At 47.3% G+C, this 121,896-nt stretch overlaps 5 protein-coding genes and 2 pseudogenes across 51 annotated transcripts; 2 read left to right on the forward strand and 5 right to left on the reverse strand.

The window, feature by feature from the left end:
- Positions 1-22,991: 22,991 nt before the first annotated feature.
- Positions 22,992-38,028, reverse strand: USP11 (ubiquitin specific peptidase 11; the record flags this gene model as incomplete). Of its 15 annotated transcripts, none has more annotated exons than XM_081126225.1 (21): positions 22,992-23,522; positions 23,597-23,685; positions 23,862-23,977; positions 24,062-24,211; positions 25,356-25,468; positions 25,691-25,761; positions 25,851-26,093; positions 26,276-26,328; positions 26,993-27,199; positions 27,852-27,946; positions 28,059-28,142; positions 28,283-28,507; positions 28,887-29,045; positions 29,147-29,320; positions 29,698-29,797; positions 29,923-29,984; positions 30,106-30,251; positions 30,640-30,757; positions 31,057-31,187; positions 31,359-31,468; positions 37,892-38,028. In XM_081126225.1, the coding sequence occupies 21 exons, from the start codon at positions 38,026-38,028 to the stop codon at positions 23,379-23,381; spliced, it is 2,727 nt and encodes a 908-aa protein (XP_080982351.1). In that variant the 3' UTR covers positions 22,992-23,378. The 15 variants fall into 15 exon arrangements, with proteins under 15 accessions (XP_080982351.1, XP_080982350.1, XP_080982349.1 ...); XM_081126224.1 differs by having other exon boundaries at positions 25,851-26,096; XM_081126223.1 differs by having other exon boundaries at positions 26,264-26,328.
- A 69-nt stretch (positions 38,029-38,097) lies between these two features.
- CDK16 (cyclin dependent kinase 16) lies at positions 38,098-52,521 on the reverse strand. Of its 14 annotated transcripts, none has more exons than XM_081126235.1 (17): positions 51,824-52,069; positions 51,661-51,729; positions 47,212-47,419; positions 46,497-46,648; positions 46,269-46,394; positions 46,086-46,142; positions 45,874-45,988; positions 45,115-45,209; positions 44,954-45,016; positions 44,581-44,704; positions 44,324-44,444; positions 44,113-44,210; positions 43,924-44,029; positions 43,792-43,834; positions 43,569-43,659; positions 42,425-42,502; positions 38,098-38,969 (listed from the first exon to the last, which is right to left on the reverse strand). In XM_081126235.1, exons 3-17 carry the CDS (start codon positions 47,411-47,413, stop codon positions 38,932-38,934), a joined length of 1,509 nt encoding a protein of 502 aa, XP_080982361.1. In that variant the 5' UTR covers positions 47,414-47,419; positions 51,661-51,729; positions 51,824-52,069; the 3' UTR covers positions 38,098-38,931. The 14 variants fall into 14 exon arrangements, with proteins under 14 accessions (XP_080982361.1, XP_080982360.1, XP_080982371.1 ...); XM_081126233.1 differs by lacking the exon at positions 38,098-38,969 and adding an exon at positions 42,103-42,339; XM_081126234.1 differs by lacking the exons at positions 51,661-51,729; positions 51,824-52,069 and adding an exon at positions 52,102-52,508.
- A 2,847-nt stretch (positions 52,522-55,368) lies between these two features.
- Positions 55,369-75,421, reverse strand: UBA1 (ubiquitin like modifier activating enzyme 1). 3 transcript variants are annotated; one of them, XM_081126102.1, is made up of 27 exons: positions 75,206-75,421; positions 74,415-74,522; positions 67,674-67,790; positions 67,479-67,537; positions 67,208-67,376; positions 66,984-67,118; positions 65,959-66,065; positions 65,623-65,713; positions 65,378-65,510; positions 64,781-64,878; positions 64,541-64,687; positions 64,236-64,412; positions 64,011-64,115; positions 63,841-63,921; positions 63,336-63,491; positions 61,744-61,909; positions 61,415-61,611; positions 60,642-60,706; positions 60,208-60,403; positions 59,422-59,496; positions 59,117-59,306; positions 57,598-57,686; positions 57,235-57,327; positions 56,916-57,107; positions 56,022-56,123; positions 55,821-55,921; positions 55,369-55,679 (listed from the first exon to the last, which is right to left on the reverse strand). In XM_081126102.1, exons 3-27 carry the CDS (start codon positions 67,788-67,790, stop codon positions 55,544-55,546), a joined length of 3,177 nt encoding a protein of 1,058 aa, XP_080982228.1. In that variant the 5' UTR covers positions 74,415-74,522; positions 75,206-75,421; the 3' UTR covers positions 55,369-55,543. The 3 variants fall into 3 exon arrangements, with proteins under 3 accessions (XP_080982228.1, XP_080982229.1, XP_080982227.1); XM_081126103.1 differs by lacking the exons at positions 74,415-74,522; positions 75,206-75,421 and adding exons at positions 67,938-68,064; positions 72,093-72,300; XM_081126101.1 differs by lacking the exons at positions 74,415-74,522; positions 75,206-75,421 and adding an exon at positions 72,093-72,309.
- A 2,283-nt stretch (positions 75,422-77,704) lies between these two features.
- Positions 77,705-106,131, reverse strand: RBM10 (RNA binding motif protein 10). 16 transcript variants are annotated; one of them, XM_081126248.1, is made up of 24 exons: positions 105,811-106,131; positions 103,823-103,964; positions 92,881-93,064; positions 91,147-91,377; positions 88,932-89,001; positions 87,037-87,110; positions 85,562-85,648; positions 83,430-83,490; positions 83,084-83,260; positions 82,543-82,700; positions 82,272-82,369; positions 82,099-82,186; positions 81,315-81,501; positions 81,073-81,215; positions 80,863-80,980; positions 80,685-80,776; positions 80,426-80,590; positions 79,372-79,521; positions 79,211-79,276; positions 78,941-79,129; positions 78,776-78,850; positions 78,341-78,447; positions 78,136-78,265; positions 77,705-78,037 (listed from the first exon to the last, which is right to left on the reverse strand). In XM_081126248.1, the coding sequence occupies exons 2-24, from the start codon at positions 103,837-103,839 to the stop codon at positions 77,912-77,914; spliced, it is 2,793 nt and encodes a 930-aa protein (XP_080982374.1). In that variant the 5' UTR covers positions 103,840-103,964; positions 105,811-106,131; the 3' UTR covers positions 77,705-77,911. The 16 variants fall into 16 exon arrangements, with proteins under 16 accessions (XP_080982374.1, XP_080982383.1, XP_080982381.1 ...); XM_081126257.1 differs by having other exon boundaries at positions 81,315-81,429; positions 105,780-106,101; XM_081126255.1 differs by having other exon boundaries at positions 105,780-106,100.
- A 177-nt stretch (positions 106,132-106,308) lies between these two features.
- On the forward strand, positions 106,309-108,938 carry NDUFB11 (NADH:ubiquinone oxidoreductase subunit B11). Its single transcript, XM_081126041.1, has 3 exons — positions 106,309-106,869; positions 108,390-108,520; positions 108,711-108,938. The coding sequence occupies exons 1-3, from the start codon at positions 106,663-106,665 to the stop codon at positions 108,835-108,837; spliced, it is 465 nt and encodes a 154-aa protein (XP_080982167.1). The 5' UTR covers positions 106,309-106,662; the 3' UTR covers positions 108,838-108,938.
- A 210-nt stretch (positions 108,939-109,148) lies between these two features.
- LOC308551025 (reactive oxygen species modulator 1 pseudogene) lies at positions 109,149-109,370 on the forward strand (annotated as a pseudogene). The gene has a single exon. The product of its transcript is annotated as a reactive oxygen species modulator 1 pseudogene (transcript).
- A 10,459-nt stretch (positions 109,371-119,829) lies between these two features.
- On the reverse strand, positions 119,830-120,339 carry LOC308551026 (ATP synthase F(0) complex subunit C2, mitochondrial pseudogene; annotated as a pseudogene). The gene is made up of 2 exons: positions 120,049-120,339; positions 119,830-119,965 (listed from the first exon to the last, which is right to left on the reverse strand). The product of its transcript is annotated as an ATP synthase F(0) complex subunit C2, mitochondrial pseudogene (transcript).
- Positions 120,340-121,896: the final 1,557 nt, after the last annotated feature.

The raw sequence follows: 121,896 nt of genomic DNA on the forward strand, positions 1-121,896 counted from the left end.
GAGAGGAAGGGAGAGAGAGAGAAACACTAATTTGTTGTTCCACTTATTTGTGCATTCATTGGTTGCTTCTTGTATGTGCCCTGCCCAGGGATTGAATCCACAACCAACTGAGCTACCCAGTCAGGACCAATTTCCTCATTTTAATATTGTACTATTGTGCAAAAACTGCATAAAGGAGCCCAGCTAGCATGGCTCAGCTGTTGAGCATCGACCTAGGATCCAGGAAATCGAGGTTCGATTCCAGGTCAGGGCACATGCCCAGGCTCCAACCCCGGTAGGGGGTGTACAGGAGGCAGCTGATCAATGACTCTCTCATCATTGATGTCTCTATCGCTCCCTCCCTCTCCCTTCTTCTCTCTGAAATCAATAAAGACATATTTTAAAAATAAAATAAAAATAAAACAGGCAGTATGGGCTCTAGATGTGGCAATTCTCCACATTTGGAAATAATGTTTAGTCATGAAGTTGAAGGGAAGGGGAAGAGGCCTAGACTGGCCATAAGGGCCCCTGACCACACAAGGAGGCCTTTTCACTCTACCCTTGCCCCTTCCATGCCTAGCTGCAGGAGTCGGGTGACTGGACTTGGCAAGTGGCTGAAAAGAGATGGGAGGTAGGAGACCCTAATCTGGTGTTTCTCTTTCCGCCCAGTTAGGTAGGCTCTGGTCTGGGCAGTTATGGAGCCTGATAGCAATGATCATTGGTAGGAGGTGATAACTTCTGAATTGGTCATGGAGTGGTGCACACCTCTTGTCTAGAAGGGCACAAGGTAGGTATACAAAGGAGAGATTATTGGGCCGCTCAAGATTAGTCTAGACGCCCGCACTGTGTGGGGCAGATGTTGGGGAGATTAGAAAACATGGGTGCTTTGGAGAGTGGGAATACCATCACATGATCTCAAAAGGAGATTGACAACCTGGGCTGGTGGGAAAGAAACACCTTAGACCTGGGAGCTTGACACAGTGGTGTGGGTGGGGGATCTTTAAGCTCTCTTGCCTCTTGCCTGCAGGACACCTAACCTATCCTGTCATCTCAGAATGCTGTGGTAACCTTGTCTTGGACCCCAAATCAACAAATGCTGCTGCTGAAGCAGAATCCAGTTACCCCTGAGTGGCAGTGACGGGAGGTGTGTCGGATAGGGTAGCTTAATCATTCTCTTTTTTTAAATGTTTTTCAACTCTTTCTCCATGTTTTTACTTTTATTTTTATTGATTTTAGAGAGGGAGAGAGAGAGAGGAAGAGAGAGAGAGATAGATGGATAGATAGATAGATAGATAGATAGATAGATAGATAGATAGATAGATAGATAGATAGATAGATGATAGATGATGATAGATAGATAGATAGATAGATAGATAGATAGATAGATAGATAGATAGATAGATAGATAGAGATAGATAGATAGATAAGATAGATAGATATAGAGATAGATAGATTAGATAGATAGATAGATAGATAGAGATAGATAGATGATAGATATAGATAGATAGATAGATAGATAGATAGATAGATAGATAGATAGATAGATGATAGATAGATAGATGATAGATAGATTAGATAGATAGATAGATAGATAGATAGATAGATAGATAGATATAGATAGATAGATAGATAGATGATAGATAGATAGATAGATAGATAGATAGATAGATAGATAGATAGATAGATAGATAGATAGATGATAGACAGAGAAATATTGATGTGAGAGAGACACATCAATCAGTCGCCTCCCATAGGCACCCTGACCAAACCCACAACCTAGGCATGTGCCCTGACTAGGAATCGAACCTGTAACCTTCTTGTTCTCAGGCTGATGCTCCAACCAAGTGAACCAGACCGGCTAGTGCTAATCATTCTCTTCAGAAACCCTTCAGCTTGCTTTGCAGGAACTGTTTAACTTTGCTCAAAGAGTTTGTCTGTCACAAGGGATGCAAAATTGGTTTATTCCTGTTGTAATAAATGATCCCACTCCTGCTGCAGTTTATGCCTTAAGGGAGACCACTTCTAACAGGGACATCAGGCCTGTACTTGCTTGTCACACACAAACCAGTCTAAACTCTCTAGTGTGACTAGAGATGGATGATCCCAGGCCCTGTCTCCTTGCTGGCCACCCAAGGCAGGGTATATGCAATCGCCAACACCTCTTGTTGCATCTAGATTAATGACTTATTTAGCTGGCTTGGCTCCAGACCAGGAGCCCATCTGTTGTCTGTTCTCCAGCTGGTTCTGATCATTCTACTGGGGAAGTCATAGCCTCGGTCACTCCCATGTGATGTCACTCAAGACAAAAACAGGCATACCTCATTTTATTACACTTTGTTCACTTTATTGTGCTTCACAGATGTATGTATGTGGGGGTTTTGTTTGTTTGTTTGTTCGTTTTACAAATTTAAGGCAAGATCCTCCACCAGCAAAAAGATTATAACTCACTTTTTTGTGATATTCACTTTATTGTGGTGGCCTGGAGCTGACCCCACAGTATCTCTGAGGTATGCCTATAGAAAGCACTACATCCAAGCCTCTATCAGTACAATTACTTGGGGCATCTGATGGGGTGGCCATGCTTCTAGAAATAATTCTTAGCTAGACACATAAAAGGTCAAATAGAGAAGTTGTAGGGTATCAGCTCTGCCATGGCACCATGGTGACCTTGTACATCTCCAGGTAGGCCACACAGACAAAGGCTTGACTGAAGTCTGACATGAGTCTTGGCTGAAGGTCCTGAGATTTTCCCTGGGACATGGCAAGACAAACTGTCTGGTGAGGAGTCACCATGAGGCAGTTTCCCACCTGCCTCCCTGCCTCTGGTGTGGCTGGGACTTCCCACCTTGACCACACTTAAGGTACAGCTGCAGGCTCCTGTGTAAGTCTGCAAAACTGTTTGGCTGTGGTTGAGAGCTGGTTCTTCAATGACAGAGCAACTCACTGCCTCTGATGCCTGTCATCTGGCCCCTCTGGTTCAGTGTCATCCTGCGAGACTAAGGACATGAGAGCTGACACCAGTTGGTCTTACTTTTGCTGTTTCAGTATGCTTTTGGCTTCATTGTATCTTTTCTGGCTGAATCCATGGACTTGTGACAAACTAGCTTAGCTGCTGCCACCACACTGCTGCTTTGAAACTGCTTGCCTGAGTGACATATATATGCAGAAATGTGAGGGAACATACGCTTCTTGCACTTTTGGCATTTTGATGAAACATCTTCCCAGTGTCACCTCATCTTACAATTGCCCCTGTTAGCTCACGTTGCCCTGATGCATTGCCACTGTGAGGAGCAAAGAACTCTGCAGCACATTAGTCATTGTGTGCCCATGGGAGCTCGCATGTGGAGTGTTACTTAAGAGATTTTACACTCCTATGTTCATAGCAGCATTATTTACAATAGCTAAGATCTGCAAACAGCCCAAGTGTCCATCAGTAGATGAGTGGATAAAAAAAACTGTGGTACATTTACACAATGGAATACAATGCAGCTGTAAAAAAGAAGGAGCTCTTACCCTTTGAGACAGCATGGATGGACCTGGAGACTTAGGTTTGGACAAAAACTTAATGTTCCTGAGGGCTCACTCCTCCCCTGTATGAGAAAGTAACCTTTAGATGAACTCAGGCAACAAACTCTCTACTCCCACTCAGAAAAACCTTGCTGGAGCCAAAAGTTCCCTCCCTATACCCTATAAAGAGACTTCCTCCCCAACCACTCAGGGCTGATGCCATTTGGAGCTCAGCCCATCTGTACTCAGATGCCCTAATAAACTTGCCATTACTTTCTCATCTGGCCTCGTGTGTTCCTCCTCAGCAAGCCTAACAGAGACTATTTATTATGCTAGCCAGTCAGAGAAAGACAAGTATCACATGATCTCACTTATATGTGGAATCTAATGAACAAAATAGACCCAGAGATATTGAAGCATGGAACTGACTAATGTATTTCAGAAGGAAGGGGGTGGGGTGAGAAGAGATTAGCCAAAGAATTTATATGGACACAGACAATAGTGCAGTGAAGGCCTGGGGAGGGAGTGGGAGCGGGGTGGAGGGGGGCAATGGGGGAAAAGAGGGGGACATCTGCAATACTTTCAACAATAAAGATAAATTTTTTAAAAAGAGAGAGATTCTAAAAGGGAAGACAGGAAACCATAACTGTAATTTTCCCAGAGAAGAATCCCAATAAAAAGAAATGAGTTGAACTGTGCAATCTGTTTTGTTAATTAAAAAATATTTTACTGATTTTTAGAGAGAGAAGGGAGAGAGGGAGAGGGAAAGAAACATTAATTGAGCCTGCAACCCAGGCATGTGCCCAGACTGGGAATCGAACTGGCAACCTTTCAGTGCATGGGATGACACTCAACCAACTGAGCCACACCGTCCAGGGCCATCCTAAAACACAGATCACAGACCTTTTACAGTGAAAGGGGTATCTGGAGATTAGTTAGGTCAACAACAGCCTAAATCAAATGGGTACATATTATCGTATCTGTCTTATAAATCACAAAATGGAAACACAGAACTGGAAGGTGGCTTGTCCAAAATCTTAGGGGTGGATGTAGGACTGACAATGTCTTTTTCTTCCACCTAAAGTTGGGCTCCTTACTCAAGCTGTAGGAGCTGGAGCAAACACTGGACAACTACAACACAGAACATGTTCTTCCTCTTTAGTTTGCAATTCCTTTCCCCTTTCAACAGTTAAAGCATAGTGTTACATTAAACAAAATCTGAAAGCAGGAAAATAGATGAAAATGTTCATGCTTATGGAAAATGCATGCCCTACAAATGAGACCAGATAGAGTACTCTGACAATGTCACCAACACTAATCCATAGCACAGGTAGTTGTAGTGCAAGGACTGGTGTGCAAGCCACAGTCTTCTCACAGTGCACATGCATGAAGGGCACCCTTTGCCTGCACACCGGTGCTCCAGCCATTGGAATGATTTCTTCTTTATGCCTGGTTGCCCTCTGGCTCCCAATGTCTGTTCTGAGGCTGTCACCTCAAACCCACCTGTTGCATATTCAGATGTATATTTGGGCTTGTGGAGGGGAATTAGAAAGAGAACCAAAATCTTATTTTATTTACAGTTTTTGATCATACACATTAATCAAACTTTTAATTGCACCATAGTTACATAGCAACTCATAGTTATGTAACAGTTTCAATATTTCAGTAAGAAGCAAAATACTAGAAAGATCTGGCTTCTTTACCTGGCGTTCCTACTTCTTTTCTTTTTTTTTCTTTATTGTATGTATTGGGGTGACATTGGTTAATAAAGTTATATATCTTTCAGGCGTACAGTTCTATAATACATCATCTGTATATGGTATTGTGTGTTAACCACCCCAAGTCATGTTTCCTTCCATCACCACTTATCTCCCCTTTACCCCTCCTCTATTTCCCCCACCCCCTCCTATTTCTTTTCTGAGTTCCAGTGTGACTATTTGAAAAACCCCTACAATCATTGTGAATTGCTTTGATTAAATTAAAGCAGTAGTAACATGATAACTTCTAACATATTCATTTACTTTTTTTTTAACTTTTTTTATTGTTGAAAGTATTACAGATGTCTCTTATTTTCCCCATTGACCCCTTCCACCCTGCACCCCACCCCAGGCCTTCACCCCACTGTCTGTGTCCATGGGTTATGCATATATGCATGTAAGTTCTTTGATTAATCTCTTCCCACCCACACTCCCCACTTCCCTCTGAGATTCCTCAGTCTGTTCCATGCTTCTATGTCTCTGGACCTATTTTGCTTATCAGTTTATTTTGTTCATTAGATTCCACATATGAGTGAGGTCGTTTGATACTTGTCTTTCTTCGACTGTCCTATTTCTCTTAGCATAATACTCTCCAGGTCCCTCCATGCTGTCCCAAAGGGTAAGAGATCCTTCTTTTTCACAGCTGCATAGTATTCCATGGTGTAAATGTCCCACAGCTTTTAATCCACTCATCTACTGATGGGCACTTGGGCTGTTTCCAGATCTTAGCTATTGTAAACTGTGCTGCTATGAACATAGGGGTGCATATATTCTTTCTGGTTTGTGTTTTGGTGTTCTTAGGATATATTCCTAGAAGTGGGATCACGAGGTCAAATGACAGTTCCATTTTTTTGGACAGTTCCATTTTTAACTTTTTGAGGAACCTCCATACTGTTTTCCATAGTGGTTACACCAGTCTGCATTCCCACCAGCAGTGTATTAAGGTTCCCTTTTCTCCACAGCCTCACCAGCACTTGTCATTTCTTGATTTATTGATAATAGCCATTCTGACAGGTGAAGTGATACCTCGTTGTGGTTTTAATTTGCATCTCTCTGATGATTAGTGACGTTGAGCATTTTTTCATATGTCTCTTGGCCATCTTATGTCCTCTTTGGAGAAGTGTCTATTTAGGTCCTTTGCTCATTTTTTAATTGGATTGTTTGTCTTCCTTTTGTTAAGTTGTATGAGTTCCTTATATATTTTGGATAGTAACCCCTTATCAGATGTATCATTGGCAAATATGTTCTCCCATACAGTGGGCTCCTTTTTCATTTTGTTGATGGTTTCTTTTGCTGTGCAGAAGATTTTGTTTTGATGTAGTCCCATTTATTTTCTCCTTTGTTTTTCTTGCCCTCCAAGATGTATTGGCAAACATATTGCTACGAGAGATGCCTGAGATTTTGCTGCCTATGTTTTCTTCCAGGATTTTTATGGTTTCATGTCTTACATTTAAGCCTTTTACGCATTTTGAGTTTATTCTTGTGTATGGAGTAAGTTGATGGTCTAGTTTCATTGTTTTGCATGTACCTGTCTAATTTTCCCAACACCATTTATTTTAAAATTAACATTATTTAACAAGTTATGTTATTAAAAGAGAATGTTTATGTGATCACAAACCTTTTTTCCTAAGTTATTGCTTTTTTCCTGTTTACATAACGGGGTTAGTACAAGGAAAACAAAAGTTAGTGAATTTTAGCTAACTCCTACTTTTTGGTGGAGGCTCTGTGTCTGAGATCTACTCTCCTGTCATTCCAAGGCCATTTCACAATCTTTGTTGGCTGCATTAGGACTTTTGGGGTGATAAAAAGAAAGTTTTTGTTTTTTTAATCACTATGGCCTTTAAAAGAGTAACAAGTTATTGCACTGAACTTCCCAAAAAGTAGCTGAGAATAGCAATATCACAGAATAAAAACTAAAAAGTATTTTCAAGGACTAAAGAAAGGAATGTGTTCTACATGCTACACATTATCTGTTAAAATAGTCAATTGCGGTGAAATATCTTTGGGAGAAAAGGTAAAAACTTTTACAGTTGAATAAGAAAATGTTACTTTTCTGGGTCTAAGTACAATAACAAAGACAAGGAAAAATATGTCAGAACAAGCAGAAAAATCGGTTATATGTCTTGAGAATCAAAATCTCCTTTGATTCTCACTAAGAGAATTACTGTGAGTAAGAAGCTGAGTTGGACAGAAGCGTGAAAAACAGAAAGGGAATGAGCACAGCAGGAAGCATATTCGAGTAGCCACAAGAGTGGCTTTGACCATGGGCATGGTGTCAGAATTTTAGGAGTGACAGAAAAAGCAGGCAGACAGGTGGCAGAGAGATTTGCTAGAACCCTGAGGCCATAAGGAAGAGTCTTGTATATGTTATGATTGCTTTTGAACACTTTAGTGGCCATAGTTCCCTGTCTGTGAGGAAAAGCTCTGCCAACCTTTGAAACTGAAGAAGACTGCTTTTCCTGCTTGGAGAAGAATGGGAGGCTAAAAACAGAAAAGCCTAGGATTTCTTTTTTTTTTTTTTTTTTTAATATATCTTTATTGATTTCGGAGAGAGGAAAGGAGACGGAAAGAGAGAGATAGAAACATCAATGATGAGAGAGTCACTGATCAAGCCTGCAACCGGGCATGTGCCCTGACCGGGAATCGAACCCTGATCTCCTGGATCTTAGGTCAACGCTCAACTGCTGAGCCACACCCGGCCGGGCAAGCCTAGGATTTCTTAATGAGAAGAAATCTGTGCTGGGGCATTCAAACCCATAGCAACATTTTTTCAAAATATTTTTGGAGACCAGCTAATCAGCATTTTCTCCACAATTGTTTAGATGTTATAAGAAAAGAACCTCTAAGAAACATCGCTTTCTGTGACAATGGTTCACGCCACTCTACTGTCAACTCAACCCCTGGTCCTCAGCAATGCACAAACAAAATAACATCATGCTTCCTGGGACCAACATGGATCACAGAAGGACTCCTGCCTTCTGTGGACCTTTCCTTTTTAAAAATTTATTTTTCAATTATAGTTGACATACAATATTATATTAGTTTCAGGTGTACAACATGGTGATTAGACATTTATATACCTTATGAAGTGATTCTGCCCCCCCTCCCAATAAGTCTAGTACTTACCTGGTACCATACATAGTTATTACAACATTATTAACTATATTCTCTGTGCTGTACTTTACATCCCCTTGACTATTTGGTAATTACCAATTTGTATTTATTAATTCTTTCACCTTTTTCACCTAGTCCCCCAACCCCCTCCTATCTGGTGACCACCAATTTCTTCTCTGTATCTATGAGTTTCAGTTTTGTTTGTTCATTTATGTTTTTTTAGATTCCACATATAAATGAAATCATATGGTACTTGTCTTGTGGATCCTCTTTGTTGATTCTTGTATGTGCCCTGACCAGGGATCGAACACCACAACTTCGGCATATCGGGACAACGTTCTAACCAACTGAGCTACCCGGCAAGGGTGTGGATCCCTTTTGTAATATGCATTTTCACAGCTCATGAAGGATAGGACAGTGAAGCTGGCAAATTCATCAGGAAATATTGGTACATTTCTAATATCACAATAAAAACTGTCAGAAGGCCAGGGAGAGAAGTGGTTTATCAATTGCATGTGCCTTGAAGATGTCATGGCCTGAATATATGACTGGATGTCTTAGAAATGACCTTATAAGCCTCAGGTTTGCCATGTTACAGTTTGTTCAGCCATCTGGTTTAACAAGGCTATTGAAGATGGTCTGTAGCAGTTCTCAAATTCTCATGATGGGACTTTAGCAAGTAAGGATCTCAAAGAGTTGTTCCTAACATGCATAAGACAACCGAACATCTCTGCCCAAAAGATCCCCCCATGCCCTAGCTGGTTTGCTCAGTGGTTAGAGCGTCAGCCTGTGTACTGAAGGGTCTAGGGTTTGATTCCAGCCAAAGGCACATACCTCAGTTGCAGGCTCAATCCCTGGCCCCAGTCGGGGAGAGTTCGGGAGGCAACCAATTAATGTGTCTCTCTCACATTGATGTTTCTTTTTCTCTCTCCCCCACCCTTGCACTCTCTCTGAAAAGCAATGGAAAAAATATCTTCTGGTGAGGATTAAAAAAAGTTTTTAAAAAAAAAGATCTCCCCGGACTCACTTAAAAGCAAAGTGCTGTCAAGTCTACATAGCACTTGAACAGAAGCCTCAGCCTGAAGACAGTGGTTAAAGGACAAGGTCAACGCAGAAAGGCATTTTATACATCACTGGGAAAGGTGTTTGGGAGTGGATGGGAGGAGTAGATACTAGCATCATCTTTTTCTGAAGTAGTCACCTGTTTGTGATGGATGCTAACTAAACTTAATGTGCTAATCATTTCACAATATATACATATATCAAATCATCAAAAGGTTAAAATGAGTCATCTCTCTCCCAGTATCTCCTCCACCCACCTCCTTCCTTCACGTACCTCCTCCACAGCTCTTATGATTCCCGAGCAGAAACAATAGCCAACAATTACTGCTGTCACAGTAACTGATGTTCACAAATGCACGATTGTGAACATAAAATAATTTCTATTTTAAAATATGAATTACCAAAATGAGTAAAATATGCATACACATAGTTAATGAAGGTTGCCATAGAGATGGTCAGCCACTTTGTTCCCAGTTTTATTGTTTATCATTGTTTGGGAATTCATCCACCATAATTATGTTCTTCCTAGAATATTAACACACACACACTAAACTCAGTAAAGCAATACATTCCTACAAAATTTAAGTTATGCTGTGCTCTTGGAACCGTGCAAAATCAGAGCAGCAAGAGCTCTGTGCTCAGAGCATCATCCAACATAGTACGTTTGCAGATGTAGAGAAGAACGAGGTCAAAGCCCGAGGTGGGAGTTAGGAGTGGGCTTCTGAATAGAACCCTACTGCGCTCATTTCCCCTAGAGTAAGATGGCATGGAGAGCTCCCTGAAAAATGCTAACTTCTGGTGAGGGATGTACCCCTTGACACTGGCAAATGATATCTATCATACACAAAGCATTATTTTGAGGACATTACCAAGTTCTGGAATGTGATATTCCTTTATCTCTAGTTTTACCATCTAATTACACTTTAAAAGTGCAAATATCACTTTTTGATGCTATATTTTTGGGGAAATTAATAAGTGACTGCTGCAGTTTTTAAAATTGTACTTCCAAAATAGACACATAACTCCTGATTTCTTGGGAATACTATTACTCAAAGGGGCTGGCTAATAAAATTCCAACTTAACAAAAAAAGTAGGTTTTCCACAAATTCTCCTTTTGGAAACTATTGGAGGAAACATGGAGGAGGGGATAAGGAAGGGTGTTAAAAGGATACCATGGGAAAAATAAGAAATATCAAAGCATTCCAATAAGAAATTAAAGATATCTATTCTTCCTCCAAAAAGATCTAGGTACGTGAGGTGATGGATGCTAACTAAACTTAACGTGCTAATCATTTCACAATATATGCATATATCAAATCATCACGCTGTACACCTAAAACCAATACAATGTAATATGGCAATTATATCACAATAAAACTGGAAAACATAAAAATAATAAAAAAATAAAGATCTCAGGAGAATGCACACCAGCTGCAGGTTCAGTACTCACTTTCCCTATATGGTCAAATCTCTTTGCTAAGAGATTTAGGGCTTCAAATGTAGTCAACAATACATGCACTTAATACATTCCCCCTTTTTTTTAAATCCTCACCCTAGGGTATTTTTTCCATTGCTTTTCACAGAGAGTAGAAGAGAGATAGAGAAAAACATTGATGTGAAAGACATCAACTGGTTGCCTCCGGCAGGGATCGAGCCTGCAACCGAGGTACGTGCCCTTGACCGGAATAGAACCCAGGACCCTTCAGTTCATGGGCTTACGCTTTAACCACTGAGCCAAACCAGCTAGGGTGCACTTAATACATTTCCTTGCCATCTACTTAATTTTGTAAATCCAATAAAAGTAGCCTACTTGATATGTCTAACTCTGCTGGGCAGTTCTCTGGCCTATCTCCAATAAAATTATTTCTGTTGGAGTTTTCTGCTGAGTTTTAACATCAGAAAAGATGTAAGCTTTGAACTATGATTTTTATAAACTCTTTTCACTCTTTAAAACCACAAAAAACTCTTCTTTAATTTGTTTTCTTAGAAATAAAATTTCACCTTCATTTAAAAATTACACAACAGCACAATCTGAAGCTTCCTGTATTTCTGTGTCCTGTAAAAATGGAGTCAGCCTTGTGACATTCCATTGTGGGAGTTGTCAGGACATGCCAAAGATAGGGATGGAGACATGGAACTACTTTGTAGACGTCAAAGCAGGTGATGTTTAGTCTCTGCGTGGGCAACAAAATAACCACCTCTTTTCCACTCTGGTTTAAAACAAAGAGCTGCCACAAGCAGTTGAAATTTGGGGGAGGGGGAAATTCCTAGAGAAAGCCAGCTTTGTTAAACTGTTTACTTTCTCCTTTTTTTTTTTTAAACTACTTATTTTCAAACATCATGCCAGAACGACTAAGAAAGTAGCGTTCCAGATGAACCTAACATCCTTCCTGTGCTCATCCTATGATGGAAAACCCTTCACAAACTAACAGCATTAATCTCACTGTGGCAGGGTGCAAAGGGGTAAGGCTAAGGAATGAGATGACCTACAATAATTAACTGATCTCTAGAGTTGATCATACCAACATGATGCACTCCTTCAAATTATAGGAATATATTGCCTTTTTATTTTTTAAAGAAAAGCTTACGCATGATCAAATTCATTTGGAGGACTGAAAAGTACCTTTTCTTTATTATTATTTTTTAAATTTATCTTTATTGTTGAAAGTATTACAAATATCCCCCCTTTCCCCCCCATTGATCCTTCCACCCCATATCCGCCCCCCTCCCCAGGCCTTCACCACCCTATTGTCTGTGTCCATGGATTATGCATATATGCATATAAGTTCTTTGATTAATTTCTCCCCATCCAATCCCCACTCCAGCTTCCCACTGAGATTCATCAGTCTGTTCCATGCTTCTATGTCCCTGGGTCTATTTTGTTCCTCAGTCTATTTTGTTTATTAGATTCCACATATGAGTGAGATTATGTAAAACTGAATCAGGAAGAATCAGAAAACCTGAATAGGCTAATAACAACTGATGAAATCAAAGCAGTAACAAACAAAACTTCCAGCAAACAAAAGCCCTGGTCCAGACAGCTTCACAGGGGAGCTTTCTAAATCTTTAAATTGTAGGGTTAGATAGTTCACTAAAAATTTTTCTTGCTTTTTGAGGTAGGCCTGTAGTGCTATGAACTTCCCTCTCAGGACTGCTTTCGCTGTGTTCCATAGATTTTGGGTTGTTTTGTGTTCATTTTCTTTTGTTTCCAGGAAGTTTTTTATTTCTTTCTTGATCTTACTGGTAACCCATTCATTGTTTAATAACATGTTATTTAGCCTCCATGTGTTTGAATGTTTTGAGTGTTTTTACTGTAGGTGATTTCTAATTTCATGTCCTTGTGATCTGAGATGCTTGATATGATTTCAATCTTCTTGAACTTGTAGAGACTTGTTTTGTGTCCTAACATGTGGTCTGTCTTTGAGAATGACCCATGTGCACTTGAGAGGAATGTATATTCTGCAGCTTTGGGGTGAAAGGTTCTGTAAATATCAATTAAATCTATCTGATGTAATGTGCCATTTAGTCACTGTTTCTGTGTTGACTTTTTGTCTGGAAGATCTATCCAGTGAAGTCAGTGAGGTGTTAAAGTCCACGACTATTACTGTATTGCTGTAGATCTCTCCCTTAAAGTCCTTCAGGTTATTATTGATAGGTCCTTATTTATTGCCATTTTAATTCTTTATGCCTATGTTTTTCTCTCTATTTCTTATTATTACAGCAGTCTCTTTAACATTTCCTGCAATGCTGGTTTGGTGGTGATAAACTCCTTTAGCCTTTTTTCTTTTCTTTTCTTTTCTTTTCTTTTCTTTTCTTTTCTTTTCTTTTCTTTTCTTTTCTTTCTTTTCTTTTCTTTTCTTTTTTTTTTTTTTGTCTGGGTAGCTCTTTATTTCACCAGCTTCTTTTTTTTTTTTTTTTTTAAATATATCTTTATTGATTTCAGAGAGAGGAAAAGAGAGGGAGAGAGAGAGATAGAATCATCAATGAGGAGAGAGTCATTGATTGAGCCCACAACCCAGGTATGTGCCCTGACCGGGAATCGAACCCTGATTGCCTGGATGCTAGGTCGACGCTCAACCGCTGAGCCACGCCCAGCCGGACTCACCAGCTATTTTGAATGATAGTCTTGATGGTTAGAGTAGTCTTGGTTTTAGATTCTTGTTTTGCATTACCTTGAATACTTCATGCCATTCCCTTCTGGCCTGTAGAGTTTCTGATAAGTCAGCTGACAGCCTTATGGGACCTCTTTTGTAGGTAACAGGTTGCTTTTCTCTAGCTGCCTTTAAGATTCTCTGTCTTGAATTTTTGGCATTTTAATTATGATGTGTCTGGGCATGGGCCTCTTTGGATTCTTCTTGCTTGGGACGCTGTGCCTCCTGAACTTGTGTGACTTTTTCCTTCACCAGGTTAAGGAAGTTTTCTGCCATTATTTCTTCAAATAGGTTCTCTAACTCTTGCTTACTTTCGACTTCCTCTGGCACTCCAATGACGTGAATATTGTTATACTTCATGTCCCACAGCTCCCGTAGACTGTCCTCCTGTTTTTTAATGTTTTTTTTTCTTTTTGGATATCTGATTGAGTGATTTTTTCTACCCTGTTTTCTAATTTGCTGATCTGATCCTCAGCTTCCTCTAATCTGTTGTTTATTCCTTCTAATGTATTCTTTATTTCTGCTATGTCATTCTTAACTTCCTTCATAATTTCCATATCTTTTTTCATGCTGTTGAGCATCTTTATGATCAGTATTCTGAACTCTATATCTGATATATTGCTTATCTCCATTTCATTTAGCTCTTTTTCTGGAGACTTCTCTTGTTCTTTCATTTGGGGCTTGTTTTTTGGTGTCTCCATTTTGACTGACTACTTGGGTTTGTTTCTAAGTATTAGGTAGGCCTGCTAGGACTCTCAGTCTTTTTGGACAGTCTCTAGTGCAGGCCAATGTCAGACACTGTTTGTGAGTGGCCTTGAGCACCCTGTTTGGAGCTATCAACAACCCATGGCTTGGGGTCCCCTCTGTTGGGGCTGGATGCCTTTGGACAGGACCAAGATGCACACCAAAGTCTGCTTTTCAAAGTCTGTCCAGAAACAGATCAGGCAAAGACTCAAAGCACTCTGAGATCTGCCTCTGCCTACAGGCTGATTAATCTGATTCTCTTAATGAGCCTCAGGCTGTAGAAACTCTGTGGGGTAGGGCGAGAGGTTTTCCAGCAGGGTGGAGCAATTGCTTCCCCCTCAGGCAAAAATTGCTTGGAAGGTAAATGTCTGTCTCTGCAGTGTGGGGGAATGCCTCGGCACAGAAATCCAGAGGGGTGCTCTCTGAGCTCTATCTCCAGAGCCCACAACTCTAGATTCTTCTCACACAGCTCCAGTTCACTCTGCCCTCCCTCTGCTGGAGCCCAAGGTGAGTGGCTGCATATGAAACTTTGTGTGTTGGTTCTTCAAGAGGGTGCCTGCATTTCCAGCCTTCTCTCCCTGGCAGACAAAACCTGTTTTTCATAGCCAGATGTTTTGTGCACACCTTGTTCAGTTCTGGTGCTCTTAGCTGGGGAGCCCAGCCTGGGGTTTAGGCCCCAAAGTCCTCAGCTGAGATATCCCTCTGAACCTTCAGCTGCTGCCTGTGGGAGTCCAGTCAGCCCTCTCATACCTCTGCACTTCCTACCAGTATCTGTGCAGTCTCCACTTTTCCTCTTTGGTTATGAGGGTGCTCATCTTCAGTTGCAGTTGTTTATTCAGAATGCTGTTTCTATATTTTAGTTTTAATTCCAGTTTGGTCCCGGGAGAGTGTCAGTGTAGCTTCCACTCAGTCCAGCACAATCTTTAATACCCATAAGCTGAAAAGTACCTTTTCTTTAAACAAATACAATTTATTTTTGGCATATGTTAGAAGAAGTAGAGTAGTAGAAAGAGAGGAGCTTAAGACAGAAGACTTGGCTGCAAGATACTACTTATTTGCTACATGAACTTGGGCAAGGGCAAAATGCCTTACCTCCTTGAGCAGCAGTTCCATCATCTGCAACATGGTATCAATAACATCACAGCCCACAGCAGAAAGGCTTTTGTAATTTCTGAAGTCCCATGCACATTATTGTTTTTTTTATGACATTTGAGCACTAAACAGTTTTTAATACTTATTATTAAAATGTTTGTTTCCAGGAAAAATTTGAACACAGATTTTATTTAATTTTAAAACACAGATTTTACCTTCATCGAAACTCAGGCCTATTCATACAGCACAAAAAGAAAGGGTTGGCTGAAACCTGGAGATGGGGACAGAAACTTAGAAAGAAGCAGTAGCGTTACCAAATGGACACAAAACCTGCTGTTTTAGTACAGTCGCCTTTTGAAGAGGAAAGGTCCTTTCCACCCCTGCCCCATTTTCAGCCAGGCACAGAAAAGCCTACTGAGGAAGGGAGGGGGGGAAGGAAAGGGAGAGAAAGGAGCCCCTTAGTGAGTGTAACTGTTAAAGCAAACCCAAATCAAGATTTTGTTAGTTTCTAGAAAAGAAAGAAGCCACATTCTAGAGCTGCTCAGAGATTAGGACATGGATCTTCCTTGGCAAAGGGAAAAAGAAAAAGAAGATAGTCCCTTGGGACGCTGGTTTCAGATATTGTTCATTCTTTGGTTGGTGGCAGGGGTTGAGGGTGGAGCTCAAACAAAAGAAGTTAATTTTCTCACAGTTCTGGAAGCTGGAAGTCCAAGGTCAAGGTGTGGGCAGGTTGTTTCTTCTAAAGCCTGCTCCTTGGCTTACAGACAGCTGTTTCCTCTGCCCTCACATGGTCCATCTTCTTTGAGCATGTGCCTTCATGCCTCTCACTCTTCTTATAATGACCCAGTCATATTGAATTCATGCCTAATGACCTCATTTCAACTTAATAATCTCTTTAAAGATCCAATCTCCAAATACAGTTATTCTGAGGTACTGAGAGTTGGAACTTCAACATACAAATTTTGATGGGGACACAATTCAGCCCATAAGGGTGGGCTAGGACCCTGGGAGATTCAAAGAGATCACTTCTATTCACTTTTGGTGTAACAGGTAGGTTAGGCAATTAGGGTGAGTGTGGAGAGAGAAGCCAAGTTGTTGATTTTTTTGCCCTGGCCAGTGTGGCTAAGTGGTTGGAGCGTTGTCTCGTGGGTTTGATTCCCAGTCGGGGCACATACCCAGGTTGCAGGTTTGATACCCGGTCAGGTTGCATATGTGAGGCAACTGATGGATATTTCTCTTATGTTGATGTTTCTCTCCCTCCCTCTCCCTTTCTCTTTCTCTAGAATCAATGAAGAAGAAGAAAAAAAAAAAAAAACCCACAAAAAAACAACACACATATCCTTGGGTGAAGATTAAAAAAAATGAGCACCCTGGCCCAGAACTACCTTTTGGTCTCAGGTTAGGGTTAGCTCTCTCTCCTATTTCCTTACTATGCTGAAGGCAGAGATGGTCAAAGCCCCCAAAGCCTCAGTCTTAGTCTGTGTAAGCAAGTAGCAGCATTTTAGTTGATTTCCTGCAGGTATTTTGCTCGATACATAATTCACAGGTAGTCACAGAAGTTCCACCAAGTCAGTACACACCCTTTGATAATTGCCATCTGCCACAAGCAAGTTACTAGCCTTTCTGAACTCAAGCTCCAGCTCCATACCACTTCACAGCTGTGCCCAGGGCTGTCTCTGCCTCAGACAAAGCAAGGAAAAAATGTTTTCTTGACCTCTCTTTACCCTTTGCCTCCCTTTCCTATTGCCCAGACTTGCTCACATTGTTCATTCTTAACAAAATGAAAAAGCTATATTCACAATTAAGTTTTCTTCTACAGTGCTTTTACCATTTCAAAGAGTAGCTAACACAGGCAGGGACCAGCTCAATGGGGTGACATGTGGACAGTGACCAGCTATGCATTGCATTCTATGGAAACTAACTGTAAATCTCATTCATGTGCTACTCATTTTTTCCACTTTTCTGTTCCCCCTCCTCCTTGCTTTTTTCTAACTTCCATATTTCTTTTTAACTTCCAGATTGCTCTCTCTCCTATCTCCTTACTACACTGAATGTATAATTTTTTAAAGGTACTATAAGAACAAGTTTTTAAAAACATGTAGATACCCATGTTTATATCCATTTTTGACCAGTTGTTAAGGAAAGTTTTTTCAAGATGAGGACTATGATAGCACAAAAAAACTGTAAGCATATCACAAATGTATTACTGTTTTTGGATTAAAAGAATTTAAAGAATCCAACAGTGTTAAAAGTAATAAATCTACGTATATGAGGCCCTTACAATCCGTACATCTCTTTTAGTACTTAAGATTACAAATATATCAAGGCAAAAAGTTGGAAAAATTAATGAGCTAAGCCTCTATCTTAAGAAGTGAGAAAAATAACAGCTAAGTAAATTTTACAAAATTGAGGAAAAGCACTTCTGACTCCAGCCAAGATGGAGCAACAGGGACAAGACTTACCTTGCTGTCTGAAACAAAATAGAACGAGACCAAAGAAACAAAAGAATAGTTTTCAAAACAATGGACATCAGAGCCCTGGCCGGGCAGCTCAGTTGGTTAGAGCATTGTCCAGATACACCAAGGTTGTGGGTTCGATCTCTGGTCAGGGCACATACAAGAATCAACCAATGAATGTATAAATAAGTGGAACAACAAATATCTCTCTCTCTCAAAATCAATCAATAAAATAAAATTAAAAAATGAAAAAACAATGGACACCAGGAAATGAGGGACAGTGATCCCCAAGAGACAGGAAACAAATAAAGTGAGCCCTATGAATTCCCCAGCTTACTGCCTAAAAGGATTGTCCAGGTGACAGTTCAGGGAGAGGAACCCCGGCAGAGTCTGCCAGACCCCTCGACTGGAGGAGACAGAGCTGAGAGTCCATGGAGACTAGGACAGCTAGTGTCCATAGGGCAGAGTACCAGAAAGGAGAGAGCTGCCGAGGACCCTGGAGATCTACAGAGGGTGCTCCTTGAACAGTCAGCAGAGTATCAATCTGTGCAGGTGTGTGAGGAAACTGCCCAAGACTGGGGAAAGAGTCATCCAAAAGGGTTATAGGGAACAATGCCTGGTGTTCATACAGGGTGGGGAATAGTAGCGAATCTAACTAGCAAGACTGGAAATACTCATAATTTACAGGCCATTGGCTAGAAAACTCAGTACTGGGAAATAATTAGCCTTAGAATAAACACTTCTTTGGAAATACCTAACAAATCATAAAAGCAAGACCTGAAAGAATTAAAATGTTTCTAAGAAAATTAGATGCATCCCAGAACAAGCTCCAGGAGATTTATAAGAATACAAAAATACTCAGCAACCAGTAAGCTAAAATTTACAATGTCTGGGATCCAACCAAAGATTGCTGGAAATGCCTTTGCAGGGAAATGCAACCCATAATAAGGAGAATAATCAATTAATCAAAGCTGACTTTGAACTGACTCTGTTAGAATTAGAAAAGAGGGACATTAACACAGTTATCAGGATGACTGCATGCCATATGTTCAAAAAGTTAAGTGGAGCCCTACCCAGTCTGGCTCAGTAGTTAAAGTGTCAGCCCTCAGACTGAAGGGTCCTGGGTTCGATTCCAGCCAAGGGTATGTACCTCGGTTGCAGGCTCAATCCCTGGCCCCAGTCAGGGCATGTGGAGGGAACCAATCTCTCTCTCTCCCTCTCCCTCCTTCTCTCTCTCTCTTTCTGAAAATCAATAGAAAAAATATCCTCAGGCGAGGATTAAAAAAAAAAGTTAAGTGGAGACATTGAGAATATTAAAAAAGACCAAACTGAACAGCTACAATGTCCTGGTTGAAAAATACACTAGATAGGATTAACAGCACATTAGACATTGCCAAAGAAAATATAGTCAGCTTAAAGGTACAGAAATAGTTACTATTGAAACGAAACAGTAAAAAGAATCAAAAGAAGAAGAAGAGCACCAGTGAATTGTGGGACAACTTCATACAGCCTAATATATGAGAAATTTTAGTCCATGAAGGAGGAGAGAGGGGAACTTCATAAAAGAAAATTTTGAAGAAATACTGACCACAATTTTTCCAAATTTGATGAACACTAGAAATCCACAGATCCAAGAAACCCAAGCACAAGAAACATGAAGAAAACTACACAAAGGCATGTCATAATCAGATTGCTCAAAATGGTACTAAAGAGCAAATCTTCAAAGAAGCCAAAGGAAAAAGACATGTTACACAGCCACAAATATAAGGATGACAGCAGATTTCTCACTGGAAACAATGCTGTATGTTCAAACAAGAAGCCACTAGAGTAATATCTTTAAAGCACTTTAAGAGATAGAAACTGCCTACCTAGAATTCTATCCCCATGAAAATATCTTTCAAAAAATAGGGTGAAATAAAGACTTTTTCAGACACAAAAAAACTGAGAGAATTCATCACCAGCAGACCTGAACAAGAAATATTAAGGGATGTCCTTCAGGCAGACAGCAAACGATACCTGGTGGAAGTCAGGACCTACACAAAAGAATGAAGAGCACTGGAAACGGTAGCTACATGGGTAAACACACACAATTCCTTTTCTTATTATTTAAGTGCATTTAAAGTAATTGATTGTGTAAAGAAAAATACCAACTTATTAGGGAGGGTTATAACATGTAAAAGTAAATGCACAATAACAATAGCATAAAGGCTAAACAGGGAGAAATTGAAGCACACTATTGTAAAGTTCTTATATTATAAGCAAAGTGGTATATATTCCTTGAAGGTAGACTTTGATAAATTAAAGATGTATACTACAAATCAATCAGTAAATAAAACCTATAGTTAATAAGCCAACAAAAGAGATAAAGTAGAATCATTAAAAAATACTTAATCCAAAATACAGCAGAAAAAAAGAGAAAAGGAAAGGAGGACATAAGGACAAATAGAAAAGTTATGAAAGACTTATTTAAATATATCAATAATAACACTAACTAGATCAATTAACACATATCATCATATAGATTATATAAAAAGACCTAACTACATGCTACCTAAGTGTGTTAAGAAACACATAAAACGTAATACACAAGGGGAGTGACATCAACAAAATATCAGACTAGGAAGCTCCAAGCTCTCATTCCCCAACAGAAACAGAAAAAGAAGCAGGATTACCAGAACCAATTATCTGAGCTCTGAAAAATACTAGTGATAGATTTATAGCAACCAAGCAAGCATACAATCAAGAAAAAGCCATGTTCAAAGTTGTAGGAACATTTTGTGGCATTCTTACTTGCCCTCACCCCATCCTCTCCCTAGCACTATGGCAATCATGGTCTTGGTGGCAGTCAAGATCTCAAATCAGCAGCCAGGTTCCCAGTTCACTCCCTTGAAACCAGAGGGGGCCAAAGCAGATCTTATTTGCAAATGATTGTGTATGTGCACCTTGTTCCATGTTCCTTTCTTCTTTTGGAATGATTGTTCATGTATTTCCTTCCCTCTGCTGTTTGAAATTTATACTTTTTCTAGCCTTTAGCTTGATATCCTTAATTTATCAAACTATATTAGTCCAGCTGAAAATCTTTTAAAATATGCATTGTATAACAATAAAAAAAAAAAAAAAAAAAAAGGATGCATTGTATTCCTTAATACACTTTTACCTATAGCCAATTCACCAATTCCTTCTTCAGCTATGTCTAACATGTTAAACTCATCCACTTTCTTAAATTTTGTTATCTTAGGTCTATCACTTCTACTTGGTTCTTATTAAAAATTTTCATTGTTGTGGGTATTATAGATGTCCCCCATTCCCTCCCCCTTTCCCCTCTTCTGCCCAGCTCCCGCCCCACCATTGCACTATTGTCTATGTCCATGGGCTATGCATATATGCTTATAAGTTCTTTGGTTAATCTCTTCCCACCCCCTTCCCCCTTCCCTCTGAGATCTGTCAGTCCTTTCCATGCTTCTGTGTCTCTGAACCTATTTGTTCATCAGTTTATTAGATTCCACATATGAGATCATGTGATATTTGTCTTTCTCTGACTAGCTTATTTTGCTTCGCATAATACTCCCCAGGTACTTGGCTCTTTTTCAACGCATTCTCATTTTTCAAAGTTTAAAATTATTTGTTCACTTGTAATCTTTTACTTCCATGACCAGAGGAAACATAGCTGGTCTACACTGATGTCTGAGAATTCTAATCTGAGGCTGCTATGTATTTGTCTGTTGTCTTTTATTTCTCCTGATTCCTATGCATGTTGTCTTTCCAAGATGCCTTTGTTAAATCAGGGGAGTAACTTTAAATGACTTCACTTTAGGAGGGCTTTGTCCAGGACTATCCATCCACAGGCAATGAGGTCTTTCTGCCCTTACAGCCCATCTGGAACCAGCTTTGTTTGCTTCCTCATCTGCAAAATGGGGTAATAGTGCTTAAATCATATAGCCTACCTGAGGTTTAAATGACAGCTTTTGAGTTCCTGGATGCAGTCAGACCTGAAACTAGTATTTCTGATTTTGGGGTGTTTTCTTTTTTAGTCAGTTTGGGTTGGGTTCCTCACAGGAACTACACTGACTCTTGTCAACTGGGAGCTTGGTGAATGGTAATGCTAGACTGAGTGACCCTCAGAGTAGGTCTTGTCAGGTCTAATGCAGCAGCAGGCTGGGGGGAATGTTGAGGCCCTGACTGTGGAAATGGTCCCTCAACCACCACTGAGCACAATTCCCTTTCTCAGTGTGACAGATTAGTGGCTTATGTCCAGACACCATACATTTGTCCACTCCACTCCATCCCACAGCTGTGCCCACAGAAGCTGTTTCTGATAGTTGGCACCTACAGGAGGGGTCAGGTAGGAAATTTCAGTGCTTAAATGGGATCTTATGCTCACACTATGTGCAAACCATTCTGTGATAAGACTCTCCAACTCTTTTCAGGGATGAGGCTGGAGGGATTCTGCCTGGTGGGGAAGCTGGGGTCACAGTGATATAGGGACTAAGTACAGGGGCAACACAGGCACAGAACTTTTATCCTGTCAGGTTGGCTGGTTTGGGCCAGGTGTACCACCTCTGCAGTTCTCACAGGACACTACTGGGGACCTGTGAAGTGGTCTGGATAGTCTCTTTATGCCCAGAAACCACGCATTTGCCCACGTGGATGTCTGTTTGTTCCAGGTGCACCTTTCCTCATCAGTTGTAGTGCAGGTCATGTCCACAGAAAGATTTCCAAGCCCGGGCCCAGAGGTCAAACAGCCCTTGCAGAGACCACCACCAGTGTAACTGATGAGGTGTGCTGACCTCCCGATAGGACTTCAGCAATTGCTTGGCCTCTGTACCTCAGTTTCCCCACCTGAAACTGGAAATGACAACTCTGGTGTGAGATTGTGGTGAGGATCATGTCAATATGTGTAAAATGCTCTGGAAAACACAGCATGCACTTGGTGCTGGGAATCATGTCTGGCGTGCAGATGGTGCCTCAAAAGCACTTCGAATGGCACCTGGCACACAGCTGGCACTCAATAAGTACTCAGAGCAGCATCCACCACACACCTAGCATTCAATAAGCACATATAACCACACAGGCATACAACTGATGCTTAGTAAGTATGTGAAGGAAAAAACAAACGCCATATTGCCAAGGAACACACTGGCACTGGCACTTTATATATACACAGTGGAAGGTACAGGGTCTCAATAAGAAAATACACTCTGTGTTGAGGTGTACCCCACCACCACCCTATCAATACACCCCAGGTTGAAGACACAGGAAAGGGAACAACCATAAATACAGGATAGAAGGGAAGGTTAATGCTCTAAGAGGCAAACACAGGCAGGGACACACTGCAGGAGGAGACACAACCTCTTCTTCCCAAGGAAAGAGCAATATGGCGGCACAAGAGAACAGTAGCCACAACTAAGCCTGTGATGCCTGGCACGGGACACCTAACATGGGTAAGGGGACAGGAGTGGAGAGGGGAAGGAAGAGAGCAGAGATAGCTTCCTTTCCTGTGGCAGGGCCAAGGCTGTTCAGTTGATATCCATGAACTCAGATTTGGGTAGGGGATCACAGGCAGGAGTTGCTGGGGGGTCAGATAAGCCAGGCTGGGGCTTGGTTTGTAGGCGACGTGCCACATCCTGGCGTTGATAGAAGAGGACATAGGCTGCCTTGGACTGCAGGGAGAGAACAGGAGTCAGTGTGGATCGGGGTGGGGGAGGGTCAGGAGAATGGAGGACAGAAGTCACACCTCAATCTGATTCTCAGTCACAGGTGAGACGCTGTTGTCATCAAAGTAGTGCCACTGCCCACTGTCCTTGTTGCAGGCAAATGTTGTGTCTGGAAGAGAGGGGGAACTGTCCTCACCCACCCTCTGGCCCCTAAGAGGTGTCCAGGTTCATTCTCTCACTCCTCCCACCCTTGATGACCTCGCTACTGGCTCACACATCTAGTTGCCCCCTGGGGATATCCTGACCACCTCCGCCCCTCACCCAGGGCATGCCCCTGCCACATACAGTGTCCATCACGCAGGCCCCCATAATGGTTGGACACTGCAATGAGATCGTATTTGTACAGCTCTGGAGCTGACTCGTCCTGCGGCTTGATGACAAACTCGGAGAAGTCTAGGTCCCTGTGGGTGAAGGGAAGGTTAATACCAGCATACCCCCTTCCCACTCCCTGCCTTCCCCCCAGCCAGCCTCCCTGGGCCCCAGACCGAATAGGAAACTCCACAAGGGTATCCAGCTTCTCTCGGGAGAACTTGGTGTAGGAAAAGCGCTTCAGGTGGATAATGAGCGTCTCAGGCAGTGTCCACAGGTCCAGCTTCTTGGTGGCCAGCTGGTGCTGCTTGCAGGAGGGGCAGTACCTAGAGACAGAACTCGAGTCAGTACGCAGACACTTTCTGGGCATGCTTTGGCCTTTGTGGGCCCTGTCCAGTCCAGAGATGCTGCTCTTATTTCTAGCCTGCTTGTTACTCTAGTTTGTTTTTCACATGCCATTCATCAAGGGCTCACGAACTGCCTTCTCTGTATATGCTTTTGTGCTAGCATGTATTTTTGTTTGGTTTCTGGTCCATGAAGCAGAACAAGTTTAATTTCAGAGCCTGCCTCCGGCCCTCGTTTTCTATTTCACTCACTCATCAGGCATTCACTGACTGTACCGCTCAATCTTCTGGCACCGCTTTGTACAGTGGTACCATGGTTTTCGAATGTAATCCGTTCTGGAAGACTGAGTTCTGAAACGTTTGAAAACCGAGGGATCAACAGCTGACAGCTAGGCCTCAGGATCTTGCACTCAGCGGAAGCCGTGTGGCATGTTCAACTTCCAAGGCATGTTCAAAAACTGAAACATTTACTTCCAGGTTTACGGTGTTTGTGAACCGAAATGTTCGTCAACGGAGACACTCGAAAATCAAGGTACCATGGTACTCCTGTTCCCTTTCTGCTCCACAGAGATGCTCTTATTTTTGAGACTGGCTTGATCTTTTTGGCTCTCTATGTTCTGTTTATTCTGCAAGGATGTACTGAGCACCTACTGCACACCGCACACTATTATAATCAGTGAGAAGAGACACACAATGAGCTTAAAGTCTTCAGTCTCAGGGGGTTTAATCTAACAGATAAGACAAACAATGATGCAAAAGGGGATCTAGGATGTGACATCAAGTGGTATTACCCAGCCAGAAAGAGTAATGCTCAGCCAGGAAGAGCTCTGGGAGGTAATATATGGAGGTGATGGGGTAGTAAGAGAATCTCTCTGATAAGGTGACATTTGATAGGAAAACTGAACAAAATGAAGGAGTCCAGTCCAGAACCAGAGGATGAGCATTCCTGGGAGAAAGAACAGCCCTGGCAAAGGCTTTGAGGTGGGAATGTGATTGGAGTGTTGGTGGCCAGAGTGATAGGAGGGTTTGAGTGAGGGGGAGGGGAGAAGGAGGTATATTTAGAGATAATAGGGACCTGGGCAGATGGTCCCACCCAGCTAGAGCCCCAGAGGCCCTGGTCCCTCACCAGGGGTTTTCCTTCTCCAGGGTCTCCACAGTGGTGAAGAGCTCAATGCACTCCTGCAGCCGCACAGGAGCCTTCTTCAGCACATATCCAACGCAGTCATGCTTGACGTAGCCCTAGGGTGGGAAAGTGGTGGCCCGCCGGGTGTGGGCAGATAAATAAAAGGGAGTAGGGGTGGAAGACACATACAGCAGAGTGGTTTAGAGCATGGACTTTGAAGACAGGAATCTGAGGCCTTGAGAACTCTGCAGTCACAGCTTGGAGGACTTGGAGGGATGTGTGAAGAGTTGAAGGGATGAAGCTGCAAGTGCCCCCCCAACCCCTGGGACCTTGTTTACCTCAGCCTCCACCTCATCATAGTAACGCTTCTTCATCTCTGGGTCCCAGTCGATGGCAATGTATGGCTGGGCTGGGGGTGAGCGAGGTGGTCATGGGCCCTGCTGCCAAGGAAATCCCCCTCCTGCCTCCCCAACACTGGGTCATAGCTAAAGGAGACACCTTGAGTATCCTCGTTAAAGTTTGAGCGGTCGCTGGTCCCATTGGAGTTCACTGTCTGCAGGGTGAACAGGTGCTTGCGCCGTGCTCTCTGGGGCCAGTGAGATGGTCCAGGAGAGTTGTCCGCGGAGGCCCGGCTCCCGCTAGCGACTCCAGAGCTGGGCCCAGCTTGCTCCGGTCCAGGGTCTTGGGAGCTGCCCCCAGCCACGTTTCCAGAATTGGGGATGCTGTTCTTACCCTCCATGTCTACTGGGATAAGGTAGGATGTCAGAGATGGATCTGTGTGCACCCTAGTGGGTGAGTGGCAGTGACTATCCAGGTGGACCCTATGGGTGTCAGACTTACCCTGACGACCCCGCCCCCCGACCCTCTAGCCAGGGAACCGCTTGTACACAAACCCTTGTCTATCCTCTTACCTTCTTCCTCACCTTTCTCATCACCATCATCCTCATCATCTGAGCTGGGTCTGGTCACATAGCGTCTATGGAAAAAGCAAAGGAGACTCTTGAGGGGCACAGGGCAGGGAGGACAGAGCCCAGGATTGTACTCTGCTTGCTACGGGACGCCACCGATAAGCACCCACACAAACAGTTGTTAATGAGGAGCCTGGAAGGTCTCAGAAGATGACACAGAAACGCATGAAGATGTGACCCGACAATGGAGGATCTGATGTGCCACAGTTAAGGAGTGTGGATCTTATGTGGGATAAGCCCATAATGCAGACACATGATCTGCTGTAAGTTTCAGTCAGGGAAGGCCTCTGAGGAGTGGATTTGTAAGTGGAACATGAGGGAGGGGTTAAGCCAGACAGCAAGCAGTATTCTGCTGGTCTCAGGACTCTGGATTGTAAACCCAACGAAAATCTATCGGTAAAAACACAAGTAAGCAAGCCTGTACAAGGAGGAGACAAGTACAAGATGAAGTTGTCTGTATTTTGTCCATTTTGTTCACCTCTGTATCCCTAGCACCTAGGAGAGGCAGTGGCCAAGCCAGAGGTTTAGAGAAAGAAAAAACCTACACAATCCTCTCTGACCGTATGAAGTCTGAGCTGTCTTATGGCCATCAAAGGGAGGTGGCAGCCAAGCAGCTAGACACCCAGGTTTGAGTTCAGACCCCAACCCCTGTCCTCTGAAGGGCAGACTCACGAGAGGCGGTACAGCAGGATGTGGTACAGGGCATCCCAGGAGAGCCGGTCCCGGGGCACCGACACCAGGAGTGGGTGTCCGAAGAGCATCAGGCCATAGTAGGAGTTGTTGTAGTCCCGGGCTGGGGTGCGCTCCCGCAGGTAGATAGGGATCACCACATCCTCCCTGGTGTTCTCAGTGATAGAGGACCTGCCTGATACCTCATATCTGCAGGGGTGGACATCAGGTCATTCCTGATCAGGACACCTAAGAGGGATTCTTGGACTCTGATCAGGTTGATCCATCCACTCACCCTTCACAACCTGAAACGGGTCTAAAGAGTCACCCAGTGTGTTGTGCTTTGCAGACAGTTAGATGATTTAAATGGCACATTGTTTATGTGATGTTTTATAAAGTACTTTGGTGTTATCAAAGTGCTGGGGTAGTGAACAAAAACTTTTACTCACTAAGGGATTTAAAACCATTTTCTTTTTGGAAAACACTGCTTGGTTTACAAAGAACTTTCATACTCGTGAAGTACTTTCTATTTCAGTTACCCAAAGATTTTAATGTTTTGAATGTTCTCATGTTCAGAAAGCATCTTAAGTGTTTTTGAGGACTGCAATATGAGAAAGGAGTGCAGGTCAGTGTCTGGTACACAGAAGGTGCTCAGTAAATACTGAATAAAGAAACCAGAGCCCACCTCACATAACAAGGAAGAGGATGCCCTGTACTAGGGTCTGTCACCCCAGCCCACGCCCCACTGAGGCACATGGCTAAAGCCTTGCACAGGGGAGGTGCCCTATCAATTGGACAAGGGAAAGTGGTTAAGCAAAAGATGATCCTGAGGAACCCCAATATCCCTGGTACCCTCACTCACATGAAGATATCATCTCGATCCAGGATGGTGCTCAGAGACTCCTCCAGTTGGAAGATCTTATAGAAGCGGTGACTGAAGACATCGGCCACCATCATCTGGGAACAGGATACCGAGAGGGGGCTAGTCAGTCTGTAAGGTCACTCCCCACAGGCCCTTCAGCCTCCCTGTCCCTGAATCCCACCCTAACTCCCATCTGCAGAGCCTTACCCTTTCAGGCGAGACACCAGTGTGTTTGGCCAGGGCCACACACAAATCTGAGATCTTGCCTTTCTTGGGGACCACGAGTCGGTGCTGAGGGAGAAACAGTGTCCACAAAGGAGCAGAAGGGCATGCAGGAAGTTAGTGCAGGAACCTTGAGGCATGGCAGAGTAATCAAACGAGCTCTGGCTACACATCCCTCATTATGTCTCCATGACCCTATTCCTCCATACCTGCTCTGGCTTGCGGCGGGGGTCCATGGAGACAAAGAAGACCTCCATGACCCTCTTGTGGCTGACAGGCAGTGGGACACTGAGGTAGCAGAAGGGGTCAAAGGTCACAGACACATTGCCACAATCAGGACACACCAGTGTGGACTTGAAGAGTCCGTGGAAAGTGTCCACAATCACAGAATCGTTCCTCCGTTTGTGGTTCTGCCAGGCCTCCTGAGCGACCTCCTGTTGACAGTATCATGGTGGGTGGTGGGGCTTGCTCGGAGCAGGGGGGAACCATGGTTTGGGGTGGATGTGCATGGGGTTGAAAGTTAAGGTTAGGGTCACTGGTAAAGTTCATAGATAGATTTACGGCTAGGACTGTCTGGAGCCTTCACTGTCAGGACTGGGGTTTACTTTGGGCAGCAGACTGGGTGGGGGTTAACTCTGGGTTGGGTGTGGGGGCAGATGTGGTGTTGGAATCAAGGTTGTGACTGAGGTTCAAGTTGAGGTCGGGGGTGGGCTGGGGTGGAGGATATCCCAAGGAAGCCAGAGAATCCCCGAGGGAGAGGCCCTAGTAGCTTTAATGGGGCTCTCAGGATGGGGATAGTTAAGGAGCACCTACATGGTCAGGCCGCCCAGCAGCATCACACAGCTCCACATATTCCTTCTTCTTTACACGATTGAGGTCCTCATGCAGCCCATCCAGAAGGAACGACAGCAGCTCCTGCGAGTCATGCTGCTGGTAGCCCAGAAACTGGGATGCAAAGTGGCCAACCTTGGTCTGAGTAGATAGACAGGGCCAACAGCGCAAGAGGTTAGTTAGGAGAGTCAAGAGAAGTGTGTGTGTGTGGGGGGAAGGGGCAGCCCAAGGCTGAGTCACACCTTGAACACATTGGGCACGATGGAGCGGTGGTGGCCAGACCAGGCTTGCTTCACCAGGTCCGCATAGGCCTCTGCGATCTCACCCTTCATGCCCAGCGGGTTGCAGAAGTTGAGCTCCTCCAGGTAGCGGTTTTTGAGGAAGTACTCGGTGAGCTGTGGCACATTGCTGAGGCACTGCAGGGGGCAGAGCCAAGAGAATGAGGTGGAGAAGAGGAGAGGAGAGAGAGGTGACCAAGATGAACCAAGAAAAGAAAGTGAGGAGGAAGGGGGAAGAAAGAAGGGACAGGGGGATGGGGGAAGGAAAGGTGCAGGAGTAGGGGAGAGAAGATGGCAATATTTCAGGAGAAGGGGGAATGTAGTGACAAGAGGGAGAAGAAAAGGGAAAGCAGGGAGCCAGTAGAGGAGAAACTATTGATGTTTCAGGAAGGAATGGCAACATTTGAAGTCAGACTTGTGAACCCTTGTCCTGAAGACCCTGTAGCTCTGTCCTTAATCCCACTGCTTGAAGCTCACCCCTGTGGCTGTGCCAGACACAGCCCTAGTAGACCCACCTGCAGGGCCGAATTCATGAAGCACGTGTTGCCCAGGTTGGTGAGACCACAGATGCCTGGCTGGCCCTGGAAGTTCTCATCCTCCTTCGACGTGCTGCTCCTGTGGTGGATGAGAAACTATCAGCTGAGGACCTACTTACTACATGTGGGTGAAGTGTGCTTATGGGCTCCATTGTTCTGCCTACTGTGGGACCCTGCTCTGGGCCAGATACCCCAGGGGCTTACGCAGCACGTGGCTGTTTGCTGGGCCAAGTGCCATCCTTGCTTCGAGTCTCCATGATGACCAACTGGTTGGAGGAAGAGAGAGAAAAACACAAAAGGCATTTGTGGAGGGCCCATGGGCACCTAGCCCTCACCTCTCCCAGTCTGAGCACTGCTGGGGACCAGAAAAGCCCTCCCCACCCTTACCTGCCCAGACTTGAGAGCAGCGTCAAGCACTGTGACACGTGTGTTGCACAACCTCTCAAAAGAGCCCTCCGCGTTCTTGACCCAAAGTCGTGTTTCTTCCTGGGGGTTCACCACAAACTGCTCTCGAGCGGTACGCAAAACTAGACCTATGGAGAGTGAAGGACACATTAGAGGTTGTCCTGGGACCCTGAATAATTGACCCACCTGGGCTTCAGACTCTGCCTCATCCCCATAGACCTTGCATACTTGGTCAACACCTTGTGTCCCCAATCAACTCTCCAATGGCTGAACTATACTCAGGACTTGAGACACCCAGCAAATATCCCCCCGCGATACCAGCTCTGCAGCTAGAATGCAGCTCACATACCATCGGGACCTCTCAGGGCCTCTGCCCAACTTGACCAAGGTCTTCTCAGTCCTTCAAAGTCTGCCAAGTGCTTTCTCAGTCTGCCACAGTCGAACCCCATGCATTCTTAGGTCACCGAGCTGACCCGTGGCTGGGAACGCCAACTCGTTCATGACCCTTAGACTCACCAATAGAATCTGTTTGGCTGAATTGAGCAGTGTGAGGTGTGTCCATATCACTGTGCTGGACAAGCAGCAGTTCTACTGGGTACACTTCGACCTCACAGATACCACGCAAATCCACGACCTGGCAGGGTGGAAGAGCACACATACAAGTGTACCCACACAGCATACACACACAGATGCAGCACAACCACCTCTGAGATGAGAGGAGCATAGGCACAGGAGAACACACACAGGGGATACACCAAGATACCTGTACAATGACCTGTGAAAGGGGAGGAGTGCAGGCACAGATGTATCTATATAGTTTATGTGGAGACACATGCACACACATGGGCCTGTACCCATCCTGGGCCTATAAGGCCTTCCTCCTACCCTGCCACCCCAGAATCTACCTCCTAGCACCTTCCACACTCACTATACCTTGCGTTCAATGGGCGGTTGGCCATGCTCTAGATCATACCAGCTGACCAGGTAATTCCAAGCAGCTGCTGGGAGCAGCACATAGTCCTCACCTTCCACCAGTCCCTTCTTGAGGTGCCAGTTTACGCTGTCTGTGAGGAGCAGGGGGAGGTGGAAGAGGAATAATCAGGGAAGGAAAGCAATGAGTTATTTGGCCATCTCACCAATGACCTAACACAGAGAAGGGGCTACGATCATTTGTAGGGACAGAAGGGAAAAGAACTCCAGGGCTAGGCTGATGTGGGGAGGAACAGGCCTGATACCTTCAAAGAGCTTAGCATTATTGATACAGCCAGGGATGGTGCTGGAGTCCTGGTTTCCTCCCTGCACGTACACTTCCCACTGTTTGTACCAGTGCTGCTCCACAAGGAACCTGGACCAGAGACGTAACAAGGGGTGTCACATGGTTATCTGGGGGTTAGTTTTACCACTTCCCAAGGTTATTAGATTAGAAGTATCAACACATTATAAATCAAGACAAGTTTCATATGTCACTAAAACTAACACAATGTTATATGTCAATTTATATTTCAATTAAGAAAAAGAACTTCCTCCCAGAATTCAAAACAAAAAAGAGTTTCAGCATCATATAAAAATTAGAAGCAAAACATTCAGTGAAACTCAGATTTGGATAGATGACCTAACTTAATTTTTTTTTTTTTAATTTACTGATTTTAGAGAGAGAAAGGGAGAGGGAGAGGGAGAAGGAGGGAGGGTGGGAGACAGAGAAACATCGATGTGTTGCTTCACTTAATTATGCATTCATTGATTGATTCTTGTATGTGCCCTGACTGGGGATGGAACTGGAAACCTTGGCGTATTGGGACGACGCTCTAACCAACTGAGCTGCCCAGCCAGGGAGAGATTACCTAACTTCTTAGGATACTAGAAGAGATTTGATTAATAGCAGAAGATGTGCTCAATAAAGGAAAAAACAAACAAACCAAAAACCCATACCCATGGTGCTAGGAAACACGAGGTTTTATTAGAGAATAAATAATAATTCACTTGTATTAGTTTGTGGTTTAACACAGTTAAGTTAGGCTCAAAATATGTTATTTGCAGCTAATGTTATTAGGCTTTAGCCCGTTGTTAAGTGTGCAGTGTTTGTAACAAAACATAAATGGAGGCAAAAATCTTCAGCTAAGAAATGGATTAGTAAATTCTGAAAAGCTTCTCAGAAACTTAAAACAATTTCAAATGCTAAAAGAACCGTAAGGCTTTCCTTCAAAGACTGCATATCACCGTTTTTCATCATTTTCGTATTTAGGACCTATTTTGGCTTTATAATAAATTTCTGAGCTTATGGTGATTAGTTCACTTTTCTAAAACATTGTGGTAAAAAACATATAACATAAAATTTATTATCTGAACCATTTTTAAGTATGTAGCTCCATCAGCTCTCTTTTAAAGTAGAAACTTTTATATGCACTGCTAGGGTAAACAGTTAGGTCTGATGAAATCTGCCTTTGTAAAATGTCCTGAGAATTTATCAAGTCTGAAAAATATCTGACATATACTAAGTGTGAAATAAATGTTAATGGTTACTGTTCAATCACAGGGCTTCAACATAAAAGCTCATGTACACACAGACACACAATCCCTGTCCTCTCCCAAACCTGCTCAGCAATGGTATTTTTTGACACACAAAAGGCTGTCCTAAATATTTAACAGCCTCAAATAAACACTTTTTAAAAAACTACAAAACTGATGAAAAATATGTAATATTTATTGTATTGGTAAGTTTTCCAGCAATTTAACCCTATAAAAGGGATTCTGTAAAATGGCTACTTTCCTTTGTTTATAGTTTATAAAAGGATTAGAGAGGTGGGGGAATGGAGGAATAGAAAAGCCCTGGGATAGTCACAAGTAGTTGTTGCTTGAACTATTTCTGTGGGTTGTTTTTCTCCCCCATCCCCACAGACCCTGCACTTCACTCATGCCAAAGACACTCTCTCCCTACCCAGACAGCTCCTGCCACAAACCTCCCATCACTCATCTAGAAGGCCCCATCACTGACCCTTTATCCCTTCCCCTTAGTAGTTTTCATTGCCTCCACTGACAGTCTCTGAGGTTAATTTATTCAGTTAAGCTAATTTATTGTTAATGGGACTTTCAACCCAAAAGCTGAGTAACTTTTAAAAAAGCAGATTTTTAAGGAAAATTAACATTAAAAGGCTACAACCTGAATTTCTAAAGGCTTCATAGAAGACTGAAGTTTTACATAAATTACTAACATGTTTCTTTAATTCAGAGACACTTAAAAATTTTTTAACATCTCTGAAATTGGGATGTTTCATAATCTGTCAGCCCAGGTGGCAGTCATACAGAGTTATTATTGAGTGAAAAGCACCTGTGTTGTTATATTTACTTCCAGGTATTAGATTTTTGGGGGATGCTACCATAAATGGTCTCCTTTAAAATTTAATTTTCTAATTTCTTATTGCTAGTATGTAGAAATACAACTGATCTTGCTGAAGTCACTTATGTTTACTTGTGCTTCCTCAAATTTGTTAAAATGCTATGAAATATGTGTTTATGGAAGTAAATTACTAAACAATATTCCTTGTCCTCCAGTTCTCTCTTGTATCTAGAGAAAATAAAATTGGTTATTTTGGTTAAGACAATAATTTACATAATTCATTAATTATACTAGGTACAATAATTACAGAGAAATAGAAATATGGATATAAATTAAGAGACATGATTTACTTGTTCAGATGGCAAATGTAATATTCCACTGTTCTGAATTTATTATTTATATACTTGCATAAGCCTAAATACATATATAAAGGCATATAAATAAGTCCTTTACTGTAAATTATTACATGAATGTACCAGAGGAAAATTAGAATTTAGGCGTTTTTCTGTAAAATGATCACATTAATTTATGCCCAGATTAGAAGTTCCTTTTTTGTTACCAAATTATTGTTAACTCTTGGTGCTTTCTGACATTCCCTCAACTCATTTTAAAACATACCTTAACTCGTTTTTAAAAGAGATTCCTTGTTTTAAAAATAAGTTAAGCTCTTAATAATCTTTGCTGTTTATCATCGTGTTTTTACAAAGTTCACTACAATATTTTTTTGTCTTTACTTCAACTTATATCTTGTCTTTTCTAACTATTCTTGATTTGTCCTTTCCAAAATTGAGGCTCCAAATTGAGAATAACAACACTGTTAAAAATGGTCTTTTATGCCTCAACTATCTCTGGGAGATAACAAAGATTTGCTCTTTCACTCTATAAAAGGAATGACAACAGGCATAATTAGATTTATTTAAAATTCTCCAAATTTTTATTAAATTTTTAATAAAAGCTCTTCTTTTCCAAACTTAATATTTAAAAAAATGACAACACGAAAAGTTTATCTTTTCATGTAATTAAAGTATAATTAAATATGCTAATTAAATATGCTACAATTAAATCTTTATGTATAATTAAATATGCTAACGTAAGTTTTTCAATAACTGCATACTTTTCAAGCTAAAAAGAATACTCAAAGGCTGGTACAGTGACTGTCTAGCAAAAGATTCCCCACTCCAGGATTCTAGATTCACAAACCCCCTTTCCCTTTTGGTTCATGAAAATCTGAACAAGCACCGGGGTACTGATTTAATTATACAAGAATTAGATCCAGTCGCCAAGGCTTATCCTACCTTGTGTAAGAGCTATGGCAGCAATCGCCAACCAAACACGAAAATTTCAGTTGATTTAGTTCTAGGGTCTTCATTAAATTAATGGTTCCCCTATGCTGTGCAGCTTTCTCCATTGACAGAATAATCTCAACATTTCTAGGTTAGTCCTTATCTTCAATGAACATGCTGCTGTTTTCCCTTCACATATCACTATTCTGTAACACCGAATCCAACCACCCTCCTTCCTTTACCTGAACAAAGAACTGCATGCTTGCTTACCTGTTAGGAAACTACCCACACCCTGAACATGCCTTCTAAAGAACTCTTGATTTAATCACCCTTGTAGATGGTTCATCCTCAAAAAGAAAAAACTAAAATTTGCCAAGGAAGCTATACTATTATAGATTTGAATTTACTGTTAAAATATAAGCTTTTCTTTAGAAATTAAATCAGTTCAGATGGCCAAATTAATTGCTCTTGCTCACATGTGCTAGCTGACAAAAGATAGAAAGTACAAATATTAATGATTTATAAACACAAATTTCCTGACCACTACAGCAAACCCCTGGAAAATGGACAGCAAATTAAAGAATCTTGAGATGCTTTGCTCTTACTTAAAGAGGTAAGGATAAAAAAAACGGAGTTAAGAAAAAACACTTCATGATATTATCCGCAATAGCAGAGATAAACTGGCTTCAATACTGAACCAGCATTGGTGGAGTAATTTTTTTGACAGAACATACTTTTTAAATTCACATAATTAACCATTTTAAAAGCGAACAATACAGTGGCATTTCGTACATTCACAATGTTGTCCAACCACAAGCTCTATGTAGTTCCAAATCATTTTCATCACCCCTAAAAGGAAACCCTGAACACCACCTCCAAAGGGCTATAAAGACATTCTAGTTATTGTTGTTTATTCTCAGGATGGAACGAGATTTTTCCTTGCTAAAAAGCTATAGCGTAACGGTTAAAAAAAAAAAAAAAAAAAAAGGCTCGGTTTTGAATTCCCGATTTAGGGAATCTCAACTTTGTTTCTCCAGTAACAGAAATACATATTTTTACCAGTACCGTGATTAAAGAACTCTGTAAGACTTGCAAACCTCCCTGTAAAGGTGAGTGCCCGCCTGAACCTCAGAGCCTACTCGAGACTTCAGACGAACGGCAAGAGACCAATATGGCGGGATGGAGAGAGTGAGGGGGAGGGTACTCAGGAGAGAGCTAAGAAATCAGAGCGCGGGACCAGTCTCCAACCATAAAGCCTTGTAAGTCATTTTAAGAATTTTAGCATTTACACTGCATGAGATGGGAAGCTGTTAAAACGTTCTGAGAAATGGATGGACAAAAATTATGTTTTTAAAAGAATTACTGTGTACGGAAAGAGGAAAACAGTACCTTCACAGTGGAGAAACCATGCAGATACCACCTTCACCAAGTGATCAAGGACAGCGTCACCAATGACGTCATGTGGATACCATGTACCACCTGATACGAGGCACGCGGTTTGCATCCAATATGATTTCATATATATCCTCCACAAAATGAAAGCTTAGACCACAAATACTATTTATGAATGCATACAGTGGTGAAAAAACATTAAATTAAAAATTCAGGATAACAGTTTCCCGGGTGAAGGGAGAGGGATTTTCATCTGGGAGGAGCACAGAAGTATTTAAGGTAACAGTCTGAATCTTAATCTGCGTGTTGAATACACAAATTTTTGTTTTATTGTTCTTCAAATTTTTTACTTCGAAATACCCAGAATAATTGCAAAAATAACAAAAAGACTTCCAGTACCCTCTTCATCCAGATACCCCAAATTTAACATTTTACCCATTTGCTCGATCATTGTTTCTTTAAGTACATTTTTATATATCCTATTTTTCAACTATTTGAGAGTAAGTTGCTTTACACGATGAGACCGCTAAATATTTCAGCATGCACTACTAAAATACTTTCACATCATAACCACAACACAATTATTAAATTAGCAGTATTAATATCTAACATACAGACCTAGTCAAATTTCACCCATTTTCCCATTAACATCTTTTACAGTAAAAGAGAAAATTAATTTAATTTTTAAATTTTTTTCTTCTGCTTCGGGATCCAATCCAGAATCACACGTTGCGTTTAGTTATGACTCGTTAACCCCCCCTTAATGCCTTCAATCTGGAATAGTTCATCTTTTGTCTTTTACAACCATGAAATTTTTGAATAGCACAGGCAGTTTATTTTTATAGAATAAACGTTTCATATAGTCTGCTTAGGGATTACGTATTTTTCACCATTTTAAAAACGAGATGCAACTCGGCAAGAAAGAAAACGAACCCAGAAACAGTATATCGCAAACACTGATTAGCAATGAAATCAGTAAAACAAGCCTATTTATGAAGATACTCATTGACACTTTTCTTTAAAATAGCTTTTTTCCCCTGATGACAAAAACAAAACTACTAAAACAGAAAACAAATGCAACATCGAAAATCCCTCCCGTGCCAATCACCTGCACTTTCTCCCGTCCTGGGAAGAAGGCCTCTGCCACAGGCAAAAACCTCGCCGCGTCACTAACTTTGCTCACTCGCAGGCGCCATTTTCTGCTTCACCAGCACCACCTCCCCTCTCGGGCAGTCTTTCCTTGGCCTCAGGGCACGCCCCTCGGCCTACGTCAGGAGCCTCGTTCCCAGGCGCGGGCTCCTGACTCCCGCCCAGAACCGTTGGGCTCGGATTTCGCTATGCTACCTGACGTCACCGCCCGGTCTCCTCCTCTGGCGTCGCGGAGCAATCGCTACCGCCCTCTGACGCCACAAAACCCAGCCTCCGTCGCGGAGACCGCCTCCTTCCCAGGCTCCTAGTGCCACCACGCAGGCCCGGGCCCACCCCCACGGCCGTTTCTTCTCAGGCCCTGCCCTCTGTCTCTCCACAACCAACCCCATCTAGTTCTCAGATGTCAGTCAACACCACACAGGCCCCGCCTCTTCCTCCATACCACCCAATTCACTCACCGGCACTTCCCCGCCCCTCCTATTCTTCGTTCCACAGGCCCCTCCCCTTCCCAAACAGCAGATCTTCTGCGGACCTGCGCGTCGCGCCCCCCACCGTCACCAGGACTCCCACCGTCTCCTCAACCGAGGCTCCGCTCGCAGCCCTGTCTCACCAGCTTTCGCCAGCCCGCAGTGGACGCTCTCGCCCACTCTCGATCTGGCGCCGCTGGCTGTCCTGGTCCGGCATCGCTTCGCGCTGTGGCGCTCCATCTTCTGCCTCAGTCAGCGGATTCGCTCCGACCGCCGCCATCGCCGTTCGCCTTCTTCTCCCAGCCCCCGTAGTGGGAGATGGAAGGGGCCCCTCAACTGCCACTTCCGGATTCTGGTCCCGGAAACGGAAAGGGAGCCCCCTACACCTCGAGGAGTCTATTACCACATTGGAAATGGTCTATTACCATATTGGAAATGAACCCCGCGGTGAGACGCTTCTAGGGCTAAGCGGCATTGGACCGTGGGCAGTGGTCTCTGCGACAAATAGGGTAAAACCTCTACTTGGGAGCTAAGAAAGACAAAGGTGTCCTGTGGGATTCTAACGCCATGTTGAGTCCAGGCAATGGGTTTTTTGGAAGTTGGAGGTAGAGGTCTCCGAGGTGGACAAGGAGTGCTCAAGGGCACACAAAAGTTCGGGTCTTCTCGGTCCGTGCTCTGCTGGGGACCCCGGATCCCTTCCCTGGGAGCGGTGTTTTTCTTAGCATGACCAGAATGCCCTTCCTGCAAAGCACTACCCTTTTCTCCCCTCAAAACCAAGTGCAAAACAGGTTACCACCCCCAGAGCGCCACCCAGGCCTGCGGGCAACTTCCCTGCCTGAACTAGGTTCTCTCAATAAATATGTTGAACTCAAGTCAGCCCCAGGCCCAGTGTATTTGTCGGGAGTTACAGCAATGATAACTAGTAATAGCCTTGCTTTATTGCAGGTAAACAAGAGCCTTAGGTAGCAGATAACATCACTGTCGCCCATGCTGAGGACCAGAAATGTTAATTCACTTTGCCCCAGCTAGAGTGTGGCTGAGCTGTGGTTCGAACTCAGGAAGTCCGGATTCCAGAGCTGTGACCTTAAACACCAGGCCAGAGATTCTCAAACTGTGGTCCTAGGCATTCCACGGTTCAGGAGACCCTCTCAGGGGGTTCACAAAGTCAAAACTATTTTCACTGTCATTCTCTCTTGCACGTGCGGTGTAATTTTCCAGAGGCTACATGACATAAGCAAAAAAAAAAAAAAAAAAAAAAAAAGGTTTTGGATGTCAACTTTTAATTATATAAAAAGATCCTGAGATCAAAAGTTTAACAACCATTGTAGTAGGAGTCCAGGGTTTCTCAACCTAGACACTGTTGGCATTTCTCCGTTGTGGGAAGCATTGTAGGTTTCGCTGCATCCCTTGGCCTCTACTCACTAGATACCAGTAGCACTCCCCAGCTGGGACAACCATGTGTCTCCAGACATTGCCAAATGTCCCTTGGGGGCGGGGCAGGATTATCTCCAGTTCAGAACCACTGTACTAGACTGGCTATGCCATCCTTTTCTCTGCTAGGGCTCTTGGCCCTACCTATTGGTGGTAACTTTCATTTTTCAATTCTAGTTGACATTGAATATTATATTAGTTTCAGGTGTATGTTGGTCCCTCTGGCTCCCTGCATCTACTTATTGGCTGTCCCCACTTGATCATTCCACAACTCCCCAAGACAGGCTCATGATTATGGGTCCGTTTCAGGGACTTCCTTCACTTCACCATCCATTCCCACAGGCAGTCACACACTTTGCCTTTCCACATTTCTAGGCCCATGCACAAAGGTCCCAGGAGTGTCCAGAATACCCTCTTTATGCACTATTCCACCCGCCCCCCAAACACAATCTCATAATTTACCTCTATGCTCAGTTAACCTCTGTGGGGCAGGGATTGTTTATTACTGTGATACTAGCCCTCAGCCCAGACCTGGCACAGATTTGGGGAGGGGGTCACAACTCAGTTGTGTAAACTCTGAGAAAAGGGAGCAGCCCTTTCACCTGGGGCATCCCCAGAGTGTCATTTGAATTTGGCATGTGGCACACTGCTCTTCAAGCCCAGCTGCATCTTGTCTCTGAATTGACTCCTCATTGCCCCTCTGCAGACTCCCCCTCCCCATTTACCTGGGTAGCCTGTCCTTCCTAAAATCCAACAGGCCTACCTCCCCAGACCTGAACTGGGTCTTTCCACTTTGTAGAGGCCAACCTCTGCCCACACCAATGACCCTACCACTTCTCCAAGGAGTTGTGTGAATTCTAGCCCTTCTAAGTCTGGCCTGACAATCCTGTCCCCCTTTGCAAGGTCCTCATTTTCCCAGCCTCCCTTGCTGCCAGAGGTGGCCATATCATTTTATTCTAGCCAAGGGATGGCACAGGAAGTCTGTGGAGGAATCTGTGGAAGTTGTAGATCTGTTACAAGGAAACAGGCAGGGAGGGAGGATGCCATTTTCTCTGCTTACTTTCCATCTTTGGGGACATGGCAGCCATTGTGGAACCATAAGGCTGCAAGCTGAGATATCACCCAAGTGCTTACAGGGACACAATGGAGTGACTAGAAGCCCTTGGGCCCCTGCTGCTGGACTTCATTAACCAGACACTTAATTAGGCTTGCTATTACCTGCAGCGTTTGCCTGGCCCTGCCCACCCCACCTACAGTGCCTGGAAGTCTATTCTTGGCTTTGCTGAAAATGGTGGGACGGGCTAGAAGTCTTGCCTATGCTCACACCTGAGGCCAAGTCCCAGGATGTGCCATTTCTTCTGCACCTCTCACAAACCACTGCATCCTCCTCAGGATGGTCTCACCATGGTTTCCATTACTTCCTAGACACCACTTCCAATTTTTAATCCAAGTATTTTAGGATTCCCCCACCTACTCAGTGTTCCAAAATCTATCTTCTTAAAGTCTCTCCAACTGCCCTGCCTTATGGTGTCTGGGTCAGACATGTGGTGGTCATACTGGGCCCCTCTGCCTCACCTGCCCACCTCCTGGTTTTATTGGGCCTTCCGAGTATCTTTCAAACAAATGGCCTCTCTACACCTTCCTGTCTCCACTCTCTATCTGGCTTCCTCATATTCTTGGGTAAATCTAACTCTTCTTAGCCCATCCTCTGTTCAGTCTGCCCTACCTGCTTCAATTCAGTGTTCCACTGTTGCGTGAGTAATCTCTCAGATGCCTTTTTCATAGTCATGATGTATCCCTGGCCCACTCCCAGTGCTCTCCTAGATTATGGGAACCAGATATGAATTCACCAAGGTTCTAGTACTCACCCTAGGTCAAGTCCACTTTTACCTCTACAGGGATTTGCAATCACATTTTTCACTTTAGACTTTTTAATATTTCATACAGCGATTATGGTGCATTCAGGAACCCAACCTCCCAAATCCCACTAGGAGGGCCCCCACCCATGCCCTCCCACCCCATTTGAGGGCCCCCAGGGTTTAGAGTGGAGGAAGGGGAGGTAACCACCCATCTGGGACTGATGCCAGAGACTGTCCCTGCCCTGCCTCACCCTCCCCAGGGGTTAGAGGTTAACACCTGGGCACAACCCCCTATGCACCCGTCCCTGCCTGTGCACATATACACACTATGGCTCCTTGCTGAATTGGTCAGTTCCTGGCAGGGCCCCTACTGAACAGCACCAAGTGGGATGGGGGCAAGAGGGCTAGCCTAGGGAGACCCTGAGACGGAAGGAGGTCCCAGCTATGGAACTGCAGGAGGGAGAGTGGGGGGCCCCCACCTTGTCCATCTCCCAGAGAATCTCCGGTTGTCCTCAGGTACCCCTGTGGCTGGGAATGGCAGGCAGGGGGGTTGGGGGTAGGAAGGCGAGTGGTTGAGGCATGCTTTCTCTTAGCCAACCCCAGGATCTGGTAATGGTCAGGGTTCTGAATAGGGGCTGTGTCCCTGCCTTGGAAAGGCTGGGAGCAGGGCTTCATTGCACAAAATACTGTGGGAGGGCCACACACAGGGGGTGGGGCCCAGCCAGTCTGTATACAGAGATATTGCATTTAAAAAATGAAAATCTCATTTAAAATAATTAAAAAACAACAATGAATGAAACAAAAAAAAAAAGGCCCACACGACATGAGGCAGGTGGGGCAGGCAGGAAAACAGGCAGAGGAAACCTCAGACCCAAGGCATCGCCACATCTTGTCTGAGATCCCCAGCCTGGGCTAGCCAGACCCCTGGCTGGCCATGGGGTAGTGGTCCTGGGAAAGGGCATGATGGGGAGGGGTATAGGCCTGGCCTCAGTGTGGGAGGCTGGCACGGCCATGCTGTCCGCCGGCTACTACTAAGACACAGAGAAAGAGACAGACAGACCAGGTGAAGGAGTGATGAGAGCTTTGTTAGCACCCAGCAGACAGGCCAATGAATGTTTGGACAGGCAGCAGGGAACATGTGGGCAGGCGAGCATGAATCAGGCAGGTAGGCAGGCAGCAAGCAAGGAGGATGCAGGTGGGGGCTGCCCTGTGAGGGGTGTGGCATCCCTCCAGCTGCTGCCTTCTGGGGCCTGGGTCTGTGACTTAGAACTCGGTGTCCACCACACGGAAAGCTGGCCTGCCTGCGGGCAAAAGCAGAGCGGATGGCTCTTGGTGAACAAGCAGGTAGGTGGATGGGACAGGGAAGAGGGAGAGGGCCACATCTACCTGAGTCAGGCATCAACGAAGAGCGAAGGTTGGCCTCCTTTTGTAGCTGGATCTCCTTTAGTGCAAATATGGAAGTAGCTGTGGGTGGAGGGGAGAGAGAAGAAAGAAATGACCCATGGGGCAATTCAGAACCACCTCCCATATGGCCCCACTGGGAGAATTAGAAAAAGTTGCCTTTTCTTTGAGGCTTGACTTTCATCTGTCAAAAAATCCCACATACAAACCAGCTACAACTAGGAAAACTGGAATATGGACTATTATATGCCCCCAAGAAATCATTATTTTGTCAAGTGTGATAATGGTATTACAATTATCACCTGTTAACTCTGGGTGATGGATAGTGTTAGGGATTTGATTTAGATTAGTCCAGTGGGGAGATATGCAAAGTGGGCCAATTTTTTTTTTAGGTGTGATGATGATATTGTTATTGTTTTTAAAATATTTTATAGATACATGCTGAAATTATAGATTAATAATATGTCTGGGATTTGATTCAAAATAATCAGAGGCAATACAGATAAGACCAGATTGACCATGAGTTAATGACCTGACAGAGTACTTGGGGACTCATATTATTTGGTCTAATACATAAACATATCTAATTAAAAATATCCATATTAAAAAGTTTTTAAAAGTCAGATGTAAAAAGAGAACACCCTGTATGATTCCATTTCTGCAGAGTACAAGGACAGGAAAAATTTAAGCTGTTAGAAGTCCATCTAGTGGTAACTTGGGGAGGGGCTGGGAATATCTGAAGGAACCAAGAGGCCACTTTGGGGGAGCTTCTCACATCCTGTTTCCTGACCTGTACGCTGGTTTCACATGTGTGGTGTTTGTGAAAATTCATTGTGCTGTATACTTATGATCTGTACATTTCTCAGTATATACTTTACAAGGAAATGTTTACTTTAAAAAGGTAAATTGATATTGTATCTATTATTATGTATATTTGAAAATTTCCATGAAAGGAGAAAAGAACTGAAAACTAAGCAACTTGCTTGTAATAAACACGTCACACATGTGAACAAATGTGTACGCCCTTAGAGGTGATGTAGCAGAGCCCTACAAAACCTGCTCAACTGTCTATAGCAGTCCTGTTCCCCACAGCCCACCACCAGCCACTCCATTCCCCAGCTCCACTCACTGTCAGGAAGTTTGTGGATCCGCTCCCCCAGACTGAGGAAGAATGGGTGTTTCATGGCATCCTCTGCAGAGATCCGATTTCGACCTTCAAACTGAGGCAGGTGGGGAGGAGAGGAGGAGGAGGGCTGACACTTTCACAGAGTAGGCTTCTCTCCCTTCCCACCCCAGAGCTCCGTTTCCCCACACCCCCAGGCCCCAAGGCTGACTCAGGAAGGTGGTCTCACCTGCAGCAGCTTGGTGAGAAGATCAGCCCCATCGCTATCAAGTCTACCACAAGGACAAGGGGACCTGCTTTAAATTGAGTTTGGGCACTCTGGCCCCTAACACCTACCCACCCACCCACCCACCAGCCTCACCGGGGTGCATGGCTCAAAAGGGCCTCGGCACGGTACTTAGGGTAGTTGTGTGTCTTGAACTCTTCATTGGACAGGATGCCTGGCCATGTCTCCTCGGTTGGGGTTCCTGGCAGGAAGAGGCATTACCCTAAGCATTTCAGGGGGCCTCCCTGCATGTCCCCAAAGCTCCTGGGGCTCATGCCTCCTCACCCAAGATGCGGAAGATGAAGTGCAGCTGCTCCTCCACCGTGGAGCCTGGGAAGAGGGGCCGGCCTGTGGCCATCTCGTAGAAAATGCAGCCCACGCCCCTGGGCAAGGAGGGCACAGTGAATAAATAGGGAGGCAGTTGACTGGCCATTGTGACCAATCCCCCCCCCCCCTTTCACTGCATGGCCCCTGCCACACTTCCACTTGTCCTCACCACATGTCAATCTGGGTGGAGTAGTCTGTGGACCCGAGAAGGATGTCGGGGGGCCGGTACCACAGTGTCACCACCTCATTGGAGTATGTCTTGGTTGGAATTGACTTAGCCCGGGCCAGACCTGGTAGTGGAGAGGAGGCAGGTGGAATTGAGATGGTCCTGAGCAGTCTGGGAGACTGAGACTAGGTGGTCATGGGTAAGGGAGAGGCTGGGAGAGTAAGGCTGGGGGATAACTGGAAAGGGGAGGCTGAGAGTACCAAAATCAGCCAGCTTGAGCTCTCCTCTCTCGTTGATGAGTAAATTCTGGGGCTTGAGGTCTCGGTGTAGCACCTTCTGCCGGTGGCAGTAGGCCAGGCCACGGAGTAGCTGGAACAGGAACAGCTGGGAACCCAGGAATGGCATGCAGAGGTCAAAGAGTATCCAGCATCCTGACTCCCAGCAGACACTGCTCCCCCTCCCAAACATGGACACTGAGCCCAGAGCCTTGTCTCACAAAAGAGGACAGGGTCCCAATGCCCTCCAATGGCTCCTAGCAAAAAAGCCAAAAGGGAAGTTGTTTCTGGAAGATTTGTGGGGTGGACTGGGTAAGTAGGGGCCCCCTTGTGCCTCTGCTTCCTGCCCCACACCCACTTTCACGTTGTGCATGTTGATGACGTTCCCACAGTCATCCAGGTACTGCTTCAGGTCCTTGTCCTGAGGAGAGAAGAGAAGGTAGAGAAAAGAGGGTCATATCCTGTGGCTCCTGGCCATCTTCCCACCTCCCCCTGGGACCCACTGCCACCCAACCTTACCAGGTACTCAAAGACAAGGGTAAGGGACTTCTCCGTGTGGATAATGTCATGTAGCGTGACGATGTTGGCATGTTTGAGGTCCTTGAGCAGGGATACTGCAGGAAACGTGGGGGTGAGAGTCAGGGCCCCACCCTCAGGATAGTGATGAGGACTAAACAGGTAGGAGACCAGGGTTTCCTTCTTTCCCTATGCAGTTTGGGGTGGTGGCTCACAGTCACCAGCACTAACCCACCTGATACCAGGAAAGTATGTCCCCATGGTCCAGATGTGGAAACTAAGGCTCAGAGAAGAGTACAAACAAGAACATGGGATTGCAGCTCCAGGCTTATGTGACACTAGATTTTCAAAACCCATTTTTGGTTTCTGGAAAGGGGCCTTGTTCCAACCCTCAGCACACCGACCTGCAGCCTCCTATGAAACTGTGTTCGCACACTCAATTTCTATGCAATTCAAACTCACTGCATGATGTTCTAATTATTGTATCAAGTAAATTGGTTGAGTACTTTCAGGATGTTCTCAGAATCAAAGCAAGAACCTTGCTTTCCAATTCATCTGCCTCTTCTCAAAACAGGACTAGATTCCTGGTTACCTTGATTATTACCTAGATACGTGGGTGATGGGCACTTTCTCATGAAGCCCAGAGTGTCAGGAGAAAAGTACCAGAACTCCCAGTCTCTATTCTCACTATGGGGCACGTGTTTGTGTGCACTATGGGGAGTGCCCAGGAAGCCTGGGGCAGATCTTCCTAGACGTCTATACCTTCTCGGATGGCGGTGCAGGGTGCCCCCTCTTCGTGTTCCAGTCTGATCTCCTTGAGTGCCACAAGGTTGTCTGTGAGCTTACTTTTGCCTTTGTAAACGGTGGCATAGGTACCCTGGGGAATGAGGAACAGTTATAGGAGAGGACCTTGAGGCTGTAGGGAGTTCCCACTGACCCCTGTCCCCATAATGGGCCTCTTGGCTGTCCCTCACCTCGCCCAGCTTGTCCAGCTTGATGTAGGTCTCCAGTTTCCCAAAACCAATCTCGGACTGTGGGGTAAAGGAGGCAGGTTGAAGCAAGCTCAGGGAAAGGGACTGGGGCAGGGGTGGGGGGTGCGAGAGGAGCTAGAGAAAGAGGAGGAGGAGGAAGAGGAGGAAAGGACAGAAGATGCACACCAGGCTGACACGGCGGAGGCGACGGCTGAGGGGCTTGTCAAAGATGGGGCTATTGAGGGTCAGCTTCTCAAGGTAGCCTTCGGGCAGCCGGATGTCAGCTGGTAGTGATAAGCGCTTGTTGATGTCCTAACAGGCAAGACAGAGAAGGAACAGGACCATGAGCTCCACTGCCCCAGGTCCAAGCCTCTTTTTCAGACCCGCCACCACCTGGACAGAGGGGTTAAGCACCTCAGTGGAGATCTTTCGAGGAGGATGGTTGCGCATGCGCACCCTCACTGGTGACTGCACCTCATCTGAGGATGTGGCTGAAGCCTGGTCACTTTCCCCGTCAGACCCCATCTTCAAGTCAGACCCCATCTTCAAGTCCTCGTGTACAATCTCTGGAGGTGGCAACAGGGGGTAGGCAGGCCAGGTGGAGTCAAGAGCCCCAGGACACTCTCTTCCCCAAGAAAACATTCCCTCATCATAGAGGTATGCATATGGCCCCCAGAGCAGCACAGGGTCCCTCAGGGAGAGGATAGCAAGGTCTAGGGAGGTTCAGACAGGACAGGAAGGTTGAATGGGGCAGAGGGAATAGTTACCTAGTGGAAAACCCAGTGCCAGGGGTGAGCTGAGACTCTGGCTAGCCTGGGGCCGGGACAGGCAGAGGTAGCCAAAGGCCCAGGGCAGGCAGGTACCAGGAAGCCTGAGGGGGCTGGCACAGAGTGTAGGAGAAGGGTAAAAGGAGGCTTGGGGCAGCTGCAGCAGGGAGGGGACCCTTCCTCCCTAAGGCCTGGGCAGAAAGCCAACAAAAAGGGCACAGATGAACAGATAGATGGTATTAGGATGGCAGGGAAGAGGGAGGAAATGAAGAAAGGGAAATGAAAAGAACACAAGTCTAAGAGGAACTCGGCTGGGAGGCAGCACCGGGGGACCAGTCTAGGGGAGGAAATAGTAGACCCACCTGGTGCAGAGCTGAGTAGTCCCCGCCCGGAGCAAGGTTCCCCAGGGGCAGCACGGGTGGGGGCCTCTCCAAGGTCACTGCCGCCACCACCACCACTCTCATCCAGGCCTATCTGTTCAGGGGCACTGTTGGTCTTGTCTACACCTCTACCCCCCCGGAGTGTCATTGACAGCTGCCGTTTGATCTTCTTCATCCGATCCATGGCGACCTGAGAGGGTGGGGGGGGTATGGATGGGAATGGGTCCCATGTTAACATCTGCCTGACCACCATGAGCCCCCTAGGACCCATGACAACCCAATGAGGCTGACAACACTGACATGAACTTGTGTTAGTGCCCATTCATCCACTGAGGAGTTCTGGAACCACTCAGGATTCCTTGAAACCTGGCATGGATGGGGACCTTTGTCAGTGCCTGCCCACTTACAGCCAGCCCCTGGGAACCCTGCTCCTAGGTAGCCCACCTGAGTACTGGGTCTTGGGTGGATAGCTGAGGGCAAGGGTCCAACCGATGGAATGTTGGTCTCCATGGGGGCAGCCCCACTGTGGGAGCAGCAGGCATTCTTGGGTGCAGCGGCAGTGATGAACCCAGCCATGGGTGGGATGGATGGGGAGGGGGGATTGCCCAGGACCTCAGAACGACTGACATGGCCCTGGGTACGCCCATAGAATGGCATTTTCCGCCGGCACCAACCCAACATCACCCCCAACTGCCAAGGCAGACTGCTCTTTATGGCCACAAGGACCTCCAATCTCCCCTAGCAACCATCGTCATGGTGACTAGTGGACTACACCACTGATCTACCCAAGTGAGGGGTATAGGGTGGGGGAGTCTGGCCCAGACCCAACCACTAAGTGGGGTTGTGGGGGGTAATCTCAATGTATACAAGCTATCCTAAGGGCTGCTGGAAAGATTCAATCAGGTTGGGACTCATAAGGTCCCATCCAGATTTTTATAGGCCAGGTCACATTTCTCGTCTACTTGAGAATGCACCACATCTCCCTTATCACCCCCAATAAATCTCCCACTCCTCAGTGTGACCCATATGGTCTTACCCCATTCACCCCTATTACCTCTCTGGCCTCACCTCCCCGTCAATCATTGCTAGCTGCCGTTCTGCAACCACACCCAGCAGTCCCATCTCAGAGCCTTTGCACTGGCTGTTCCCGGTACCTGAAAATACCCTTCCCTCAGATTTCAAAAACAGCTCACTCCTTCACCCCCTTCAGGCCGTTGCTCAAATGATAACCCTCCACAAATAACCCTATTTAAAATCTCAACCACCCGTTCCCTCACCTTGTCAATTATCCCCCAGAACTCATCACCTCCTCAGAAATGACACCATCTACTTATTGGTTTATTTCTTTACTGTCTGTCTCCTCACCGCCATAACTAGAAGATCAGCTCCGCCAGGGTAGATTTCTGTCTGTTTAGGTCACGGCTATTTCCTGAGGACCTGGAACAGTGACTGACACAGAGTAGATGCTCAAAAAGTGCTTATGGCAGAAATTAATGAAATCAGGGGTCTGAGGGCCTAGGACCAATCTCTACCAGGGTAAGCAGGGTGAGTCCCTGCTACTCATGAACAACCCCAGACAAGGTGGCCCAGGGACACTGGCATCGGCAGGAAGATGACCTACCTAGATGGGGTTGCTGGAGGGAATGGGGCCACCAAAAGGCTTAGGCTGGCCTTCTTCTGCTTCCACCTGGGCTTTGGGCCAGCAAGGAGGGGGAAAGACCTGGCCCAGGAACCATCTGGACTCACAGCAGGGCCTAAGATGGCCCTGGGCCCAAGGGAAGTGAAGCTAGATAGGAGGTCGAGGATGAGGCTGGGGCTGGATCCGAGCAGAGAAGTGGGTCATCTGTTACCTTGAAATCAGGCGTTACTCCGGAGGTCCCCACACCCCGCTTCTGTCTGCCTGACCTCACCACCCTCAGGAGGGGGAGAGGGGCCAGTCTAGTAGAAAGATCTCAGTAAAGAGGATGAGGTCCATCCAGGAAACCCAGGGTAACAACAAAATCCTGATCCAGGACGCTGAACACTGGACCTGAGACCGAAGTATGGCCAGCCCCAAAGACTGTCCTGTGTCTGTATAGCACAGATACTCAGCCTATTTGTCTGCTGTGGCAGGGAATGGAGGAGTTAGGGGTGGGGGAGACTGTAGTAGGGCTGGATGGACAATGAGGAGGGAGCCAGAACAGCTATGGGTCCATGACCTCTAACTGGAAACTTCAAGGGCTAGACATGTTCCAGAGCTCAGTTTTGGGGGGATTTTAGGAAGATGGGGCACAAAATATTTGTATCATGCAACACCCCCAGTAGGGAGTGAACATAGGGCCCCTGTGAACGTAGACACTTGAACATTAATATGCAGTAAAATTTGAATACTCTCATACCCAAGGACACTCACCACCTTATACCACACCGACCGAGGACACAATCATCACACTCTACTCCCATACCATCCTCATCCTGTCTGGACTCCCATAAGCACACAGTGGACCCTCAATGTCCTCTTTTTTTCAGTGTACACTGGACCCTCAAGAAGGCCTCTCTGCCTTTTAACTCTCAGCACCTGCAATTTCCCTTTATCTCTAACTGCTGCCAGCACACAAAGCCCCAACAGAGCACAGAACCTTCTAAGTTAACTCCCACCACATTCTTGGGCCCCTCCCAGGCCCAGCTGCCTGTTAGCTTCTCCACAGCACTCACTCCCTATTAACACACTGTTCCCCCTACATGATTCTGACCCCTATTAACATGCACTTGGGACCCTCTACAGCTGACCCACATTAGCATCACTGGATTTTCACACTGCCCTAAATCCCATTAACACAAAGTGAACCTTGCAGATCCCTGACCTGTTTCCGCCCAAGCTCAGACCCTTCCACAGCTATGATTATCATTAACACATATTCTGGTCCTCCCACTACCCTGTCCCCACCACTTCCCATCAGCACAAGCTAGACCTTCACTTCACCCTGACTTCTATTAGCACACGCTAGGTCTCACAAAGTGCCCCCCCCATTAGCATACCCTGAACCCTTACTTAGCCCTATCTCCAGGGGCAAACACACTGTTCTACAACGGCCTGACCCTCATTAGTGCACACAGGTCTTCATTCAGCCTGACCCCCATTAGCACACATTTCAGTGATCCATGGCTCTATTCTACTTTAGTACAACCTAGACCTTCACATATTCCTGTTCCTTACTTCTCTTTGCTTCAATCCTCCACGGCTATAACCCTTGCTGATTCACACTTGGATCCCTTCACAGCCCTGATCCTCCTTATTGCACACTAGAAATCCTCCACAGCTCTACCCCCATTAGCACTCCCTGGAACCTCAACACATCCCAGTCTTCCATGGACACAAGCACACACTGTCTTCGCAATGTTCTGATTCTCATTAGCATATTTCAGATCTCATACAGCTCTGACTCTCCCTGCACCGGCACACACTTAAGCGCCTCCATGGCTCTAAACTCACATTAGTAGTCCCTCTAACTTCATATATCACCATGCCCCTTCTTAGTGCACCCTAGGGTCTTGAATCCCCGGTCCTTGTGGACAAACACTGATCTCACACCATCTTGATCCTGAATACCTCTTACAGTGCTAAGACACTTCCTTCACCCCCGCCCCATATATCCACAACTTACAGCCATTAGCACAGGCTCCGGTCTTCCACCACTCTGCCCCCATAAGCATAGGCTGGGCCTCAAACTACCCAGACTTTTATTACCACATGCACATACCCTCTACAGCTATGACCCCCATTAGCAGACTCTCAACACTCTAGTTCTTCCACTACCCTGCTCTCCATGAGCACACTCTGGACCCTCACACACTGCAGTCCCTCATGGACATTTTGCACAATATTAACACCATCCTGCCCTATCACCACACAGGGCCTCAACCCCTGATCCTATTAGCACATCTTCTGGTACCTCTACCACCTTATCCCCCATTAACACACAGAGGGCCCTTCTACAGCTAGAACCTAATTTGCATATCTCAGCACTTCTCTGACATCCACTCCCCTATTATACATGCTTGGGTCCCTCCACCCCCTGCATCGCCCCTCCCTATTAAGCACACACTGGACCCCAAACCTTACACCCCTCCGTAACTCAGGCCCCCAGTAGCAAACCTCGACTTTTTCACCACTCTGCCACCCATTTCTACACACTATAGTCCTTCGACCATCCCGCTCCCCATTAGCACCCACGGTACTTCCCACCCTCAGCTCCCAGACTGGGCCCAGGGCGGGGCCAAGGTCAGGGAGGCCCTGAATGACCCCCTGCCCCGGTGCATTCTGGGCAGTTCGCTGCGGGGAAGAGGCCCATGCCAACGGTGCAGCCAAGACCCCTGGACACTGCCTGGGGTCTGGGTTGGTTCTATAGGAGAAAGGGCAGCCCCCACCCCACGTCTCGGTGACGCGCTTACCGGTGGGGGCGCGCGAGCAACCTCAGCGCCGCGGGGCCGGCGCGGAGGCGCCTGGGGCGGCGGCCCGGGCTGAGGCCGCGCGACCGCCTTCTCCTCCGGTACGCCGCAGGCGCCCGTCCCAGTAGTCTTCGGCCATGGCTGCTGGGCCCGGGCCGCCGCCGGCTGAGGAGGAGGAGGCGGCGGCGGCGGCGGTGGCTGAGGCGGAGGCGGCGTCCCGCTCAGCCGGCCATGAGCTTGGCCGCTGCGGGCGATGCCCCCGAGCTCGTCAGCGCCGGTTCGAATCCGAGAGCTCACGGCGGCTCCCGGCTCAGAGCTCACTGTTCGCGGAGACCCGGCGGATCCCAGGGCCGAACAGCCTACGACCCAACTACCGCGCGCGCCGCGCTCCGCGCATGCGCACGCACGCGCTGGACTGGGTGAAGTGGGAAGGAGGGGACTTACCTCGGACTGCACGTACCAAAAGACCCGTCCGCCGTGGGAGGGGTCGCGGCCATTGCGCGCCCACCAGGGAATGTGGCGCCAGCCCTGGAACGGCGCCAGGGAGAATTGTAGAGGTTATGTAGTACTCAGTTCCGATCTTGCTAGAAGTTTGCTAGCAAGTGGGCAGCAGCTAGTAACCAGCGTAACAGTCACCACTTGCTCCCCCTACTCAGTCTCACTTGGTATATCTCATGGTGGCAAACGGGACTTTTGCAAGGAGGAAAAAGATAGATGAAGCAGTCAGTCTTAGTCCCTTGAGGTGCTTCGGGAAGCAGGAATTTTAAAGGTTCGCGAGAAGATGACTTTTCTGGGATAGGCTGCCCGGAGAATCATTGGCCTTTACCCGCCCAGCTGCTCTCCCTCCCACTTCCCGCTACTCCCACACCGCTAGCTTATTCCCACTGTGACGGTGTACCGCCCAGCCAATTGGATTTGCTCCCTGGGGTGAGGCAGTGCAAGAATGAAAGGCGTGGCTGGGCCGAAGAGGCGTGATTTCGCTGCCTTCCACACCTCCGCCCGGTTTCCATCGCTGGGGGGGGGGAGGGGGGAACCTCCTTTTTGTTCTGAGCTGCTTTTATCATAGGACGGATATCCCGCAAGATGGTTGGTCAATAGAGCTTTCAATCAACTTTTGTCCCGCCTTTTACCCCTCCCACCTTTCTCAGCGAGGCTCAGGAGGTGGAGCCTAGGCTGAGAGGGCGGACCTTGAAGTGGGCGAGTGTACTACTGCGCATGCTTGCGACTTGGGCCGAGACTGGGGTTTCTTTTCCGTTTCAAGCGAGCGTTTACGTTTGTGCCCTGGTTGGGCTTTCCTGCTACTTCTCAACCATCTTTTTCTACCCGCTAGAGCCCTGCCCGTGACTCTCCTGGCTCTGTGGTTTTCTATTTTATTTATTGGGTGCCTGTTGTGTCAAGCACTGCCAGGCTGACCTAATCCCTCACCCTTCTCTGCCTGGAAAACTCACACAGAACCCAAATCAAATGGCAGCAGCCTTCAGCAGGCCTTCCCGGACATCTCTACACTGCACCCCAGTCCAAAGCCAGCTTCACCGTCTCTTCTGGGCTGTCCTTTATTATAGCCTTGCTCACACTAGTTATTCAGTAAGGAGTATACTAGTAACTTCATACCAGACCATGATGGGAGGAAATACTGCATTTGAGAAGTCTACTGTGGGCTAGACAATCAGGTCTATCACTTCTCTGTCCTCAGCTCCTACCCTTCTTCTTCTCACTCCACTCCAACCATACTATTCTCCTAGCTGTTCCTGAATAAAGCAGGCACAATCCAGCCTCCGTGACTTTGCACTTGCTGTTGTTCCCTTTGTTTGGAATGCTCTTCCCTCAGATATTCACATGCCTCATCCCCTCTTCTTCCCAGTCCTTGCTTCAATGTCACCTTCAGGAAGCCTTCCCTGACTACCCTAGTTTAAAATGCCTACCTGCAGCCCCATCATTCCAGATCCTCAGACCTGCCTCCACAGACCTTTTGAATAGCACCAATCAACTAACAATTTACTGTGCTTATTCTGGGTCTCACCCTAGTAGAATATCCACCCCTGCCCCTCAGGACAGGGATCTTTTTTATCCATTAGCGTCTCCAAAGTGGTAAGAACACAACAGTTTGTTGAATGCCTGAATGGCAAATAGCTCTAGGCAGAGAGGAGACAACCTTGTCTCACCCTGTCCTTTGTGCCCGCTGGGTGCAGGGGGCTAAGTACAGTCACCCAACCCCTGCCCACCGAGCCCCATCTTTTTTAAAAAAAAATGTTTTACTGATTTCAGAGATAAGGGGAGAGAGGTAAAAACATCGATGATGAGTCACTGATCAGCTGCCTCCTGCACACCCCCTACCGGGGATAGAGCATGAAACCCAGGCATGTGCCCTGACCAGAAATGGAACCATGACCTCCTGGCTCATGGGTGGAGCTCAACAACTGAGCCACGCCAACCAGGCCCACTGAGCCCTATCTTGATGGTCCTCAGTGGGGCAAACATGACAGAAGTAAAATGGCACGTGTTGGAGAACTAAGATGCAAGCAGGATTCATGGGTTTTTGATGAAGGGTGTCAGATGCAAATAAAGCTGCAAGGGGAACCAGGAGCTGTGGTAGGGAAGCAAGGGACAAGTGTCTGGACAATCAGGAGCTGCAATGGGGGAGGACCCAGTGAACAACGTGTCTAGAGTACCCATGAAGGAGCTGGAACAGTGGAGAAAGGGGGCAGAGGAATTTTGTGTGCAAGCCTCAGATACTGCAGTGGTAGAAACAATGGACAGAGGTTTGGAGTACTCTGGAGCAGCAACAATGAAAAAAGTACCTGTGGTGGGAAAACCTCCATTTGACCTAGACAGCTAGCATCACTACTAACTAGATGCCAGAGGTAAAGCACCTTAGTCCCCAGTGTCCTGGTGGGAAATAAAAAGGAAGTGTAAAAGGGTGAGGTCACCCAAGGAAAAATAGTTGTGAGAGGAAGGTGGCCAAGGGTACACGGTACCTGGAGTCTGAAATTGGCCCAGGAGGCAGTGGATGTGGGGACAGGCTGTGATGGGTTTCAGGCCAGGTTCAGGGGCAGGTTGTGCTGCTATTCCCAATAGGCAGGTTTGAGTGAAGGGATAGGAGCCTGTTTCTAAGTGGCTGGGTGAGGGACAGAGGTATGAGTGGCATCCTCAGGCACCAAGTGGCCAGACTGGTGCTTTCAATTGTCTGGAGTGTTCAGCCAAGACCAAGGGCAGAGTGTGCGGTCCTGTCCTGGTAGGGCCTGAGGTGAGCCTCCTGTTGCCTACTCTAGCCAATCAGCAACCCACAGCTGACTCTCTTCTCCAAGTTAGGAGGCCTTAGGACAGACAGACCAGGTGGGGGGCAAGGGGAAGAGACTGGGAGGGTGGGGCAGCAAAGGGTCCTTTCCTCTACAGGTGTCCTCAGCTAAATACTTTAATAAGCTACTTTGACCCAACATCAACATGGCATGGCAGGGTGTTAGAAGATGGAGAAGGCAGAATTGGAATCCAGATCAAATAAACTGGACCCAGGTACCTGTTGTCTATGGCCTCACTGGTATCTCCATTTCTTCCCAAGCAGGGAGGGCAGGAGGAACAAGGTGACAATTCCCACATTTTCTCTGCCCAGGAAACAGGCAGCTGGAGGGTGGGGCTTAGCCTTTTGGGTTACCACCTGAACCAGACAGCTCCAGGAAGTCCCTTCCTTCCCTGGAACCAGCAGGGCATGCCATGTCTGAGTTAATAACTGTTTATTAGGATTCAAGGTTCTGAACAGGTAGGAAGCAGTGGTAAGAGGGGTTCAGGTGGGGGGATGAGGAGGGAATACCAGGCTTCGCTAGCTGGGCCACTGCCAGAGGTCAAATGGGAACCCTGGGCTGGAAGGGATCTAGAGAAGGGGGGCTTGGGGTCAGCGAATGGTGTATCGTACGTAGGGGACCTCAACATCCTCGCCGCTCTCGTCGTTGCAGCACAGCTCAAGCACCAGTGCCCGCACATGGCGGCCCAGCTTTCGCTTCGACACACGGCTTACGATCTCTGTCATCCTGGGGGCAGAAGAGCAGAGAATCAGAGAGGCAGAATGTGAGAGAGAGGAAGGGCAGGTGGGTGAGGGGAGCCCAGGAAGTGAAGGGTGATGAACAGGAGTAGGATAACTATAAGTTGAGGCTCCCTGCCACCCAACTCACGGCTGATCCAACCGTTCCTTGAGCTTGGCAGCTGGCATGAAGAAGGAGTAGAGCATAGACACGCCCTGGGACAGCATGGTGATCTCCAATTTATGCTCTGTCTGGAGGAGGGAAGGGGGATGGCAGTGTCATGGGGGTGGACATGCCAGTCATATGCACACTCTGCCTCCATGTGGGGAAAGAATGAGGAAGGGGCCTCACCTTAAAGTAGTCAAGGAACTGTTTGAGGGTCATCTCCTCACCATTAGGCTGCAGCCCCTGTACCTCAAAGCGATCCCACAACGTCCACTCTCGGTTATAGTACTGTGGGACAAGAAGCAGGCCAGTGAGATGGGGGCCACCAGAGGGTCTATCCTCATCATTCTCCCCGCTCCACTCATGCAGAGACATGCTAAGCAAGATCACAAGCCTCTTTTGTCCAAAATTCTCTTGTGGCTTCTGCCTCACCCTAAGCACTGAAACCTTACGATGACCGACAAGGCCCTACGTCATTGTAGTCCTACTCTCTTACTCCTCACCTTAGTCACTCTACTTTAGCGACTTCTTTCTCAAACATGCCAGGTAGGCACACTCCCTTCCTCCCAGAAGCCTACAAGGTCTGTCTCTTCAACTCCTCCAAGTATGGACTCAAATGTCATCTTTTCAGCAAGGTCTTTTGTGACCATCTCACATTTAAAATCCCAAACCCATCCCCTTACTACCTAGTACTCTCAAGTCTTCCTTATCCTGCCCTTTTTAGGGGGTTGCTCAATAAATACTTAAGTGAATTAATAAATGAAGCCAGTAAAAGAACTTAGCATAGTAAGCACCTAATAAAGGTTGGTTACTATTATTGTATAGTTATCAACAATTTCCTAGAGCACAACTCAAATGTCCCATCTCTTCTGAGGGCCTCCACAGGTAGAATAAGACCAGTGCTTAGCACATAGAAGGTACTCAATAAATAAGAGTGAATAAACAAACAAGGGGTAGACAAAAGGAGTAGGTACACACTGACAGAAACTCTCACCTGGCAAAAGCCCATTAAGCAAACTAGAGCCAGCTCTACAGAGAAACACCCCACCCACAAGCCTACCTCCCGATGCAGGTCCTCACCTGGTGACGGGGTGCGGGAAGGGGTTCAGAGAAGCCGAAGAAAGGCAGGGCCAAATTGAGGAAACCATTCTTGTAGGAGTCAAGCCGTCGGTGCCCCTGAACTACCTTGTATAGCTCCAGGCACACAAGGCCAACCACAGCTGCTGTGGTTGTGGCGATGGCTGGGATGATCTTCCCTGCAATCAGCTTGCTCTGTGAGGCAGGAGAAATCAACGAAGGTGGTAGTTAAGAAGGAAGAGGCTCCCAGTCTACAGAAGGGATGGAATGAGGGGAACTCAAGCCTGGGAGAGGGTGAAGTGTCAGGTCTAGATCCCCTCACCTTGTGCCGGTCTGCAGCAGGAATGTCATAGTTCTCTGCCCGGAGGTTGGATGCAGCCACAATGAAATCCATATGGAAGTTGGTGTCATCATCCTTTTATGGGTAGGGGAAGGGTGGGAAGATGAGAAGATCAGAGGAGGAGGAGGATGCCTGGCCTTTGGGGACACTGCAATTACCTGCTGGGCTCTCTCAGATCACAAAGGCATGGCTGGGAAAATCTATTTGTTCAGGGTTGCATGGAAAGCCCGTGATCCAATCCCTACAAAGGCCTGGGGCTGCCTCCAGATCCCCAGAGATCTGTTCTGCCCAGCCTATTTGTGCTTAGTCCACCCCCCTTGACTGCCCAGGGTCCCCACCCAGCACCTTCTCAAAGTCGATGGGGTACATCTTGAACCCAGGGAGCTTTTCTGGACTAGGCAATGTGGCCTTGAGCTCCTCTAGACGGCTGTCATCTACAGAAAAGAGAAGATACCAACAGCTCTTTAGATCCCAGGCCAGCGTCCAAGATGAAAACAAAAGCCCAGGTTGGGGCAAAAGGTGTTCAGGTAAAGGATTTGAAAAGGAAAGCCATCCTGAGAGGAGGAACAAGGGGCAGAGGTAAAGCAAGGCAACGGAGCACAAACCTGAAGACCGGGGGGGAGGGGGGCGGCAGGGACGACGACACATCAAGATCTTTAGAGACACTATGGAACTGAAATGATGACACTAGGAGAAAGTGGAGATGGAGAGATCCAGGTGGGAGAGCTGGAGACCTTGGGAAGAATGATGTACAGAGAAGTGGGGAGACATGGAGGAGATGCCGAAGGGGGGATGCAAAAGCTACACAGAAGGGAAGTTGGGGGGAAATATGCAGATATCAATATAGAGGAAAGATACAGAGGGGAAAAGAGAAGACATGAAAAGGGGAGAATAGATGCATATAACAGGTTGAGACAGGTGGGAGGTTTTATATATGTTTTACATATACTACATAGACATACATATATGAGAAGAGGAAGGAAGTATATGGATGAAAAGAAATGAAGGGAGAAGTAAAGGGGGGAAAATATACAGAAAGGAACATGTCAGGGTAGATATTTGGAAAGGAAGATGGGAGGTGATGAGAGACGGAAGACATATGGAGAGTAAGGGGAGTGGAGATGGAAGGGAAATGCAGGGGGAATAACAGCTACAGAAGCATCACCTATGGAGGGAGAGAGATGGAAGGGAAGGGTATGTGGATAAATACATGGACCAACGGTGAGCAAACTAAGGCCCCCATGAGCCAAATTCAGCCTGCCACCTGTTTTATTAACAAAATTTTGTGGGACTAAAGCTACATTCGTTCATTTACATGTACTGTATATTGCTGCTTTTGTGCTTCAGCTGCAGAGATGATAGCTGCAGACACTATATGGCCTGCAAAGCCTAAAAGAATTACTATTTTTACCCCTGAGGGAAAGAGATGGGGTTCTGGGGGGAAGGAAAGCTATATGAAGGGCAATACTAGGGTAAAAACATACACAGAGGGACATGAGGGTAGAAAGATGGAGGCAGATAACAAGGGAGAGAGATGATTGATGGAGATCATACCCCCCCCCAGATAAAGAGATCAAGAAAAAACAGAGAACACTTTTTCTTTCAAGGCAGATATGTACAGAGCGAGAGAGACAAACAGCTAGTTCTCCTGAGGGCTAGAGAGTGGTAAGGGAGAGGGAGTGAGGGAGAGAATTTGCCCTAACCAACCCTCTTCATTTCAGAGGAAGAGAGGCTCAAAGGAAGGTGTGGAGGAAGCCTCAGGCTTGGAGTTACAGAGCAGAGCAAGGGGCAGAGGACTGGTAAGGAGGCTGGGCTGGGGACAAGTGGAGTGGTGACTCCTAGTTGACTGGCCAAAAATCCTCACCAACAGAGGCACTGGCGCTCTGCAGCTCCTGGTCAGAGACGTGGATCTTGACACCAGACTTGGGGGTGAACTCAGGGACCTGAACAGACTGCAAGAGTGCGGCCACAGCAGCTCGGTCCTGAGAGCCTGTCAGCCCGTAGGTCTGGGCAAACAGGTTAGCGGCAGCCATCACGTAGTCCAGATGCAGGGGCTGGGAGAAGGCAGGGCCCAGAAGGGGGAGCACATCAGCCCTCATCTGGGGAGTCTCTGCCTCCTTCTCAACCATCCGCCCACTGACCCTAGAAGATCCCAGGGAGGAGACTTACATTGTTGACATCAAAGGTGAGTGGGTGTGGACAGCGTTTGGGTCCAGACCAGAAGGGAGCTCCTGAGCTTGTGAGCTAAGGGAATAGAGAGATTTTTGAGGAGCAGGACCTGAGAGTGGAGGCCTCTCTAACAATCCTAACTCCTCACCTTGGCCCTGGATAGGCCCTGACTCACTACAGCTGGACACGCACAGAGGGCTGGAGTCAATCATGAAAGACCCAGGCTGCAGGGTTCTGTGGATGGAAGTTCCAATGCCAGGCTGAAGCAGGGAGCTCATTGAGAAAACTACCACCAATTTCTGGGCATTTGCTCTGACCAAGACACACAACCATTCAACTAACTTTTATGGATTGCCAAGCACTGTACAAACTTAATATTAGTAAGTACCAATAAATCCTCACAAAAATCCCCATGAAGTAGATACTTTACTTCACTGAGGAGGAAACTGAGGTGCAGAGAGGTTATGTGACTTGCCTAAGTGCAAATGGAGCTGGGGTTTGAATTCACACTGATTCCTGTGCTCTTAATTCCAAAATTTCTCCCCCATAATCTCCATAGCCCTGGAAGTTGGTATGACTCAGCCCACAGCACAAGGGAAACAAAGTCTCTTGCTCAAAGGAAAAGGGGTGGGGAAAACAAGTCAGGCTTAATCATTCTTCTGAGATCCCCATGCCTTGGTGCACCTGCCACAGCTGGACTAATGACTGAGAGGAGCCACATGGAGGGAGCCCACAGCAGGTTCTTGTTTCAGATTCTGCCCAATAGACCTGGCAAGTGGGCATTACCTGGTCAGGAGGGAAGTTGTGCAGCAGCTGCCGGATGTTGTTAGAGTACTGGGTGTGCCAGTGGTGGCATGCCCAGGTCACGCAGTCGGCCCAGGTCTGTGGGCGCTGCAGCACTAGGCTGCGCTGCAGGGCCTCCAGCACCTCCAAGGGTTGGGTGCCCGCCAGCCGCAAGGTCCGCTCCACAAACTTGGGGTCTCTATCAGGAATTGGAGTGGTCAAAGGGGCAGGATTACATAGCGGCCCTAGGAGTGGGCTCCAGGGCAACCCCACTTTCTCCACGGAAAGCTAGTCCTGACCCCCAGCGGTTTGAAGCCCGAGCATTCACTGATTCATGTGAAGTTTGCCTGATGCTGGGTCTATAGTACTGAGGAAAACAGAGAGGATGCCTTGGCTGGCAGGCAGGGGAAGGGGCAAGGGGGCATTTGGTTACTTACGTGAGGTATTGGTTGACATTTTCTGCTGGCTGCTTGAAGAGGCCTTCGAACTCATCCCGAGCCCACTGTGGACAGAGCAAACGAATTACATGGGGGCAATCACTGACAAAGTGGGTTTCCAGAGACATTACAGAAAGACCATCAGTAAATAAATCAAATACAAAGAACACTGCTCTGGAAGAAGGAAAGTCCCTCAAACACTGCTCCTAACCTTCCCCACTCCCCCACCCCCCACACCTCAATTTAAAAAACCAATGAACTTGACCTTGGCAGTAGTTACAATAGAGAATGTGTGAAGAAAAAAGTTATTCTTAAGCTCTCTGTACCTTACTGATGTTATGCCTCAATAAAAAAAAATTAAAGGTTGAGAGACCTTTTATGTGGAAACACATCCTCCCTTCGCAGAAGCACACTGAAGTATCAGGGAGTGAAGTGTTGTGATGTCCATAACTTACTTCAGCACAAAGAAAAAAATACACAAATCTAAGAAGAAAATGTGGCAAAACAGGAACAACTGTTAAATCTAGGTGATGAGTGGTATTTGAGTATTCACCATATTACTTTTTATACTTGTTTACATGTTGAAAATTTCCCAAAATAAAAAGAAAAAACAAACCATGCTAAAAACCTAGGCTGCTGGATGGGAAGTGAGGGAGAAAGGTTTGGAGAAAAAGCACATCTTGTACTTAGGCTTACAACACCTAAAGGCCAGGAGCCCAGATGCTGAGAGGCAGGATACCCACTCCCTTCCCTCGCCCCCCAAAGCTGATCACCTGCAGGGTGTGCTCGATGGCGTTGGGGAAGTTCTTCAGCGTGCAGATGGGGATGGACTTCTCAGGCGGGTCCTGGCTAGAGCTGTATGACTCTGTCAAGAAGGGGATCACCACCTGCACGTTGCCCTTGGTGCCCAGTGTGCCTGACTCCAGCAGTGGCTTACGGTAGTACACACAGCGGCGGTCCATGTACATTCCTGGGGCGGAGGAAGGGAGGGACATCAGGAGAGGACAGAAACACAGGCACCCTCAAAACACACACACACACACACACACACACACACCCCACCCACCCTCCTCTGCCCTTGACCCGCTGCCTCCAAACTCACGGGCATCCACGTTGTCCAGGGCATTGGCCACGCCATCGAGGTTCTGAAAGAAATCGTCGTCATAGATGCGCTCTGTGTCAGGGCCCACACGGTTCTGGTGGCTTGTCACCCGGATGTGAGGATTCATCTGGAGCACAGCCGCAGCAGCAGTGTCAGACTTTAACTTCTAGCAGGGGCGAGGTGGGGATGGGAAAAAAGAACTCAAGTTACTTGTGCATTCACCCAACCAACCACAGGAGGCTCCCTGGTTTAGCAGGAGACAGTCTGCGACAGCGCCACATGGCTAGAGCTGTGATGAATGTGGCAGGGACTCAGTAGAAAGGGAAGCAGTGACGAGACACTGAATGGAGACAACAGGCCACCCATCTGGTCTTTTGCCTACCCAACATCTACTGTTCTTTCAGGTAATAGCACCCAGGGTTGGGGGTACATTCCCCCAAACAAAACAGGATGTAAGTACACCAACAAGCAGGATCCTCTCAAATCCCCAAGTCAGGTCCTGTCCCTCCTCTGCTGAGAACTCTACCCCAGCACCCACCTCCACTGAGGGTCAAAGGAGCTGGCCCCATTTCCTTTAGCTTGTCTCCTACTGCCCTCCCACCTCTGGATCATGGCCTGGGCACTCATCTTGGCCTGGAGCACTCTTCTACTCCCTCACACCCTTCAGTCTGCAGACCCTTCTTCAACCACTGTTATCAAAACTGCAAACCCATGTTTTGAGCCCACCCAACTTCCCTTGTTTTTGCTATTTCCTTTGCACACCACTTATTACGAACTATAAATGGCATTGTCCCCTACAGAAAGCTTCCCAGCTAGATCCCTGTATAACCCAGCTTCCATTTGTGCAGAGAACAGTGAACCTAGCAGGCATAAAGCACACCCCGAGGACAGGCCTGCTTGCAAGGCTGGCCCTTGGCTGGCACCTGGGAACTTGGATTTTGGGAGGGTTCTCACCATTCCTGACAAGGATGGCTCTCTGTGCCTAGACTACTTGTGCAAACAATGTGGTTTGTGTCCAACACCTACCTTCCTTCTGGAAGTCTGGAACTTGGGTATGTGCCCAGCAGAGTGTGCCTATGTGACCAGCCCACAGTAAAAACCCTGGATGCTGAGTCTCTAATAAGCTTCCCTGGTTGACATTTCACATGCTGCAACTGGCTACTGGGGGGAATTAAGCATGTCCTGTGCAACTCCACTGGGAAAAGAGTCTTAGAAACTTGTGCCTGGTCTCCCAGACTTCACCCCGGTGCCTTTTCCCTTTTCTGATGTTGCTCTGCATCCTTAGCTGGAGAAAATCATAGCTATGAATACAACTTGACTATATGCTGAATCCTGTGAGTTCTTCTAGTGAATCACTAAACTTGGAAGTAGTTCAGTGTCCAACACAATGTCCCAACAGCATTGATAAGACATTAAGGAAAAAAAAAAGATGAAAAATTATAGATACTATGGAAGGGTACTCAATAAATGTTTCTTGAATGAGTGACAGAGAGAAACTAAAGGAAATAAAAAGAAAGGCCTCCTTTCCAGAAAGAATAGGAACAAAAGACAGGAGGAAAGTGAGATGACAAATCCCTCCCTCCTCCACTTACTGTAACATCCCAGGGCCGAAACAGAAACTGTCGGTTCAGATTTGACTTCTCAATGGTGTCCATGTCTGTGACGACAATTTCTCCGCCCTCCCCGCAGCCCAGCCCAATCATGGCAAAGTTCTTGAGCAGCTCACAGCCAATGGCTCCTGCACCCACCTAGGAAACAGCCAAGAGACAGAGCCTGGTTTATGCAGGTTAGCTTAAAGTCACCCATCACTCCTCATTCCCCCTGAAGACAGCAGGAGCCTGGATAAGGGTCTAGTGCCACATACTCAAGTCCCAGGGCTGTAAGAAATAACCAACCAGTCACCTGAGGGAGGCATCACCAGAGGAGGGTTAACAGAAGGCTGCACCAGGCTTTCCCTCAAGATAAAGATAATGGCAAAAGGAATGCGATACAGGTATAAGAACCAAAAGGCCCTCCCTCAGGAGGCAGGAGAACCCAGAATAGGTGGCCACAGGCCAGGGGAGGTGAAGGGAGGAGGTGTTCAAGGGGATCACTCACCAGGAAGTACTTCTGCTTGCCCAGCTTCTCTTGCATGTCGGAGCCAAATACGGCCACCTGCCCATCATAACGGTCCTGACGCTAGGGAATGAGAAGGGAAGAGGGTCAAAGAGGGGGCTTCCCAGAAATGCTCCCCAGTGCTGCCTTCCCTGTGGGCCACACTGACATACCGGGAGGCATTTGTCCTCTGTGAGGGCCTCCTTGTCCTCAGGGAGACACTCCAGGGCATCAAAGTACAGCCACTGCATGATGGGCATAAACTTCCCAGAGCAGGCCTGGAGATTGGGGAAGAGAGGGAAAGTGGTCAGTGGTTAATGGGGGCAAAACAGAAAAATAGCAAGTGATAGAGCCAGGTTGGCCCACCCTCAAGCCTGTCATTCTCCATCTACACCAACCTTCATGACCTCTTGGGCAGCCAGGCCCCCAATGAAGGCATTTATGGGTGCCAAATCCCCAGCAGCTACATATGCCAGCTTGCGGATGAGGTCCTCATCCAGGCTCTCCTGCTGCACTGATGGCAGGGCTCGAGCATTCACAGCCTGGGCTAAGGTCACAAGCTCTGATGCATCCTCCTGGTGGGGCAGAATGAACCAAGAACACACCTATCAGGCCACTGTGGGGAAGGGTGGACAAGTAAAGAGGCACGGTGGGTCTTCAATGCCAAGGTCATCTGCCCTTGCTGGCTCACCCACCCACACACCTCATTGTGGGGCCGAGGAGGCTGGCCATGCTGAGCACAGAACTGGTGAAGGGCCTGGAAGCCAATATGCAGCTGAGCAGGGCGGGAATACTTGGCGAAGTCCGTCATCACAAAGTCGGGCTCTACCAGCGAGGCCAGCAAAGATTTCTGTGGAGGCAGGGCATCAGAACCAGAAGAAAGGAATGGAGAACCTGGAAATGTCCAAAACCACCCCTACAGTTCCCCACCCCCCACACTCACAAAGCAGATCTTCTTAGGTACTTTGACCTGACTGACGATACCGCCACGGATATAATCAGAGAAGTTGGATGTGTCACAGATGCTAAAGGTATAAGGACCTACAGGAGACAGGGAAGCTGTCAGGCTACCTCCCCTCCCCCAAACCCACAGCACCCACAAGATAAGAAAAAATCCATTCCTGACATAGCTCAGACATCAGGAGCCATATCTTCTCCACCCCAGGTTCCACTTGGACATCAGAAGCCATCTCCCTTCTGCTCTAGATCCAGCTCTGAGCCCATGAGATCCCGTGTCCCTGGCCCCGAGTCTACACTGGAAAACATCTCCTGCTTCCTGTCTAAATCAGCTCAGACAAGAGTGGATCATCTGATCTGCTCTGTTCAAATACAAGAGACCTTTCCCCCTCAGTGTAGATACCAGGGACCAATTCTCCCAGGAACAGCTCAGACACAAGACAGCAACCCCCCCCCCCCCATGCCCACCAGCTGTGGTTGGATGCCTGGGGACTATTTCTGGTTCAACTCAGACATCCAGGGTGTGTCTCCCTTCGATCAGAGCCCAGGAACACATCTCCTATCTCCTGATTACCCAGCTTACCCAGGACTTTGATCTCCATGGGTTGACTTCCGTTTAGTTCAACCATGCCCTGTACTTCTGAAAAGGAGACAAAGTCGCCACTCTCAAACCCGTGTCGGGCCTCGTCCAGGCAGGTAACCACACCAGGGTTGTCCTGGTTAAAGAAAGAATGAGTCTTCAGAGGCAAGCTCAGGGTAAAAGGAGCAGGCAAGAAGGCCTACTGCTGCCCATCTGCCTGCTAGGACCCCTGAAGTTGGTCTCCTCACCTTGGTAACCATAGAAACCATAGCACTGAGCGGCTGTTCCCCATTGGAATCAGTGAGGATCATTTCCTCTCCAAAGTCACAGAAGAGTTGCCTGTAGAGGGGGCAACAAGGCTGATGCCTGAGTTCCATGCACGGGGGGACCCCATGTGTCCCTCAAGATGCAGCCAATGCTTGCTGAGCAAATTCAGCCCATCCCTGCTGGGAATCAGATGGTATTCATGCCACATGGGGAGGTGAATACACAGAATCTAAAACCTGGGTAGCTGAGGGCAGTGAGAGCTTGGGGGTTTTGACCTGAGCCTGGTAGGGATTGGGGAAAAGGGCAGGGACACTCACCCAAACAGGCCCCGTGTGTCTGCCACCACCAGCTTGATGCCACGACTGTGACAGAATTCACCCACCAGCAGCTGGTTTTCCAGGGGGGTGTTGGTGAGGACCACCACCTGTGAACAGAGAGGCGGAGGCTCAGCACGGGAATAATGGAGGAAGGTTGGTGCGAGGGTTCAGGGAGTCCTGAGGGCTTTGCTGGTTCAGATCTTTCACAAACACAAAGTATCTACTGTGTATCAGATTCAGAGCCAGTGAAGCTCAGTGAAGAGAAATTGAATCCCTAGGAATCCCTAGACCATGGCAGGCAAGGTAAAGAGGCAGCTGGGAGGAAAGAATCTGGAGAACATCTGACTCATTCATTTGCCAACACCCACTGCTGCCTGCCTACAACCCTGCCATGCCCTGTGAGACACAGAAGAGGTAAGACTGTTCCAGCCAAAGTCTGAGCTCACTCCTACCACACCCACTTGCTCCCAATTCTCAAGATAATGCCTAGTCAGCCACAATTCCTTGGGACTTTGCTCTCTGCCTGAATGCCCACCCTTCCCCACCATGGTGAGCTCCTATCCCTACCTCAGGGTTCGGTGGCAGTGCGCCCTGGCTGTCGGGACACCCCAGGGCAGAATCTCTTTCCCCAACTTTTTATTTAACAAACCACCAGATGGTCCTAATCATATGCCAGCTGCTATTCTAAGTGTTTAGCCTTCACAAACACTCTATGGGGTCAGTTTTACTACTACTCCTGAGTTGACAAACAGGAAAAAGTAAGTCACAGATTAAGTGACCTGCCCGAGGTCATACTAATAGAAGCAGAGACTCATGCTAAGGCAGTCTGGCTCCCATCTGTGCTCTGTCCACATGTTCCCTCCCGAAAAGGTAGGTCCAAGATCTAAATCCTGCCTGCGTCCCCTAGCTGTACTGCCAGCATGAAACCTGGCACGTAGGCCAGTCCATTAAATATTGGACAAATGAACACACACAACATGGGCTCTGAGAGAATTGGGCAGGAGGCTGGGCTGTGCCCGAGGTACCTGGAAGCCACTAAGGAAGTCCTCAACGAGGGGGCCAGTGTAGGCACTGACAGGCACGTAGCTGTTAAGCTCAGCGAGGCGGGGCTGGGAAACCTCAGCCCGGTTTTTACCAATGTCCTCCTCCCGCAGGTAGAACTGCAAAATAGAGTAGGAGATGAAGTGAAGTGGCTACGGAGCCTGAGGGACTGGTGTCTTGGCAGGGAAGACGGGTCGGGAAGAGGTACCTGGGAGGAGAGGTCAGCCCACTGGGCAGTGCCTTCATCATGTAGGGTGACAGCCTTGACCCCACCAAGGATGATGTTTTTGGCAATCTCCACGCCCAGTCCCCGCAGGCCTGATACCAGTACGCTGGATGTCTGGAGTCGTTTCATTGCCTCATGGCCCAACACGTATCTGCCAGGTTAGGGGGCATGCCAGATCAGGACCTGGCCCTCCTGACCATATCCTCTCAGAGCCCCACTTCCCACCTCTCCACCCGACCTCAGCCTCACTTACAGCTGCCGGGAGTAAAGGCCTTCATCTATGTCTGCTTCATTGCCGTTCTTTGCCATTCCCTAGGGATGGAGGGGAAGAACAGGTTCAAGGAGACATGTGGAGTAGGGTGTGGACAGATGGACAGTGATACAAAGGATATTCCCAACCACCACCCCAACCACCCCGCCTGCCAGTTTCCAGAAAGAAGACACTTACGTTGGTTGGCACAGAGGACACTTCGGACAACACAGAGTGGGCAGGGGAACAGTTAGAACCCGGCTTTGGATCAGGCCCGGACACGCGACGTTTCTTGGACAGCGGCGAGCTGGACATCTGGAGGAAAAAAAGTAGGTCAGGTAGGCCTGGGGAATGTGGATGTTTCTGTTGGTTAGTGGAGAGTGTGGGGGAAGGGAAAACTTAAGGGCTAGTATCCCCATTTTACAGAAGAGGAGACAGGTACATAGAGGTGAGGTGACTTGCCCAGGGTCACACAGCTGTCAGAGCTAAGCTCTGAACCCAGGTGGTCTGGCTTGCAATCCATGCTGCTGACCACCAGGCCATTTCGCCTTTCTCCCCAGCCCAGCATAATGAGGGAGAGACTTCAATCCTGTAGGGTGAAAGGAGTGACAAGAAGAATGTACTTGTGGGGAAGTCAGAGGAGGGATGGAGATTTAGGTCAGCCTGCCACTCCTTAACAGATCTCATTTAACCACTATGAGCTCAGTTCCCTCACCTGTAAAATTAGGGTGATAATACCACTTATCTACCCCATGGAGTTGTTGAGATAGAACATAGACCATAGAGCCTGGCACAGAGCAGGTGGGCAAAAATGAGTAGCCATTCTCCTCTCCCTTAACCCCAGTGACAGGGGTTCGGGAAGGAAAAGCGGCTTGGACATCCATCAGGGTGGCATGATAGCAGAGAATCCAGTCCCCAGAGGGGCTCAGGGAGGATGTTTTACAAAGCCCAAACTCCACCCCTTCCTCCCACCCCAGCTCTGGGAGACACTCAGGCCAATAAGAGGTGGCAGGGAGAGAGAAGACACACACCTCCCAAGCCCTATCTGCACGTGGAGTCCCTTAAGCAGGTTAACAATGATGATGTGTTATTAGAGTCCTCCCTGGGCTAGACATCATACTAAGTACTTTTATGCGCCTTCCCTCACTTTGTTCTCAGGGCACCCCCATGGAGTTGGGACTACTATCAATAACATTCCCCAACTCACACTGAAGGGGGAAAAAAATCACTTAAGGACGTGTGGTGACTCGACTGAGGTTCCCACAGAGAGTAACCAATCTGGACCCAGACCAAGATCTGCTGTGCCTGAAGCCCAGGCTGCCTCCCAGTGTGATCAGGTGTCATCCTCTCAATGGTCGTGACCCTGCAAGACAAGGTTGAGCATCCTTGCCAGACAAATGGGAAAACCTGAGCTTAAAGGGCAAGGTAACTTGCCAAGTGTCACACACTAGGTCCCAGAGACAGAACAATACAGACTGCTGTGGAAGTGAAATCTGGGGATGGGGGCGGTGACTGGATCCAGACACTGGAGAATCATTTTCCCTCGCTTCTATGGCTCCTCTAAGCCTCTGTTCTACACTGAGCCTGTTCTAACACACCCAATCACACTGAGTACAACCACTGTACCTAAGATTCCATCTTGGCACCTGTCACACTCTAGCACTAAGCAAGATGACAGGAGCTCCCTGCTATCTATCCAGGACTTACTGCCTGTTAGTCAAAGAGCAAAGGGCTTTGCCTAATCCTAACGATGCCCATGGACCTAATAACCTTATGCCCAAATCACAAAGAAAACAAAGGCCCAAGAACTCCAGTCACTTGCCCAGAGCTTTCGGGACTGCTTGCCAAATGCTTCGTAGGGGAATAGTCAGGACCCGGCCCAGGGCACAGGACCCAGTGCTAAGGGATGAGGGGTAAGGGAGAGCCTAGGAGGCAGGAGGCAGGAGGCAGGCTAGGGCCCAAGTCAGCCAGCTTTATTACTAGGAATGCTAAGAACCAACCAACGTAGGACGCTTGGTGAATTAGAGAGACAAAGGCAAATCATATTTTTCCATTTACTGACTCTCTGACCTGGGAAGGGATCTCATTTCCTCTGAGTCCCATTTCCTCCAAAAGCGGGGACAAATGGAAATATTCTCAAGAGGCTGCTGGGAAGGTAAAAAAATCAAGGTCTGTGGGCAGAACTCAGTGATGTGAGGACATAAGTAAGCTCCTCCCTTGGCACATGCAGTGGCCTGCATTACTTTATCTCCTTGCCTTGCCACTGGTTTGCTTGCTTGGGACACACCATTTCCCAGCTCCCTAAATCAGATATGATCCAGGACCAGAAATATCTTTAATATCTTCACCTTCTACCTCTGGACCCCTAGTGCTGGCAGTAGGGTCTGAGCAGGTTTTGGCTGATTGTTCTAGAGTGAATTTCAACTGCAGAGGTTTGGAACAGGCCAGTCTCAAAGCAAGCAGAAGGGGTTTGGGGCAGAAACCCCAGAGAGGAGCTAAAGATCCCCCACCTCCAGCACAAAACTGATATCCTTTCTCCCTCAACATATGCTCAGACCCCAATCAGGATGCAAATACTATCAACTGTTCAGCAAAGCTGAACTGGGGGCTCAGTTTCAGAACTTGCCTGAGGTCTCCAAACTGGTGATTTTGAAGCCTGAACATTCTCTACCACTCAAATCAGAGGTTTGAGGTAGGAGTCCTGGAGCAGGTTTGAGAGAGGGCAGGCACAGGGTCAGGTTATTAGGATGGAGAACCTAGGGCACAGGATGCTGGGGCCTGTTAAGCCTCCTAGGAGGGATTAACTGAGAAGTCCCTAGGAACATAAAAGAGAGGAGTCAGGAGGTAGTTGTCTGAGTCCAGGGAGGCTCAGAGGGAGGTGGGAAAGGGGATGTTTGAAGCCCTGGGGGCCAAGTGGGGCAGGCCAAGCAAGGTAGCTAAAACTCAAATTTTTGGAAAGGGATCTTTTGGGAAGGGCCGAGAAATTACACCCGAGGTCCCCAGATGCTGCAAGGAGGCAGGACAGTTGCTGGGCCCTGTAGAAGCACAAGGGGAATGGGTGGGGGATTCTGGGGCCAAAAGAGGCTGCAGGAAAATGCTGGGGTCTGGGAGGAGAGGTGTTCTCCATTGTGAGGATGCTGGGGCACTGAGGTTCTCTTGGGGTCAGGCTGAGAGAAATCTTTGATCAAAAATAGGGACTTGCAAAGAAAAGAAAAAAAAAACTAGGGACGTCCAGGGGAAAGGTGTCTCTGACATCTATGCCAGAGTCCCAGGAGGCTATGAGGGTGGATGCTGAGGCCCAGGGTGGGGCTGGGGAGGGATTTCTACTGGAGCACAAAGGCCTTGTTTTGATCTCATTGGTATAGGGGCTTGGGACCGCAGCTTCTCTGAGAGGGTAGAAAGGGGAGGCTAAGCCCAAACAGTTCTGGGCCTAAAAAGTTCAGTAAGCAGATACTAGCTAGGTCACCAAGTGGGGTAGGGTTTCTTTGATCAATTATGTGGGATCCTATGGAGGCTTGGAGAGTAGAGGCTGAGGAGTGGGGTTTTCTACTCTGATGGAGGACAACTGGGACTGCTGGTGGAAGGGACATCTGACAATGATGTTGGGGTCCTATGAAGCTGACAACAAAAGCTGAGGGTCTCTGACCAAAGATAATGTAGACCTTGAAAGGCTCTGAGGGTAGATTCTGAAGCCTGATGTGAGGTTAAGGAATCTGTGAGAGAAGCTGGAACCCTGGTTGGTTTCTGAAGGCAAAGGTTGAGTGAAGGGTGGGGTTTGAGAGACAAGTCTCTGATAGAGGGGGATAGGAGCCAAAAGGGTCTGCAAGGGCAGATGCTGGCAGGGGCATCTCTGATGGATGATTATGTGTCCAAACAGTTCCTCTCTGGTACATGGTCCCCTGGGAGGCTTTGAGGGAAGATACTGGGGGTTAGGTGTATCTGATGGGGGAGATGCTGAGGCCTGCAAAGGGGTAGTCTCTGAAAAGAATACTGGGACCATAAAAAAAAGGCATTCCTTTATAGTAGAGACAGTCTCTAGGGGCAGATTCTAGAAACTGAAAGGCGTCTATAAAGGTAAACGCTGAAGGGATCCTCTGAATAGAAGTGCTGAACCCAGAGTATTTCTCATGGAAGATGCTAGGGCGAGGGTGGGGTTGGGAGATCTGAGATGTGGAAGAGGGGTCTCTGACATGGAGGCCAGAGTCAAATAGCCTTTCACAGGGTCTAGTCCCCTTGGAAGCTGAGGGCAGATTGTGTGTGTGTGTGTGTGTGTGTGTGTGTGTGTGTGTGTGGTGGGGTGTCTGAAGGAAGATGCTAGATTAGTCTCAGAAATGAAAGCCTATGAACCCTCCCTCCCCAGGGTCTGGCCCATCTTGGAAGCTGCGAGGGCAAATAATGAGGGACTAGGGGTGTACGAAGGGAGATTCTAGAGAAGGTCTTTAATAGTTGGCTGGTCTCTGACAGGAAATGGCCCCGCCCCAAGATCTGCACCCCCCCCATCCCCAGCGTCCCAATCAGCACGGCCCGCCCCAACATCAGCCTGGCCCAGCGCCGGCCCTGTCCCCTCCAATGCATCCCGAGACCCCAGCCAAGGCGCTGAGAACAGCCGTTCGTTACCAATGCCGGTTCCCCGGGTCGCGCCGCCGCCAACTCCTCTAGGAGCCGAAGCCAAGCTCGGCCGCCACCCTCCTCCTTCTCCTCCTCCCTGCCGTCTGGGCCGCTAGGAATTGCCGCCGCCTGAGCCGCCTTCTCCTCCCCTGGCTGTAGTGGTTGCGCTCGTCCCTGCCACCTCCTTTAACTCAGCAGCCGACACAAGATGGCGGCCACTGAGCGCGAGGCCGGAACAAAACCTTGGGCCCCACCTCCAGGAACCCGGATGCAAGCAGACCGCGCCCATTTTGGTCCCTTCTCCTCTGTGACTCATTCGAAGAGGAACAGCTCCACCTGGTGGCTACCACGGCACTAAACTAGGAAAACAGGTATGAAAACAGGTAAAACAGGCCACGCCCCATTGAACCTGAATAATAAACAGTGCTGCAGCCAGGCTGCCATGGAAACCAAGAAAAGGCATCTAGTCCACACTTCCTGATCATGAATTATGCATAAGGCCAGGTGGTTGGCTGAAACCACCGGCAACCAGAAAGCCAATGTTAAAATATGGAAGCCACACCCCACTGTTCATGAATAATTAATTATCTTGCAGCAGCCCGGAAGCCAAGGAGACCAAGGCCACATCCTTCATGAATAATGCACGAATCTCAGTGGGCTGGAACAAAAGGGACAGGTCAGCCTATTGCTTCATCTAATACCCTGTAAGCAGGGAAATAGGGCTACTAAGAGGAAAACACGTTGTCGCTCCTGCTCATGAATAATAAATAACAATGCTGCAGCAGCTCAGCCTGGAAGCTCAGGGAGGTCAAGAAAGGTCCCACACTTATTATGAATTATGCATAAGGCTGGACAGACAGCCCTGCCCAGCAAGTAGGAATTAGGTACTCCAGCATGGGAACATGGCCACTCCTTCCTGTTCATGAATAATTAAAGACCATGTCAAAGAGCCGAAGGGGAAACCCAGGGGAAGTGTAGTTGCTTCCTCCCCACCCCTGACTAACTGCTCATGAACCAGGGCTGCCTTGGTCTGGTCCAACCAAATCCAGACTCACTGCATGCCTTTGACAGGTGCCTCAGTTTCCACAGCTGTAAAATGGGGACAGTAATCTACCTCATAAAAGCAATATGCATTATCAAAATCAGAGAATATGAATTATGGAATGAGTTCACGGCAGTGCTGGCACAGAACACTGATAAATTTTTAAATATATATTAATACAAAGGTAATATGTAAATATAAAATTAGTTGTGGGTGAGTGAGGGTATACCCAGCCACTAGAGAAACCCCCAACTTGGGGCATTATTTTTAAAATAATGACTTAAACACCCTCCCAGAAGGACATTGGAATGCTAAGGCCACCAATGTCCATTTAATAGGTAGGAGAGACTAGAGATCACCAGAGATAAACCCCAAGCACACAATAAGAACTCAACACTGTGGAATAACAATAGATCCCATTAATAGAGATGGTGGCTCCTGTGGTGTTTCCTTTCTGTGCATAGTACCACTGATCAAGAAATAGGTTCCTTCTTGTCCTTCAGGTTCCAGCTGAAAGGTGACCTTAGAGAATTCTTAAACCCTCACAAAAATCACTCCCACCCACTGATGACTAGCTGTGTGACTTGGGGCCAGACACTTCACTTATCTGGGCCACTGTTTCACCACCCATAAAATGAGAATAGCAACCTACCTTGTCATGGAGTTTAAAATGAGTAAATATGTAGAAAAGGCTTAGAACAGTGCCTGGCACATAGTGCTATATAACTAACATTAGTAGTAGTACCATTAAATTGGGGGGAGATGGGGGATTATAGCATTTGATTAAAACTACAGACTGGAACTAGACTGGCTAGGTTTGAATGCTGGCTCAGCCACTCACTGACTGTAACTATAGGCAAATTACTTACCCTCCTGGTGTCCGTTCCCTCATCTATAAAATGGGATAATAATAAGCTGCTTCCTAGGACTGTTGTGGGGATGAAATGGGCTAATAAAGTGCTAAATGCATGTAAACTAATCTGATCATCATTTTGCCTATACCCATTTTTCAGACTCACAGAAAGATTTGCCAAAGATCACACAGCTGGCAGGGATCAATGGGATTTGAATTTAGAGCCTTTGTGCATAATCTGAGATCACTGGGTTTAATGAACCATGCCTGAGGCCTGGAGGCCCCCATCCCTTCCCTAGAGGGAACGTTTAAATCCTGAAGCCTATAAGGGAAAGCTAACAGTGGGTCATGCAGATGAAGCCGTGAAAGCTACGCCCCTCATGAATTATGCACAACGCCCCTAGAAAAAGCTACAGAAAACTCGGATGCTACTCACCTTTACGATTAATCAATGAGTTCTAGTTTGCTAGACAGGCTGTAGAACGCCCCTTCAGCATGCTGATCCGCCCCTCTTGAATAATTCACAAGCCATACTTCCAGCGGACTAGGTGCAAAAGAGGCAAAAATGGACTTCCTCACAGCCCCACCTCCTCATGAATAATGGATAAAGTCGCTGCTAGGGAAGGCTCGGTGGCACCCGGTCCCCTCAGGAAGCGCCTAGGGCTCCAGCGCCCCGTCCACGGTATGGGTTAGGGGCTCCTCTCCCTACCAACTTGTGGGCCCCGACATCTCCAGTTTCTCCGCCCCGGGTACCCAAGCAGAGGGGGACCGCACCATAGAACCAGAGGTTACAAAGGCCACATATACCCTTACAATGCCACGTTGATCCTGAACATTCCCACAGTCACCAGGACCTCTCCTGAAACAAGCCGTTCCAAAATTTCGCCTTGACTTCAGGAACCTCAAACTTCGCCTAACACCTTAGGGAGCACCCCAAAACCTGCCCCAAGAACAGAGTACTCATACATGGACCCTAAGGGTCTCCTCAAACATCCCCTTAAACTCTGTCTCTGAGGGGTATATAAATCCTGCCTCCGAGGGATACTCCCTAAAACAGATTCCCACATCCCACTCCGAGTCCCCAAAGGCCACTTCCTAAGGGTCCCTCTCAAAACAGCCGCCCCGGGCCCAGAGCCTCTAAATATGCCCATTGGGGGTAATACTCCGAAACTGAGACCCCTCCCTCAAATGCTGTCCAGGCGCTTGGGGACACGTGCCCCAACTCACCCCCTGCGTCAAGCGGAAGCCTCGCCTTCCTGCTGGAGATGAGCCGACGCCACGGGGCAACGGAAGATTAAACCAGCTCCTCCGTCGCACAAGAAGAGCCAGAGTTTGCGCGGAGCTCGAAAGCGCGGGGTCTGGAGTGCCTCGGTTGGAACGTACCACAGACGCTTAACTAGAGGGGCGTCTGCCTCTGCTCCCGTGCCAACGGGGGCCCGTGTCAGACCCAAACACCCCTACGGGTTGTGGTCCTTCCCGAAAGCGCGAGGCATGCTGGGGGTAGTAGTCCGGCTCGACCGGTGTTTGGTGCACGTGGTGAGCATCCGCGGCCAGGGTTTTGGAAAAAGTAAACCTGGGCTGTGGAATTGCGGGAGTGGTGCTTTGGCAGGGTGGGAAAAGGCAGCGGAACACTCTTCCATCAGACCTCTCCCTTCTTATTTATCCTTTCCTTCACCTCAGAGAGACCTGCCCTGATACCCCATGAAGTCAGGAATTGCCTCTCGGAGAAGGCGGCATGTGAAAAGTGAGGAAGCCAGCCACGTGTAGCATGGAGGAAACAATTCCGGACAGGGAAACCATTCCGGACAGAGGGGACATTAGGTGCAGAGCCCTGAGGTTAGAAGTTCTTGGCATGTTTGAGGAAGAGCACGGAAGTCTGTAGCTGGAGAGGTGTGAGGAAGGGAGAGCACTGTGAGATAAGATGGAGGACATGTCAAGAAGGCATTGTAAGCCAGAGATGTTTGGTTTTTATTCTAAGATCCATGGAGAGTTGCAAAAAGGGTTTTGATCAAGGCAGTCACATTATATATGTGTGGTGAGAGAACAAACTAAGGAGAAAGGCAGAAAAAACGGTGGAAAAGCTACTGCGAGTCCAAGAAGTGAGGAGGGGATCAGACTAAGATGGCGAAAGTGGCGGAAGTGAGGAGGGAGCACTCTAGTCAAGATACGGAACCTGCCCTGGCTGGTGGCTCAGTTGATTGGAGCATCCTCCCCTACACCAAAAGGTTGCGGGGTTGATTCCCAGTAAAGGCACATGCCAAGGTTGCAGCAGGTTCAATCCCCAGTTGGGGCGCTAAGCAACTGATGGATGTTTCTCCCTCACATGGTTCTTTCTTTCTCTCCCCCCCCCCTAAAATCAATACAAACATATCCTCTGGTTAGGATTAAAAAAATAAAGAAAAAAATATATGGAACTTTTTCATTACTCCAGAAAGCTACCTTTCCAGTGAATAACACCCTCTCCACCTCCATCCTACTCTGACTGCTGTCACCATAAATGTGTTCCATGTGATTGAAAACTCCACAGAAATGTAGATTCAGTCTACGATGTTTTTGTCTTTTCCCCCCTCAACATGTTTGTGAGGTTCAATCATGAAGTTTGTATCAGTATTTTGTTCATTTTTATTGCTGAGTTGTATTCCATTACAGTGGTACCTCGGTTTTCAAAGGTCTCTGTTGAGGAACATTTCAGGTTATGAACACTGTAAACCCGGAAATGCTTGGGTTTTTAAACACGCCTCAGAAGTCGAACATGCCACACAGCTTCCGCTGAGGGCAAGATCCTGAGGCCTAGCTGTTGGCTGTTGATCCCTTGGTTTTCGAAAGTTTCAGAACTTGGTCTTCTGGAATGGATCACATTCAAAAACCAAGGAACCAGTGTACATGAATAGACTATAATTTTCCCCATTCTCCTCTTGCTGGATGTTTGGGTTATTACCAGTCTTTGGCTATTATGAATACAGCTGCTACGAATACATATATGAGTCCTTTTGTTGACATGTTTGCATTTACTTGGGGTAAATATCTAAGAATGGAAATGCTAAATCATAAGGTAAGTGTATGCTTACCTTTATATGAAACAGCCAAAGTTTTCCAGAGTGGTTGTGCCATTTACTACTGCTGGCCATATATGAGGACTCCTTGTTGGGGCCCTATGGTAACAGCCCTGGAGGATGGGGACAAGGATGGATCCAAATGGTACTAGTGGGCATCCCTGGGGCCTGGGATTGGCAGGCCAAGCTGCTCTCTCTCCACCCCTTGGGGTCATCAGTCCCCCGAGGGCACAGGGCCTACTGGTGCCAGATTGCTTACTGTCACCTACTTAGAGATGCCCTAGGGCATTGTCCGCAGACCCAGGGAGAGCCAAGTGCTATTTAGTTTTGCCATTTTAGAACAAATGCCCTGCGGGGTGGCAAGGCCAGGGGATAGGGTATTCAAAATCCTGGTTCTGACCCAGGGGGACTTCAAGCCCGATGGTGCCCTGGTGGTGCTGGATTTCCTAGCATAGCATGACTTTCTGGCCCTGACAATGGTGAAAGGCTGTGACCAGAATCTTGTGGGTTGGGGCACAGGCCAGAACTCCATGTTCTGCCTGCCCCCCAGCCCCCACCGAGCTGGTAGTTACCATGAACCAGACACTGTGAATGCCACCACTGCCACCCACCTCAGCCCCTTCTCTGTGTGGGCCACAATGCTGGGACATGAGAAACAGACATGCAAGCTGTGGACTTTTCAGCTTTTATTATAAAAAGAACATGATCCTAGCCCAATTTTCCAGCAAGTCACCAACTCAAAGTCTGACTTGGTCAGGGCCTGTCTGGCTGGGGACTGGGCTAATGGACAGGTGCAGGGCCCTGCGCAGACCACTAAACATTTCATTCTCCCCTGCCCGGGCTGGACATGAACAGATGTGGAAGTAGCTCTCGCAGGTCCTCACTGGGCCTCATTGAAGCGGGTCACCATTGTCTTGTGCAGTGTTTCCTTGTAGGACTCGGTTGAGGTGACCCCATAGGAGCTGCCTCGGGCACCCAAGCCGGAGCCCCGCACCCGTGTCTGGGCCTGTGTGAGGAAGGCAGGCTCTGTCAGGGGGGATGGGAGCAAGGCAGGGCTGCAGCAGAGAGAACTGGAGGATGGGGATAGGATCATGGGAGACTCACCTCAATGGGTGTCACAATGCCCTGTTTCTTGCGGCCCAGGCCACTGCCCTCTTTCCAGCCCATGGCCTGAAGCATGCGACTGCCAATGTTGTCACTGCCCAGACCATCCCGCGTGGGCTGCTCAAAGTCTCTGCAGGAGAAAGTAGTACAGCATGAGTAACTGGCCTACTGGCCCCAGGCCCCCCACCTGGTCCTGGGCACTCACACAGAGGCTGCAGACATGCCACCATACTTCCTCCTCTTGGGCTCTGGTGGCTCAGGGATGCCGTACTTCTCTCTACGTTCAGCTGCACGGTCCCGGTACTTCATTTGCTGAAAGTTTGTGTGTGAGAGAGAACGGGGGAGCTGGTCACTATTGGTAGGATATATGGACATAGATGGGGGGGGGGGAAATCCCATGGGAGCTGGATCTGTCTAACAGGTATGAGGTTAGACAGATCTAGGTTAGTCAAGCAGGATATTGTGGGTGTGAGCAACCAGCATGGGAGAACTAGGAAAAAGCCTCACAGGGACAGGACATGAGATAGCTGATGGCAGCCAGGCTGTACTCAGCTAAGGAACTTGAGCACCAGCTGCCTGAGGGGACATACACTTGGCAAGGGACAGAGGGGATGGAGCCTGGGAGTGGGTCGCATCTCACCTCCATGTCATTCTTCTCAAGTGCTTCTAGTTCATTTTCTGACAGGTGGGCTCGCCGGTGAATCTCAAGGTTTTGCTGCAAAAGGACAGAAGGAGTGAAGCAGCTGGACTGGGCTGGGCTGGGCCAGGCCAGACCAAGTTTCCCTGCCAAGCCTCCCTCAGTCACCTTGTGAAGCCCAGAGAGCTGCTGGTGCCTGATGAGCGCCTCCTTGCTGGGGAACTGGCGCCGGCAGAGCAGACAGGCCAGCTTCTGCCAGTCAGTGAGCTTCTCTTCCCGCTCTGGGCCCCCTCGCTCCTGCTCTTCCTCACTGTCACTCTCCCCACTGTAAGCTGCCACCAACCCTCGAGGTGGGCTCTGTAGAAGGTGGGAGGGGATGGGAGGTCAGGCCTGGCAAGATCAGAGCCACCTCGCCCTCTTTCTGCCCTGGGCACTCACTGGGCGGTCATCGCTGGCCAGTTTTGGGAGATCCATGCTGGTGTGCTGTCTCTCAGCTAGTGCTCCCTGAGGTGGAGGGACACAAATTCAGGGATTCCATATTGGCACTGGAGGGATGACAAGATGGGGGTGAGGGGTGTGGATGGGTGGCCATAACACACCTTCTTCTCCAGGATGGCGTAACCGGCATCTGCAGTGGCTGACTCCCGCCTTTCATCATCTCGCAGGGAGCTGATGGGCTGGAAGCTATTTTTGAAGTTTTCTTTTTGCTTGTTGAGACTGCGGGCCCAGCGTTCCATGTCCTTGGCAATCTAGGGGTGATGGTGGGATGAGGCTCTCAGAAACCCACCAACTCCATCTACTGCCCACTGCCCCTGAAGCAGCCTGCCCCATCCTGCCCTGCACCTCAAGCAGAGGGTAAGAGAGGCGGTGGTGAAAGTTCCCATTTCTCTGTCATATTGTCATCAAGCCCCTCTCTGGCTGTGCCCCCATTCTCCTGACAGGCACCTACACTATTATGTTCCCAGTGTGTGTTCATTTCATCATTCTAAAATGCATAGGATGGTTGTGTCTATAATTTCTATTTACATGTGTGATACTTTGCCACATTCCATATTACATTGTTTTCCCCCCATGCACAACACCATTTTTAGAATTTACCAGATCATCAAGTTCTTGCTTCTAAGGGCTGCACTCAGACTGTCATACTCTTCCTCTACAGACGGATACTGAGGTTCCCTCCAACTGCCCACTACACAGAACAATGCAATGGCTGTTTTCCTGCCCGCCCCCTGCTGGGCCTGAGAGAAGTTCTCTGGAACATATCTATATGTAGACATGGACACACCCCCATGAGTGCCCACTCAAAAGGAGTGAACCCAAAGGAGTATGCATGCCCACACCAGCCCACACTCCCACCAGCAGTGTGAAGGTGCCTACTAGGGGACAGGAAAGCTGACAAACCTCATGTGGATGGCACTGGCCACCTCAGAGAGGTGTGTGGCCCTGCCCCGTACTGAGGAGACTCCCTGGCTCAAGGTCACACAGCAACGAACGAGCTAGACCAGGAGCCTGGTCTCCCTTGAGCGAAATTACTGCCCACATACACATCCAGCTGCACCCTGCTCCTTCAGCAGCAGAGGTAACAGATGACAGAAATGCTGTCATCAGAAGACATTGACAGCCAGCCAGTGACTGCTGGACCTCGATGTTCACCTGTTGGGCAGTCTTGGTCTTGTGCTTCTCCTTCTTCTCTTTGCCCTCCTTGGAGGGTGCCCCTGTCTCCTTATGCCCGTCAGCCGACTGCTCCAGGGCAGGAACGTAGGTCCGCCTTTCCCCATCCCAGTACAGGTACTGCTGGCTCTGAGCATTGTAGTAATACTGGGGTGGTGGTAGGGGGTGGAGAGGGGGCATGAGGGAGGACCTCAAGAAGGGAAACTGCAGACCCCACCCACTCCCTGGACTGCCCCATCACCTGGGAGTTGGGATCATAGTAGAGGCCAGTCTGAGGATCATAGTAGTAGCCTGATGTCTCATCATACTGGTAGGTGGAGACGTCAGGAACAGCTGGGGGATAGTAAGGGGGGAGTCAAGCCCCTCCCTGCTTTGTCAAGGAACTCCCCACCACTCACCCGTAGGCCAGGGCTACTCACGGTACTGGCTGTAGGACTCCTGGGCAGTGGGGCTGGTGGCTGGTGGCAGGGCAGAGCTGGGATGGGTGGGGCTCTGGAGCTCAGATTTGAGCACAGCAGGTGACATGATGGTATATGACTGGTTATGGGGCCAGACAGGGGAAGAGGGCTCAGTGTCTGCTAATGCCCAGTGTGCTGCCCCCCCCCAGGATCTCCCTCAAACTCCCTCACCTGGCTGTTGGCAGCAGTGCCCTGGCTGCCGCTCGCCTCAGCTGCTGACTGCTGGTAGATGCCAGGGGTGGCACCAGGTTGGGCACGGGAAAAAGCCTGCAGTGACACAGAGTCTGCTCCAGGCTCTAGGGAGGCCTCGGCACCTGTAAAGAGGGACAGGGAGACCATCTGTGAATGGTGGGGCTCAGAACCCTACGCCTGCCAACCCCCACATGGGACTGAGGAGAGATGTTGGGGCTCACCTGCTCCAGCTGGGTCCCCTTTGGTTCCAGTGATGCCCGGGCCCTTGGTGCTCTTGAGGTAGCCATGGGCATAGAGGGAGGACTCTGTGCCCTGGCTGCCGCCATAGCCCTCATCCTGTTGGTAGTAGCTGTAGTCGACCGATGGTTCCTCAGGGGTGGCCCAGGCACCCTCCCCACCCTGGGAGGCCTGAGGGGCAGGTGGGAGGGGCTCATTAGCAGAGGAGGGGACATGGGGGGGTAACCTGCTAAGAAGCGGCTGCCCACAGGTGAGGCTAGTGTCTGCCAACAGAAAGCATGCAGCCCTCAGACAGGTGAGACGAGAGGGCTGCCCAGCCACAGCAGAACAGGGCAGCAGCAAAAACAAGACAGGAACAAAGATGCATGCCAAAACGCTCCCGGGGCTGACGCTGGTACATTTGTTGTGTGGTACATGTGCTGGGCATCAGACAAAAGGAAGTATCATCCTCCCCTTCTTTAGTCTCATCTCTCAAATTTCTTTTAGCCATTTATAAATTCCTTTTTATTAAAGAAGTAGTAATAATTCAGGATGATAAAATAACTGCCAAACAGGAGAGAAAACCAGCCACAATGGCACGGAAAATGAAAGCCTGGGAGGTGATCAGGAAGGGAGCGAGGCTCCAGAGCCCACGGCAGCCACTGTGAGAGGGTTTTGGGTCCATGGAAAGCCAAAATAGCAAGCCAGCCCTCCTGTTCGCAGAGAGGATGCAAGAGGGTCGCAGTGGCCCAGGTATCCAGATGCTGGGGCGGAGAAGTCTTTGAGTACCTGTGAGATGGCCCACTGGGCCGCAGCAATGGCAGTGCTGGCCACAGAGGCAGCATTGATGCGGCTGCCTTCGTTGGAGGCCATGTCCCTGGGGAGGATGTCAGACACTGGGAGTGAGATGGGGGCCCCCAGCTGGGGGACAAGCTGGGAAGGGACACAGGTGGGACCCTGACCTCTTAGAACCCTTTGCAAACTCAACGTTGATGGTCTTGCCATCGATGGTAAGCGGTGGGTGCAGGGCCTGCAGGATCTGTAGCAGCTGAGCTGCCTCCTGGGGAAGGAGGGGAGGAAGGGGCAGAAGGGTCAGGCCCGGGGAGGTCCCCGGCTCCATTGCCCCATTGCCAGACATGGGGCCGCGGTGGGGGCTGGGGTCAGGGTCCCCCCTCCCCACCCCGGGGGGCCGGGACCCTGGCTTCCCGGCCCCCCCTGTGCCGCCCTCACCACGATGGTGGAGAGCTGGATGAAGGCGAAGCCACGGTTCAGTTGGGTCTGCTTGTCCTTGATGACACGAACATTGGAGGAGGATAGCACTGCGTAGGGTGCCAGGGCCCCCAGGATGGAGTCCATGGTGCTGTGTGGGTTCAGGTTGCGCAAAATGATGGCTGCGGGAAGGGGCCCGATATTAGGGGGCATCCCTGATACTCTGCTCCAGCCCTACCCTCTCGTGGCTCCCCACTTCTCCCCCTCCTCTGGCCTCCACATCTTTGCACCTGCTGCTTCCTCTCACTTCTTCCTCCTGGACAAACTATACTTGTCAGTTCCAAGTCCCAGCTCAGTCACTCACCTGCCAAGAACTTCCCAACACACCCTCAAAGTCAAGTTAGGTCATGCTCCTCCCATGCTCTCCCTACATCACCTGTCTGTCCCCCAACTAGTCAGAGATCCCTGGGAGGACTAAATCCTGGTCACCATCATCTCTGGCCTTGGAGAGCCCAGCCCAGACACCCTAGGGCAGGGAGAAAGAAGGAACAAACAACTGACTCACTGTCGTTGGCGTTCTCTGAGCTTGGCTCTGAGCCCTGTGACAGGGATTGGGAGGCCAGCACTCCCTGGGCCTGGTAGGGCTGCGGCAAGGGCAGCAGGCCCTGGCTCAGCTCCCGTCCACCCAGTGGCAGCGTCTGCTGATCCAGCCTTGCACCCAGGGGCAGCTTCTGCTCTGCCTCTGTCAGGGAAGGCAGAAGACAGGGTAGTGACAAAGGGAAGGCAGAAGACAGGGTAGTGACAAAGGGGAGGCTCCAAGGCTGATCATCCTCCTCCCAGAGCACTGGCCCCTCCCCCTCCTCCCCCCTTCCACCAATGTCCTGGGGAGCATAAAGGCATGAGGGCCTCACCTGACTTGGGCACACCACATTTGAAGCATTTCTCACGGCGTTTGAAGTTCTGGACGCCACACTGTGAGGCACAGGCCAGGCCGTCAGAGGGGGTGGGGCTTTCCATTATGCCCTCCAAACTTGGATCCATAGATCCCCCAGGGAACCCCACCATACCCCAGGGAAGGGAGGTTCCAGAATCAGGGGAGGCAGGGGGCTCTAGCTATCATTCTCAGGCCTGTGAATCTCCCCTTTACATGGTCTCAAATTTGTCCTCAGTGCCAACCCATTTCAGGAATCAACAACTTTACCACCCAGTAACTGCTGCCTCTTCTGAGATACCTGGGAACTCCCAGGACTGTCCCCCACAATGTCCCTTTAGTAGGTTCCTCTTCCTAAAACTCGCTTCCCTGTTCAGAAACTTCCGATGTTTCTATCCCTAAAAGCCAGGAGTCCCTCTCTTGCCAGATTTCCACCCCTCCTTTATCTCAAGGACTGGACTGGATCCTGCTGCTCTCGAGAAATCTGCCTCTGGAGACCCCCAGCTTCCACATTTCTCTGTCCCAAGGTCAGGTACTGAGCACTGCTCCTGTGCCAGGCTCTGCCCCACATGCCCAGGATGTGGCTTCTGCCCTCATGGCCTCCCAGTAGCACAGAGGGGAAGATTAGTCTGTGGGTATGGTCACCAACATGGGCCTGGGGAAGGCAGTGGGCCAAGAGGGGCACCGCTCACTCGGCTTGGAAAAGTGAGCAGGGATGTTTGATCTGGGGAGTCCTAGAAGTTTGGTTTGATGTGGTTTTGCTGGGAAAAGATGCTAACACAGGAAATAATAGGTTTTCCATAGGTGATGTAGGAGGGTAAGGAGAGAGGCAAAAGCAGAGGCTGGAGAGGAAAGGTGATGCTAGATTATGAAGGATGGTTCCACTTAAGCTCAGAGTTATGGGGGTTTTAAGTAGAGAAGGGATATGGTCAGAGGTGGTCCTGAGGAATGTTACAGATGAGAGTGTGGGAGAAAGAGGCACGAGGCCAGCATACCAGAGAGGGGTGCATGGTGATTGTCTGGGGGGAGGACTGGCCTCTACAGTGGGAATGGCAAGGGAGGGTAATTCTATAATGGAAGTGACAGGACCTGGTGACCAACATGATGTAGGGGGTAAAGAAGGGGAAAGCAGGGAATTCCCCGGTTTTAAGGAGTATCTGAAAATATAGGAGGTATGGAGTTCCACTGTCACTTTGTCCCTCCCTCTCCAGAGACAGTGGATACCGGTCTTCTGATATTGTTTTTTTTTTAACAAGCAGGTCCCAGCCCCATTACTAGAGAGAATCCTTCTTGGGGAGAGGGTCAGGACCTCTGAAACTTTCAATCTTCCCCTTAGGTCTCAGGACTGCCACCCAGCTGTGGAAGGTGAGGCCGGCCCCAGGGGAGACCCGGACCCATGGCCCCTATAATCAGGAACAAGTCATGGCTCAAGGCTCATCCACGGTTCTACCTCTCTTGAACCTCAGCTTCCTCTTTGGGAATATGACTGCAAAAGCCTACAGCTTGTACCCTCAGTCTCAGGTGGATATGGCTTTGTCAGAATGGCCTTCAAGGTTGGGTCACCTAACACAAGCTCTTGAACATCCTGTGCTTTCCTTCAGAGTAACAGCTGACATTAAACGGTGCTACCCATGGGCCAGCTGTTGCTCCAAGTGTGACCCTCTCATCACCATATTTTAAGCCTCCCAAGAACCTTTGGGGAGAGGTGTCATTACCATTTGCATTTTAGAAATGGGAAAGTGAGGCAGAGAGAGGTTAAGGGCCCTGATCAAAATCAAAGTAGATCTGGGAGTCTAATTTCAGCCAGCCTGGCCCTGAGGTCCACATTTTACACACCACATTATGCCTCCACTATCATTAGTCAATCATTTATGTAAATACTGGTTGACCATCTAGTGGGACTTCAGGCAAGATCATGCTTCATGAGAGCAGAGCCTGGCACCAAGTAAGAGCTCAGTACACACTGGTGGGTAGGTGGGTGGCAAGGAATAGTGGCTACTTGAGCTGAGCTAGTCCTCCACACCACCTCAGAGGTCCCAGGAAGACAGAGATGTTGCCACCACTGCTGCTGCTGTTTCAGTCCATGGCAACTGCTGCCCACCGCCCCTGTACCTTATTACACAGCCAGTCCTCATTGATCTTGGGCTTGGGGTCGCTGTAGTGCATAGACACCTTCTGGCCCAGGATATTGAGGGAATGCTGCAGGAAAAAGCAGAGCCGAGTGAGGCCCAGGCAGCAGTGCCCCACGCACCGTTTCAGCACAGGAGAAGAGAGTGAGCGAGCCCTTCAGCTGGATGGATGAGGGACAGGGAACGGAGGGAGGTTGGAGAACGGACGAGGGAAGAAGGAAGGGAAGGAGGGAGGGAAAGCGCCACAGCCCTTGGGCACAGCTGTTTGCTGCCTTTTCAGGGCACGTGAACACAAGCCACCGGGCACACAGTGCTCGGCTGATCGACGCTTGCCTGACAGTGGGGAAACCCCCCACTCGGCCCTGACACTGCCAGGCCACACCCAGGGCCAGCACTACACAGGCTACACTTGGGATGATGGGGGACAGGAAGGGAGGGAGAGGAGGGGAGAGAAAGAGAGAGAGAGTGCACGAGCGCTAGTGCTGGAGAAGGGGGAAAAGAAAGAGCCATATTGAAAAGATGGAAGTTCCTGCTGGGAGGCTGTCTTCCCGTGGCTGGCTGGGTCCTGGGCCCACGGCACTAGCCTATGGACAGGCAGAGATGGTCCCAGGGGCGGCCCTGCTGAGCCCCGTTCCAGCACCTGCCCCTCCTTTCCTGATGCTTCCCTTCAGTGCTGCACCCCAGTGAGCCAGGCTCTGGGTGGGCAAGCAGAGCAGATCCTTGGGTCTCTGAAGGTCCCAAAGCTGCTGGATTGGGAGCCCGTGCCACACCAGGGGAGCAGGCTCCCTTCCTTTCCTGGCAGCATGGCTCCTTGCTGAGAGGGCAGGCCTGCCCCCAGCAGAATGGGGCAAGTGGTGACTCCTGGGGGGGGGGGAGGGCAGGAGCAGTGGGAGGAATGGGGCAGCCAGGTGAGCCCTGGTAAATGAAACCATCACACTTGACTGGTACTTTAGATCAATGGAGCAGTGCTGGCCTCTTGCGTGGGAATCAAAGGGCTGAACTTGTGGGGAGAGCTGGCTAAACGGGACTTGCTAGTTAGTATGCCAACAGCTAAGTTCCCCTGTGGCTGGATCCAGCGGTGCCTGAGAGTGGAACGAAGTACTGGCTCTGCCTAACCCCAGAGCAGGACAGTCCCCCTGGGAGTGGGAACATAAGTGGAAGACCCTCCCTGGTAGCCTTTTCTCTAAAAGTTCAGCCCAGAGAGGTGGAGGGGCAGAGCTAGTGCCTGGCAGGGGAGGGGGAAGTGGTGAGTGTGGGCTCTTGATGGGTAGCCCAGTGGGTAGCGAGAGATGGGAAGAGGAGATATTGAGGGTCAGGAAGGGGGAGAGAGAGGGGATGGGGGGGATGGGACACAGGGCCACAGGGCAGGGAACTGTGTCCATAAGAATCAGGCGATGGGGAGCGCTCGATTACAAAGTAGTATTTGTTTGGGGGGGGGTTCAAGTGCGGCAAAGCAACCTGATTGGCTTCCATCCATCGTGTAGCGTCCTGCAAGTGACTAAACTCGACGAAGGCGAAGCCCCGGCTCTGACCTGGAGACAGCATTCAGATACAGACGCAGTGGGTTAGTCAACAGCTTTGGACACACGGCGTTCCCGGGGGCGGGACCCGAGGGGAGAGGATAGGGGCAGAGAGGGAAGGGGGAGAGGAGAAAGGAAGAAAGGAAGAGAAAGAAACAATCAGAGAGAAAGACCATGGGGTGGGAGGCAAGGTAGATGGCTGGGAGGAGCAGGAAAGAGGGAAGGAGGAGGGAGGAAAATAGAGCCAGAGAGAGGTGGGTGGGTGGGAAAAGATAACATACACGCCAGCTGGGAAGAAAGACAGAGATGGGGCTCAGGCCAGCCTGGGGTGACAGAGACGAAAACAAGGAGCTCGGAGGGAAAATGTACAAGTAGAGGTCTGTCTCCAGAGAAGAAAGGAGAGCACATGGGCAGGCTGCTGGCTCCACATGGGCCAGAATAAATAACAGAAGGGCAGGGCCCAGCACAAGGCCAGGGGAGCCCAGGAGGGGCCCTATAATAGGTGTTTAATCAAAGGAGCAAAAGAAAAGCTGGGCGGGGCTGCTCGGTGAGGCTAAGAAAGCTCCAGGCCCATCAGGAACCTGGAGAGTTAGGGACATAATGTCACCTCAGCCTTACCACAGTGCATGGGAGGTGGGCCTCATGAGAGAGCCACCTCAGGGCCAAGATGGGAAGAGTACAGCCACTCACAGTCCAGGTCATCCTAGACAGCAGGAGAATGGGGCCAGGATGGACCAGGCAGATCTTAAAGAATCAGTGGGTGTCTGGGAGAAGTGCCCAGGGCCACAGAGGAGGCTGCACCAAGGAGACTGTTGTGGGGAGAGACCAGAATCTTAGCAGCGTGTGGTTTGGCTGGGGTGAAGCAGAGCAAGACCTGCATGCTACCAAGAGAGACTCTAGGCCTGGCCAGGGCTAGGAAAGGGACCCAGGGCTTGAGGCCGCAGTAAGCAGCTCTACCCTTGGAGGTGTACACACACAGGGAGGGCTTAGATGTGGTAGGGCTTGGGGGTACATGCTTGATCTCCAAAAGAAGAACTGTTAGGATGCATAGGAGGATGGAATGGTATGATGGGGGGGGGCATAGAGAGAGGGGGGGAGAGATACACACAGATAGAGATAGACAGACATAGATATATAGATATAGATACGAAGGTGTGGGGAGGAGAGAGACTGAGATGGAGAGAGAAGCCCAGGCAGAGTGAGGCCCCACTGTGCCTGCCTTGGGGAGCCTGGCCAGAGATCCTGTAGAGACAGCTTCCCCCCAAACCCCCTACTACCTCCAGGCCAGCTCTAAGCAGCCTGCAAGAGGGAGGAAGGGGACAAGTGAGGCCAGAAGTCCTGGCTGCTCCTTGGGATGAGCCCTGGGATGAGAGCCATCCCTTGCCTCCCCTCTTGGGATACATGGGTGGGGCCATGCCAGACCTATTTTCTGGTCAGAGGCTGTTACCAGAAAAATGTAGAGGAGAGTGAGGACAGGGGAAGGAGAAGAAAGGAGAGGGAAGGGAGTATATTGGGAGGTGGTTACCATCTCAGACACTCAGAGTCCCAGAGAGGAGGTTCCCCGGAGCCTGGCCCTGGCCCTGCCCCTGGGAAGTGCTCAGCTCAGCTCAGAGCTGCACCTCCTCCCCAACAGCCCCTCGATAGAGGCTGCTGGCCAGAGCTGTGAGGAGAGTGGGATGAGGGGGAGAGAAGAAGAGGGGTACCCCAAGCTGCCCATTCCCAGCTGTGGCAGGAAGGCAGGGTAGGGAGGGTACGTAGGAGGCAGAGGCAGGAGGAGACTTGGTGGCGAAGGCTGGCCAGCAGAAGGGGAAGGCACTGGGAACAAAAGCTCACCTGAGGATTTGTTCCGCATCAGCCGTACCTCCCGTGCTTGGATGCCATGGGACTGCAGCTGGCCACGGATCTGTAAAGGGAGATACAGATTGGGGCAGGCTCAGCACAAGGGGACTGCTGGGTAGCTGAGGCCAGCTGGAGGCCTCCAGGGCCCCAAGGGGCCATTGGTGATGCGCACACACTGCCTCTTCTTTCTCTCTCTCAGGGCTTTTCCCCAAGTGACCAGAGCCCCAAACCCACACCAGTACCCAGTCTCAGCTTTTGGTCCCAGACTTGTAGAGTGAGTCAAATGAAGGGGCAAGGTGCAAGGTGAAGCATGGCATGACACTTGAGGGCAGAGAACAATAAGAGAGCAAGTGAGCCTGCATATCAAGAATGGTGGGCAGGGGCGGCCTGACAACAGGCTTGGTGAAGCCACAAAGCAAGAAAAGTTGGGATGCAATTCTGGCAGTTAGCAAAGGAGCTGCCCTCTGCTTGCATCGAAAGACACCCATGACACACAAATATGAAACTAGGAAGGACTGGGGTCTGAGAAAACCCAAGCCATGTGTCCTAGAACCTGAATGAAGCAAAACTTGGGGCAAAGACAAAAAGGTGTGGTTGTGAGGTTTGGAAAGCTTCTTGGATGAAGTAAACCAGAGGGAAGCTGCAGAAGCAATTCGGGATTTGGACCAGGTGAGGCAGGGTCTCTAGGCCAGAGGTGCCTCTTGCAGAAGACTAGGAGTGTGTGCTGGGCATTCTCAGGCAGCAGTCTTAGTGTCTCTGGGCCTCAGTTTCCTTACCAGGTTAAACAACAGAAAGGAGATTAAACACACATACGCGTGCATATGCACGCACACACAGGAGAATGAAAAAGGACACACAGAAGAGTTTCTCAGGACTGCAAACACTCAGGAAGGGCTCAGAGAACAGCAAGAATTTGGGCTCTGGGGCCCAGCTGCCCAGTTTCAGACCCCAATTCAGCTCTGCCACTCACTGGCTGTGGGACCTGCGGCAAGTCACTTCACTGCTGAGGGCCTAGCTTCCTCATCCATAGGATGGAAATACAAAGAGTACCTTCTCCGAGGGGTGGATGTGAGGATTAAATCAGACCTGGTGTATGGCCCACTCTGTGATAAATCCTCAAGAAATGTCAGCACTCAGCTACTGTCTGACCAGGAACAAGGCAGGCGGGTCAGACTTGAGGGCAGCTGGCAGATTTCAGAGGAGAGCTGAGCAGAGAATTCATAGGGAAGAGGGGTGGCAGGGAGGAGGAGGAGAATCAGGAGGCTATTCTAGTGGCCCTCTTGGGGTTTTACTGGAACTCCTTAGGGGAAGTCTATAGAGAAGGAAACAGGAGAAAATGGAAGAAGATGGAAGGGAACACCACGAAGGAAAACAGTGTGGAGAGGCTGTTAGCAGCAATGGAAGGAAGTCAAAGAAAAACCCAAGGCTTCACCGGCCAGAATGGCTCAGTTGGTTGAGCATTGTCCTGTGCACCGAAACGTTGCCGGTTCGATTCCTGGTCAGGGCACACACAGGTTGTGGGTTTAATCCCCAGTCAGGGCATGTACAGAAGGCAACCGATTGATGTTTCTCTCCCACATCGATGTTCTCTCTCTCTCTCTCTCCCTTCCTCTCTAAGTATTCATTCTCTCTCTCTCTCTCCCCCTCTCTCTTTCTCTCTCTCTCTCTTTCTCTCTCTCTCCCCCCTTCCTCTCTCTAAGCATGTCCTCGGATAAGGATTAAAAAAAAAAAAGAAGAAAAACACAAGGCTCTGTGGCCAGGCCAGTGAGGAGATCTGATGCAGGTGACAAAAGAGGGTGAGGGGAGGGGTGAGAATAAAACCTCAGAAAATCCCATGGGGACCCTCTCCACCAGCATCATCTCTGCAATACCCAGCATTTGGCCTGGCACTGGGCCTGGCCAACATCTGGCCCTCGAAAGAACGAAGGACCAGGGGTATGTGCAGGAGGAATGCTCTGTTCCCTCCCACACCCACCACCGGCAGCCCCTTGGAAAACAAGCCAATCTGTCCGACACTACACTCCTCCGTTCCAGACCAGGAGACAAGGCCTGCCAAGAGGACAGATCAGTGCTGGGAGACAGGAGCCGGTGGGGAGAAGGGATGAAAGGTGCTAAGATCGGGGGGGTGAGGGAGAAGTTGAGGGCGCTGGAGGAAACCCAGCCTGGCCTCCTGCTCTGCCACCTGCCCGGGGCCATGGGGGGCACGTACGTCATCCTCAGTGGCTGCCTGTGGCAGCATCCTCAGCATGACGATGTTACTGGCCTTCTCCTCCTCCTCCTCCTCCTCCTCCTCCTCCTCCTCCTCCCCTTGCTCCGTGCGATAGTCCTGGTCCCGATAGTCGCCGTCTCGGGGGAAGCCTGGCGGGCCAGTGGGGCTGTGCCTGTGCCGCCGCCGCCGCCTACGCTGAGTCTCGGAGCCCGGGGAGGCCTCGTAGGAATCCTGGCCAACAGAATGAGATGAGAGACACCAGACGGGTAGTCAGTCTGGGGTGGGCCTGGGGGTTGGCCACTGGCTCTCTGAGGCAGGCAGGCTCTGAAAGCCAGGGGTGGGCGGGCTCCGGCGAAAGGCTTGGGGCAGGCAGGGTGGGTAGGCCCTGTACTGCAACCCTTCTGGGGTTGGAAATTCTCCCCGGGATGATTTTGGGGGCTGCCTTGGTGGGGAGTGGGGAGAAGCTGGTGGCAGTGTTGGAGTGGAGGAGGAACTCCCACAGACAGGTGGCCAGACACTGCTTAAATCTCCTTGGGAAGAGACAGTCTGAGGTTGGCACACTAACCCCTGCCCTCTGTTTCTCCCCCCTCCTCCCTAGCCAGCTCAGCTAGTACGTGCACAATTGTTCCTTGTAACACAGAAGGCCACACATCGCTTGTGATGCCCAGCCTGGGCCTGGGACTGGGCCTGCAACCAAGTTGTGGGTATAGGAATAGCTTAAGATCTTGGTCAGAGCCACCCAGCAGAGACTAGCAAATGTGCAAGGCCACAGCACTGCCTCCTGGCCCCTGATCCTCTGCCTGGCCAGTCCATCATCACCAGGCTTCCTCCTAATAGGGTGGTGGCTGGTTTCTTGGGTGTTGCCTAACCCATCCTTCCAGGACTAAGCAGGCCAGGCCTGGGTCCACACTCCTCCCACCCTCAGGGGCCAGATGATTCAGTGCTTCACTATTCTTTCCAACCCAGATGCCACTGGGAAAGCTTGGCTGCTTACTACAGGAGTCTCTGCATTGGACCCCTCAGAGGGAAGCCAGCAGCCCACACTCTGCCCTCCCAGGGCTAAGGCTGCAAGAGTACCCTTCCCACCCCACCAAATAAGAGAGTTGTCTGTTTGCTTAGATCAGGGCCCTGATTGCCCCCTCAAACTCGGGTTTCCCTAAGGTAAGGCTGCTTCTTCCCCTCAGCTGGCGGCTCCCAGGTGGTGAGCATCATGCCTTCCTCCTCACACTAGGGCTAACTACTAACATGGAACACAGAGGTGGGGCCTCAGGAGGTCCTTCCCTTATGTCTAGGGGCTCTGCCACCACCAGGAATGCCTACAGTTGGTCTCCCAGAGCTGCTGTGCTTGGTGATAACCAGGTTTCCATTTGCTTTCCCAACCCTAAACACTGAGTGCCATTAAGAGGCTCCTGAAGAGCCCTATATTGGCTGGAAGCAGGCAGTACAGGACTTGCAGTGAACTGTGGGTCCAAACTAAATGCTAGGGAAGAAGGAAGAGAGGTGGTGGCAAGGGGCCCTCAGAAGTACAGAGCCAAGCATATGGAAGTCAGGGAGACCCAACTTGGGAGAGGAGCCCTCAGAGGGGGAATGGGGACAGACCCTCCAGGTGAGGCAAAGCCACTGAGCACAGTCCAAAGGCATGGGAGCTGAAAGCTACCTGCAGCCAGATGGAGGCCCTGCAGGAGCTACCCTGCCCCCTCCCCACCAGGCCTGGCTGGCCCTCCTGGCCCTCACCTCTGCACTCTGCTCCTCAGATGAGTCGTCATAGTCGTGCTTGCCCTCCTGGCTGCCATACTCGCGGGGGTATGAGCGGTAGTCCATGTCCCGGTAGTCATGGTCCCGGCTGCGGTTCTCCCCACTGTCATCCTGGGAACGGTCGGTGGCTCCATAGCGGCCAGTCCTGTCCCCACGACCACCTCTGGGGGAAGAAAAATGGCAGGGATTAGAGGCAGTCCTTTCTGAAACATGAAATAGGTGAGGCTGACCCCTACCCGCTCACTCTTTCTAAACCCTCAGCCTCTGACAGGGGACCCTAAATCTTGACCTCATGGGATGAGCAAGCTCCCACCTCTCTCGCAAATCTAATCCACTTCTGTCCTTCCCTCCCTCACCTCTCCAGTCCATGCTGTCTTCCTTCACTGGGCCCACAGGTGTAGACTCCTGACCTCCACCCAGGACTCCCCAGTTCATTCTCTACACCCCAAATGTGAGCAAAGCCAATTGAGCCCAATCGTATCGCTCCCTTCAGTGGCTTCCTCTTAGTCTCAGTATAAAACAACAAAATGCTCACCAAAGTCCTACAAGGTCTGCAGGGTCTGCAGGGTCTTGCAGGCCAAGGTCCCTGCCACTCTCTCTCTCTCCGCCTCATCGTGCACTGTGTCGCCTCGCCTGTGTTTCAGTCACCTTGCTAGCATTAGCAGCTGTTTTGTTAAAACTTCTACTGCAATAACTAAAGTAATTACTGCAAAGTTGATTTAATGTGCATTTCTTTGATGATTTAAAAATTACTAGACTGTGAGTCCTGGGAAATGTAGGAACTACACCTGTTTGGTTTATTGCCCTAGTCCCCAAAGCGTACCTTAGTGCCTAGTACTCAGTAGGTGTCTAATAATTTATTTTTTTGATAAAATGATTAAAAAAGTATTCTAAAAGCAACTAATACATGTTTACTTAAAACAAGGAAAAATAGACACCGTATAGACACCGTACTACTAGCAGGAGGCCAATCCAGGTGAGGAACAACACTAGCATGTCTATTATCAACGCCATTATTAACATTATTCTAGGATACTAGCTAAAACAACTAAACAAAGGAACGAAGAAAAGAGATTAAAAGCTAGAAAGGAGAAGGTAAAATCACCATTATTTGTCAATGATATGAAGATATGCCTGCAAAGTCTAAGAGAATCAACTGAAAAAGGATTACAAGGATTCCGGGTACAAAATTAATATACAGAAATAAATATATTGCCTTTATTCAGAGAGCTGCTGTTTAGAAAATAGGAAGATCCCAAGTATAACTGCATTGAAAAGATTAACTACTAGACATGTGCAAGATCTTATGACTATTTCACATATATAAACCAGGATACATGTGAAATGAGTCAATAATTGATTGATTTTTTAATCCTCACCTGAGGGCATGCTTAGAGAGAGGAAGGGGAAGAGAGAAAGGGAGAAAGAAGGAGAGAGAGGGAGGGAGGGAGAGAGGAGAGAGAGAGAAACACTGATGTGAAAGAGAAACATCAATCGGTTGCCTTCCATACATGCCCCAAACTTATGGTGCACAGGACGAAGCTCAACCAACTGAGCCAATCCAGCCAGGCTGAAATGGGTCAATGATTTAAAAGAAATGAAACATTTAAAAGTAGAAGAAAACATGGGATAATTCCTTGGTAATCCTGAAGTGGGAAAAACTATGACACAAATCCAACAGCCATGGAAGAAAAGATGATTAAATCAGAATACATGAAAATAAAACACATCTGCTTGGAAAAAACAAAAACAATCATAAGCCAAGTCAAGACAGGCAATAAACTGGGAAAAATACAAGAAAAGGAAAAAGGAAAGGAACAGAATTCAGAGTAAAGAAATACAAATGATTTATATTTGAAAAGTTGCTCTACCTCAATCATAATGAAAGATGAAAATTAAAACTACATTGGATAGACCATTTTAAAATAAACATTTAAACTTTATTTTTGTGTATTTTTCTAAATAATTTTATTGAGGTAAAATATACAACACAAAAATGTATGATGTTAATCTTTTTTTTTTTTTTTTTAATATTACAAATGTCCCTTTATCTCCCCAATCCCTCTCCCCACCATTGTCCATGTCCTTGGGTTGTGCACTTATGCATATAAATTCTTTGGTTACTCTCTCCCCCTCCACCCACCTGCCCTCCTCCCTCCCTCTGACATTCGTCAGTCTCATCTATGCTTCCATGTCATTGAATCTATTCTGTTCATCAGTTTATTAAGTTCTTTAGATTCCACATGTGAGATCATGTGATATTTGTCTTTCTCTGCCTGGCTTATTTCACTTAGCATAATTTTCTCCAGGTCCATCCATACTGTCCCAAAGGGTATGAGATTCTTCTTCTTTACAGCTGCGTAGTATTCCATGGTGTAAATGTCCCACAGCTTTTTTATCCACTCATCTACTGATGGGCACTTGGGCTGTTTCCAGATCTTAGCTTGTTAATCATTTTTAAGTGTTCAATTCAACAGCGCAAAGTACACTTGTAACATTGTGCAACCATCACCACTGTTTCCAGAACCTTTTCACCATTCCGGAAACTCCAGACTCAATGAACAATAACTCTCCACACTACCACCTCTATTCTACTTTCTACCTCTATTAATTTGCCTATTCTAGGTATAATACCTCTTTTAAGTGGAATCACATGTCCCTTTATGTCTGACTTATTTCACGTAGCATAATGTTTTCAAGGTTTATCCAAGTCGTAGAATGTATCAGAATTTCATTCCTTTCTATGGCTGAATATGTATATATGGTATACACCACATTAAAATTTTTTTTAAATCCTCACCCGAGGATATGTTTGTTTATTTATTTTTAAAATATGTCTTTATTGATTTCAGGGAGAGGAAGGGAGAGAGAGAGAAGAGATAGAAACATCAATGATGAGAGAATCATTGATTGGCCGCCCCCTGCATGCCTCCGACCGGGGATCGAACCTGCAACCCGGGCATGTGCCCTGACCGGGAGTCAAACCCCGATCGCCTGGATCCTAGGTCGACGCTCAACTGCTGAGCCACACCTGGCCGGGCAAGGATATGTTTTTTTAAAAACTGACGAGAGAGAGAAAGGGGGGGGGGGGAGACATCAATCGGTTGCCTCTGTATGCGCCGACTGGGGATCGAACCCACAAGCTGATATCTGCAACCTGGGAATGTGTCCTGGCCAGGAACTGAACCTACCACCTTTTGGTGCATGGGACGACACTTCAACTAACCGAGCCACACCGGCCAGGGCTGGTACACAACACATTTTATTTATCCATTCATCTGTTAATGGACACCTGCGTTGCTTCCACCTACTGGTTGTTTCGGTTATTGTGAATAATGCTGCTATGAACACTGGTGTACAAGTATCTGTCTGAGTCCCTGCTTTCAATTCTTTTGGTATATATCCAGGAGTGGAATTGCTGGATCACGTAATAACTCTATATTTAATTTTTTGAGGAACTGACAAACTATATTCCACAGTGGCTGCACCAGTTTACATTCCCACCAGAAACACACAAAGGTTCCAATTTCTCCACTTCCTCACCAACACTTGTCATTTTGCATCTTTTTATGTAAGTATTGGTCATTTGTATATATTCTTTGGAGAAATGTCTATTCAAGTCTTTTGTCTGTTTTTGAATTGGGTTTTTCTGTTGCTGTTGTAGTTCTTTGTATATTCTAGGTGTTAATCCCTTATCAGATATGTGATTTGCAAATATGTTCTCACTTCATGTGGATTGTCTTTTCACTCTTTTCAATACTATCCTTTGATGTACGAAAGCTTCTAATCTTGAGGAAGTCAAACTTCTTATTTTGAAATAATTCTAGATTTACAGAAAAATTCAAAGGTAACAGAATTCTAGCATACCCTTCACCCAGCTTCCTCTAATGTTAACAGAACCATGGTACATAGTATAAAACTAGTATTAACTAAATTATACACTATATTAGGATTTCACCAGTATTTCTACTATCCTCTTCCTGTTCCAAGAACGAATCAAGGCTACCATATTGCATTTAGTCATCATGCCCCCTTAGTCTCCTTTCGCCTGTGAAAGTTTCTTGATCTTGCCTTGTTTGTTTGTTTTATGACCTTGACAGTTTTAAAGAGTACTGGTTAGGTATTCTGTAGACTGTACCTCAACGTGGGTTTGTCTGATGTGCTCTTGTGATTAGACTTGAGGTGATGAAGTTTATGGTGTCTTGGGGGAGAATAATACAGTAGATATGAGCTGTCCTTCTGATCGCATTGTATCAGTGTGCACATGACATCAACATGACTCATCACTGGAGACTTGACCTTGATCATCCCGTTGTGTGGTGGGATCTGTCCGGTTTCTCTGCCGTAAAGTTTCTCTTTTTCCCTTTCTACCCTCTATTCTTTAGAAGCAAGTCACACTCAAGGCCAACCCACACTCAAGAGGAGGGGAATTAAGTTATACCTCCTAGAGTGAAGAGTATCTACATATATTATTTGGAATTCTTCTGTAAGGACAATTTGGGATAGAACTTAACAGATCTGCAGAAGTGCCAACGTTTGACAACTGTTGACAAAGCTGTATAGAGAACAGGCACTCTAATATTGCTGGTAGGAGTGAAAATGGAACAATCCCTATGGAGGGGAATTTGGCAATAGTGAGCAAAACTAAAAATCTGTATATTCTCTGACCACCAGTTCTCCTGGGAATTTCACGAACTGATGTGCTTGCATAATGTACAGAAACATTATTCACTGCAACACTGTTTATAACAGCAAAGGCCAATAAACAACTTAGAAGGGTCAGGAAAATTCTATTTAAAACAAAGACTAATGAGGGAGAGAGGATCCCCATCAAACATTAAGACATATTGTAAAGGTGGGACAATTGAAACACAAATGAATAGATCAGTGAAACCAAACAGTCCACAGTACACACACACACGGAAAATTAAAATAAGCCAACGGCTGCATTTCAAATGAACAGGGGGGAGAATGGGTTAGTCAATAAATACTAATTGTGATAACTGGTCCAGGGATCGACAAACTACAGCCACTGGGCCAAATCCAATCTCCTGAATAAACACTATTCAATGTTTACATATTGTCTGTGGTTGATTTCAGGTGCATAGCTGTGACCAGGACTATATGGTCTACAATGCCAAAAATACTTACTATGTGGTCCTTCACAGAAAAGAGATTTCTTTGCGTTGTTTTTTTTGTTTTTTTATGTTTTTGTTGATTTCAGAGAGAGGGAGGGAGAGAGAGTTAGAAACATCAATGATGAGAGAGAATCATCTATTGGCTGCCTCCTGCACATCCCCTACTGGGGATGGAGCCAGCAATCTGGGCACGTGCCCTGATGGGGAATCCAACTGTGACCTCCTGTTTCATGAGTCGACATCCAACCACTGAGCCACACCAGCTGGGTCAGAAAAAGTTTTTTGACTGACCTTTAAGAAAATAAAGTTTTTTATCTACTTCACTTCTTACACCAACTAAATTCTAGATGGATCAAAATTTAAATCCTTGAATAGAAACCATAAAAATATTAGAAAGAAAACATGAGAAAAAAATTGACCACCTCAAGAATGGAGAAAGGCTTTCTAAGCAAGAAAAAAAACAGAAGTCATAAAATAAATAAGAAAACCAATAAATCTGGCTTCATAAAAAATTTAAAATATCCAGAGTGTAAAAATACCATAAACGTGATAAAGCAAATAGAGTAAAATGTTAATGGTAGAATCCAGTGGATGGGTAAAGAGGTGTTCACTGTAAATTCTTTCAACTTTGCTGTATGCTTGAAATTTCACAATAAAATACTGAAAAAAAACCCCATAAAGCTAAAAGATAATTAACAAATGGGGAAAATAAAATGTTTCCAGACATTCTGGTTGGTTTCCAATTTTTCATAATTGTTTGCTCATTCATTTATTGATTAAACAAATATTAATGTAACATTTGCTGTGTGTCAGGCACTGTTCTAGGTGCTGGGGATACTACTGTGAAGTCTCGGCCCTTGTGAGGTCAGCCTGGAATCCAAATTGTTTCCTTATGAGAAATGCCTCAACATGAAGTGGCTGGTATGAGTACTGTTAAGGTTTTTCATATGAACAATGCTTTTTCATATTTGCTTACCATAGGTATCCCTTAATATTTGAACTCTAGTCATCAGAATTTAAGAACTGAACAGATCTGAATAAATGTTCAGATGAAATCCTCTCTGACATTCAGCATCTAAACCAAATAAATTTGGATATTAAACTCTTACTATCTAAATTCAGGAAGGGAACAGCCCTGGCTGGTGTGGACAGCACCGAGAGGTCGCAGGGCACATGATCCCCAGTAGGGGGCACGCAGGAGGCAGCAGATCAATGCTTCTTCTCTCAAATTAATTTTTAAAAAACCATTAATAAAAAAAATATTAAATTCAGGAAGGGAAAATATTTCAATAGTAAGGGATACTTTTCATTGGCCACAGAGCACTTGGATTAAATACCTCTCAAAGGCAAACCCAGTTCATAATACATTTCTAGGAAACTAGACTGAACCATAATATATGAGGACCTCCACAAAATGAGTATATTTCTAGAAAACATAAAATGCCAAAAATGGCAGAAGTAGACAAAATGATAATAAAAAACTCAGGTCCCTTTAAAGGTGAGTTTTTTCAAGCTTTCAAGGGACAGATAATTCTTGCATAAAGTTTCTTCAAAAAAAAGAAATAGCAAAAGTTGACCAATTCATGTCATGAGGCTTTGTTTCAATGCCACATAAACAGAAAAGTATATTATAGGACCACTTCACTGATGGACACAGAAGCAAATATCCTAAATATAGTATCTAATCAAATGCGTTGTTTTTTTTTTTAAACATATCTTTATTGATTTCAGAGAGAGGAAAGGAGAGGGAGAGAGAGAGATAGAAACATCAATGATGAGAGAGTCATTGATCGGCTGCCTAGCCCGCAACCCGGGCATGTGCCCTGACCGGGAATCGAACCCCGATCTCCTGGATCCTATGTCGATGCTCAACCGCTGAGCCACGCTTGGCCAGGCCAAATGCGTTTTAAAAATATACGTAACATTGCTTAAATAATTCTGCCAAAAATTAAGAGTAAACATTAGAAAAACTCAAATTGAAAAACATCTACAAAGCAACTGGCCTGTACTCTTTTTTTTTTTTTTTTTTTTTACCATTTTAAGTTAATTTTTTGACAAATTCATTCAGCTTTATTAATGAAAATAACATTAAGTTCAAACATAACCTAAATAAAGGAAGACCATTTGTCAAAATACATATAAATATTCAAGAAGAGTTTCTATTCTTCTGATACAATAATCTCAGAGCTGGGCTTTTTTATATTTTCAGAGTGAAGGCTAATTATTTAATAAACATGGATGTACAACACTTTTATTTACTTAGGGATATAGTTTCCCAAATATATTTCTTAAGACTTTTTTATTCCAACCACATCTACTGATATTCATCACACCTATCTAGAGCTTAAATTAATTTATTTTTAAAATTTTTCAATTACAGTTTACTTTCAGTATTCTTTTGTATTGGTTTCAGGTGTACAGCACAGTGATTAGACAATCATAGAGTCAAATCTCATTTCTTGACCGTCTCCTATCTTGAACAACTTGGTTCTCCACCAAGTTGTTCATAGAAAATAAAAATGCCTTGGTTGCCAAACCAAAGGTTTTCGACCTGACAACCCTTTCAGGTTGATACCTCAACATTACAAAAAGTGTCTCTCGGGCAATAAACAAAGGAGAGAATGCTTTTGTTGCTGGCAAAATCAACAAATCAGCATAATTTTAAAACATAAAGGTGCCATCAAGAGTGCTAATTTTGCTAAGGGTGTGAAAAAAACAATGATCACAGGCAATTGAAGAGGTAGAAAAACTGTTGTTGATTTGGATAAACGGAGGCAATACGTTAAAAAGCGAAGCTGCTTCATGCTGACCTGAAAGACACCCTTGGAATGAATGCTGAAAGTGATTCTTTTAAGGCCAGTAGGGGGTGGTGCAATAAATTTAAGAAAATAAGTGTTTATTTATAGATGCAACAGTACATTAGACATGGACTGTATGTAAGAAAGGTTAAAACGGAATTATTTGGGGGTCTGGAATGGATTAATTCGATTACATTATTTCTAATGGGGAAAAATGATTTGGTTTTTGAACAAATCGTTTCTCAAACAGCCTTGCAGAATGAATTAAGTTTGAGAACCGAGGTTTCACTGTACTTTACAAAGTGTTCTCCCTGATATTTCCAGTACCTACCTGGCACTATATCCAGTACATAGTTATCGCAAAATTATTGACTATATTCCTTATGCTATACTTTACTGACCTGCACTCATGAAACATATCAAGGTCATAAAAGACAAAGAAAGACTGAATAATTGTTCCAGATTAAAGGAGACTAAAAATTCAAAGTAGCTCAGTGCAATGAGTGATCTTGAATTGGATCCTGGATTAGGGAAAAACAGCAATAAAGGACATTATTGGGACAACTGATAACAATCTGAATATGGACTTTATTTATATAAGACAAAGTATTGCATCAATGTTAAATTTCCTGATACTGATAAGTTTACTGTGGGTATGGAGGAAAAGTCCTTGTTCTTAGGACATACATGCTGTAGTACTTAAGGGTCATGTCTGCCACTAACTCAAATGATTGGTGGGGGGCAAATGCTATATGTGGGGGGAGAGGGAGAGAGGAAGAGGGAGGAGGGGAGGGGGAGAAGAGGCGATGGGAAAGGTGACAAAGATGACAATGCTCCCCAAATTAATATATAAATTCAATGCAACCTCAATAAAAATACTTGATTGTTTTTGAGGGACTTGGTAAACTTTTTATATAAAACTCCACAAATGGCTAAATCAACCTTGAAAAATAAGAGCAAAGTGGGGGCTATTAAGACATTCTTTAAAGCCATAATAATAAAAACAGTAAGGTTCTGGCACAAGAAAGAACAAGTAAACCAATGAAACAAATCAGATCACTCAAGACAGATCCATGTACATGAGGTAAGTTGAAATGAGATGAGGTACCACAAATTAATAAGAACGGACTATTTAGGAGATGGTACTGGGGAAACTGCCCACTATATGAAGGAAAATAAAACCAGAACGTACCTTATACCATATTCAAAACTGGACTCTAGATGGATTTAAAGACCTGAATGAAAAAGGTAAAACTATACAGTGAAAACAATTGTTGTGATCCAGAGGTAAGTACAGAGAAGATTCTGAAAGCACAGATTGTAAGACAAAAAGTGATGGAATTTTAACACACCAAAATTAAGAACAGGCATTCATCCTTGGGGGAATCATTAAGCAAAAGGCAGTAGGCATACATACCCCATGGTGTCAGAAGCAAAGGACTAACATATACATGGCAATACAGACAGATCTTTAAAAAATGCAGTGCTGAGTAATACAAAGTTCAGGGGAAAAAATGAAGACTCTAGCACTCTATTTGTGTAAAGTGAAAACAGAGACACTCTAAACAGCACTAGATAGTTTAGAAGAATACATTTCAAACACGACAGTGAAGCTGCCTACAGCTATGGGAACTGGGACTAAAATGGGAAAACTAAGGCAAGAGAAGGCTGTTGTACTGACCTATGATAGAAACCTACTGTGAACTGGACAAGTACGATTAGCTCAAACCTCTGCACTTGAGGTCTTTTAAAAGCCAAAAGAAAGCAAGCCAGTGGCTTTATTTGGTAATAAAGTCTGAAGAAGGCAAATATGTCACCTACTCAAATTTGGAAACTGCCACAGAGGACTTCCAGTGAAGCCCATCCAGTATAAAATGACTTTCAAAAGCCATTTTTTAAAGAAGGTCAAGACTGAATAACACTAGATGATGCTCATATCTCATTTTGGGCTCACTTTTCAGAAAACAAAATATTATAATTTTTAAAGGACCTGGTGGTAGAAGAAATCCTTTGTAGGACATTACAAAATTATTTTTTTCCTGACTTTTTATAAATCTACTGACTGTTAATAGAGGCTTTTGGGAGAGTTAGGTCTGCTTTCCTATGTCATCCTAAAATGTAAGGAATAGATCACCTGCATTAGAATCAACTGGGGTGATACACCAGGATGATGAGGGAATGGCCCAGGATCTCTGTATTTTATCAAGTGTCCCAACTATTTCTTGTTCTACCAGAGTTTAAAAATAACTGTATGACACACAGAGCAATATACAGATCTTGTAACATAGAAACCCACACCTGAAACCTATATGTTCATATTAACTATTGTCACCCCAATAAATTTAATAAAGTATTATTTAATTTAAAAAAATAACTATGAGAGTGTCCCATTCCAAGACAAGTATCACACCAACTTCAGCCCATCCTGCCCTTGAAACCTCCCACTATCTGACCTGGCTTGCCCCATACTTGTCCTGGCAAATTCTTGACTCTCATCTATCCCTTAAACCCAGCTCACACCTTTCTGCTGAGAATCCACAGGCACCAACCCACTACCCATCTCTGCCTCTCCTCCTACAGTGGCTGTTCAGACCTTGGCGAATGGTACCATATACCTATCTGGGTCACCCAAACTGGAAACCTGGACATTAGCCTCCATTCCTCCCTTTCTCTTGATCCCTTCCTAACCTCACAACCAACCATGGTGTCCATCTAACTGCTTTGGAATCACTGTAAACTGTGTGGTCTCCCTTGTGAGACCCTGAATAAAGAGAAAGCTACAATCTTATCAGTCTCATTCACCATGGCACTCCCAGAGCCTAGCACACTAGCCCTGGCTCACAAGTAAATGTCTGCTTAAAAGTAACCAGTCATCTGCTACACTGTTTCCTCTGCCCGGAAGCCTCCTCCTAGCACCTTCCTGAATCAGTTCTCATATGGGGACAAGCCTAGGCTGTTTGGTCAAGGTGGAAGCAGGTAACTCACCGTCTTTCATACTCCATATCCTGATAGGGCCTTCGGGGGCTGCTGGGGCCCTTCCTCAGCCGCTGGCTCCGTTTCACTTCCCAGCCACCCCCGCTGCTGCCACCATGATCTGCCAGTCTGGGTGATGCCTCCTGCAGGGACTCTGGGGAGAGAGAGAGGAAGAAGGGGTCAAGGCAGTTGGGGCAGAGAAGTCCTCCTTGAGAAACCCTTGTTGTCAAGGCTCTCTGCTGTTGCTGTTTCTCAACTCCTAGTGCTCCTGTGGACGAGAGCAGGAAGGCAGCCCCTACTTGGTCTGCTCCTTTCCTTTTCCCACAAATGTGAGGTTAGAGCTCACTAGAGGCCTAGAATGAGCAAGGCCTTCAGCAGACAGGGAGCATCTTGCAGAGATACCTGGTGGTGCCACCCATTCTGTGATCAGGGCTTTGACATCTGAAACTGGTAGACATGTTTAAGGCTAGAGCTACCTGCCTAGGGGAGCTCTTGGTGCTGAAAGACTTTTTAGAGATCAGGCACGTTAGCGTGGATGCAAGACTTCATAACAGGAGTCCCAGGCACCCCCAGGCTCCTTCTATGGGCCCCTAGGTGCCATTTCATCCTCCTAGCAAGATGCTGGCTGGCCTCTACAAGACTGCAGGAGACCAGGAAAGGCTTAGGGGGTGAAGGGGCTAACTTGGCAATGAGACAGCTGCCGCCTCCCTGGGCTCCTAGCCAACACAGCTTTGAACCTCACTGGTCAACTGGCTCTGCGCTGAGTCCTGTCTCTTATGCGCAGCCAGGTCCCAAGGCAGCTCTCTCCCCAGGGATTCTGGGCCCAAGTTATTCAGAGGCAAAAGGAGCTCTTTTGGAGGCTATTCCGAACCTCTGTGCTATTCTACTGGGCTGGAAGGGCAGTCATTTCACCCAGCCCTCCGGGCTTGAGATCTAAGGAAGTCCTGAGAGCCTTGTGACCCCACCAGGGGTCACCAGGCAGTATCCCAGAATCTTCAGGCCCTCTCCTCTAAACAGCACTTAGGCAAAGCTAGGAAAAGCACCTGCCCAACACTAGGTTGCCACCACACCTTTCCTCTGTGTATACACACACCCCAGTGTTCTCTTCCTCCTCAAGCCACAGGGAACCAGAGTTACCTGCTCCCAGAGGGGTAAGAGAATCACAACTAGAGGCCTCAGAGGATAAGCGTACATACAAAACCCTCAGTAGACTCTGGCAAAGGGGCCAAAGTCACACACACTGGTATCCACAACAGACAGGGGCCAGTCACAGACACGCGGCCCAAATAACTATGGGCCAAAATCACAAACAGGAACCCAGAATAAATACGGGCCATAAGCACACACTTAGGCCCCCTTTCAATGGATGAACGTCACAGTCACCCGCCTCCCCCCCACAAGAGCGGGCAATAAGTCATACAAACATTCCTTGCATTCCCTCCCTACCTAGTAAGCAGGTTAGGGCCAGTCCCAAGAAGACTCCCTATGGATAAGGACCTCTCCTATGAACAGGGATCAGAGTTAGACACACACTCCAAGCATAATGACCAGGGTCATACAGACGTTCTCCCTCCTTCCCCTCCCAAGGATCCCAGCCACAGAACACTTTCCCACGGATAGATAAGTACCAAAGTCACACAGAGCAGACAGCACATCTCCTCCCCTGTAGATAAGAAACAGAGTCGCAGACACCTGCCTCCCCACGGATAAAGTTCCGTGTCGCAGACACCACTGTAGCCCACTCCCATTCGTCCCTCCCTTCCCCCAACCCGCGTGCACCCATCCTGCTTCCCGATCGCGCACGCGCCTCTGCTCCCTCAAAAGGGGTAAAAATTTAGAAAAGACAACCCCTCCCAGGCTTAGACCGCGCACGCATCCCTGCGTTGCGGCCCGCAGTCCGCCCTTTCGCCTTATCTACGCATCCCCTGCCTGCACCCCCTGCCTGCACCCCCTACCTCCAGCCCCTTACCTCCGCCCCCACGACCAGCGTCGATTCTCACCTTCTCTGCTCGGGCTGTCAAGGGAGGGCTCCCTGACATCACCTCGGCCCTCCGCCACCTCCGCCAACTCTCCCAGCTCAGCAGGAGCTGGTTCGCGCAACAACCAAGTTCAAGGCTGGAGGCAGAAAGGCGGAGGGGGGAAGGGGAGAAGCGCCTAGCGCGCTGCCCTCCCCGGGAGACCCACTGCCGCCTACTCCCCGCTGGCCGCAATCACCAGCACAAAATGGCGACCAAGAGCTGGGAGCCGGTGCTTCGACCACCATCCACCTACTGAGGGAGCGCGCTCTGGCTGGCCGCGTCTATTGGTCGCCATCCGCCATCGGCCAGCCCTGGGCCGCTCTGATTGGCAAGCCACTGCCACCTCCCCGTGCCCCGTGCCCCGTGCAAACGCCCACAAGTGGAGAAAAGAAGTAGTTATTGGCCAATCGGGCGAGGCCCGCTTTTTAGAAGCTTGGCTTCCTTCAAAGATGAAAGACAAACGGAAGCTCTGCCCCTTTCACCAGAGGGCAAGGGAAACTCGTGCGATTGGCTGGGAACTGCAGTCATTCCCCCCCCCCCCCATTCCCCAAATGTCATCGCTTTATTCTCAGCAAGGAAAGGGGCAGACTGCTCAGGCAGAACTTCCATAGCCTAATCGAGAGGATCGGGAAATGGTTGCTCTAATGAGGCCGTGACTGAGGGAGGAAAGGGGTCTGCTTAGTGCCTTAACTCACTTGAAAGCAAAATCTGGACGGGTTCGGGACCTATTTAGTGCGGGGGAGGCGGAGTGACAATCGTAGCGCTCCGGCCAACTGCAGCTGCGCAAAGTCGCATTTCCGTCCCCGCCCCTGAGAGCCTGCAGACCAATTTGTCATGGCGCCCGGTCTGTTAGGTTTATACGCTCGCGGCCTTTTGGCAGCAGCGGCGACGCGAGGGCGCCTGGCTGCCCGGGTTCGCTGGGAATCCAGCTCCGCCAGGGCTGTGATCACCCCGTCCACTGTGGTGGGAAAGCGGGCACCGGAACCGACAATGCGCTGGCAGGAGGACCCGGATCCCGAGGACGAAAACCTTTATGAGAAGGTGAGAGAGAGGGGAAACGGGACGCCGGTAGGGTCAATCGGGGGCCGGCGGACGGGGCGCCGTAGAGGACTTTCTTAGGCTGCTGAGGATTGCGCAGCTGGTGAAATCCTTGAAGACGTGGGTATTTTGCCTAGCTTATTGACCTCATTTTCCCCATGTTCTCTTCGGTTCAGAGCCAGAGGCGAGACTGACCTTATTTTGCATACAGGTACCAAACCTGAAGCGGGCAGTACTCAAAACACTTAGAATAGTATAACAACAATAATACTGAACACTGATAGGACGGTTGCTCAGTGCCAGTGTTCTAAACACTTTACATACATTAACGTATCTGATCCTCAAATCAACCCTATATCTTAGGTACTATTAGTATACTCATTGTACACATGAGGAAACTGAAGCACAGAGATGTAAAGTGTCTTGCTCAAGTTCATATAACTGAATGTGCAGCAGATCGTATTTGAACTTAGGTCTACCAGGTCTGCTGTGCTGTGTTGATAGCAGAGGCGCTGAAATCAATTCCCGGCTTGGAATACAGGCACTGACAGTTACTCACCTGTGTGACCTTGGGAAGTAACAACCCCTTGGTGCTTCAGTTTCTTTGTAAAATGGGGAAAGTATTAGGCCCTTTTAAAAAATAAAATACATCTGCCTTGTGTAATTAAATGAGTCAAAATGCTTAGAACAGCATCTGGCACTTAGTAAGTACTCAGCATTAGGTGTTAATTATTATTGCCACTTTCCACCTCACTGGGATATTGTGAGGTTTGTGTATGTGAAAAGACCTGACACATAAGAAATTGAGGGGCTTGGATATGTAGGATGCTCATTCATTCATTCATTCATTCATTCATTCTGTAAATATGTATTGAGGGCCTGCTGTATGCCAGGCACAGTTCAGTCCCTGGGGGTTCAGCAGTGTAGAAATCAGATATAACCCTTACTCTTATAGAGCTTATATGATAGTGGGAAACACAGAAAATATGTAAAATACTTAAAACTGGTAATATAGAGTATGTAATTGATAATATAAGATAATGTGATATAAGAGGATCTGGAGGATGCTACTTTGGTAAACTAATGCTAGAAAGACTGTGAAGCAGGATAAGTGGATCGAGAGTTTCTTTGGGGTAGGGGGTGATTTTATTAGGCTGAACCATAGGAAATGGCCAATATTCAACCATTTTTCACCTAAGAAAATGGCAATTTCCTATAGTTAACTTAATAGACAAGGTGACTAGGGAATGTGTCTTAAGAGAAGTGATGATGAAGCCAAAACTTTGAATGAGGAGGTAGATCCAGCCATGACTAGATCTGGGGGAAAGTCTTTCCAGAAGGAGCAGCAAGCACAAAAGCCCTATGGTGGGAAGGAGCTTGACAAGTCTTAAGAACAGAAAAAAAGGAATTTAGGGAGGGAGGGGAGATTGGTTTGAGGTGAAATTGGAGACCAGCTTACACAGGGCCAGCATAAGGCTTTGTGTAGCAGCAGGAAGCCTCATTGACCTCTTCTCCTTCCACAGAACCCAGACTCCCATGGCTACGACAAGGACCCTGTTATGGACCTATGGAACATGCGGGCTGTATTCTTCTTTGGCTTCTCCATTGTCTTGGTCTTTGGCACCACCTTCGTGGCTTATCTGCCTGACTACAGGTTCATGGGGTGTCCAAGAGAATGGGATGGGTGGGGGCGGAGGCAGGGGTGGAAGTCGAAGGGGGCTCTGCCAGAAATCCTGTCCTGCACCATTTGAGGATTGGGGAGCTAAAGTGGGGATTGATGTCCACTGAGGCTTCCTCACATCTCCCCACCCCCACCCCCACCCCCCCGATGCTGCTGCCTCCAGGATGCACGAGTGGGCCCGTCGGGAAGCTGAAAGGCTTGTAAAATACCGAGAGGCCAATGGCCTTCCTATCATGGAATCCAACTGCTTTGACCCCAGCAAAATCCAGCTGCCAGAGGATGAGGACTGAATGGATGCCTAGTGAAGCTCAAGAAGCACCGCCTTCTCTACCCCCTGCTTGCCATTCTGCCCTCTTCTCAGAGCACCTTATTAAAGGGACTGAAAATCTGACTGGCTGGTGTTAATTTTGTTGTGAGGGGGTTGTGGGAGTTGGGGTGTCAGGCCTTAAAAGGGCCACTGCAGCTTTCTCTGGGTGTTCTGGTTATCTCTTTCTGTGTAACAAACATCCTAAAACTTTGTGGCTTAAAACCACAATTTAGTATTATCTTTCATGGTCCTATGGTTGACTGGGCTCAGTTAGGTAGTTCTTCTTGGGGTCACATGGTGGCTGTGGGTCCCTATGGATAGTCCCAGCCAAGCTGCTTCAATCGTGCAAAGATGGGCTATGTGTTGGGTTGCACTGTGGACATGGTGGCTGGGACACTGTTCAGCACCTTTTCCTGTCTCAGGATCGGAATGTGGGGTCAGAAGCTGATGGGCAGCATGGGGAAAACCATGGTGCAGAGTGGTGGCACATTCATGCCTATCAGGATGGGCATCTGATGCTAATCAGCAATGGTTGCCCACATCTAGCCCATCCCATCAGTCCCAGCCCATGTACTATAATAAAAAGACTGAATAACAAAAATTCTTCAGTGAACATCCTTATATACTTTTTTTGATGGACATAATGCACTTGTTTCTCTTAGGTGTATATCTGGGAAGAGAATTGCTAAGTCATGGGGTAGACAGGTGACCAGCCTTAGTAAAGTATGCCAATTTCCCCGACTACGCTTCTCCCTCTGGTAAGTGCTGCACCCTTGCGATCATTCAGCATTCTCCATCTTTTTCACAGTATCCATTTTGGTAAGCAACTGACCTCTGAAGGACCACATTGGGATGAAGGGGTGGGGGCTGAGTTCTTCCTGTGTGCCAGGCCCTGACCATGCGCCAGGCCCTGACAGGTACCAGGATCTCGATCCTCAGCAACTTCCCAGGGTGGGTGTGGTGGCCAGTGTGAGTGGTCAGAGAACTTAAACATAATGTTTTCACTCTACTGTTTGACTCCAAGGATATTTGAACCTTGATATTTTAGAACCAGCTTTGCTCCAGCAACATAACATACCAACCTTCATCCTTCAATCTAATAGAGCATTTATTATGTGCAAGGCCCAATGAACAAGACAGTCTCTGTAGTAGGCACTGTCAGTTCCCTGTCCGTGCCCCGGTGGCCTTGCTGCTTCAGTGTGCTGCTGGCCAACTGCCAACTGCCAGGGTCTGCATCTTTTCATTGGAGGGCTTCTCATGCTGGCTGCTGGCCTGACAGGCTGGAAGAGCCAGGAAATGAACCCCCTCCCCCAGCCACCATCAATCAATGACTGATGAGAATGGTAAGTAAGTGCCCCTCCCCCCTTACCCCCATGTGGGACATCATGGTGGGTGCTCTCCACTGGCCCCCAGAACTCTGCAGTGGAAACATGCTCCAGCTGCCCACGGTGCTAAGTCGCTTAACACTGTTCATTGGCTGCCTTCTCTGTCTCACTTCCGCACTTCCCCACTGCCTAACAGGTGCTTCCTGAATTCACATCCCAAATAAACTATTTGACTTCAATCTTTGTCTCAGGGTCTGCTTCTGAAGGGACCTGAACTAAGATATTTTCTGTTCTCAGGGAGTTTACATTAAGGTGATGGGTAAGACAGAGTACACAAGCACAGAAAACAGATCATTTCCACCAGAAGGCTAATGTTGTGCTTACTGGAATTACTGGAATCTTCCAGGAAAAGAGTGACTAGAGATGAGGTTATAGAGGTGATCCTAGGCCATACCCTTAAGGCCCCATGGTTAGGAGGAGTTTAGATTTTACACACTACACAACATTGACCAGAAGCTTACTGAAAATCCAGCTTAGCCAAGCCATTCTCAGACGATTCTAGACAGTCTAAGGGGGATTGCTTATGGTTTTTCTCATGGATTACCCAGGAAATAAAAACAATCTTACCAGCTTCACAATGACCATTACTGATAGACATAAGCACCGCAGAATAAACTGATAACAGCTAAAACTGTGAATTTAAAACATACTTTACGTTGAGGGAGAACTGATAGAAGGATCCTATGTTGTCAACAAAATGTGAACCTGCAAATTTTGATCTTGAAATATTAGACTTGGTGAAAACTAGCCACAAATAAAGCTCAGAATGACAGGAAAGTTACTCATTCAACAGATATTTATTGAGTGTCTACTGGGAGTCAGGCACTTTTTTAGGCAGTGGGGATACAACAGGGAGAAAAAGATTAAAAACTTCCTGCCCTCATGGAGTTTATATTCTAGCAGAGAGAGAGACAGATGATAAAGCAATAAATCACATTATTGCATTAAATTCAAAATAAAGCCAGCAAGGGGGATCAGGCATGCAGGATGGGAGAAGCCTGTATTTAAATAGGGTAGTCACCTTAGGCCTTGCTGAAAAGTTTATATATATATATATCTTTATTGACTTCAGAGAGAGGAAGAGAGAGAGAGAGAGAGAAACATCAATGATGAGAGAGTCATTGATCAGCTGCCTCCTGCAGGCCCCCAACTGGGGATCAAGCCCGCAACCCGGGCATGTGCCCTGACCGGGAATCGAACTGTGATCTCCTGACTCCTAGGTCGATGCTCAACAGTTGAGTCATGCCCGGCTAGGCTTTTTTTTTTTTTTTGAGGAAAAGAATTGTTAAGAAAGTGAGAGATGAGCTACACAGATGGAAGAGCATTTCTAGGAAAGGGAACAACCTGTATAGTCCCTGACGCAAGAATGTGCCTGAGCTGTTTAGGGAGCAGCCTGAGGCCAAGGAGATATCTGGGGCAAAGTTATTACTGCTGAAATATGACACAGACAAGAAAATTGACGCATGGATCGAATCATCACTGTAAAAGTTCACCTGAAAGTGATTCATCCCAGTGAAAACAATTTCAGAAAAATGAAAATGGCCAAAATTGGCCACTATATGGCATTGAAGAAAGAATTAAATTGGCTCAGAATTCACGCCAGGGCAAACTTTCTTAATAGAAATTCACCTGAGTTGGCATAATTCCAATTGTAAATGTTAATATTTGGAAGCAGAGCTATTACGTCTGAGGTCAGTTGTGTATGAGTCAGAGGGGCAAATCAGGGCCAACCAGTATCCAGGCATGGCAGCTTGGCGTTAACCATCATCGGAAAAGGTTCATTCACTCATTCACTCATTCATTCATTCATCCAACAAATATTTACCAAGTGTCTATTGTGTGACAGGACATAAAGCAGTGAATGAAACAGGCAAAAAAATCCCTGCCCCTCTCGGAGCTGACTTCTCTGTAGGAAACAGATAATAAATGTAAAGAATAACAATTTTGGGTAATGATAATTTATAGGTAAATAAGTAAAATGTATAATATGGTGATAAATGTTAAGGAGAAAAATGAAACAGGAAAGGGTATAGTGTGTGTGTGTGTGTGTGTACATTTTAGCTAGAGTGGCCAGGCAAAAGGCCTCACTTAGACGACATTTGAGAAAGACCTAGAGGAAGCATCTCATTGAAGAGAGAACTTTTTAAATAGCTGTGTTTGATAGCTAGACGGTCATAGTGGCCATGACTGGGTTCAAATCATAGCCTCTCCACACTGAGATTAACCCGAGAGTGCTTGTAACACTGCCTGACAGATTAGGTGTTTATAAATTTTGGCGGAATGAATACTCATTAACATTAAGTTAGGGTCCATGGAAGTTTTTAAATAAGTGCCCTAAAAATGAAATTATGGTAATCATGGTTTGGGGGATTGTACACTTGGAGTGGAAGGTGTTTTTGGAACCCTGGCAGTCACTACTGAGAGGTTTGGGGTCTAGTGTTGAAAGTGGTGGTTTCTGCCTGGCCAGCATGGCTCAGCGCTTGAGCATCGACCTATGATCCAGGAGATCATGGTTCGATTCCGGGTCAGGGCACAGGCCCAGGTTGTGGGCTCGATCCCCAGCAGACTCTCTCTCATCATTGATGTTTCTATCTCTCTCCCTCTCTCCTCCTCTCTCTGAAATCAATAAAGATATATTTTTTAAAAAAGAAAAGAAAGTGGTGGTTTCTGAAGACAAGGTTTGAAAACCTACTTAGGCCAGTTATGGCCTTGAGTAGTAGTTATCAGAAAAGCTGCAGGATCCTGGGGGTCAGTCATCTCAAAGGTAGAGAGGGGCTGGGGAACTCTGCCAGTGTCAGAATGAAGATCCAGGGTCTCAGCTGAAGTTTAGGAAAAGAACAGCCATTGATGATGCCACAAGGTGTCCATCAGAAGTCCATCTCTAGGGGCCCCGAAATGCTGTAGCTTTGTCATTTCATTCTCTTTCTAGCTCCCTCACCTCCTTCAAGTTTTTGCTAAGTATCAGCTTCTCAGAGAGGACTTTCTTATTTAAAATTCCACCACCACCCCCTTACTATTTATTCTCTACATTTATTGTTGGTTTTTTTCCCCTCCAAGGCACACACAAACTGCATTGGGCTTGTTGTCCTTTTAACTGTGGTCATGCTACGAGGAATTAAACAAAAGCAAACTGGGTCGTTATTTTAATGAGCGGGAAAGACACAGAGAGAGGAAGGAGGAGATGGAGAAAGAAGAGGAGGAAGAAGAGGGGGAAAGAAAAGGGGAGAGGGAGGGAAAGGACGGGAGGAAGGAAATCTTCAGAAACTCTAAACCCATCAAAAGGAGTCAGGACTGGTTTGAGTGTGTGTGTGTGTGTGTGTGTGTGTGTGTGTGTGTGGTGGGGATGTAGATTCAAAGAGATTCCATTTAAAATAAAAATACTCTCTGCACACACTATCCAGCCTCTGGGCTACCATTTTTCTCACCTGGAATCCACTTTCTCAATTTCCAGAAAATTCCACTCACAAAGTGGCCTTTTTGGGGAAAGCTTTCATTTTGAAAAAATAAGCTCAGATGGGTCAGTTTGGGATCTGACCCTGAAAAAGATTTTTGATTAATAAAATTTACCATTTTTAGTTTAAAGTCTATTTTATCTGATATAAGTATAGCTACACCTGCTTTCCCCTCACTACCATTTGCTTGAAATAATTTTTCCATCCCTTTATCCTCAGTCAATACAGGGTAGGGCAAAAGTAGGCTTACAGTTGTGAGTACGTGAAAAAGAGTTTATTCTTGCATTATTATTTATTAATTATTGTATTATTTACCATACAAAGAACTGCAGTGAGTCTCTTGTAGGCAGCATATTGTTGGTTTTTTTGTTTTGTTTTGTTTTTTAATCCATTCAGTCATTCTATGTCTTTTTTAAAAAATCCTCATCCTCGGATATTTTTTCCATTGCTTTTCAGAGAGAGTGTGAGAGAGACACATTGATTGGTTGCCTTCTGCACCTGGCCTGGGGCCGGAGCCTGCAACCGAGGTTTGTGCCCTTGGCCGGAACCTGGGACCCTTCAGTCCGTGGGCTGATGCTGTAACCACTGAGCCAAATGGGCCAGGGCCATTGTCTTTTGATTAAAGAATTAATGTATTTATGTTTAAGGTAATTATTGATAGGTAAGGACATACTCTTGCTATTTTGGTAATTGTTCTCTTGCTGTTTTGTAGATCCATTGTTCCTTGTTCCTTCTGCTGTCTTCGTGTGTGTGTGTTTCGATGTCTTTTGGTATCGGTATGTTTGACTTCTTTATCATGTTCTTTCGTGTAATTACCACAAGTTTTTCCATTGTGGTTACCATAAGCTTAAAGTATCTTAAAATTGTAACATCCTACCTTAAGTTGATAACAACTTAACTTCAACAGTATTCCTAAACCCTACACTTTTACTTCTCCCCCTCCCAATTTAGGTTATTCATACAGTTCATATATTTTTTTTATATATTGTGTAATCAATAACAGATTATTAGTTATGGTTATTTTTACTACATTTATTTAACTTTTAAACTAGAGCCGTATTACATACTCTTACAGAAAACACAATTACAGAAAATTTAAATATATTTTCAAAAAGTCACACACATGCGCACACGCGGGTAAAATTTTCCCACACCGAGATTCTACTTGGGCAGTATGAGTGAAAGCCGACACCTAAGGGCAGGATGAGAATAACAAAGTAGCAGCGCTTTGACTTAATCTTTAGAAGTGTTTTGGACCCGCCCCCAAGTTTTTGTTTTCTTTAATTCGGCTGCGCAGAGGCTAGTTTCCCCACTGCTCACTTACAGTCAGGGAAATCAACATTGCCCCGCGGCCTCCCTTCCCTCCTTGGGTGACACTGGGCATGGGAACACGACACCTTAAAAGGATCAGCAGAAAGAAGTGGGGATGGGCTCAGAGCCTCTTTGTTGGCCCGCCTCTCTCTCTCTCTTTGCCCTTAGATGTCCAGGAAGAGGCGGATCTGTAGGCGAGTGACAGCTCTGGGGTAAATCAGCTGTTCATCAGAGCAGCCCTGACACCTTTGGAGAGTGGGCTCTCCAGCTGAAAGGCAGCGGTGGCCAATCGAGAGCTCTTGCTCCTGAGGTCTTGGCTCTGCTGAGAGAGAGTGGAGGGCTGATTGACAAGAGCCGATTGAAAACTCGATCTGTCAGGGAGCGCGGGGCCTGGACCCGCCGAGTGAAAACAGGCTCTTAAGGAGCGCTCGTTTTTTTTGGCAGTTGAGGGTAGGGTCTTGCTTTTTGACTGACAGGCTTATCATCCAATAATCATGTTTTCTTGAGCTGGGGGCGGGGCGACTTGTTGCTGGAAAGGAGGGATCTTGTCCTTGACTGACCCTGCTTTCGTTTAAGAAGGAAAGCCAAATTCCACGGGTAGCCGCCCACCCTCACCTTATCTGTTTTTAAAAAGGCTTATAATACTTTAAAAAAATTGAAAATCACAGCTTTGGAGCAATTTAACTTCCCCATGCTGGACAGAAAAGGCAGCCTTACTGCACCTCTGAAAAAAGAACAGCCCTTAGAAAAGATGATCTTAGGAATGGAGAACAGAAATAGAGGGGTCCTCAGAAGCAGCCTAACAGCAGTTGACAATGAATTGGAACTTGATTTGAGATTTTGGGGCCTGAGAGGCTTCCATAGAGGGTTTCTGGTGAGAGCAATGGAGGTTTGGGGACAATGATGGGGGCATGTGGGGATCAGTAGTAGATGGTTAGTAGTTAGGTCAGTTTGGGTGACTCTGTAGATGCCCATAGTAACGATCTGCTCTCCAGTGAAACCATCGGGATTAAGCTGCTGATGGAGCCAACTGCCTTTGCCTCTTGGACATGGCAATGCATCCACCATCAGAGACTGGACAATGGAAAAGACTTCGTTTCTAATGCAGACCATTTGCAATTTGGCAGGGGTACACTCAACAATGGGCCAACAGTCAAAATATTTCATAGACATTCCATGCTCCCTACCATCAGCACATATTTAATTTAATATTGTTGAGCATTGAACGGCTTCCTCAAAAATGGAATAAAAAGGATTTCAGACTCTGCCTCTCTCACCTCCTCCTGATCCACACACCTTAGTAAGGCAGTTTGATCACTGAATGTGGCTGCCCCCAGAATGGGGTCGCTTCCTGGATAATGACCAAGACAAAAGAGGTGGATTGCAGAAACCTATTTTGAAAATTCGGGCTTCAGCCCTGCCATTCTTGGACATGATGTAGTTTTCCTTCCCCTCATAGCAATCCCAGGCCAGCCTAGTTGGTAACCCTCCAGGTGGTAGCTCAGCCCAAAAGGGGCCTAGGGGATTTGAACTTAATTATGGTTCAGTCACCCAGATTCTCCTGTTGGATGTACATGGTTCTAGATCATATTACTAGAGTTAGGCTTGGGGTTAGACCTCTCTCTCTCTCTCTCTCGTATTTTTATTTTTATTTTATTTTATTTTTAAAATTTATTTCATTGTTGAGAGTTTCATAGATATCCCCCATTTTCTCCTCTTTACCCCCGCCCCCATCTCCCACACCTCCCCAAGTTTTCACCTGTCTATTGTCTGTGTCATGGGCTGTGCATATATGCTTATAAGTTCTTTGGTCAATCTCCTCCAGGCCTCTTTCTGCCTTCCCTCTGAGATCTGTCAGTCTGTTTCATGCTTCCATGTCTGTGGTCCTATCTTTTTTTGTTGTTTATTTATTTATTTACTTATTTATTTATGTATTTATTTATTTATTAAGTTTCTTTATCTTTATTGTTGAGAGTATTACAGATGTCCCCTTTTTATCCCCACTGATCCCCTCCACCCCACATCCATCCCACCCCCAGGCTTTCCCCATACCAATGTCTATGTCCATGAATTATGCTTATAAATATAAGTTCTTTGATTAATCTCTCCCCACCCACACCCCCCTCCCTGCCTTCCCTCTGAGATCCCTCAGTCTGTTCCATGCTTCTATGTCTCTGGATCCACTTAGTTCATCAGTTTATTTTGTTTATTATATTCCACATATAAGTGAGGTCATGTGGTACTTGTCTTTCTCTGACTGGCTTATTTCACTTAGCATAATACTTTCTAGTTCCCTCCATGCTGTGCCAAAGGATAAAAGATCTTTCTTTTTCACAGCTCCATAGTGTTCCACCGTGTAAATATGCCCCAGCCTTTTTATCCACTCATCTTCTGACGGGCACTTGGGCTGTTTCCAGATCTTAGCTATTGTAAATTGCACTGCTGTGAACATAAGGGTGCATAAGTTCTTTGTGATTGGTGTTTGGGGTTCCTTAGGATATATTCTTAGAAGTGGGATCACTGGGTCAAATGGCAGGTCAATTTTTAATCTTTTGAGGAAACTCTATACTGCTTTCCATAGTGGCTGCACCAGTCTGCATGCCCACCAACAGTGAACAGTGTTCCGTTTCCTCCACATCCTCACCAGCACTTATTTCTTGTCTTTTTTATAATAGTCATTCTAACAGATGTGAGATTTCATCTCATTGTGGTTTCAATTTACATTTTTCTGATGATTAGTGATGACTTTCTCAAGGCAATAAATTGGAAGAATCATAAGTAATCACTTAATTTGTTTCCTATCTCTCAGTTTTTGGTTGCCTGCTGTTCAGTGCTTAAAATCTGTTGTTTCATTTATTTGGTCAGGTTTCTTTGTTTGTTCCAGATGGAAGGGTAAATATAATCCCTGTTTACCTTTGATGGAAGCAGAACCAGAATCGTACATTTTTTTCTCCAACGTAACCCCTCAATAGGACTTAGAAGAAATCTAGTTAAAACTAAGCAATTTACTTTCAAGTAACTTAAGCCTTAAAATAATTCTTAATTGGATTCGGGTAAATCTAACTGAAACTAAGTACTTTATGTGCAGACAAGCTCAGAATCACACATTCTTCTCCAAAGTAACTTCCCAATACTTTGGGAAGTTTCCAATTTAGAATAAATCTAGTGAAACTAAGCAGTTTATATGCAAATAACAGAATCACATATTTTCCCTAAATAAACTTTAAAAAATAAATCCTCACCCGAGGATATTTCTTTCCATTGCTTTTCAGAAAGAGAGAAACATCGACCTGAGAGAGACACATCTCCTGGCTGCCTCCTGCACGCACCCCGACAGGGCCCGGGATCGAGCCTACAACCAATCTACATGCCCATGGCTGGAATTGAACCCCAGACCCTTTAGTCAGGAGGCTGACACTCTAACCACTGAGAAAACTGGCTAGGGCCCTAAATAAACTTTTTAAAGTGAGTTTTTAAAGCAAATCTAGGTGAAATTAAGAGCTTTATTTTAAAACATAGAATCACAAATTTTTCACAAAAGTAATATCTTATTGATGGTTAGAGAAAACGACCTAAGCTGTAGGTGTACACATAAACACAGAATCACGCATATTTCTAAAAAATAATTGCATGTGGTGATTTAGTACAACTTCGATGGAATTAAGCAATATAAGTGAAAACAAGCTTAGAATCACACATTCTTCTTAGAAGTAATTTCCCAATGTAAGGGCAAATCTAGATGAAGAGAAGCAGTATGTTTTCAGACAAGCTCAGAACCTCACATTCTTTGCCAAGAAAACCAATTCTTCAAAGTTAGAACAAATATAGATTAATCTAAGCAGTATAAGTAAACATGTGCCCAGAATCACACGTTCTCCTCCAAAATATCTTCTTATTGTAAGTTAGAGTAAGTTAAAAAAATTTTTTTAAAAACATATCTTTACTGATTTCAGAGAGAGGAAAGGAGGGGGAGAGAGAGAGATAGAAACATCAATGATGAGAGAGTAACTGATTGGCTGCCGAGCCTGCAACCCGGGCATGTGCCCTGACGGGGAATCGAACCCTAATCTCCTGGATCCTAGGTCGATGCTCAACCGCTGAGCCACGCCCGGTCGGGCAAGTTAGAGTAAATTTAGATTAAACTCAGCAGTATTTTTGAGGACAAGTTCAGTGAAAACAACATCAAAATGACATTCTTCTTAAAAGTAACTTCTTATGGCTAATTAGAGCAAATATTATAAACAGTATATGTAAAAACAAAGTCAGAATAACACATTTTCCTACAAAATCAGCATTAGGGTTAGGTTTAGGGATACTATTAGTGTCAGGGTTATGGTTACATTTAGGATCAAGGTAAGGGTCAGGGTCAGAGAAACAGTTAATTTCATGATTAGGATCAGGGTCAGGTTTGTGGTTAGAGTTTGAGTGAGTGTCAATTTCAGAATCATTGTTAGGATGAGTCAAGTTTATTGTCAGGGTCAAGATTAGGGTTATGTTCAGTATTTGTATCAGGGTCAGGACTGGGTTAGATGCAGAGTTAGGTCAGGTACTAGGTGATAGTGTTCTGGTTAGGTTTAAGTCAGGGTCAGGTTCATGGTTAGGGATAGGTTTAGGGTAAAGATGAAGTTTAGGGTTAGGTTAAGGGTTAGGGTCACAGTCAGGGTCATGATCAGGTAAATTTTTTTCTTATTAATACAGTATTGATTTGTCTTCCCTCTGTCAAAGCAATAGTCAACCACTTTCCCTAGGCTTCCTGGGGAGGTAAAGGAAAAGGAACACACAGACGAGACACGGGAGAAAGAACTATGGGAGGTGGAGATGGCTCCTTTACATGGTGAAGAGGATGAGAAAGGCCACCATCAGGCAAAAAGGCCCCATGGCCTCTGAGAGGTCAAAGCCCAGAATGGTGTGAGAGAAGAACTGTTGCTTCAGAGAAGGGTTCCTGGCATAACCAATGATGAGGCTCCTCTTTAGGAGCCTCATCATTGATCCTAAATGTAACCATAACCCCGACACTAATATTATCCCTAAACCTAACCTTAATGCTGAATTGGAAAAGTCCCAGTTCCAGCCTCAGAGTCAGCCACCCCTACTGTGGCAGCCCCAGCCCCAAAGAACTTGGTTGCTGTGTTGCTGTCCCTTGAAATGGCGCTGGTTTGGAAGCTGCAGCTAGAAATAAGTGAAGTCAGGGGATGTCAGGCTGCCAAGCTGTTGAGGCTGTCATCTGTCAGTGTCTCTGGTTATTTCAGCACCATTGCAGGCAGTGATCGGCTCAGCAGCTGAGAGGTGCTCCCGACCAAGGAGGGGGGAGGAGATAAACTTGGCACAGGCATACATTTTCAGGGGATGAGGAGCTGTAGCAGGAGAGCTGCTCCCAGTGCAGACAGCATGATCAGGTAGTTTAGGATCTAGTTTATTTGTAGCTTTCGTGTTAGGGTTTATAGTCAGGTTTAGAAGCAGGTTTAGGGTTATGATTGATGTGAGGGTTGGGTTCATGGTCAGAATTAGTGTTAGGGTTAAGTTTAGGTTGAGTTCAATGTTCAATTTCAGGGTCAGGGTTAGGTAAGGGTTAGAAACAGGTCCAGGAAGTTCCTTGATGTTGGTTAGCTACCTGGCTACAAATTGGAATTAGGGGAGCACATCTTGGGGATTGGGATCACTCCAGTTCCACAGTAGGCCTCTTCTAAAAGGTCTCTGAGTGCTCTGTGTTGGCCTCCATGGACTTCTCAGAGACATCCTTCACCTCTGCATCCCTTGCACAGGTCCGTAGGGCCTCCTGGTGGTGCTGGTCCTGCTCCTTTTTGACCTCCCCAGGTTAAGAATGGGGGTCAGAGGACAACCAGGACGATGTTAAACAGCTATATGCAGGTTGGGGAGCACAGTTTCAAGTTTAACATGTTCCCTAGTTGGCTGAAATTCCACCCAAAAGGCTTCTTCCTTCACTGCAGAGGCCCTCAGGGGCTCATCCAGTCATTCCAGATGCTATCTGATTTCTCTCAGGTGATATAACCAAGGCCAAGAAGTCACTCAGTTGCAGTAGCATGATTAACTGTTGCAGTTGGCCAAGTTTGGTCTGGAGGTAAGGACCAACCCTGAATGTCAGGACATTTCTCAAAAAAGCCTATGTACCCTCTTCAGAGACCCCAAGGGCTTTTGGTGCTGGTCCCATTGGTTGCAGAGGTGGGCACCTGGGGCCCAGCAAGCCTATCCTCTGTGGAAGCCTCCAAAGTGCTAGGTGCCTGGAGGTGACCTCTTAAAAGGCCTATGGACCTTGTGTGGAGGTCCATGGGAGCTTAGCAAGTCATCCCAGCTTTCAGTGTAAAGCTGAACAAGTCAATCAACCTTCCAGACCATGTTGTCAGAGTGACAATGTCAGGTGGCTAGCTGGATGAAGAGAGTAGAGCTTAGATGAAGTTTCAAATAGTCCCTGCTTAACAGAAGTTTTCCCTGAAAGATTTGTCCACTCTTTACATTGGCCTCTGGGATCACCCCATGGGATTCCACTGTTCTTCAACCTCCCCCACATGATAAACTGGGCCATAGGTCCCTGGTAGTTATTGGAAGGCCAGCTGGATGCAGAAAGGGAGGGCTGCTTGGGGCTTTGGATCCCTCCAGCTCCTGTAGTGCCCCTTCTGAAGGCCATTGCATTCACGAGGGAGAACCTCAAGGTTGACATGCCATTCTCATCAACTGCTTCTTCCTCTGCACAAGAGATGAGGCCACTAAGTGCCCAGGTTCAGGTTGTGTGTCTAGCCAGCTTTGTTGTGTGAGCATGCATTGGCATTTGGATTCATCCTTTTTCCCTAGTGGCCCTTCCTAAAAGGACTCTGTACCCTTGGTGTTGGCCCCTGAAGTTGTCCCATGGCAGTCTCACTGCTTTCCAACTTCTTCTAC

The sequence above is a fragment of the Miniopterus schreibersii genome (assembly GCF_964146895.1).
Source record: "Miniopterus schreibersii genome assembly, chromosome: X".
NCBI lineage: Eukaryota > Metazoa > Chordata > Mammalia > Chiroptera > Miniopteridae > Miniopterus > Miniopterus schreibersii.

Bases quoted from the DNA above. Each gene is read 5' to 3' on its own strand.
- RBM10 (XM_081126247.1), bottom strand. From the start codon at position 105,849: ATGTCAGGGAGCCCTCCCTTGACAGCCCGAGCAGAGAAGGTGAGAATC. The intron at 103,965-105,779 runs GTAAGGGGCTGG...CTCTCTCCCCAG, and splicing joins CGCTGGTCGTGGGGGCGGAG to AGTCCCTGCAGGAGGCATCA. The intron at 80,777-80,862 runs GTGAGTAGCCCT...ACTATCCCCCAG, and splicing joins GGAGTCCTACAGCCAGTACC to CTGTTCCTGACGTCTCCACC.
- UBA1 (XM_081126102.1), bottom strand. From the start codon at position 67,790: ATGTCCAGCTCGCCGCTGTCCAAGAAACGTCGCGTGTCCGGGCCTGAT. The intron at 65,511-65,622 runs GTGAGGAGACCA...TTCTTTAACCAG, and splicing joins TGGTTTCTATGGTTACCAAG to GACAACCCTGGTGTGGTTAC. The intron at 64,879-65,377 runs GTAAGCTGGGTA...TGTCTCCTGTAG, and splicing joins CATGGAGATCAAAGTCCTGG to GTCCTTATACCTTTAGCATC.
- NDUFB11 (XM_081126041.1), top strand. From the start codon at position 106,663: ATGGCGCCCGGTCTGTTAGGTTTATACGCTCGCGGCCTTTTGGCAGCA. The intron at 106,870-108,389 runs GTGAGAGAGAGG...CTCCTTCCACAG, and splicing joins ACGAAAACCTTTATGAGAAG to AACCCAGACTCCCATGGCTA. The intron at 108,521-108,710 runs GTTCATGGGGTG...TGCTGCCTCCAG, and splicing joins GCTTATCTGCCTGACTACAG to GATGCACGAGTGGGCCCGTC.
- CDK16 (XM_081126238.1), bottom strand. The intron at 45,017-45,114 runs GTAAGGTTGGGT...TTCTCTCCTCAG, and splicing joins CCCTTGTCTTTGAGTACCTG to GACAAGGACCTGAAGCAGTA. The intron at 43,856-43,923 runs GTGAGGCTGGTG...AATTTAAAGCAG, and splicing joins CTTTTGAGCCATGCACCCCG to GTCCCCTTGTCCTTGTGGTA.